Here is a 122,260-nt window from a genome sequence, read left to right on the forward strand (position 1 = left end):
GCCGCATGCACTCGACTCGCTCGCATACGATGCTTCGATGAAATGATGGCATTGCTTTTGCCAGCGCAGCTCCAAAACCATTTCAATGAATGCAACCAAAATGTTGTGGTCTTGTCCTGTTCAAATTGTTGGAATGCGGCATACCGTGGAAATTCATGTGATAAAATGCGATGATTTGAATTTAAAAATATAAACTCCCCGCTGATCGGTTCGTCAAAAATCAATTGATTCAATATTAAATTAATGCAATGAACGCGTCGCATGATGAAAAAGCAACAAACATTGAACAATGATACCGTTGCAAACAGGCTACCCGTGGATATTAATAGTGCAGCGCATACGTTCAATGCATGCGATGGTGGCTGTAGAAAATCCGTGAAGCAAAAATACACGGCAATTGTAATGATGCCCGTATGGAGGAGCATTACCAGTACGAGGATTGTCAAAAGCCTGAACATAAATGTGAAGGGAAGAAAAATTGTATGGAGGAAAATCGTTTCGGTAAATGCATTCAAATGGAGAAGAGTCTCTATCCACCTCCCCGCTCTTTCCACTTTAAATTTAATGCGTTTTTTTTTCTCTATTTATGTACCTGGTTATAACTGCATACGGAACATAAATGCCGAAATGTCGCTTCAAATCACGATCGATAGCCATCAATTTCTCCAGAAGCGCCCATTGATACTTGTATAGAAATAAATTGATGAACACCACCACAATATCTGCAATCATTTTTGAAGTCATCATCGTTTTAATAACAACAAAAGACATGCCAAGATCCATGGAAATGATTTTGCTTCAGCAACAGCAAGCACACACACATATATTTCAATACCTCATCTCGGTTCAGGTATAGAAGCATGGAAATAGTGTTGCATTTGCGAATGAATCAACAACAAACTTACAGTAAAAAAGAGTCACAATCGTTGAGAAGTATGCACAATAATTGAGGAACGATGCTTCGGATGACTTCACAAATGGGCCGGGATCCTTGATTTGGTACATTAAGAATAGCGATACACAACTACAACCTACCAACTGAACGATACTGGGCATTGGGAATGGTCGCGACGCGGGCTACATAATGACAATCAACGCAAAGAAAATGAACTTTTTGGTGAATTTGAGGTTGGAAACAATCCAAACGTGTTTTTGGTGTTGCTTAATCTTGGAAAACTTTGGTCTTTTTTTCTGTTTTTTTTTCTGTTTTTTTTCTGTTTTTTCTGTTTTTTTTTCTGTTTTTTTTTTCTTTCTATATTGGTCATCCTTTTTGTGAATCCAACTAAATTCTATCCTTTTTTGACTTGCAAAATGTTCTCAACACACCTGATACACGCTAAGCCAATTGCCGAAAATTCTAAGGTACCAGTAAATCGGTAGAAACATTTTCCAAACTTGGCCATCTGGACTTGATGGTATTTTGACTGAAACTTGTGGAGGTTGTCTATTGCCTGACATATTTTCTCTTCTTTTGCGTCGGTTCTGATGAATCATATCCATTTATTTGTAATTTTTGCCCCAGGTATATGAAGCGGTCTGCTCAAAATGAAGCTTTTGTTTGCTATGATGGTGACATGGATAAATTCCAACCAATTAATGGGATTAATGCAATAAAGGTCACCTATCGATCGAATCAATTGGATTCATTGAAATAAACCGATTTTATTTATACACGATTGAATTTATGACATTAATGAATGTTTGTAATAACAATTAACCCAACCATTTATGTATGGAACACAAAGGAATAATGAAAATCAATTTATGTGCGCCGCTTTTTTTATGACGCACATTCAATGCATTCACAAATTATACGTATGAAACACAGAATAAATGAACGTTTTTTTCTCTCTGAACATGGAAATATGCATATTCATTTAAAATAATGATCAGTTTCTTGAAAATTGAAGCTTGGACGTGTTTTTGCCGCTTAAATTTTACTCATTCATTTTGAATTTTACGCAGAAAGTACGAGATTAATAATAAGCTATTATTAGATCGGTGTCAGAGCAAACTCCATCCACCTGTATGGCTGACACCACCTAAATAAAAACTAAAACATTGAAACATTGTTCTTGCGTAAACAGAATCTTTAGTAAAAAGAAAAGTTTTCGACTTTTATTCGACTTCACCGAAGCGGATGACTGACCAGCTTTCTTCCAAATATGCACTTTTTGGTACTAAAAGTAGATACAACCAGTGAGTCTCAACTTGCTCACTTTCCAAGTTCAGCTCATGCTCTCATGTATTTTATCATTGCTTTTCACTTTATTTAAAAACTTTTTAGTTTCTTAGCACTTACATGAAATGCAAAGAAAGTGTAAGTGATAATTCAAAGTGGACTTATGGACAAAGTTGAATTTGACATTAAATTACAAGTCAAATAACAGAACAGAATCGAATATCTCTTTTTGAAGAGAAGAAAAAGAACGGAGCAGAGTTGTTCCCCTTTTGGTTTCAATCGTGTAGGTCCAAAGATTCATCAAATACAGGAGGAAAATTTGTTTGCGACCGTTGACTCAGGAAAATCGATAGCCTTTTCTTCTACTTCGGCTAACCATGAGCACCTTATGCAAAAATTCACGCCAAAAGGGACAATCTATTCAAAATTTGGACAAAATCAGTCAAGATGCATTTTAAGACCATGGTCAGGAGATATCTTGTCTAAATAACCTTCCAATAGCTCTGCATTTAAGCACCAATGCAATAGCTCTGCATTTCACGTAGTACCAAAAATGTAATCACTGTTAATGTACACATTTGGAGTAATTTGTTTTCAGTAAATTATGTGTACACTGTACATTCAAAATGTATTAAAATTAGCAATAATAATCGCAAAATGATTTTGTTATTTATTTTAAATTCAATTTCGTTGTCGTTCCATTTGTGTGTGCCAGTTAAACCTCAATCGCAAACAGACTCTGAAGTTATTATTTCGGGCTGTGATCCTTTTATTTCAATATTCCAATTTTGAATTCCCAAATACATGTTATAAGCTGATGTTTGCCATCATTACCCGAAGGTCCTGCATCTAAGCGTCTGACAGCTCACTTCTAGCGCTACGAGACAAGTGTCAAAAGTTGTGACACAGATTGTTCAATGTATTATTGAATCTTTTTTATATTTGTTAATAAAGTAGACAAAAAAAATAAAAATGTCACGAATGTGCAAAATTGATTTTTGTGAGAGCGTAGCACGTGATAAACATCAATTTTATAAGTAAAAAATGTTTATTTCATTACGGAACATTGTTGATGCGTTCAATTTGTTGCGTTCATGAGTGCGTCTTACGACGTAAAGATTTGAAATGAACTTCACTGAATGCGCTCATCGCAAATTCGTGTTTTACTTTGTTTTGTTAGTGTAGTGCAGGGGTTGTGTCATTACCACCACCCACCGCTGATATTTTAATCAAAATGCTTCCGAATCGCTTTGCAAGTGGAAAATAATCATAGTGAAAACTTGTAATTGCATCAGCAAACAAATTAAAAATGTCGAACGAATTCGGTGCTGGGCTGCAGGTTTGCATGCAAAACCTGGCTAATTAGATGTGTGTGTTCAAAAAAGTTTCATTGCTATACGTATAGTGCCTAATTATTCAATTAGCAGCAATTAAAATTGGAGTGTGTTTTGAATTGGTGATTGTGTAGCATCGCGTTCGTGTTCGAAACGACGCATAAAACTGGATCAACATAATCAAATGAATGGGTCAGAGTAAAAACGACGGATGATATGCTCATGCGTCGAAGCGCCAAATTGAAAAAGATTTTGGCTTCATAATGAGAGAAAATTGTGTTTTTAGATAAGTGTGAAACACCGTATTCTTGTATACACACGCTTCACGTGCAATTCAAGTATTGCATGCATTGCATGACATGCAATTCACGCCGTGGATTTCGAGACACTCTGCAGTGTTCCGCATTCATGTAACAACAAAATTCAGTTTCGCTTCATTATGCGACTGGTTCTGAGTTGCGTTTTGATACATGGGCATATGGAATGTTGTTTTTACTCTTACGCATTCAAATATGTGTCGACTGCTTTAAAATCGTAAAGAATTTTATAGTATGACATAAAATGTGGCATCGTAAAAATGAGCTATGTTGATATACTGCACGCTTACAGTTGTCTAAAACTTTGCCATCGAAGATGAACTGACGACAGTGTACGATTCGTACAGTGGGCGAAGAGCTTCCGAAGGATTTACCGAAGAATGGATGGAAAAAGTGTCTTGACATTTATTTTCTTCAATGAATGAATTTTATCTCGTGCGTCTTGTTCAAATTTATTGGAAAGCACGTGTGATAAGCTGTGACGACAGATGATTATAGCCCCTTCCATCATCCACAGAAGAATAAAATTGAATGAGCTCGATGCATTTGACAGTTCACCAATTGATTTACCATTGTTCGTTGTGGCTTTTGGAAATGTAACACATGGCATTTATGCGAAAGGAACGTGTAATTCCATGACAGAATACAAATTGAATATAGCTGCCACATTGGCAGCTCCAGTGAATTATGCATGTGTATTTGTGGATGGACAGTTTAGTCAGTTGATTTGCCGCATTTTGATGAAACCCTTGTTTGATTCAAAGGTGGAAAATTGATTGAATTGGAATCGACGTTGAGCTTGATTTACACTGGTAATAAACCACTGTTTGATGAATATTTACTGATTTTTTCTTTAGAAATATGTTTGATCATTTGGAATGAATGACTCATTTCAAATTAATTCCGGGTATAGGCCCGTGTAAAAAGATTTTGACTTATTGTTCAAATCGGTTAAAGGTTATTCAACTTATAAATTGTGAAAAAAAATGAAATTTTGGATGGAAAATTGTCGACTTTATGACAACCCTAAGTCAGTCGCTTAGTTGCGAACATATTCACACACATACCATGTGTGCAGTAGACTTTTACTTAGGTAATCTATGTTGTAATAACAAAATATATCAGAGAGTGTAATTTCGTTGCTGAGCAGGCCCGAGTTCAGATGAAATTTCCAACTTAGGCGCATGAAGAGTTATTTTAACGCATTCACAGTGCAAATTTTTTTAATACTAGCAAAGATCCACGTTGGTTCTTCAGTATACTAAGGCGGATTTTTAATAACAACGAAAACGTTACACCATGAATGCGTTGGATGGAATCAAATGCGTTAAAATAAGATTTCAAGCGCCTGAGTTCAGCTAATTTTAGCTCATCTCAGGCCAGTTCAGCAGCGAACCAACACTCTCTGAAACAAATAGATCAAACTCAGAATATTCGTATACACTTAAAAAGTAGAAGCTGTTGAACTGTCAGCAATCATTTGTGTTCAGCGCCACCAAGCTAATTTCTAATGAACTACTGACAATAACAGCGACAGCATCCAACACAGATTATGATGAAATATTATTCGTGTCTGTGTGCGTGTATTTTGTTGTTTCGGTATTGGTGTGCTACATTGTTTATTGTCGGTTTTTGCGCTAGTTACTGAAGGCGGCGCTAGTTACTTGACAATTCAATCTGCCAGTTCAACAAAAAACACATCGTATTAGGTACTATTGAAATAGATCCATCCCTTACATCAAAAAAAATTCCGGTAATGTTGCAACATTCAGGGTCCGCAGTGGAAAATTTGTCGTTTTTCCACTGAACATCATTGTTTTAATGAAATTTAACCGAAATTTTCAAATGGCTATATTTTTTCCAAACGCGTTTTTTTGATGTTTTATACTAAAAATAGCATGTACTTCTCCAAACCTTTTTTAAATGTATATTCAACCCTTTAATTTGATGGCCAGTTTAGGATGCAGAATATATGAAATTGTGTGTGTCTATTGAATGCCCCAAATTGATGTTAGTCATTTATGAACGGCGCTATGTGTACAATATCGTTTTTAAATAGTCTAAAGAATATTCACATAAAATAACAATAGTTTACAATGTATTTTTTCCTCAATTCTCTCAATCGTTTACAACGGTGGGTCATTTCTAGAATGATAAAAAATGTTGAAAGTTTTCAAATCAAATCCAACATTAAAAAGGCAGAAAAATGTACTTGAAAAAGCGTCGAGCTATTGTCTTGGCAACCGAAGAGTGTGTTTGAATGACTCACATCCCGTGTGTATGTGTGTTTGAAATTTCGTTGTATGGAAATATTGATATAAAAGCTCGTGCGTCACACAATTTTATGACTTAATTCAAAAAGCGATATTGTTCATCGAAAAGTTGGTGTGGAATTAAGTTTGTGCGAAATAAACTCGGGAAGTGATATAAGTGTAACAAAAATTGAAAAAGTTGAAAATGATAAAAAAAAAGACCAGATGTACCAGGGCCGTGCATGCGGTGAGTGCATAAAAATGTGACACATATACGAGAATAGTGTGGGCGACAACTGTGCGACTGGGTTGTCTGGATCAGTAATGATAGAATAATGGTGATATATGCAGATGGTTATGTACGTAATTCGGTTGATGCAAATGAATTGTCCGAGATTAAAAGAAAATGTTCAATTCCAACAATCGTTTTTATTATTTTACGATTTCCATCCATGAAATTCTTTGCTCGTGGTTTTTTCTTATCTCTAAAATGATGAAGGTTTTTTTAATTGCACTGCGAATGAACAATAAATATTAAAATGGCTCTTGAATTCACGATCGACCACGCTGAATTGTTTCATCAACGAACGTACGTTTACCGAATCGGGGTTGTGGAACTCATACCTAATTTTCAAACGAAAAAAAAACTCATGTTTTCACGAAAAGTCCCTGATAAACTAAAGTGAACACTCGCACAGTCAGAAAAAAAAGTATTGCATTTGGAAAAAAAGCACTTAAAATAACTCCGGTGTAGAAACATAATGGGTATGGTGCATGGCGTGTAATTCAATGGCCGGTAGCAGTGACTCATTTCCCTGCACGAATTTCCCGAATTGTAAAGCACATTCCTCTCTGAGTTGCATCACATGGAATGATACGTGTGACGGCATATTCTCACACGGAACTTCGTTCCCAGTGCGCCGAGCACTTGCTATATATAGAGCGAACGTATCCGAATATTAGAAACCACACATTATTACATGTAGCTAGTGCTCGGCGCACTGGGAACGAAGTTTCGTGTAAAAATATGCCGTCACACGTATCATTCCATGTGATGGAACTCAGAGAGTCATTTAAAAAAAAAAGGATGCACATTCATCCGACGAAGTGAGCAACGGACGAGAGCTGCCGTCGCATTGGCTGCAATAAAATGAACTGGAGCACATGCAATTTTAGTTTTTAATACTTATTTTATTTTGCAGTGAGAACCAAAAAAAAAAAGCTCGTATAAAATATTAGGCATTTCCCAAAATTTGCACCATTAAACTTTCCATTTAAGTACTGTTAATATGTGTCGGTGTTCTCTTTCTTTTTCTCTGTCACCTGAATTTCGTTCGAGCTCCGAAAAAGTGGCGAAGATGCAAACACGTTGTCTCACACACATTTCACATAAAAATTCGTTTTATTTAAGTAAAGTTGGACTCGTGTGCACTACAGCGCACGTTCGGTAACACATCCCCCACTGAGAATAGTTTTTCGACCGTTTTCAAATTAGGCCAAACGTATGGCCATCATTCATTACATCGCATTCATAATGCACAACGATTCCAGCAAAAGTTCGACTGGAATTAAAGCGGCTTTATGATGGTCCCATGAAATATGTTCATGTGCATGTTTACTGCACGAGTTCGGTGCTAGTTCTTTTTTTGTTCGGGTCGAGCAAGTGTAGGTAATTCATAAAATTAATGAATTAGATTGAATATCAAACTGGGGAAATAACTCCAAGATATCGTTGTACAATGTACTCATCAATGAACACAGTAGCTGGCAACATTTTGATAATGAAAGAGGACTCTGTTTGTAACAGACGGTTACTAATTGTGCTGTGGGCGGTCAAAACTACCTCTCGTTAGGTGCATTTGTTTCAAGTTTTCAATTCGGTCTATGCGATACGGAATTCACGCTTTCCGGATACATTCAATCGGTTTTTTTTCTCTCTAGCCAAAATCGCATGATGAATACCGTATACGGTCCAATATAGATATTGAAAACAATGTTTTGGTCCATTTTTGTCGGGTGCTTTAATGCTTCATTAGCTTTTTTTAATGCACGAAAATCATAATACATTTGCATTAGCTCCCATGTTCTGTTCGCAGCTTTTTTAATCGGATTTTCGTGCATTGAAAAATCTCAGCAAAATTTTTGAAAAACCATTTTTTTTCCTCATATTTATTGATCAATTATCTGTTCAGTATACATCATTTTAATTCAATGATTCGATCAATTTAAATTAACACATTTAAGTCCTTTGTTTCCCTCAGTGCATCTATTTCCCGCTCGCATAAACTAAAAGCATAGCCAATAATAAATTTAGCGGTGGCGCGCATCTGGGCAAAATGTGCATTTTATGAGCGAGGCAACAGACATCAGGCACCTTTTTTTCTCGTTCAGCACGTCAGAGCTCTTGGAACGTGGTATAAAATTGAATCATCATTATTAAATACGTACACAGTGTTGAGGTTAGCTGAAATGTGAAACGAAGAAACGCTGAAATATGAAACGGAAGACGAAAGCGAGTTTGAAATGAGAAACAAGAAAAATGATGAACAAAAAACCAAGAGATTATCATAATGAGACCAAAAAAAAGAACGAATAATCTAAGAAATAATCATCTAAGCTGAAACAGGATGAGTGTAATGACTTGAATAAGTCGAAAATAATACAATGCAATGCATAAAAACCACATAAATAATAGCTGAAAAAAACTCAAAACTGAAATGAGCCAAAGCAGCACATAGAAGTGAATGAAAGATGCATTTGGTGCAGATTGAACTAATGTGTAAAAAGGATATTTAAACATCCATTTTTCAAATTGTTTCATTGAAGGAAATTCATCCTTCGAATAGCATGAGTCATGTTACATGACCAAAATCCATAAATTGAAAAATAATGATGTTCGGTTCATTGATCGATGGTGAATAAATTTGGTTTGAATTGGTTCGAGCTCAGTTCGCTTCAAACTCCACCAAACTCAAACTCAAACAGATCGTGCCTGTGAGCAGCTCCATTCCAAACACTTCGGACGAAGTGATTAGCTCTAATCTCACTTATGGTAACTAGGATTTTGCCATCCAGAACGATGGTACCCATTCGTAAAATTGGGCGTCTTGCATGGATTTTCCTCGACATTTCAAGCAACTATAACCAATATGCGACTATGTATTGACTATTTACATATTCAGACGGTGTTCCGAAGATTTATGAACATTTGGCTTTTGAACACAATATTTATTATCATGTATGTGGAGCAAATTGCGTGAATCAATGAAGAAATTTTCAAGTGAAAACAAAATTTCATAACATTTCTGTTAATTTTTCCCAAGTTACTTGCTTTTTCCAATTCAAATTCTAAGCTCAGTTCAAATTGGATCTTTGGAAACCTTTGGAAAAAGAAAGAGCTGCTATTCTACAAAATTTGTATTGCAAATACATTCAAATTCGACTGGATACTTTACTCAAAATGATCGAATCGGAGGTGTTATAAGCGACTCGGTGAATGACTATTGCAGTATCGTTAATCTACAAATCGAAATGAAAATGATAAGCGATAGGCAACTTCAATGCAATTTGGTGAATAAATCAATCAAGCGGCGATATTACGCAATTCATAGCTATTGTAGATAACATGGACGATGGCATAAAGCCAAAACAGAAAAAATCCAACACAAATATTCCAAATATTGTGGCCACTGCATCGTCAGACTTCTCGTACTTCATATATATTCTAATGGATTGATAGGTGAACATTTTGTTATTATTATTTTTAGTTATATACAAATCGAATCTCTAGAATAAGAAGTTGATTTTCGGGAATTGTTTGCAATTGTGGGTCAGTGTCGCTGAGACTTGTAATCGTCGTACAGTGTACGACCCGTACACAAAATGTTATATATTGAAATTGCCACTGATGCCAAAATGAAACTATTAAACGTAAGAAGACAAATGTGAATCTTCAATGAAGAAGAAGAAGAAGAAAGCGGAGTTTCTTCATACTGTTCAAATTTGATTTTTCTAAGTCACCATTACAACAACAATGTGGCTCTCTTTTGTGTATGACGGATTGAAATCCCCCTTTTTCAGTGTAACAATTTTCACACTGTCTTCTGCAGAAAATTTGTGTAGTGGAACTGTTTCACTCCTGGAAAGCGTTCAATAATGAAAAAAATATTGATATATAAACAGTTTTGCCTCTTATTCTAGACGATTCGTTAGATAAATCTGCAATGCATAATAAGCCTAACTTGAATTTGCCGTAAGCATAAATCATCCCAGGTGTCATCGATCCGAACATAACCAAGAACATGTATTTGGTGTAGCTAAGATTCAAAATGTCAAAACAATCGAGCATACTATTTAGAATGACTAAGATTCGATTGAGTTTATGAATAATGTGGTCGGTTGTTGATTTTCTTGTAAATGTCACCTCGCTGATAAGTCTGAAAATGTTGGTCAAATATTTATGTATTTCAAAATTGACGGGTTCTCCAATGAGCTAAGTTCAACATAAGATTAAATAATGGATTTTTTGTATTTTTGGGTCGGTTTTTGTATTACCAATTAAATTAAACTTCAGAACAAAAAAAGGTAAGAAAAACATTAATAATTGATATTAAAGGAAATTGTTTCATCTTGTGAACTCAAAAATAAATAAAATAATCAACTAAATCAATATTAAATGAGTTTTTCTCATCAAATTGAAATCAATACGTATTTTAAAGCCTGAACAAGTCTCGAGTCGAAATAGAAAAAAAAAAACAAAATTCACAACGATTGAAAGAAAATATTAGCTTACACTCTCGACAGCACATTAATGTCGGCCAAATCAAACGTATTGACTAAGTGGTCCATGTGAAGTGTTTCATTGATGCTATCCGTTTGGTTGTGCTGTTTAATTGGCCATGTTTTATTCAATGCCATCTTGAGATTGTTGTCATCTCGAGCCATTCATGTTTTCGTAACGATGTCATTTTCTTTGCCAAATGTCATTTCAACAAGTTTTCTCAACAGCCATTTCAATGACATCCACTTGATGGTTTTCGATTCAAACGATTGTTGCTGCTTCTGTTGCTGCTGCTCGTATTGATGCGGAAATTCATGCGAAAATTCATGCGGAATGATTTGAATTTAAAAATAAGAACACTTCACTGAGTGGCTCATCAATTATTAATTGCATGAGAATTGAATTGATGCAACGAATTCGATTGGTTATGAAAATACAGCATACATCGAAGTAGACAACGATTGCCAATACCATGGAATTTCCGATATACAGAACCAACGTTGCGAATAGTGCATGCACGGGCGATGACATATATCCTGCCAATTCACTGAAAACACCAATTGAAACGCATATCGACTGAATGTTCACCAAAATGACGATTATGTACAGAATTCTGCGCATCAAAAACGAAACGAGAATAAAAAGAATTACATTGGTAATCCCGAATATTTCCGTACCGCTGTTCTGCGTTGTCCGTAGGTACTTTTGGTTTTTTGTGAATTTTCTTGAAATAAAGGCAGTGAAAATATCAGCCTCTCTGATCGTCTGTACAAATAGATAGGAAACGTCAAACAAGAACAATAAAGCGGCACCTGGTGACTGGTTGGAGAAATAGAGAATCATGCACATAGTTTGCTGTAACAAGTATGCGTCTGTGTAAGTGCATCTGGATTAGTTCAAACTTTGAAAGTATGACACATTGCACCTAGTCCTCAGGTGCCGCTGTATTGTTTACTATTTTTATGATCAGAACGGCTGGAAAATATAATAATAAAAATAAAGTGAAAAAGTGGTTTCAAACTTTCAGAATCTTATTTTTCTTCCAAAAAATGAAATCCCAGAAAATTTGAAGCCAATCGGAGTCGATTTACGGGTACCTCCCATACAAAAGTATCAATTTTTCGAGGTTTTTCTTAGGGCAAGTACCCCAGGATCAAATCGAAAATGGCTCATCTTCGAACTTAAACTAAGTTTTTCGGATACAAAACTTTTGGCATTTCCAGATTTTGATTATCTCAATTATTTTTTGAGTTATCGTGTTAACAAACACCAACGACGATGACGACGACACACGAACGGAAAAGTGTCTCAAAAAGTAGTTTTCTACGCGTTTCATGAGTTTTTATGATGATCTAAACCAATTTTGCGAAAAAAGTTTTCGGGACCAATTCCTATACTTTTCCTTGACACGGTGTGTACGGAAAAGTAAAAATAAATGATTCAATTTCTTGTTCCAATACGATGTTTTCGTATTCGAGTAATATCGAAATCCTTGGAAATTATTAATGAAAATACTTTATGTTTCCACTGAAAATGCTCGACAATTCTTAGAAAAACAATTGAATTTTTAATTCAATTTCCAACCATCGTTCGCTTGAAGTGAATCGCTTTGAAAATCACCAATTCACAGAATCCAAAAGCCACACCGTGGCAGCAAAAAGCAATATACCACAGGCGACACCTTGTTTCCCAATATAGTAATGTGTTGAAAATAACGTCGAGTATATACAAACATATAGGGCATTACTATAGCGTTCAACAAGACGTCGCTAGTGGTATATACTCTTGCTGCCACGGTGTGCCAAAAGCGTCTATATTGTGGACGGTATTTTACCTGGCAATAAGACCATATGAACAATGGACGTTGAAATGTCTCTTCAAATCGCGATCAATGACTGCGAATTTTCGAATGAGATTCCATGGGCCCTTGAAAAAGATCAAATTTCCCAAAGGGATATTGCAACTTTTTTTACCAGAAAAAACGCCATCTTACGTCGTGCCCGTAAATTATTTTACGGTACATTTCGATGGTAGAGCTTGAACAAAAGTTCAACACTATGCATAAACTTGGAAAGAGCTTGATAAACTTGATGAAATACATATATTTTATGGTAGTTGCAATACCCCTATGAAATTTCCAATGATAACTGTCCAACCTGCAAGAGGTTCCATTAAAAAATCCAATCAAATAAATCAATTTAACCAAAAGAAGAGTAGAATGAGTAAAATTCTTTGTTTCAAATGGAGTTGATGGAAAGAAGGGTGAACAAAAAAAGGTTAGAAATGTTTCTTACAGTACAACATCACGCCATTGGTCATGGCATACATGATATAGTTGAGCACGGGCGATTCATTGTTCGCAATAAATGTGTCTGGGTCCAAATTGTAATAGACTAAAATCAGCCAAATGCAAATCCATGCCATCAACAATAATGCACCGAATGGAAAGTGGCTTCTCTGCTGGCTGCTGAAGAGAATTGAAATAAGAGAGCGAGCGAAAATAACACACACTCACACACATAAACATCATCAGGTAGGATCACAATGATGAAGGCAATCAGAAAGATTTGTTTTGATGACATGAACGAGGAGTTGTGTTGGTGAAATGAAAACGTGGGAGAAAAAAAAAACAAAACAACGCCAAAATTGCGATTCATTGCACACCTGAAACTCATTTAACCATAATCCCAACACACGTAAATACCAATAAATCGGCCGAAAAATATCCCACACACTTTTCGGCGGCAACGCCATGGATTGTGGTTAAAATTTAGTTGTTCTTTCTCCTGATGCTGCTGCTGCTGCTGCTGCTACGGCTGCTGTTGTTGCTCTTGCAACGGATGGTGTTAGTCGTAATCAAGTCAATGCTTAACTGGCAATACAACGGCTTATTGTTTTCCCTCAAAAGCAACAACTTAAGCCAAAAGCAACACATTCGCACACACAAACGCATTCACATATTTATCAAATGGCATATTCATTACACACCGCATTATAATTAGAACAATTTCATTAAATTTGATAGTTTAAGTGAAATTAAGGGCGGCTTTAATACAGTCACATCGAAATTTTGGATCGGTGTATACATTAATTATGTTCATTAGATTGGGACGAACGGGAATGAAAGAGAGGCAGACAGAGTGGGTGAGAGAGAGAGAGGGAGAACCAAACGCAATCAGGAGACATGAACGATTATCAAACATTATTGTTTATTATTATTTATGATGATTAGTGAAGAAAATTGCGTTGGATTTTGAATCGACATAGAAAGAAAGAGAGTTAGAGTGAGAGAGAGAGAGAGAGGTAGAGTGTGTAATTCAAAAACTTGGCTGAATGATTCATAAGCCCCGGGAAATCTTATAATCTCATTAATGAACGAATGGTGGTGGTGATGGTGTGCTGGTGGTGGCAAACGGTAATGATGCTTTTGTTTCAATTTTCGATATTCTCGAAATAGAAATAAATCCGTATCGTAAAATGCGAAACGGTTCGATTCGGTCGCTGTTTAATGACTGAGTGCGTGGATGTGTGTGGATTTGATTTGTGTTTGGAAATGGATTTGAGCATTGTGTGTGTGCTTTGCCATTGAGTGCATTTTCAATAAGAAGCCATAATCACAGCCGCCGCACAATGAATGCCACTCACAAAGACGAGAGAGATAGAGAGACTGAGAGAGAGAGAGAGTCAGAGAATGAAAGCGAGAAGAATTGTGTGGTTGGAAATGTATTTCAGGGCCGAAATGGAATGAATGCAAATGTAGGGCACGTTTTGTAAAATTGCCGACAACATCATTGACGACGACGACGACCATTCAACAGCAAACTTTGTAATCAATCTAGATGATAAAGGCCGAATGGTTCATTTACCCTAATATTATCGCCGTCGACGACAACAACGGCAATGATGATGACGATGATAGCTAATTCCGATCAACAATGATTACACTTTTGCGTTGAGCGCGCGGCACGTGAACTGGATGTGTGCGTGCGTTTTACCGGATAAAACCGTAACCTGTGTGTCCACCGAACCAAGCATAATTGCCATAATCATTTTTTTTTTTCTTCGGAAGGATGAAACGGGCGCGATGGACTAAAGTTAACATTCACAACGTCAAAACAACATTCAATAAATGCCACGACACAATGGAATGTTGTTTTTGTCGTGGGCGACAACGACATTGTTGTTGATGCTGCTGCTTCTGTTGTTTCTACGGCTATGGCTGCTGTTTTATGCCCATTGCTATTTTCTTTGCCCGATCATCTAATCGTTGCGCTTGAATCACGGCGAGGACACCAGCCGAACTGATAAAGCGCACTATCCAAAGAATGCAATAAATATCTCTATTTCAATCCAATTTCTTTCCATTTCATTTAACGTACGAATATGTGTTCCCGTTCAGGGTATTTTGGCAACGATGTGATGCGACAATAACGACAACAACAACATCGACGAAGATGATGCTGATCGGCTGTGGGTTTGTGGAACACATCGATTCGCAAGATTCGATTTCTCGGTCGGCCATAGAGTATGTGGCACATACTATGTACTATGTGCCAATGGTATACAGTACACATATACATAGTTTACAATAGATATTATTCGCCTTTCATACAGATTTACTGTTTCGACTCATTTCCGCACACAAAGATAAACGACTTTTTTCGTCTTTCTCTCTTGTTCTCGCACGGTTTTTTTTTCTATCAAAAGGAAGCGCTTTTTTCGTGTTCGATTTTTTCCTGTTCGATACCGATTTGTTCGTGGCAATTTTTCGATTCGAATTTATTTGTTACGTATTCAGTCGTTGCCAAAAGCTTTTCAGAGGCAAGAGAGCGGAGAATTGATCGAATGAATGGATGACACGATGAATAGGCAAAAGAGTGCAAATGCAAACGCAGTCGAAGGGAAGAAGGAAATACCAAAAAAGACGACAGAGACGAGAACGAGAGAGAGAGAGAGAGAGAGAAAGGACGAGATAAAGATAGGAAATGCACATGGATATGGACAAATGGGAGTGGGAATGAAACAGGCAAATAAAGTAGGTAACAAATAGATAAAGCGACAAAGTCAATTGGGCAAAATTGTATGCAAACAAAAAAGGCACCGACATGCGATTTAGGTTTGAACGTTTGTAAAAAATGGGCATTTTTAATAAATATTAAATCGCTGTGACCATACTAAATGAAACTAATTAAAATCTGGGAATTGCCAGTTTTTCAGGTCAATTGCATTAACCAACCGCACACACACATATATTTATATATGCCTCGGGCGGAAATGTGTGGTAAATGGTTCTTTAGTTGCTAAATGAAATGAACAATGATATATTGAGTCACAGACATAGTTATTAGACAGAGAAAATGCTGTCTATGACGTGCCGAGATATTTTCACTCTTTCTCTCTCTCTCTCTTCGTGTGTGTATTACCCAGCCTCTCTGATCTACTGTACAAACAGATAGGAAACGCCAAACCAGAACAATAAAGCAGCACCTGGAGACTGATGGGAGAAATAAAGAATCATGCACATAAATTGTTACAACAAGTACGCATCTGTGCTAGTGCGTCTGTGTTAGTTCAAACGTTGAAAGTATGACATACTGCACTTAGTCCTCAGGCGGCGCTGTATTGTTTACTATTTTCATGATCAGAAAGGCTGGTATTACCAATTTAAAATCGCCTCTATTTTTGAATAGCAGAGCAAAGCGGCTGATTGTGCAAAGTGGCATGAGCAATCGACACCCTCAAGCTCTTGATGAAAACTAAAACTTTGGCAAGATTAATCGACTGACAGACATGAAGTGTGAACCCAAACACACACTCTTACACACACACACACACACACATAGAAAAGTTGTAAAGTTTTCGGTTGTCGAGGTACCTGGCCTGGCTGTAACAACAGCACTGGCAACAACAGCGACAGCATAACACATTTAAGTGACATACACATAAGATCTGAATCGACCCTTAACAACCATTCCATTTAAGCACCCATGTATGACGATACGTATTTGGTAGCCTCAGAGGTTGATCGAGTTGAATATGCACAGCCGAGTGAGAGAGAGAGGGGAAAAATGAAGTAAAATTACGTTACAAAAGGAAATGGAGAAAACCGGAAGCAAACCGAAATCCCGAACTGAATTGAAAGGCTTTCGCTACGTCTCGATTATCATTTTTCGTTCGTTTTTTTTTTTCTTTGTTACTTCCATTTTCGTGTTTCGTTCAATCATTGTATGTGAACGGTTCTGTGAAAAATGCTTCGGATTGACCTCCGGAGAAATAATTGTCCTGTTCCATAGAAACGATAGAAATTTCGGTACAGTAGAAGGTTCAATTGCTGTTTTCAAACGGTTTTGGATCGAATCAAATGCCGAGAGAAAGGGGAGCAACAGAGAAAAGGAGCATGAAATAGGAAGAGAAAGTGTGTGAGTGAGAAGATAGTTACTGAATGAGAATGCAAAGAATGCAAGAAGGAAAGAGGAAAGGTAATAATGGAGTCGAGTTAATATCCGTCACTTTGATGTGCTAAAATTATTATGGAGCTAAATGAAGAGGAATTTACATAAAAAATATACAAAACCAAAAACAAGCAACACGAATATTAAGAGCAAAGTGGTTTTGGAATGAACAAGAGAGAAGGAGGTAAGTGGTTGACTCGATTGAAATGGCATCGTCCTCTCTACCTACTTTTGCATATTTGCCACCTGTCCATAGAACGGCATGAGCACAAGCCTGCTCTTGCCCGGTTTCTCGTGCTCGTGTCACTTGAACGTTATCAGTGACATGCTTAAGAATTCATATTGCTATATAAACAATCCAATTAAATTGATTATTTCCACGGAAAAGATTACATCGGCTCATTCAAGCCCACACTTATTCTGTCTCCTCCACCATCTTCACTAACATTCATTGTCTATTCCATCCTTTTCATCTCTTTCGCTCAATGATGAGGTATTGCGCTCTTTCTCTTTCGTTCTCCTTTTCTCTCTCTCTCTCTCTCTGACTTTTTCCATCCTTCAGAGAGACCAACTTTCTCTATTTCCCTGCCTCCATTTTCTCTATTCGACTCATTCCTGCTCTGTTTCTCAATGGCCGAAATGATATTCCGTGTCGAATTGGCCGTGCAAAATATCATCTCGAGGTTGTTAATTGCAATTTGTTGGTTGCTAGTACCTCCAACACAAATTCCGTCCATTGAAATTAAACCATTTCGGGGAAAAGAGAGTGAAAAACGGTTGACTATGACGCCCCGAAGCAATCTTAATTGATAAGAAAATGCTCAAATTTTAATCTTCGTTTAGTTCACAGTGTAACAAAGCTAGCGCACTTGCCCGTTTGTTTTGTTGAGCCAATTTATAATACTGAAAATGATACATACATTCATGGAACATGGTTGACATTCATTCTCTCTATTCTTCTCGCAAATGTGTGTGTGTGTGTGTATGTATGTTTGTGAATGGGAAATTTTTGCATTTTTATTGAGTTGCCCTTATTTACATTTACATTAACTCTGGGTGTAGACATTGAAGATGGGGGAACACTGGTAACAATAGCAGAAAAAACATGCCACGCATCAAATGTTAAACATGTGCAACTGAGAACGATTAGAAAATGACATAAGATGTTCGTCTCAACAATAACAACGCCAGCAAAGGCAGCAGCAGCAGCAACAACAACAACAGTTCAACGACAATGTATTCCATTCAGCGAATAGAAAACGAAGAAAAATAAACACGAAAAATAAAACACAATTTGTTTTTTTTTTTTTGTTATTCGTTGAGAGACGAAGCAGAAAAAAAAGTGAAAATATGCAAAACGCTTGACTCCGAGTCGAGCATGATGTCAACGCTATCATCGGGGTCAGAAGAGGAATAAAAGAGAGTAAAGCATTTTATTCAATGGTACATGCGAAATGTATGCATCTGTCAAAATTATTTAATTTGATGTCAATCATCTCTTAAGCTCGATTCACGCTGAAAACAGAGAGTGAAATGGAGAGAAAGCGTGCTGAGAGTGAGTGAACGAGGAAAAACGAATGAGTTGTGAGAGCGAGGGATACAAAGTGTGCGAGGGAAAGAATTAGTGCGAGTGGGAAAGCGAGCGAGAGTCGAGGGAGCGAATACGAGAGCAAGCATTAGAGATTGAACGGTTTGATGAAGGTGAATGAGAGAGTGCGAAATGAAAGCGATAAGAAGGGGCGCTAAAAAAAGTGCGAGAGATAGAGTGTGAAGCAGAGGGAGCGAGGGTGAGAGGAAAGCAAAAAGTAGGCGAGATTAGTAAAAAGTAAATGAAAAAAATGAAGAAAAAAGCGCTCGAGCATAAATAGCAACAACATAAATATCTGTGGGAACAATAGGAAAAGCTCATATATGCAGGGATTGTGGGCCTACGGTTGGGTGATACGGAGGTTGAGTAGGCGGGCGTTCATCATTCAATGAAATGAATACAAACAAATTCTATTTGTGTCTTTGACTAATGATGCAAGACGACGACGACGACGGCGGCGGCGGCGGTGGTGGTGGTGGTGCTGACGAAGGATGTAATGGTGATGGTAGGTTCACAATCGCATATAAAACATTGCCTATTTATCAATATTAACAAATCAATTCGTGAAAATTCTATTCGAATGTTTTTATCGCTTTCGATATATTACAAAAATATCTTTTTAAGCTTTGTCATTTTGCCAATGTGCTTTCGGTATATCTATGTGTATATACATAGGTGTATATGGATGGTTTAGCTGGAAAGTCGGCTGTGTGCCAATAGCAGACACGCGTACACTCGTTCCGAATCGATTAAATTATGGCATGGAGAATATGACTAACAGCGCCTCTTTGCTCTCGCCGTGTCTGTATATGTGTGTGTGTTTGATTTTATTTATTTTTTCATCTGTTTTCCCATCGCACGACTACGATACAGCCTCGAGAGTGAGAGCGAATTCTCCACGCTCTCATTCGCTCTCACTCTCTCTCTCTCTCTCTCGTTCAGGATTTCTTTTTGCAAGGTTCTGATTGTGTGTTATTGTGTATGTATGCATCCTTATGTCCACATTTTTCCATGTTAGCCTCGCTCGAAATGGATAGCAAAGGAAGAGAAAGAAAAAAAGAATCAACGTGTAGATATGATAGCTTTTGCGAAAATCGTCAGTGCCATCAGGCGAAACATACATCGACTTTATATCATTTGTTTTCGTTACAACTACATGAATGGTAAAGTGTATCAAGTGTATGTGCACACAAAATACAATCGCACGTACACAAACACACGAGCACACGAACACACAAACACAAAGCACACACATGCTCATCGTTGTGGTTGTTCGTCTATGTGCGCTATTGGCATAAATTGCTTTGGCTCATGAAAATGGGGAGAATATGTAGTTGGAGCTAGCATGTTTCATTGAGCGCGCGATGTGTACAAAACAAACGTCGTCCTTAAACACACGAACACACACAGTGCGAAGTACACGGAGCGCGCACCATGAGAATATATGAGAATGAAGAAGAAAAAGAAGAAGAAGTCGAGAATGGAGAAAGAAGCAGAAGAAAAAAAACAGCACACGACAAACACAAATGGACGAACGGGAACCAAACCGAACACTGAATTGGTTTGCCAGCGTGAGAGTGAGTGAGCTGGAGAGAGAGCGAGAGCGAGAGAGGGAGCGAATCGAAGCATGGAACATTGAGCGTAAAACATGCAAACGGAACATTGGGAATAAAACACGGAGGCGAAAAATGATTATGGATAGTGAAGAGACACACGAAGCGCACCATCAGTTTGTGTGTGGAAGTCGAACGAGAGACAGAACGAGTGCGAGAGTTTTTTTTTTTGAATGAGAGTGTGGTGAGCGGAAAACTCACTGAGCCACCAGGTTGTTGTTGTGTTTTTGTTCTTTTTCGTTGGTTCGTTTTGAAACACTGTGTGCACGGATAGAAAAAAAAACCAAGAAGAAGTAGAAGGGAAAAAAAGTAATTCTCTCTTCTTTATACTCACATCGCTTCGTGTGTCTGTGTGTATGTTATACCTTTAATCTAGGTAAGTGCTCACTAACAATAAGTTCATTCTGAAGTACGTGCGACCATCTAAATCGCTCGCTCGCCTGCTCGCTCTCTCCGAGGAAGAGACGAAACATGACAAAAGTTTGAAGAGAAAAAAATAATCCAATACTGACTGGATTCTATTATCTTTCTACTATTCTACTATACGCGCGATTCGACCAGTGCAAAAGTGCAAACGAAAACGGTGTGTGTGCTTTTTGGGGTGCTCACAAAAACAAGACACCATTTCACGGGAAAACAACACAAACCAACAACTTTTGACAACAAATTTTTACGTTGTTTGTTTTCGTTTTTAGCTTTTTTCATTCGTTTTGAACTGTTGTCGTGTGGTGGTATACAGTTTTCTGTTTCCTACGAAAATGAAGTGGAATGAATTCACTTTCCTTTTCTCGTACATGTCAGTGTGATGATTATAACGGACGTATTCAATTCGGTTGCTTTCAATTAAATTATTGGTTTTAAAAGACACACCAAGGATGATGAAAGCGTGTCAAAAACGACGATAGTCAAACATAAAACGGATTATACGTGCTTGAATTGGCTTGTGTGTGTGTGTGTGTGGACTTTTTTATTTCACTTTCCACATCATCTTCTTTAGAAAAATTCAAAGACCCTGTTGACATTCCATGAGAAACGACGACGTTTTCTTCTATTGTTGTGTGCTTGATGTGTGTGCATTTGACCAACGTTTATGGAATTGTTGACCAAGTTTTTTTGCATCAAGTGGATAGTGTGCAGCACTTTGGACTCTGTTTGATTTTCGATTGTGTTCCGCGTGATTGTTATTCCGTAGTGTGTGCGATTATTCAGACTGTGTACGATTTACTTGGCTTTTTTTCGAAATCAAACCGACACTCTTTTTTTTTCGTTGAACAGTGAAACCCAACACTTTTTTTCGACATCTCAACACGCCGTGAGTATCAATTTGATAGTTTTACTATCAATCGAACCATTTTGGGCAAATCATCCACTCTCGCTCGAAACACAAGAGACAAATACCATCAGTTGTCAGGCAAAATATCGTTAAAAATCATTGGTTTTTGAGTGAATTACGGGGAAAATCATTGATTTTCATTTTAAATATCATAAAATTCATCGAATTTGGCACAAAATTTATCATGTGAAAAGAAAAATCACTAAATTTCATGCAAAATATAAAAGAAATCTCACTTTTCCACACAATCTAAAGCAAAACTCATTATTTTTTACTCCAAATACTTGATGATTCTTCAGAATGCTCATCACAAAATTGATAAAAAAGAACAATTTCTTGACTTCTGACAACAAAATGCGAGCAAACAAGTAAAACGAGTTTTGCCTTCATCACAATTGGAAATCGTGCGCGACTTGCTCATTTCTTTCTCAATCCCCTTAATCGTTGTAAACTTCCTTCGCTCGTTCTCATACACACACGAATTTCACGCCAAAAATAGCCCAAACATACACAAAAACGAGAACACTAAATGATTACTCGTTTCCGAGCTGTCAACAACTCTTGTTATTTTTAGCGATTTCTCTTTCTGTCTTGACGTTCCCCGTTCCCTCATCTTACTCGCGCGCTAAGCATTTGATTTAGTCTCATAAAATTTGCAATTGCTAACAAACAGACGAGGCAACAGCAGCAATAACAACGACGATGACGAGAAGAAAAACGTAAAATTTCATTTGCATGCAGAAAAAACGAACAAAAATTCAATGGGATTTCACGGAGAATAGAGCAGAAGCTTTTGACATGCATCCATTTATCAAAATCGTAGATGCCATAGCATCTAGAACAGTGAAAAAGTTGGGAAGAAAAAGCGCGACAAAAAAATTCGCCCCGAAAGAGAAACGAGCGAGCAAACGAAAGGAGGAAGAGCTTTTGAATTAAATTTAACGTGACCCAGTCTTAGCAGGAGCATTTCTTTCTGTATCAAAAATGAATCGAACGAGCAGAACAAAGGAACTAGAGAAAGAAAGGACACAGAGAGAGAGACAGAGAAGAATAAACGCGGCCACAAAGTAAATAAGTTGTTCTTTAGATAAATTATTTACGTGTGTGTCCATTTAATTCGGTTTTGTTTGTTTGGCATTTCGCTTTAAATTCCCACAAGGGTGTCCCCGTCTCGGGTTCTCTCTCTCTTTCTCTTCGTTGCCGCGCGCAAATTTCAACGAGCCAGCCAACGACCGAACCGAATGAAAGAGACACACAAAAAAAGTCAAGGGGTTTCACTCAAACTCGAAGGCCGAAGATTTTACTGAATAGCTGGAAATATAACCATTTTATGTGTAAACTATAGATATTGCTTCTTTTTATGTATAATGTGGGATATCTAAGAATTTTTTGAATCTGAAAATTCTGGAAGTGGATTTTGGTGGATCCTCAGGATTGTTCAAAACTGCTCCTGGTTCTAGAAGTGGATCCTTGGGATGGACCAGGGCATCGTCAAACCCAGTCTAATCCATCCTGAAGATTCACCAAAACCCACTTCCAGAACATATTTTTCAAGGTGAATGTTGAAATATTTTGAAATAATGTGGATTTTGGTGAATCCCTGGGAATGTGAGAGAAAAGAGAGAAATATTGAAATTTTAGATGAATTTTTGGGTTGCGTGCAACCCCTAAAAAAAAGCTCTTTGACATTATGTTTCTTTATTATTTTATCATAAAAAAATGTCCGGATAAGAAGAAAAAACCGAAATACACAAAACAGAGAAAAATTCCAAAACACAACGCAAGGCATAAAAAATTTCTTTTGATTAAATAAATTAATTCGGTTGTTCGTTCGAGACACAACTAAAAAAAAAACGAAATAATAATAAAAAAGCAGCAGCACACACCGAGAGAGAATAAACAAATAATGTATTTTCGTGCATCAATGCACGTTCGCGGGGTTCGTACAGTCGCTGTGTGTGTGTGTGTGTGCTTGTGTCGTGTGTTTGGCAGGTGAAAAATCGACATTCTATTTTTGGCTACGTGTATATATATACTCTTAATTGTTCGGCTTGGAATCTCGTGTAAGCACGTGAAAGCCTAAGCAATTTCTTAATCACCATTGAACAATATAAAATCACGGCAACAATTAAATTTCGAAACAATTATGCGAAGGGAGTTGAAATTGCGTGCAATTTACTTAAAGTAAAGACGGGAGCAAAAAAAACCGCGCTCATTTGATTTGGGGTGGTTTTTGGCAGCGGCGTCGTCGTCGGCGGCCGTGGTTGTGGTGGTGGTGGAGCGCAATTACCGTGTGGAATGCGAGTATGCGAATCGTTTACTGCTTATGATTCAATGTTTTGATATTGTTTCAGAAAATAATTGCGTGACCTTTTGCCGAAAAATTTCGCTTCAGATCGCATCTATTGATAGGCCACCCTTTGTATGGCCAATCAAAATGGAATCTCCACGCTCTATATCAATCCCAAACACACACACATACACAGCGACGAAGGCGAGGTGAAGGAAAGGGAAATGGGGCCGAGAGAGAGAGAGGGGGTGCGAAAAGAAAGAAGAATTAGGTAGAACGAACCGAACACATGGTTAAGGTGGAATTTAACAACATACTCGCTGTGTTTCTTTTGTGAAAACACACAGAACTTTAGATTGCATGCGATTCATATCAAAGCACTGTTTTTACCTATTTTGAACAAAACAAGAATATATGTATGCGGTGCTGCGAATATGCGTTCGGGGGAACCGGAATTCGAATATGATTTTGCGCTTCCTCGAAATTCTAAATGGCATGAAAACACATTGAACCACACTAGAATGACACGGAATGGAATTTGAATTATAGTTCGTTATTATTTTATGTCTATTTTTGGAGGGCGAATGAAAGCGAACGCACAACTAGGCAGCTAGGGGATACTAACACGGCAAAATGTATCGAATTTTTAGTATTTTGAACAATTTTCGGGATTTTTTGTTTAATTTCACGTGGATTTGAGATATAGTGAATTGCTAATTTCGTTGTAGTGAAGAAAATGGTGTAATTCTTGTCATAGTTATTCCATCAACTTTCGCCAGTCTTGCTTTAACCGTTGTACCAAGTTGTTGACAATGGAAATTGTTATCTCAAGATTCGTCAAGAAAATTGTCACCTATCGTACGGTTTACTTAGCGACATTGAACGAAAACCGAACCAAAAAACCAAAATCAACATTGGAATCTAACATCGGTGCTAATTTGAATATTATATTCGGAACTTTGATTCATTTTTACATTCAAAAGTGATTTGTTCATTCATTTAATTTTGTTCAAAAAATCCGAAACATTTGAATTCATTCTTTAAAAACCACGAAAAATGTGGTCAAAACCGATTTTGAGTTAATTCAAAATTAGAATTTCCAATATAACCGTACTCCAATCCGTGTTTACTTTCCTTTCTTATCTGAAAATATCTACGAAAAGCGGAGTTGATAGCAGTAGAATCTGCTATTCATTATTAATCGCTACGCTTTTCGTCGCCATGTGTACCTTGCTTATAACCAAAATGATATATGCGTTCCGGGCAGGAACTTCTTGCTAATTTTTCCCAAACTACCGCATTTCGTTCTTTCACTCGCGTCTCTCACCCTAGCCGAATAAAAATAACCACGAAAATAAAAGAGAGTTAGAAACGCGATTGCGATCCATTCTTATGACAGTCGTGCGAGTCTTTCTCCATTGATTCTCCAAGATATGAATTAAACCCAAAGCGTAAATTATTCATTAAGTTTGTCGGTCTGTCTCTTGATGTGTTCCCCTGCTCACGTTCTGTCTCTCTCTCTCTCTCGTTCTCTTTCGTTCGCAATAAAAAAAATGAACCGCTCGCATATCGAATCCAAATCAATTACTTTACCGACTTAATTATTTTTTTATTTAACCCTTCTTCCAAAAAAAAAAAACGGCACACACAGCCGACAATACACACAGACGGTATACAAAAGGGCACAACCGCTTGCCCATTAAATATTCATGGAGCAAGAAGAGTCGAGCCACCGAGCAGAGAGCAGCCTGAGTCAGCTGTGTGGAAAGACGCACTGAATATACTAAATATTATGGTGGTGCCTTTCCAAATTACTGTTATTTCTACATTACTGACTGACAAATGCATGAATCGATATCAATTGTTTTTAGTCTCTTTCGCTCTCTCACATTCTTTCGCTGGTTCTCATTCTCTCCTGCTGTCGTTGTTGCACTCTCAGTCCCTTTGTTTGTGTCTCTTTCCTCGGGTATTTTTCATCTTCATTTTATTCTCGGATGAGTTTGTGCAAAGTTCAATGCAACTAAAGTCAAAATCAAACAATGACCACGTTTTTGTGGGGCGGCCAGTTGAGTGATAGATTGAAAGAGACCAGAGTAAGAAGGGAATGGAAAATGACGAAATTCTCTAGCCCCATATCAAATCGCTAATGAAATTGGCATGGCAGCAACCGCACCAAAGTGCGGGGCTTTCACCGATATATTCCGATGAAAATCGAACCTACTGAAACACTGGACCTCACCGAATGAAATAAAGACGGAGCGAGAGAGAGAGAGAGAGAGAGAGAAAGAGTGAATGGGAATGTAAGAGTGAGTGAATGCGTCGCATTTTGTGGTATTACTAGAATATTTGCCTTCATTTTCTCTCTGTCGTTTGTATTTGTTGACATTTGACTTTTGATGTATTTCATTTTGTGCGCGATTTTTTTTTGTTCATTCCGTCTGTTTTTGTGTTGTTCGTTTTGTTCATGGTGCTTTTAGCCGTGCTGCTATATAGCTGCAGAACAAAAGCCAATTCGTTTAGCGAAAGAATGGGCTTTAGAGAGAACAAAAGCTAGAAATTCGAGCTGTTTCTAGTGAACACTTTTCTTGCTGAAGGTTTTTGTGCTGATTAAGCACTTTTGCACATACCGCAGCACATTTTCGAGCCAGCAGAGTTTGAGGCAAGGCCGAGCAGTATTGTTTCTACTGCTGCTGCTGTTGTTGGCTGCTTTGCCACAAAGCTCGTAACATAGTTGCAAACAATAATTAAGCCCAAAGAATTTTCGACATTTTGGCTCTATGTTGTTCAAGCTTAAAACCGCGCGCTGCACCAACTTTAGCACAAACTTCTCTTCTTTTTCTTCTTTTTTTCTCATTCTCTCTGTTTCGCACACATTTTTTTTGTTGATTCATTGAACCTTTTGCATTCATTCATTCGTTCCATTCCGTTCCGTTCATTCAATCCCCAGAGGGACATACACGCAAGCACAGGTGAATAGTGCTGCAATGGCTCGGTATTTTTGTGCCAAATTGCGTACAAATTGGCCAATCCGCTCCAGAAAAAAAGAAACAAAACAGACACAAACACGTACGCACACTTTCATGCATGGACAAATAAAAGTTTGGCTCGGTCGGTTGGTCGGTCGACCAACCATCATTCTCGTTTCTCGAAAATGTAAACAATGTTTATTTTGACAGTTGAAAAATGAATTAAATGGCCGTTTAGGCGAAATTATGATATATGACCACGGTTGAAAAATGCGGAGCGTGTTTGTATGTGCATGTCTGAACGTGGCTGCATGCGAATTAAAAGCATTTGCATTCGATTTGACAGACATGGTAGCTAGCATGAGCAACGCGGTAGCCCAGATCATATGCAAACAACAATAATGAAACGATGTGCGATGCAGAGCCAAAGCCAAACGAACAATACCGAAAAAACAAAAGAGATGAAACCGAACGAGTGAACGGGAGTGAGAGAGATGGAGAAAAAGCATTTTATTAAGCATTTGCAAAGCTTACGCAAATGAAAAATGCGACATGTTTAGCCACTTAATTCACAGTCGATGAGAAATAGCAACGCCGCATTGTATATCGTTCGGACAATTTGTGTGTCTCTGTCTATTCCTATTCCTATTTCTATTTCTCTCTCACTCTTCCTCGCTCGTTCTCTCCCTCCCTCCCTCTTCCTTCCTTCGCTGAATGCGTTTCACTCATTTCTTGTCTCTATGTAAAACATGTATATATTGGCCTCAGCCATAATGATATTTATTTTCTGTGGCCGAAATCATTAAGGGCATAAAGCAAATATGTACTTCATAAATGCACATGCGCATTCGATGTCAAATGACCACTGGCAAATGTAGAATATCCGACAACAACAACACCAGCAGTAGCAGCAGCACCAGTACAAATTATTTGTTGACATAGAATGAAATTTTTTGTTATTATTTCTCATTTTTATGGTCATATTTTTCTGTGTCCTCTGTTGCGCGTTGTTATGCGTTTTGTGACCAGTCAAACGATAATCACTTGAAATGAGAGAGAGAGAGCAACAGCAACGAACAATAATAATAACGAAACAACAAAAAAATGAAGCAAATTATATTAAATTATATTGCGATTCTTTCAAGCGCGCGCACTGATGAGTAAAAAATTGCGACGAGAGCTCTCTTTATCTCGCAGCAGTGAACGCAGAAAAAAAATTACTTCGAAAAGTATATTATCATGTGGTCGAGCTTGCTCTCAACTTAATACGATTTAAATGAGCGCGAAAAAAAAATTCGTCGTGCACGCAAATGGGATCCAATACCGCATATTCCCACGATCATAAATCGCTCGTAAAGTGCTTCGTACATATTCAAAAAGTAAATATTTTCCAATTTGCCCCATATATACATATAATTTCGACCGTTTTTTTTTCTTCTTCTTGCCCCGTCTTGGTTGCTAAAATCATTTCCGCTTCTGTAATAACGTTTGAGTTGAACTCTTTTTTAATATCGCATTGAGAGATAGGGAGATCGAGTTTATTTCGGATTGCACCCTATAAATGGGACAATTGATTTTCATACCCTTTTTTGTTGACAACAACAACATCAACGATGACAACGACCCCGCGAAAAAGTTTACCGCATTTCTTTCCGCGTTTTTTGTGTTGTTTTTTTTATCGACGACTTGTTGGTTGTTTGAAGATGCTTCTGAGGTGTGATGCCAAAACATTGTGAAAATCAATTAAAAATTGCGGTCCATTTTTCTTCTTTGCATTTTGATTCTCTTCCATTGTTTGTTTTCGGCTGAGTTAGAGATGTAGTGAGGGAGAGAGAGAGAGAGAGAGAGAGAGATTGTTGCCTTAGGCATTATTTTGATAACCACCATAAAGATAATATTCCGTTTTTCAAACAATCCCTCAGCCGACGTCGGCCTTAAATTTGGCACAAACAATTTTCTTTTCTTTTTCACACACATACATTCCCTCTCCTTCTCTCTGTCTCATCTCTGCCCCATTAAACTGACTTGAATTGCTAAGCGACCGATGATTCCATTTTTCGCTTTTTTTTTCTATCGCTCGATCCATTTTATCGGTCGTTACGCATATTTGAAACGAGCTCATTCCACACACTTAAGATAGGTCCTCGATTCTTAAAAAAAAACATCGATACCGGACCAAAACAAAACGATAGCAAAAAACATATTCGAAAACCACAACAAAACAAGAGCAAAAGCGAAAAAAAGAACACGAACAATGCAGAGACCGAAATATGAGCAGAATGACAGAAAACGGATTTGTTTTCCATATGGAATTTTGAAAGTTTTCACATCAACTTCAATCTGGTAAACTTCACCCACCCCTTGGTCTCTGAAGCTAAATCTCATTTAAGTTTCATAAGGGACGGAATACGTGTGCATATTTATTCACAATCACAGCGTCACCAGATCTGTGTTTTTATTTTGGGGGCTGGTGAGAGACAACGGACGGGGTTATGTGTATGTGAGTTTTGAGTGAATGGATTATGTGCGCTCCTTCAAGACATTTCTCGCTCTAAATTCCACACGAAAATGTTCACCGTCCTCCAGGGCAATACAGAAAGAGAGAGGATGGGAGTGGGAGACGACAAAGATGAAGCTTGCCTCCGAGAACGAGACAGTAATGGCACACAATTCCAATTCCCTGGTCTTTATTTGTGTGTCTTGTCGTTTCGACGAAAAACCGTGATTTAAAATGAAGAAGAAAAACACACACACCAACAACAACAAATCAGTACCGATTTTCTTCTCTCTCGTTGACATTCATCTCGGTTACTTCATGCTCTTCGTCTCTCAATTTTGTGCGATTTCGATGTGCATCTTCTGTTCATTCCATGAATAAAACAAGCCAAATTTTGATTTCAAGGCGAAGGAATGGGACGGAATGAGAGGGAAAAGGGAAAAAGAGAGAAAGACAGGGAGATAGATAGATAGAGAGAGAAAGAAGAAAAAAAAACTGGAGAGAAGAAGAAGAAGAAGAAGAAGAAGAAGAAGAAGAAGAAGAAGAAGAAGAAGAAGAAGAAGAAGAAGAAGAAGAGAAGGAGACTTACTTCTTGTGAAGAAAAAATCCGCTGCAAAGAGACAGGGAAATGAAGACATAAGACAACGGGAGCATGGGGAAAAAAGCACTCTCGTCGCATCGATAGAATGAAGAAAGAAATCGGTCGACGAAACAAGAATAAATTCATCAAGGTACATACCTTTATGCATATAAAAATGTTGAATGTGCAAAGTGATGCGATTCGTACTTGTTTTTTTTTTCGTGTGTGCAAATGTTCATGCAGATAACGAGCGTCGTTTGAAATGCGTCACTCTGTGCAAAATGGCACGGAAACACAGTTTCTCTTTCTATTTCTGTCCCTGTTACTCTCATTCTTTTTCAATCATTTTCTCTACCTCTCTATCTACCTATCTCTCTACCTTTCTTGCCCATTGCCTCCCCTGTTCTTGCTATCTCCTGCAAGCTTCGTTGCATTACACGAAGTATCGCAAAAAAACCTACACAAAGTGAACGATTTCAATCAAACTTGTAATGATTATACAATAGCCTCTCCACAAACACACACACACACACACCGAAAAAAGCAGCATCCGAGAGAAGCGAGAGAAACAGAAGGGAATGCGTCCCCAGCGAAAACAGCAATATGAAAAATTAATTGCCAAAATAAATGAAAGTCATAAAAAGAATTTAATTTTTATTGCGTGTAGTGATAAGTTGTTGTTTTTCTCTCTTTCGCTCGTTTCCCTTTGTTTTGCGGCCAGCGTTTTCAATTTCACGCTTTTTTTTTTTCTCACTCGACAAATATTAACGTAGCAGCAGCGGCAGCAGCAGCAGCGAAAAAAAAGTCCATTTACACCTTAATATTTTCATACCGCACTGTTGCTAATGAATGAGAAATATGAAACGGAGACGAAGACGGAGCAAAAACGACGTATAATACAATAGTTAAATATGTGCCGTTGAAATGGGAATTGGAAATGAACGAAAACGATGTGCCCGAAAAAAAAGAACGATTCTCTTTTGCTCGGTGTGTCTTGCTTACTCTCTGGCTGACTCTCATTCGCTCTGCTCTCGCTCGAACACTGAGCGTGTGTCCTCTATTTGCGCAAAAAAAAAACAACACACACACCGTACACAATTAGTATTCAATTTACGGGAAATTGCTTGGCACATCATTTGCTTCGAGAGTGAGTGCGAGAGGCCACTACGATGGAAACAATAAATACCCGAACACACACACACACACACCGGCCCCATGATACACAGCAGACAGAGAGGCAAAATATGCACACACAAAATTACACACTTTTTGATTACTTATTATTATATATATTTGGAACGTAGAGAAACGGGACGGGCGGTGCGCTCGGTGTTTTGGCGATAGAAAATATTGTTATGCAATACATGGATATCAAAGATAGAACATTACACAAACAAGCGCTGCGCTCATTTTCATCACTAGTTTATACACATTTTTGTGTGTTTTCATTTTTTTGCTATATTTTTTTTCGTTCATTCGTTCGTTCGTTCGCTTTTATCTCTTCACATTCTCGGTATCTCCGATATCATTTGCATCGTGCCGTGCAAAGTGTTATTCTTATTCTTTTTCTCATATTATTTATTTTTTTCATCGTCGTCGTCGTTGTTGCTGTTGTTCGTTCGTTCTGTCGTTTGCTGTGTGTATGGGTTCCCGAGTGCGTTTTGCATATTTGAAATGTCTTTGATCATATATTGTTTCACGTTGATAGCAACTTTTTTCTCTGCTATTCTTCTATCTTGTGTCTTGTGAATCGTTCGCCAGCGACAAAGTGTATTATTTTTTTTCTGTTATTATTTTCATTTCGCTATCCTCATCGTGTTGACACTGCTCTTCGTGCAGTTCTCCATTGTCGTCCAATTTTCTACGTTGAGTTTTCTCGTCGTCGTCGCATTTAAATTTAATTCATTTCTTTGAACTTCAATAAGCTATTATCGGATTATAAATTTTTTGTGTGTATATTTCATTTCCTAGTGCCTAGTATCGTATCTCTCTCGTTCTTTCGCCGCCACTGCCGCCATCAAGTTAAGTCAAACGAGCGCGCGCGATTGTTTTATTTTTCGCTCTCTCTCTCTCTCTCTCGCTCTGCGTAAGATTTTTAAAGAAATTGCCGTTCCAAAAATAATTCAATTAGTTTTTCCACACAGAGCCGTGAAAAACGAATAGACAATTTTCGAGCAGCGTTTTTCCTGTTTTTGTGTGACAACGACGATGGCGGTGAGCGTGCGGGCGTACGAGAAAGAGAGGAGGAGATAAAAGAGCGAGAAAATGTCATTTGGCTCATATTTTTGAGCGACGATTCCGAACGTAATCAAGTTTTCTCATGATACTAGACATCTGTTCTGATAGCATCCGTCGCTGTTGATGCTGCCGTACGCTCGCGCTCTCTCAAAAATACACACACACACACACATACAAAAACTTTTGCATATCGTGGACTCGAGCGTACGCTTACTCAATACGTGCGCGCACTCACTCGCTCTCGCTACAGCTATCATACTCATCACAAACTCTCGAAAATAGTTGCGCGATTTTAGACGCTTCATACAATTCAATTAATTACTTCTCGCGAACAAATTACGGGATGGAAAAATTTCGTATCAAACTTAAGTAGTTTTGTTTGAGAAGGGCTGCAAATTTCATTCCGTTGAACCAATTTTTTTCTTTCTTTCTCTTTCGACAGGGAAATTGTCCAAAAGTGATGAAAAAGTGAAAATCCGAGGGCTATCATCATATTCGAACGGTGCATGGACATAGAATTTGGCTGAAATTAAAGGATCGAAGTTAGATGACATGCAATTTGTGTGAAAAACAATTGGAGGAAATAAATTGTTTGCAAACAAGAAACCAAGGAACGCGAAAACGACGGTTTGAAAAAAAAAAGGAAGACAATGATGTGTGCATTGCATTCCGTTATTCAGTAAATAACCGATCTACCAACAGTGCGCACCTATAGCACCATTGAGTGTGTGTGTATATGACGAGCGTCTTGTTAACGGTGTGATCTCGTTAGCAATTGGCAAAAGTGAAATTTGTTTGAGTGAAGAACAGTGAATTTGAGAAAAAAAAACGGCGAAAAACAGTTACAGTGACCGTGAAATTGTTGTGTACTTTGGAAATAGAGATAAAATAAACAAAGTCAATTGTATTTGAGTTGATGTTTTATAAGTAAAAAAAGAAAAGAAACGAAGAGTTAAAGAGATTCGACGACGAAAAAGAGACAAATACAACGTAAGAAAGAGAAAAAAAGAAAGAAAAAAATAATAAGAGTTGCTAATTTTGTGTGTGAGTGCACACGAAAAAAAAAACGAATCTCCGATTGGTGTCTGTGTGTTGGTGTGAGAATTTGAAGAAGTAGGCGAAGCGAAAAGCCGACGAATTTTATTGGTACAAAATGGGTTGTGAACTAGGCAAATTGGCGGCGAGCACAAAATCAGATGTGAATGCGACTAGCCCGAGTGAACCACCACCGCCATCAGCACCGGATCCACGCTTACCGCTCACCGCCCGCCAAAAGTACACAATGATGGCATCGTGGAAAGGCATCAGTCGTGCAATGCAACCGACCGGAATTAATATGTTCATTAAGTAAGTATATAGAATAAAATCCCTCCAATGAACCTCTCTCTCTCTCTCTCTCTCTTGATCGCTTGTCGTGTTTTTTTACACCTCTTTCGTCGCATGTGGAAAACAAACATATCCACCTCCGCATCCCACCATCACCTCACCCAATCCTGAGACCATTTTCTTTTTCCATAATTTTCATCACCTAATTGAATTAAGTCACTCTCTTTTTTATCATTCAATCTGTGGGTTATCAAACATAAATTTGCATAAGTGGGTCAACGTTACAACACCTTGAATATATTATATCAACAACAAATTGATGCAAAAAGCTCTCTGCTCGATGCGTTGTCGTCTTCTTCGATGGTTATGCTGTAGCACAACCAAATTACCTTCATCAAATGTGATTTAGTTCATGCAATAGAATCAGAATTTCATATTTAGCATTTTTGTGCAATATTGCGGAAATTCCATGAATCTTTTTTTTTCGCTATCTCACTCACTCTCTCTTTCTCTCTCTTTCTCATTCTAACTCTTTCTCTGACCCACTCTCTCTCACCCACTCACGCACACACCAGGCTGTTCGAAGAACACGGCGAACTATTGCTGCTATTCAATAAGTTTCGAGAGCTAAAAACCAAAGAGCAACAAGCATCATCCGAAGAATTGGGCGAACATGCAAATAAAGTCATGGAGACGTTAGACGAAGGCATTCGCAGTCTTGACGAGCTTGACACCTTCTTTGACTATCTGCATCAAGTGGGCGCATCACATACCCGCATTCCCGAATTCAAAGCCGAGTACTTTTGGGTAAGTGTGAAACAGTTTCTTGTTTCGTTTTTTTTTTTTTTAATGTAAACAGGTGAAAAACACATAAACAGGCGGCGAAAAATGTGCTGTTTCTGAACACTGGAATGAAACAGTGTCTAGGGGCGAGACACGAATTCTATTAGAGTCTAGTTACACTCAATTTTATATATTTTTTGCTTTATGTCCTCTAATTTCTCTAGTTTTGGTGCAAAAGTGCTAATATTGTGCTATTATTTCTAGTAAAATCGCTTGCAGATCATATTACACTGTCAATAAAACGCTTATGGAAGACCTAACGGGACTATTTTGTAAACAATAAACAATATGTCCATAAGCGTTAACATTGGCAAACCAAACTCACTAATTTCTTCTATTTTTCCTATTATCGTTGAATAATGTTTTAATTTTACTCATTTAAGTTTCGTGTCTCTCCCTTAGAACAGTGTTTATTTCATTCCATGGAATAAAGGCAATAATATAATTTTCGTGGCATTTTGAACTAGTTGAATAAAATGCATTTGGCACTTCTGAGTTTCCTGTACTTTTTTTGATTGTTATTGTTCGTGGAATCAAAAATTGAAACAAAAGCTTTCAAACGTCACATTTCGAGCGCTTTGCATTTCAAATTTACATCATATTGAGTTGTGTGCATCTTTTTTTTTTACTTTTGCTACTTGCATCCTCAGTTTTCAATAATCTGTTTCGAATTCTTCAGTTCTTCTATTTTTCAGTCTTTCATCCTGTTTCTGTTCTTCATCCAAAACATTTCGAGTCTTCAGTTGTGTATCTTCAATTTCGAATCATGTGCAAGTCTTGTTCATGTGTTTTAAATTCTTAGTTTTTAAAAACTTGAATATTGTCTTCCAAATTTTGAGTGCTTTGAATTTCGAATGTCAAGCTCTGATTCTCGAGTTCCGAATCTAAATTGCTGAAATTCTCTCGTTCTGCATCTCAAGCTTTGAATTTCTTGCTTTGAATCTTAAGTTCTTATTTTTGAGAATCAAATTTTCATGACTTTCGAATTCCTGCTACACTTTTAAGTGTGTTAAAATGTTGAGTCACACAAATCTCAAGCCTCCTCCAATTCTCAAGTCTCTCAATGCTCAAGTGGGCAAAAGGAATTTGTTGAGTTGATCAAGTTGAATAATAATAAATTTTCATCGAAATTAAATTACAACGTCATCATGCGCGCGTAAGATTTATTCATCTGTAAAATCTCTCATGGGAAACAGTTTTCGATAAATCATTGAAAACAATTTCCTCAATTCATGCTCGCATTCCGTAATTTTGTAATGTAATTCACACAAATGCATTTTCTTCTTTCCTCCCTTTTTCTATTCTGCCAACTGTAGAGAATCGAGAAACCATTTCTATCGGCTGTGCAAAACACACTGGGCGATCGATACACGGAGAATGTAGAAGGAATTTATAAGCTAACTATTAAATTTATTATAGAAACATTAATCACAGGGTTCGATAGTGCCAATTCAAAGAATAACACAGCTGCTGTCAATAACAATAGTAATTCCACCTCAGCAAATGCAAAATCGTGAAAATAATTCGACAAATAAGCAACAGCAAACAGCCGCCACCGCCGCAGCAGCAGCAGCAGCAGCAACAACAACAGCAACCAAAACACAACACAACACAAAAAAACGACGCTTAAACGTGTTAGTTTAAACGATGCGTGCGATTTTTTTTTTCGAGACAACATTTGTTTAAATAGAAAAGAAAAGAAAATCAGACAAAAAAGTAACAATTTCACCCCAAAAAGGCAACTGAATTAGTTTTGCACTTAAACCAAACAAAAAAAAAAATACAACCAAGTTAGAGCAGCTAAAATCGTTTTATTTTTTCTGTGTGTAAATAACCAAAGCAAAAAAAAAAACCATTTCAATTTAGATTCCAATTGCGGCGTTCGTTATAATTTTTCTGAATCGGTATGCAAGTGAGACAAAGAAGAAGAAAAAAAAACATTACAGTTTTGAATACACTTTTTCCTTAACTGTGAAAAAACAAACAAAACTTTGTGTGCGGAAAAAAGTAACAATAACGAACAAAAAAAATTACATATTAATAATATAAATGTCGTTCGCGATTAAGCGCTTTCGATGGGCGAATTTCGGTGTTGGTCATTTAAAACTTTTCCAATTTAGCAATGTGTGTGTGAAGATGAAAAAGAGAAATAAAAGAGCCAGCAGCAGCAGCAGCAACACAGAAAAAGTAATTATTTTTTTGCATTTGAATTGCATTTGCCGTTTCGAAGCTGTAACACATCCTCTACCCTACTCCTTCTAACCCTCTTTTTTCTCGAGCATCCTGAGAGCTTTTCCTGACTAAAGGCCGTTAGATCTTTTATCTTGCAGCACTTCATTTGCCAATTAGCTCAAAATCCACACATCCCACAACATAACCCAAGACACACACACACACACACACACACACTCACTTATCACGGTGAAGTGGAAAAGTGAAGAAAAGCATATCAAATGCGATATTTCATGTTTGTGTATGTCTCGCTTTAGACAGTTATATGTAACGCATAAATTTAGTATTAAGCCACACCAAATCAGATCACAGTAACAAAAATTCATCATCTGCTCACCACTGCACATGGATGATGTCCAATGTCCATGGGACAACGTTTATGGGACAATTTTCATTGGACAATGTTCATGGAACGATGTCCAGTGGATATCGTACACATGATATCTGCATGGGTGTGTGCCCACGTGGCAGAGTTCTAATAGAATGAACCGATTTCAACAGAAAATTAACAGAATTTCTATTCTTAAAGAAAAACTAAATATTTGTTTGACTTGCCAACAGAAGAGCACTATTCCTTTCGGAATAAGATAAAAAAGACTTTTCCCAATGAAAAGTTCATAGTAAAATTGCGCGATCCGGTTAAAGAAAAACGAAGAAGAATTACATTTTCATAAGTAGATTTTGTGTCGAATATTTTCAAGAAGTTGGACGGAGTCAACGGCAACAATTTCATAGTTACCAACAGTTTTGCAGTAACAACCGACATAGAAAAAAACACAAAAAGATGAGAAGAAAAAAGTTTAAAACATATTTATCATAAATCTATTTCAATGTTCAGCTACTTCGCAAGAGGTTATGCCATAAATACGTAATATTTTATTATCGTTTGTTTTAAGTATTGTTTGCAGCGAAATCAATTTCAATATGTACCTTGGAAAAAAAAAAACAGATAAAAGCCAGCCTTTTCAAATGATTGTTATTATTTTGGATGAAATAAATGGAAAAATGATGAAAAACTCAAACCATTGTATCGCAGATTTGAAAATATATACCAAAAGCATCGTTTTGAATATTGTGACAAATTGATGTTTTGCAACAACACACAAAAACCAACAACAAAATGTAAGAAATAACAAAACCGTAAAAAATATACCAAAGAACCGAATTGTGATTCAATTTTTTTTGTTGTATGAACCACAATCAAACCGCAAAATGCCATTCGATTTATATGAAAGAAAAAAAAAATATGTTAACACCACATTTTGATTGAAAAGCAGAAAACAGCTGAGATTTTTGCAAAATATTGACGGTGATTGGAGACAAGAATTCGGTTACCCATTGAAATTTAGTTCTATTTGAAACGAACTGAAAGAAGAAAGAATAACCATGAAACATGTGTTTGAATCGAACATTGATTTGGACACTTGCCGCAATTTTAACACGAAACAATGCATTTAAACAATGAATGTGACCGCAATTAATTCCAATTCTGGAGACTTTACTTTTGATATTTGATTTTACCGCGCATTTAGACCAGTTCAATGGTGTGCATTCAAATAATTGACGAAGAGAAACCAAAAGATTATTAGAAGAAACGAAAACAAAACCAAGCGATGCTGATATTTTGCCAATTCAAACCAAATAACGCTGATGCTTTGCTCGCCTCTCAATTCAAATCAATGATTTATTGAGCATAAAAAGGCAGCGCCGAAACAGTGGCGCATTTTGACAGGTGTCTGATGATGAAGTGACAACGGCATTTTCTTCGCTGCACAAGCGTCACTTTTCTTTTCGACTCGAACATGATTTGGCAAGTGAGTTTGTTCTCTTCGGTGAGAATGAAAAATGAGGAAGAAATGAAACGAAATGAGAAATCTCAACGAAAAAAAAAACTGGAGAAATCAAGCAAATGTACATGGAACATTTGGAGCAAGAATGATGTGAAAGACAATGCGAAAATAAAAATGATCGGAAAAGTGATAATTCGAGAAAGGTTTTTGTTATCATTCTTGTAAAAGAAAACATTTTCACTTTGTGATTTCGTGGAGAAACTGTTATTTCTGGTTGAAAATGAATGTTCTCTCGTCGTTAAGATCGAGGCGAAAAAAAAAACTTTCAATTAAAATAGATTTAAATGAAAGATTCGAAAGAGAAAATCGTTGGAAAAAAAGAGAAAATTGTTTCGTTTTTGCGTTTTTGCGACGAGAAATCATTCACGATGTTGTGGAAAGTGACGGAAAATCGTGGTTTTTAAAGAAAAATGTGTTTCTTTAGCGATTTAAAAGACGAGAACTCATGCTTTACTCGAGAAAAAAAAACCATTCATATTCAACGAAGAATTTAAAAACCGTTTTTCGACGCTGATTTTTTTTCTACCGTTGAATTGGGGGGGAAAAACGAAGTGCAAATACGAAGATCAGAAACCACCAAAGTTATTTACTCAATGCATATCCATTTGAAGAAAAAAAACCTCATTCAATGACTCAAGATTTATGCGAAAACTCGAGCAAAAGATTAAATCGCGAAGATTTATACGCGAACACGATGGTTTTTCCTTCTTTTTTCTTTCACAGGCCACAAACGGCAGAACGCATTAAAACAACCTTCATACAACTTGCGCTGAAATGCTTTGGATGAAAAAAAAAACCATTTGAAACGATTCAAGTGTTAAATTTTATAGAAGACCCATCGGAAATTAAGAATTCCGTAAGAAGAAAAAGCTACAAAAGATATGGTTGATTGTGCAGTGCGAGAGGGAAAACGGTGAAGAAATCGAATTTCTACCCAAGAAAAATTGAAATTTTAAATGATAGAGCAAAACTATTATGAGTAAATGTGGAACAATTTGAGCATTTCCCAAATGAAAATGCATCAAAATGTATATTACATTTTGGAATTGTTCTTTGTTATCAATTCCATTGACGTTCATCGTACAGCATGCGGGAATTTTTCAAAAGAAATTTTCGTTCTACCCAAAAATTCGCCAAGTTGCGTGCAAAACACGAATGCAAAACTTCCGAAATAATCTCAAATTCTCTCGAAAAAATCGGTTTGACATCATTTCCGTTTCATCTGTAGTTTGGATAAGGTATTTTCCAGTGCCAACATGTTTCATTGCGTCAACATTCGTTTGCATCCATTTTCGAAGCGAAATCAGCTTCAAAATCCAAATCTTCGATGAGATTGAAGCGAAACTTGTTCGAAAGAAAAATGAGCGTTAATCATCAAGAGCAGAAGATAAGACGAACAAAACGAATTACGCAACGCAATTACGTTTTTTTTTCGCTCCTCTTTTATGTTCCATCATGATGGATTAAATAATATTGAAATGAATGTAATACTACATTAGCCGTATAACTTTTCGACTGTCGAATAAAGTTGTTTGTTCTCGCATTTATCTGCAGCCGTGCATCTTGATGTGACTGGAACCGTGCATTTTTATGGCATGCCATTCAAAGACAGAAATGTTGAACAGACAAAAGCAGACAAAAAATTATTGAATCAAAACGCATGCAGAAATGTGGAGAAAAAAGAAATAGACAATGGAATAGATGTATCTGAATGCTTGTCAGTCAATTTGTTGTAATTTTTTGTTTCTTTGGCGAATGTGAGTGTTGAACACGAACATGTTTTCATGTTTCTGTTGGGTTCTGAAAATTTAGGTTAGTTTTGATGGTGATAAACTGAGAGCAAGTGAGCGAGAGAGTCTATCACAAAACGACGCACAATACCCGTTTTCGTAATAAATCCAGCTTGATTTTTGGTTGGGGTTTGATCCAAAAAAAAACGGTCTCACTCTCAAGTAGAACGAGACAGTTTCACTCTCAGTAGCCAATAGATAAGGTGCATTTTAATGGTTTCAATGCACAGAAACCGAACCAAACGGACTTTTTCACATCGCTCACATTTTGTGGGTGGAAAAGTTTGCAGAAATAGAACAAAAAAAAAAAAAAACTATAAGATGTCGTACTCCTGATGTGTAACATATTTTTAAAACAAAGAAAAAAATGGTACAATTTTTAAATACCAACACATACAATTTTAACCATTTATGCAACCAACAAGAAATAAAGCGCAAGACAAAAACCGTGAAGATATTATTGTTAAACAGTGAATAAAACACAGGAATATTAATAGACAAGTCATTTTGTGTAATGTAGTCGTTTCATGTTCGATATATCTAGATGCAAGGCAATTGATTTATCGTGTTTGACCGACGCACAAACACAAACACACACGCAAACATACACAAAACACATTGTAGCTGTAATCACATTTAAAAGAAAACAATAGCTCTACATTTTTGCATGTAGCGCGTAAAAACAAGCAACAAATGCAGAGAAACAACCGAAAAATTAAGCAAAGAAAATAACCAAAAAATGAGAAAAATGAAATAGAAGAAGACGAAGAACTTCTTCTTAAGAAGAAGAAGAAAAATGAAGTAAATGAATGGTAAACAAAATGCTCAGGAGCGTCTAGCTTAGAATTGAAATACCTTTTTAGTCTTGAAACACAAACACACACACTTATCCAAAGAAGAAGAAGAGAGAAAAAAAACGGTCCAAAATGACAGAGACATACGTTTACATCAATTTTTACTCACTATCTATATACTTATACCTTGACCATCATTTCTTAACCCCATCGATGCCCCGACCAATGTCTTTCATTTCTCCTGTTTTCTGCCGCATTCTGTCACTCTGCTGTGGATGCGAGGGAGGCGTAGAATCGTATTCCTATCGCTTTTTTTTTGTACAACTGTCTTGTAATTTACTCGTAACTGTCGAACACACAAAACACTATTTTCATCGAGACACATTTTCTACAGGCAACAAAAAAAAAACGACGGCATTCGACAACAATTTTGAATTGGTACAAAATCAAATAGCTTCAGCTGGACTGAAGCTAGAAGAATTCTGTCCTTCAATTAAAAAACAAACAAAAAATAGAAGAGAGAAAAGCAACCAATGGTTGCCAACCATACATATTTAATGGGAAAAAAATACTGAAATTTCATTTAAAAAAAAAAAAGCATCTCATGACAAAAAAAAAATGGAAACTCATTTTGAAATCAATGTGTAACACAAATCATTTATCGAAATACTATAAATAGAGTCATCGTTCGAATTAAAGAAACAAACAATATGTTATGAATTGAACAAAATTTCATGTAAATCAAATGTTGCTGATCCCCTGGCAATGATTGCATGAATTTATTTGCATGATACTGTGGGGAGCCGGCGGCAACAGAGACTCGTTCTATTTAAATTAATTAAGCGGAGATAATCGTACAAATTATGCACAACAACAACAAACAACCAAAACACACATACACACAAAAACACGTAGAACAACATGACGATTGAGAGTAGAATCCACAATTGACTTTTGAATCTGGCGCGTATATAGGAGAAGAGTCTTTTGAGTTTTGAATCAAATTGCGTTTGAAATGCAAAAGCATTTATTTTCCGTTGCATTCTACCGACACCTATTTAACTTTACGGACAGAAGCCAAAGACAGAAATAGAAACATACACACACACACACACAAATATGGAAAGCTACTTATTTATTGTAATAGCAAAATAAAAAAAAACTTAGTGAACATGAAAAGAGAAAAAAAAAGTATCGACAAAAAAACAATTGTTAAATATTTTATGTAAAATTCGTCCAAACTACAAAAGCGCAGATATTTAATGCAGAAAAAAAAACAACAACAACAACCAAAACTGTGAAACAGAGAATGAAACAAATAAAATTTGCAAACCAATTATTATTGTATTGTATTGTATTCAGTGTTATCAAAACAATAAGCACGCATATTAAATGTATATTATGGAAAAACAAACAAAGTAATTATCCTTTAAGCATTAGAAACGTAACAATTTTGAAGATGGAGAAAATAACAACTGAAACGAAATGTTGAAAATGATGATGCATTTGATTTCGTTATTTTTTGTTTATATTCAATAATTGAATTTCAATTCATGCCAGGTGGTTTTTTTTGGCCCAGATTTTGGCCTTCGTTGGTTTCTGAACCAAATTGATTTTTTCCCCCATCTAAGTTTCACCTTTTTCTTTAAATTCTATTCAAAAGTTCTATATTTTTTTAGTCAAATCTATTGATATTGAAGTGGTGAATGCAAAGCAACATCCGCACAAGGAAATAATCAAATTATGGTAATGCAGATCGATAATGCAGATTTCATCGTGCTTTTTCTTTCGTTGCCCCATTCGACCACTTCACAAATTGAATCAAAGCATTTAGACAAATACCAACACAAACACACACACACAAAAAGACACACACGAATAAATTGTTTTTTGCCCTCGTTTGTACCAAATTCAATTAAACATGTAAATAAATCATGATACAACCAGTAATTCGATTTGTGATTTGGTTTTTATTACATTTTCAGCGACCCTTTTCCATCGATCAATCTGATGCGATGAAGCGTAGTAGAATTATTCAACAATTGTTTTTTTCTTCTATGGGTTTTCTACCCTTCTTCGATTCCATGACATTCTTCTTTGATAATTGATACCAGTACAATTTAACAATAATATGACTTAACTACAGTGGTGAACAAGATAATTTGTCATCCAGGTTTATTCATCCCAATATTTATGCATTCGGACATTTGGCTTGAGTGATGAGAGTAACGGGTGAGGATAATGCCCATTTTGCTTGAGCTCGAAAGACAGTTTTTTTTCTTGATGACTTCAATTTTTGAAGAGTTATTTTTGACGCCGGCAGAGATATTTCAATGACAAAAGAAAATATCCATTGAGTCGTAGATACTTTTCCCATGGAAGAGCAAAACTGTAAGTATGACTGCTAAATGGGATCAGGTAATGTGCCATCTCGAACACGTATCCAATACTCTTGCAATCGCTGAAGCCACATTAGCCAATACTTTCGCAAATCAGCTTCAGACATATTGAACACATTCGCTTTATCACCGTTTACATAAGCCACAACAACGCATCCATTCTTCACCATTAGATCATATCGCGGATCAGCGTTTAGTGCACCCAAATATGCACACAGTTGAACTGGGGCATCGTAGGTTGAGGCTAGTCGCGGTTTTGATTTTTCAGACGTTTTCCATTCAAAGGCACATAATTCGTTTCTGGAAGAGGAAAAGAAAACAATAATTTTAGTGGAAAATTTTGGAGAAAAAAATAATTTTTCCGAACAAAAAAATTCACAAGCTTCATCAATACAATTAAGTTTCAACGAGATTGAGAATCCATAAAAAAAAAACCTCCTTACTCAACAAGCGACACATTATCGATGATTCCTTTGTATTTGAGATCGGCATGCAGGATGGGCTGTTCCAAAAGTACTGATTTCGGTTTAATTTGATTCAAACTACTGTCAATACTCTGCCACAATTTAATGATGGGCGAGTCATCTGGCGGTGTTTCACCTTGGCTAAGAAAATTCTCTATAGCCGAATGAAAGTTTTTTCCTCTAGCGAGTGTCTCTTTTTCATACTTCTTGAAACCATCGATGCCGAGCTCTTCAATTTTGCCTAGTTTCCATTTTTGTAATGCGATTCGGGCCGAAACGGGCATAGTTGCTTGCAATATTTTGCTTATTGATGGCAATCGCAATGAAACATCGGCAAGTAATTCATGCACTTGGGTCGGCGATCGTTTCTCACAAATTAGTGGATAGCTTACGATTGACTTTAAACCGGCTTCATCGAATGGGATAGCTGGTGTGTCATTGCGTCGATTCAACACAAATTGTTGCAGCAAATTCTTTGCTGATATTATGACACGGGCTGGACTCATTTTGGTTGTATGTGATTCGGGTTTGTTTACATCTAATGCATCGGAACGATCCGAATTTGTACCTTCCTCCGGTGCAGCTGATCCTGATTTCTTTGACGGTGAATTCTTTTTGCTATCTTTATTACCTTTTAATATTTTGATGTGTGCGCGTTGTGACAGCCAATGAAATTCACTCGCCTGTTCCGGCGATGCCAATCGAATGTCAGGCACTTGAGCCGCATCGCTTGGCTGATCATATGGTGATACCGGTACGTTGCACTCATTATCACTTTGGATGCGGGGAATTTTAACTTGATCAATCTCAATAGAATGCGGCGCAGGCGTATACACATTCGCACAATCAACACTGTTCCGAATCACACGGCCAAACAATTGCTTCTGCTCATAACGAATACGCAGCATTCGTTCACGCGTTTCACGCTTACCATCATCGTCATTACTCGAACAGTAGCTGCATTGCGATTGAATCACAGATATCATTGATTTTGGTGCCGAATTTCGCCATGACTTCAACATTTTGTTGATGAAATTGTTAATAACGGCCAAATACACAATGTTTTGAATGTTGAACTGAAGAGGTTAGGTTGATGATTATTCACCAAAATAAAGCATCCACTTGTAGCTTCCCATTGATGTTTTGTCACCGTTTATCAATGCTATTTACCGGACGTTCAATCGGTTTTATTGTGAAATTTTCACAACTTGTTGAGCGAAAATACGCCGTTTGTTTTGTTTCATAACAAAAAAAAATATATTTTTGATGCACAAATTTCTGTTGTGTGCTCGCCACTGACAAATGAAACCTGTGATTGAATCTGTCAACATTTTCGCGCGATACTTAAGCAAAGATAGCAGAAAGGCGAGTAGAAGACGGCAAAAACGACGATTAAATGGCAAAAGCAGATAGGGAAAAATGAAATGCTCCGAAGGAAAAAATTATTTTTGTTCATTAAAAACCTAGAATTTTTTTTAATTGTTTTTTTTTTAAATGTAGAAAAAAATGAAACTTTTGAAATGACTTTGAATCAATCCTGCAACAGTCCCGCACAAATCAACCTAAAGTTGGTTGCAATAGCCACCATGTACTTAACTGGCCTCGTACTCAACTGGCATCTCATTTCGCGAGAGATGTAAATCCATCTGTCACCGCTGTTTGTCGTTTGGCTTGTTCTTATCTGCTTGAGTATATAGTGTACTGTCAACGGTTTTACGTTCAAGTAACGCGCATCCAATTGGGTTTACCAGTATTTGTGTTTATAAACGTAAAATATACCAAAAATCTATTCGATTGTGAATTTTTTTCCAGCAAAAAAGTTGTCATTCAAATCGAAAACGATAGCGTGTGATTGTAAAGTGAATTATCAAAAATGACCGCACCAAGTGATGCTGAAGAAACTCCGGTTCGTCGGTCAATTTTTCGAAATTTAAGCAACACGGGATACATGGTAAATATCCATTTAGAATTTAGTTTATTTTCATTTGATTAGTTTGTTGTTTTTCTTTCGCATAAATGTCCAAGCAAGTGCCTATTCGATTGAATTAAGTCGAAAATAATCGAATCAAAGTGTAAATTAAATAATAGCAACGAAAAAAAAAATTAGCAACGAAAAAAAACAAATTCAGAAATGGGTGCATTTGCCTTGGAAAAAACCGTTTGAGTATATTCAAAAAGAGTTTGACGTTTTGTGTGTGTGTGTGTGTTTGTATGCAACAAACCCGTACAGTTGGTTGAGTTTGTCAATGTGTATGGCTTGAATGGTTGGGAAAGAGGGAGCGCGCACGAGGCAGAGTGAGAAAGAGGAAACGGTAGAGTGAGATTGACCGGGAGAAAGAGGGAGAGAGTGAATGTGATAGGAAGAGGGACAGCGAGTGTGTGAAGTTTCAAATGGCTGCGCGCATTCAGTCACCATTTTTGTTGTATCATGAGTGAATGTTTGCGCGTATTTGTTTGTGCTTGTATTTCGCATTCGCTCCATCGTTGAACTGCCATTCGTGCATTGTTTTCAAAAAAAAAAAAAAGAAAAGTGAAGCACAAGCAACGAACGACCGACGAGCCAAACGTCGCTAGACCGATTTTTTTGACGTACCGTCGACGATACACAAAGTGTGTGATGTTAAGTTGTGTTTTGATGTGTTGCGAATCGAAACGCACACATGAAATTTAGTTTGTTGTTTTTTTTTCTCTCCTCTTCTGTTGTCTCGTCTTCGTCAGAAAATAAAAATAATAATAGCCAAGAATCTATATTGAAAACTCAAGCGAATATTTTGTTTCATTTTACCGTTTGTGATTAAATTTGTTGAGAATGTTGTGATTGACTCATTGCATTTGAAGGGAAGCACACAATTTTTTTTTTCGTTGCGTGTCCGTGAGAAAAATAACACACACAAAATCGCGCAAATCGAAAATAAAAAAAAGAAAAAAAACGAAAAGTGAAGAGAGTAGAAAAAAATCGACTCTTTCAAATACCAATTTTGGCCTTTTTTCCCTTCAATTTTCCGTTTCGCTGTTATTCCACTTTATATCTCTGTAATAAAGTATAAATAATTTGCATGCGAGCGAATGGTGTTTTTCAACTTGCATCGTCATTTTTAACACAACGGACTGAGAGAGAGTGAGCAAGAGAGAAAGATAGCTATTGAAAAATATAAACCAAAACTTGTATTCAAATAAACAATTGCACGGCGAAACGCGTGCCACATTTTAATGATGGAATCGAGTGTTTCGATTGTCAGTTTACATTAACAAAACAAAAAATTGCACCGGATTCTCAATTTTAACAAGCTAGAACAACGAAGTGTGTTGTTCGAAGGGATCGTTTACGGTGTTCGTTCACACACATACGCACGCACTCAACCAACATGAATGGACCAACGATTGAGGTTACTATCGCTATAATTTCATAACATTCTTTTTTTCATCGTTGTTGCTGTTTCTAGAATAAGTTTTTGATTTGGACTATGATTCCAAACTGTCAACGCAGACAATCGCATTTTTATGTGTTTTTTTCTCTCTTCTTCTTCTTACAAACAGCAAAACGATGATGAAGCCGAACGCGCTCAACGACGTCGAACATTCGGCAAATCATCGACCAACACAACACAGACCAGCGACAACTTGGTGGAAGAACAACAAGGACTTCAGAATTGTCTGAAAATCTTTCATGATAATGTAAGTCATTGTTTTCTGTCTCATGCAGCTCTTCATGTTTATTCTGTCTTGTTTGGATTTCAATGTTTATATGTAAACAATACCGTAAATACACGACTCATCAATTCTTTTCGATTTATTTAGAAAATCTGTCAGAAGAATGCATGGACGCTCACATTGATCGATAATTTGGCCAATTTGCTGGGCAGCCATCACAAAACATTGAAAAATTTTCAAATTGTTGGCAGCTCACTCGAAGCAACCACCAAAATCTATGGGCTAAGAGTCGATTCCGTGCACTCGGACATTGTCCGAATGTCATCCGGTTTGGGACGCATGAAAAGTAAGTACACCATTGATGCAGTGCACCAAGCTTGGTTTGAAATCAAAACTATGCATTGATTATTTTTATCACTGAGTTTTAATTCTTATCTTTAGAATGTTGGAGTTCATATTCTACTTTTGAATTTTTTTTTTTCATTCTTTTTTCTAAAAATCAAATTTTCACTGGACATTTTATTCAATCTTTTTTTCCATTTTCTTCTTCTTCATTCATTTCTTCATTTATTTTCTTCTTTCAATTTCAAACAATTAATCTATTCAAAATGGTTCATTCCGAACCATTTCGCTTGCAAAATGTCAATAATACGCCGTGTTCTAATGCAAAATTCTTTTTTCCTGCTACAGATGATTCGCCATCAGCCAATGATGATGTTGATCAGGAGATGAATGAAACAGTGACCGAAGAGGGTGGCCAACAAAAAGCGCCGGTCAAAAAGAAACGTACAAGAAAACAAGTCAGCACGGTCACCACCAATAAGAGTACGCTAAATTCACGCCTTGAACTGGTCCAAATGCCCGATTCGTTGCAATACAAATTGAATTCAATCATGGGCGAAACATCGAGCTCAAATAAATTGCTATTGGATTTATTGCAAACGAAATTCTCCGATCTAAAACTCACGATGGACGATCAATTCTGGGATAACAGCACATACGAACCCATTAATTTTGACACCAATGACAATTATGATGAAAGCGATATCGATTACACAGAACTGCCAATCAAGCTAAAAATTGACACCAGACACACACTGCGACAGGAGATGAAAGGCTATGTCATTACGAACACACCATGGCAAGACGATGTGGAGTAAGTTGACTGCGATATTTTTCAATTCTTATTCTCATTTTTCATTTTCAAAAATGATTCTTTTCCGAAAAGACCGAGTTTGTTCTTTCGATCAAAAATTCTACCTTCACTAAGAGTTAAGATGCCTTGAATTGTTCAGATTGTTGCTATTTGCTTGGGAACTTTTATTCTGACCCACTGAATGCAAAGAAAAACAAGGCAAATTCAAATGAATTGCCATTGTTCTCTACACTTTCCAACCAATTGAGCCAAAAATTAACCAAAGAACTTTCTTCTCTCTTCAGGGAAGAGCAGCCCCAGGCGGCGAGTGCATCGTTCAATATGTCACAATGTTTGGAGTATGCATTCGATATGGATGCTGAAGTGGAACCGATGCCGGCTACCGACGATAACTACGCCATGGATGTCATGGATTTCGATGCGGGCAATGATTTCGATGATTTGACGCAAGATGATCGGGCAGCGATAACAGCGTGCAAAGGTTTGCGACGCAAAACCACCATAATCGAAGATCTACGACCATCCGATACCACAAAGCTCGAGTACTCGTACCGGCCACTGGACAACATCAATCAATTCTGGGCTGGTCCCTCATACTGGAAATTCCGTAAATCACGCAAGCTAACCATGAACCGAGATTCACTGGCCACCTCAGAAGGTAGTTCCGTTGCACCAGCACCACAGAAACGCAAAGCCAATCGTAATAAAATCGAACCGATTCGATTTACAACGCTCATTGAAAGTGTTTGCGAAAAGGATGGCGATAGCGATGACGAAGTGTTCACATCAATCGATTCAAAGCACGCACAAAAATTCAAAAAGACCAACGTCTATAAACGATGGGATTCAAAGAAATTGAAACTACCCACCGATTTGCACATCGATCGCAATTTGTTCAACTATTACACATATTGTCCGAGCTTCTCAGTGGTGAAAAAGACCAGCGAAACACCAGCCGACATCATTGACGACGATCACGATGCCGACGATGTGTTCGGTTTTGATCATGCCGACGATGGCGCCTACTGTACAAATGTGGTAAGTGGTCGGATGGTTTTAGAATCATTCTTTTCAATTTTTGGTTTCGGATTTTCGGAAACGAAAATGCTTTGTTTTCGGTTTGAATTTGGAAATTGGTCGAGATATTGAACCGTTGAGTGGTTGAGTTCTTTCTTTTCTGCTCGAAGTTTTTACCTTTGTAGTTTCAATCAAAAATGAAGAAATCGAAATCTTACCTTGAGGGAAAACCAAAATTTAATCGAAATATTTTTTGTGTGATTGCAGCAACCCGATGACGATGAAATTGTTCGCGATGACAATGTGATGATGGATCACATGAATGACGTACCTGATGATGTTGAAATTCCAAATGCGGAACAGATTCCCGATTCACAGAACAACCAAAGCGAACATGAAATCAGCCAGAACTACGAAGGAGCACCAGAAATGGTATGGCACATTTTGTCCTTCTGTATTTTTGTTGTTGTTGTATGAAACACGGATTTTTTCATTGCGATACTTATCTCAAAACATGTTTAGTCGTATATATGCTTGATTGAATCAACTGAGCGAAATTCTTTTCTTTTCTTTTTCTCTTCACATTAAATCAAAAATATTAATCCAATTTTTGCATCACTCCCTTCCCCATTCTCAGGTTCAAAAGATTGACATTCAATTTGCGCGTCGAGCGAAAGTCATCGATATGAAGCAAATGAAATCGGTGTGCCTGAACACAATAACAAAACAATGTGAAAAGACATCGATGCGAACGTTTAGCCATGTGAATGCGCGAAACAATGGTGAAAAATATAAAGAGGGTGCCGCATCATTTGGTATCATCTACAACAGTTTGCCACATCTGTTGACAAAAACGATGGCCGAAAATCTATCGCCATCGGTGGCATTCTATTCAATACTGCATCTGGCCAATGAGCATCGCCTGCGTTTGTACAAATCAACCAAGGATAATGATATGAACATTTTCTTGATTCGGCAATTAGAAGTAGACGAATGACGATTAACGTTATTGTGAAGACTTGTGTGCGCAACTCGCCACCACCACCACCCCCCCTCGCACTCTCATCCATTTTTTCCTTTCATTTAACTTTTATTTAAACACACACACAAAACACACACACATACATTTTTTTTTAAAATCATTTTATCTCGGATGTAAGGAGAGGTACGGAAAATTGTAAATGGAAATTAAAAACAATCGAAAAAGGAACAAATAAACCAAAATTATTATTGGTGAACGTAGTAATTTAAAACGTGTTAGAATGAACGACAAAAAAAAAAACCAAAACTGCAAATAGGGAGAAAAGAAAGAAAAAAACAACAAACCTACAATAGTGATCATACCGAATCTATGGAAATTTACAATTAAGCGTGGAAATGATAAGTAGGAAGAAGAAGAAACAAATTGAATATGATGATACATTCATTGTGACCGAAAAAGAATTTTTTTTCTCTTGTAAATTAATTTAAATGTTAATAAGTTGAATAAATGCAAATTCTATAATTTGTTGCGATTTTTTTTCGTCTCTTCTTTTTAACACTTTGTTTAACACACAGAGCGGGAGGGAAAGGGAGAGTGACGGAGAGAAGGAGAAAAACACCCGTAATTGTACATTGAAACATTTATTCTTATAATTTATAAACTGGATTTTTTTTTGTGTTTCTTTAAAACATCTACAATTTCTTTAAAATGATTTTCTTTTTTAATTTATAATTTGCTTAGCTTCTTGTTTGTGAATGGAATATTTGATCGAAATGTGTTGAAACGATTTCTGTTTTTAATTTCATATGTAAAATTTGCAATAATTTTCGCAATGAAAAACAAAATAGACAAAAAAAGTCAACAACAACAAAAATTACAAGGCTTCGTATTGATCGTCCTCGGCGGCGGTGCTGACATCGTTGGCCTGGCGATCAGAATGACTTAGATGATCTTTACCTTCGGTAAGAAGTTCGTCAGCGGTGGATTTCTTTGACTTACTACGTTTTTTCTCTTTGTCGCTTTTGTCTTTTTTCTCTTTCTTTTCCTTCTTCTTTTTTTTACTCTTTGAGCTCTTGTCTTTAGTGACTTTCTCGCCGTCTTCAACACCGTCACCGTCGACCAATTGAAGTCGATCCAATTTGGAAGTTACAGCGCTAATCGTGATCGACTTATCAATGCTCGGCAGCGACGCTTCATCTTCTCCACCTTCAGGTGATCGTCGTTGATTTGTGTCTGATAGCCAACTATCAAACTCTTCATTCGATTGACCATCTGAGCTGTTGTCGTTGGTTTTCGCCTTTAAAATGTGCGGAATCTCAATGTCATCACTGGAATTGGAGCTGCGTCGTTGCTGTTTCGATGGTAATACCAAGCTTAAATCGTGCGGAATCAAACTTGGGCTCAAACCTTTGTTCTGCTTTTTAGCAAGTGGATTGATTTTGGGTTCGGATTTAGATGGTGCTTGTGTGGTTTGAGCCTTCAGTATTGATACATCATCATCGAATGGATCATCATGGAATTTGGCCACAAGAGGATTGCCAGTATCATTGCTATCACTGTCTGAATCGTAATTTACATCACCTTGTCGACCATCCGCCGATACAAAAGGCAAATCATCCAAAAATCCTTTGTCCAATGTACCACCATCTGGACAAAATTCTTCAACACTCGTCACTTTGCCACCGCCGTCATTGTTTGGAGCACGCATCGGTGCTGCTGAGTATTGAACTGCACCATTAGCCTCATTATTGACTGGTTTTGGCAACATTATATTGGATGTAGTTTTCAATGGATTCACATTCATCGATCGACTATCGATTGGACGTTGGCCCGGCACAACGATCGGTTGACCAGCACCAATGATTATACTCTTGGTAGCACGAAGCTCTGGATTCAATTGAACGGCCGAATTTATTGGCGATTGTGGATTTTGCGGTACGGAAGAACTCATGGAATTGCCCGAGAAATGAGTCAAATTCTTTGGATTCGCATCGGCGATTTGACGACGCTTATTTACCAAATTCTCCAAAAATGTATTGTAATCGGTATCGGGTGAACTCTGTGATATAAGAAAATTTGTATTTTAATAAAACCATTCATTTTCTGATTGTTTTAATACAAATTGATGCATTTTTTTGTGGGAGTAAAGGGGAGAAGATTGGAAAATTCATTTTTCTTCCAATTTCCAAAATTGAAGAAAAAAAATTGACTAACCAAATATTCGGCTAATTCTAGGCTACACACTTCCGTGTCTCGTTTATTTCGAGTCAAAAGTGCCGTCAACGTCTCACGCTGCAACTGCAAGAACGGTAAGCTAAGGAATTTGTGGAGAAATCGAAGACCAAATCCATTTCGCATTGAACTTTCGCCGTACAATACTTCGGCGCTGCGCCTAAAAGGGAGAAAATTGTTTATAAACACGAACATTCTTTGAAACGCTTACATTTTCACATAAATTTGAATGAAAAATTCAAAGAATTCTTCAAAAATTCTGAAAAAAATTAAATATTTGTCAATAAAACCCGAAAAATTCTCGATTATCTACATATCTTCTCAATTTTTTCAAATTTTCATAATTTTTACTCCACTTTTTGCCCAATTCGGATCAATTAAAAAATGTTCTGAATGAACATTGAACATTCAAGTGGACTATTTCATGAGCAATGTGAAATTTGGTGAAAATTATGGACGAAAAACGACTTAAACCCCGAACTGTTCCATCGAATTCAAAATTCAGAACTTACGGTCCCAATCCTTCAATGAGTCCGATGGCTTGACCTTGTGTAATGACTCGATGATGTGCCATATCGCAATGGTTTCCGAGCAAGAGCACTGGAATATCGCTGGGTATTTTTGGAAGTTCTTTCGACGCATATTCAAAGGTCCAATTTTTCGTGATATCCATCATCAGAATGACACCGTGTGTACCTTTGTAGACGTCTAAAAATTCGGCATCAAGTGCCGGTTGTTCGGGGATTGGAGCATTTCCTGTTGAGAGTTTCAAACCGGTTGGTCGTGCTCTGGCTTTGCCACGATCAACAACATCCCATACTTCAACTTTGACCACATCCTCCGTTGCTTTGAACGACCATTGAATCGAGGCCACATTTATTTCTTCCGACGGTGTGTACGCTTCGATGAAACCTCTACCCTGTAACCGTTCCAACAAGCACGATTTGCCTACATTTCGATCGCCTTTGATGATGATTTTCACTGCAATCGAAAAAAACATATGCCATGGGTTGAACAATGAACATTCAATTGGCGATTGAACCAGTTCGAACTAATTTCTTTGGCTCGCCTCTTTACATTCCAAAAAATAACTTACTGTTGTATTGAACGCCTTTGGCGAATTTGCGTTGCAGTGACCCGGACATAGGAATGCATGACGCATTTGCTGGCGATGCAGTGGTGTTGATCCCATTTGGCGTCGCATTTGCGCCAGCTGGCGGTGCATCTTGTCTGGATGCCAACTTTTTGAATGCATTGAACATCGTTGGGTTTTCTTCTTGCGGTTTTTTATGACTTTCACTTCACACAAAACTTATTGATTAGTCTAGCATGCTAGCGACAGCTCTCTTTTGACGACTACGTCGACGACGATAAAAACTGCCTTCAATATATGTTTATTACAGCAAATGAATTATTCAATTCCGTTGTATACACAACACACAGCGATACTATCACTTGTCAAAAATAATAATAAAAAAAAAAACATCGACGTTTAATTAGTTGAAATGACACGTTAGCGGCCCAAGAAAGAGACGAGAACTACGTAATTTTACACCCCGCAATAAATTCATGCACAACACACGACGCAACAAATATGCACAATCGATGAAACCATATGTTTATCTTGGAAATTGTAAAACACCACCACACACAGTGCAATGAGTTTTTGTTGTTGTTTTCGGTTGTTTTTGTTCACAGGCACACGTCGCACATCGTGAAAGAGAATGACCCGAATATTTTGTACACTGTCACTTGATTTATGCGTTTATTTTCGCTTGAAAGAGATTTTTTTTTATATCAATTGAGTGTTTTTCATCAATCAACTTTCGGAATACACATGCAAATTACAAAACACAACAAATCAGCTGGGCCCGAATATTCCACATTGACATCACTTGTCGAGTTCAATGTGAAAATATGTTGGAATTTTTCTCGTGTATGTTTTTGGGACCAGGGAAATTGGTTGTTTATCCAACTTTCTTCAGAACCTTGTCCTCCGTGCGTGTGTATGAAAATTCAACAGAGGTAAATAGTCGCTTAGCTGTTTTATGAAAGTAAGTGGGTTGTCTACTGTTCGTCATCCAATTGATGCGTGTTGGTATCTCTCCATTTGCTTCGGTATACAAATCAACGTGCCAATGTATGGGTGCGTGTGTGCCTGTGGCTTCTGTGCATGGTACACGCGATTTTGTATTGTGGACGTACATTTGCACTAAGGTCATTCGTCGGTGTGCGAGTTAACATGCTACGTCTTGTCTTAATTAAAATTTCCAATTTTTCCCTTTCCAATGAAACGTTAAAAAAGATGATATTCGTTGGAAATAACCAAAATTGAAATCCATTAAACACACGTACGCTACAGAGCAGCAATGTGGAATGTAAACCGTGCGTAATGTTATTGTTTGTGACACTAATGATGGTCATGTCGAAGTGACAGTTTGTTTGTATAGTATTTGTCCGTTGATTTGTAACATTGTTAAATTTTTCTGCACTAAAAAAGTGTATAAGTATCGTTGAAAAAAATTTGAAAAAAATTCTCTTCTATTTATTCATTCAAAATGGAGTGGATGCGTTTTTTTATACTTTTCGTGTTTTTTGTATGCGGTACTGCTGACAATACATACGAAATAGATGAGCCCGGCATGGTCAATGATGTTGAGTATGGATCCAAATTCGAAGGCGATATGGATTTGAATGACGATCAACTTGATGAGATTTTCCATTTTCGCAATGCAAAAATTGAAGAGAAATATCGGTGGCCAAATGCAATAGTCGCATACAAGTTTTCTCCAAATCATACTGCCGAGGAAAATGAATGGATTGTTCGAGCGATGGGAGAGATCGAAAAAGTTTCATGTGTACGATTTATACGACGCACAAATGAAACGGATTACGTGCAAATTGAAGCAGAAAATGATGGATGCTATTCGGCAGTCGGTCATCAAGGTGGACAGCAACGACTCAATTTGAAAAAAGCAGTGCGACTTGGAGCCGGGTGCTTTCGGATTGGAAAAATAATACATGAACTTCTTCATACTCTAGGATTCTACCATATGCAAAGTGTGCCCAGTCGTGATAATTATGTCGAGATCCATTGGGAAAATATTAAACTAAACAAAACGCATAATTTTAGAAGCTACAACACATCATTTTTTGACAGCTTCAACCTAACATACGACTTCAAAAGCATAATGCATTACGGGATGTATGCATTTGCTGTGGATATGGATAGTCCGACTATTACAACAATTATCAACGACGGGACAATTGAAGACATGGGACAACGGAAAAATATGTCGTCAATCGATATTACAAAACTAAATATGTTGTACAATTGCGAGGCCACGAAGAAAAATCATGGAATACAACTACGTGCACAGATTCTCTCAGTGATGCTTATCACGATTCACTCTATTTTTATTGTTCGAAATGTATGAATAACAAAAATTTTGGTTTAAATCAACAAAATCGAATACATTTTGTTCAATTTTCATCAATTTCTTTCTACTTTTTTCTTTATTTTTCATTGTGTTTAATCGACAAGAAATGGAAAAAATTACATTTTATTCTATTTTTATTGCATTTTGCGTTGTTTTTTCTTTTTGTTGTTAATTTTTTGCATTTTTATCTTTAGACACTTGCTCACATCGATTATGACTTTTTCAAGAATTCCACGACCCTTTGCACAATATTGGCTGGTGTTTCCATGGCCCCTAATCCAGTATCACCGCACATCAGTCGCTTAGCGATGCATTTGATTTCGAAATGGCCCCATTGTGTGAGTGTTGCAATTTGTTGTGCAGTGATTGGATGTTCCCACATGCGTGTGTTCATTGCGGGACAGAAGAATAGTGGCTTGTCGAAATTCCAGGCACGTGTTGTGCATAACAATAAATTATCACAGACACCAGTTGCCATTTTTGCCAATGTGTTTGCATCGAGCGGTGCGATCAGCATAACATCAGCCCATTTGCCGAGCTCAATATGCAGCACTGGATCATCACGTTTCGACCACATTTCCCATTCGTCTTCATCACTTAGAATTGGCACCGTCACCGGTTTCTCACTGCGTTCGATAAAATGTTTGGCACTTTTTGTTGTTATTATTTTGATCTGGCGGAGGGTTGAGATTTGAAAAGAATCATTTAAATGGAAATGGAAACAGAAACTGAATTCAAAGCAAAAATAGATGAAAATTTCATCATAAAATGTTCAATTTTTTACTTCTTTAAGTTGAAGTTGGCGATAACTTGAATATACATATTTATACAAATAACGAAAATTTCAAAAAACAAACTTCAAATCCACGATTTTCAAACGACACTAACCTCGAATTTAAAAGTCGTATCGCTTCGCAATCTCTCCACAATTTCGCCAATTTTGATAGAAGCCACGCTGCCAGTCACACCGAGCAAAATATTTCTACTCTCCATAATAAATGCTAATTGAATCCCTTTCTGTTGCCAAATATTTTCGCTTTTGTCTACCTTATTTACAAACTGATTGTTTTCATATATTTCTAACGTTATTTTAATTCGAAAAGTTAAACTTTTCGAGAGAAAAAATTGGTTTGACTCTTATTTTTCAACAGTCGATGGTTGATCAGGTTGTTGTTGTTGTTGGAATCCTAATGATTTCCACTCCTCTTTGGCCATTAAGTTGTTCTCCATGCGACACTCCAGGTACTTTTTCGCCTCTTGTCGACACACCGTACTGTCGTCTCGATTCAGTTGCAAGCATTTCATATACTGAAGCATCGGCACTTTGCAGACGTTTTCGTGGTCCAATGGAAAACTTCCCTTATCAGGTGGCACCTACAGAACAAAAATGCACAGTAAGAAGAAAATCACCATGAGAAATAGAGGGAAAAAATGAATTTACCGGATTGAAGCGCTTCTGACCAAATGTTGCCGCTGACATTCCTGAAAAATGACAACAACAAAAAAAACAGATGAAAAAAGCGAACCCAGACAATATTCAATCGGAAACGTAAATCAAATTTTAAGTATTGTTCTATGATTTTTGAGTTGATTCATGATTCTAATGAAATTCATTCACAAATTATTCACTAATCATCAAAATAATCCTCAAATTAGTTCCAAATTCAATAAAAAACGCTTAAAATTTAAATCAGTTAAGAAATTTTGCTATAAATGCTAATCTAAATCTATGATCTTTGACATGGCAGAAACAATGATGACTGCAATTTCTTATCTGCGCCAAAGTGAAAATATGACAATTAAGCTGTATATAAGATCATGGATTGATGCATGTAGCTGCAGTGATCGATTGTGATTGAAGTTGCGACAGCATTGAAAATGGTGCAAAAGCAAATCCTGTTAATAGTTGTGCTATTCATCGTTTTGTCATTGATAAATTGTGAAATTGGCCATAAATGCTATGATGTTGGCTGTGGAAATCGGTGTCCAAATAGTACGTATTTTGTGAGAGATGGTTTTTGCCCGGAAAAAGGATTGTATTGCTGTCCGGGTGTCTATAGGAATGACGGTATCATTTTGTGCAAAGACATTCTCTACGAAGGAAACTGCCAATCGTATTCGATGTACGGAAAACAATGCATAAACTTGGACAGTGCAATGAATGATGCGGCAAGTTCAGTAAATACACTTGGAAATTGCATTCGACTTTATGACGGCATAAATTGTGCGGGAATATTTCGTGCATTCTTGCCAGGCAACACAGACTGGCAATCTATTTTATCGGAAGTTGATTTCAACGATATTGCCAGTTCAGTTGGAAGATGCCACAATGAAGACTACTAACCACCACTTTTGATCAATCGTCAAGCTGTATTTGCAATTGCCAAGCTATTTTGGTGCAAAAATAGACTCATTTCAATTGACAGCGACCAGTTCAAAGTTTATTTAGAATAAGTTTTGGTAAAATGTACAATGCACTGCTGTAAATCATTCGTTGCCTCAAATTGAATGATACAACACCTTAGCTATAACTTCCAGAATAAATCACATAACCGAACGTCAAAGTTGATTAGAATTAACTGAGTTTCTGAGTTCATTATTTTATCAACTTTAACATGTCTGAGTAATCCACTTATTTTCTGAACAAAATAGCCCTGTTTCGAAATGTAACTCACTTTCTATATCGAATAAGTCTGATTTTTATCGAATAAATTGCTATTTCCAAAATGTAAATACCGAATTTTAATGATACTAACCCTAGAAAAATCACCTTTCGATCACAAATAGCCGCAACGACTGACGTTCAACTGTCAAGCAATCCGGTCCCGGTGAGTCGGTGTAAAGTGATTTTATTGCAACAGAGTGCGCTCACCTTAGATGGAGATTGATTGAATTTTCATTGAAATGTTGGTATTTTTGGATTTTTCTTCCTCTTCACTTGAAAAATAGAAGAGTGTTGAAGCATTGATGTTAAAAATTAAAGAATAATATCAGGAAAATCTCTTTGCAAACACTTTTGCTTGCTGAAAGTGTTTCTAAACTGAGAAAAGTGGAAAATATGCAAGTTTGTTCTGTTCAAGTCCAAATCGGCGAAGATTTTTGAATGAAAGTCACAACAAAGTTGATCAGTCCATTCAATCAAAGCATTTTCTAGTTATTTGCAAATTCCATATGTGTCAATATCCCAGTCAAAATACCCTTTTTCTTAATTCAATTTCGGTCCAATTGTCATTGAACGACTGAATTTTTCAAAGAGTAAAACTGAAGCAACATCAACGCTGCTCGATTACATCACACCAATACAATTACAACAGCTGAGTGCCGGGTGATGTATGTGTATTGAACAACGAACACAAGCGCAATTTTGTTGTGTTCACAAACAAACACGCTGCATTGTAAACAAAAAAACCAAAATGACAACAAAGTGTAAGCGGTATTTTTTTTAAAAAAGCGGCACTCGGCGAATGAACACGAATGAACGAGAGATACTTACGAGTTTGTTTCTTGATTTAATGATTTATTGGGAGAGAGAATTAAGTTGAATGGAGAAATGGATGATAGAAAATCGATTTTGTATGTCTATTTTGATTAAAATAGAAAACTCACATATTCTTCGATTTCTTCGTAAGTGATCGTCATCTATTCATAACGGAAGCCAATGATAATACAAACCATTCCGATTCCCAATCCACCGTCTGACACCGTCGGTCTTGATTCAACGCGAAAATGCGCCCAATCAATTCAACTTGTAAGCCTGGAAAATTCCAAAGAAATCTTAAAATCAAAAGAGGAGAAAGAAAAACACCAGCAAACCAAATCTTTGTTCGAATTCCAATTCGTTATTTGTTTATTTTAGTTAATCTTCTTTGAATTTTCCACGTATATCACCGGCTTACGTCAAACTAAGCTGAAATTTCGTAACATTCATCATTTTTTTGCTTCATTTCTCTTCTGTTTCTGAATTAATCGCAACTTCTTAAGACTAAAAAACGCGAATCGAATTTTTCGTTACAATTTTTCTTTCTGTTTGGTGTTCTCGAATGAATTCATTTCAATGATAAAATAGTAAAATTTAATCTCAGTATAGGTAAATTTGTTTAGAAAAATTCTGTGAATTTTTTTCTTCTGGGAGGAAAACATTTCTTTTTTTCATTCTTTCTACAAATGTTGACATTCTTTTTATACAAATTTTCGAGGATGCGAAATTAAGAGGGAAATAAACATCGAAGCGGAAACAAACAAAAATGGATCAAACATTGAACAACAAAAAGAAATGACATTTACATAATTTTGATTTTGGATTGGTTCATTTTAGAAACGAATTTGTGAGACTTTTTGAGAAAATATTTTGTTTGATTGGGAAAATTTCTACTTGGAAATCAATTTTTCAATTGAAAAACTTCTCATTTTGGAAATTTTCTATGGAATTGATTTGTAAATTGAAACAAATTCGTCTATTACAAAATTTTATCGATAAATTTTCTGATGCAGAACATTGAACTTTGAACATCCAATGACTTAACACTATTTCAGCTATACACAGAGTTCATTGACTGGAGTCTATCGAAGCGACACAAAAAAAAACGTACTATTTCCATTCTGGCATATTCCAACAATGTCAAGCGGTTCAAACCAAAAAAAAATGCATCACAAATGCAAAGAAGAAATTATAAACACAGGAAAAATAAGCCTTATAACCGAGAATGCGCACGAAAAAAAAAACACATAAATTAACTAAATGTTGTGCAAATTGTATAAAAAAGGTATTTTGCGTGACTTTTGAATTTAATGGCTGATGAGTTTGTTTTTCAAAAAAGAAAGAAAGAAAAAAGATAAGAGTAATGGACAATGTTTTGTGTATCTAAAATTAATTATGATTTAAATTGACTAAAAACCCATATATAAGTTATGCATTTTGTTTTTTGTTTTGTTTTGTTTTTTTTTTTCATGAAAAGGCTCTTGGTTTCTCTTCAATGTATCTACTTTTGCTTTTTTCTCGGCTCGCCTGCGCCACTTGCATGCGTACGCACCAGGAAAATTATGCGTGTTAATTGTTTGAGGGGTTTTTTTTTTGTGGCGCAAACGGCGAGATCGAGACTAAACATTTAATGCGAATGATGCTTAAATCTGTACAGGACACATGCGAAACGACCATATAACGGCAATGGTGATGCCAAAGCTTCATGTTGTGCTCGTTTTTGAGTTTTGCGGTAGTGTGTATGAGGCGGATGTGATGGTGGATGTTCTCGTGCGACCGGCGCGTTTTTTCGTTGCCAAAAAAATGATGGATGATACATTCGATGGCGTCGGTGGTTCGTTGATGCTAGCACTACTGCAAATGCTATTGGACCGCGAATTAATGGGATTGGCGGTGATGGCGGGTGCGTTAAGAAATTCACTTGATTTTGGAATTGAGTCCAGTGATTGGCCGATTTGCCATGGCAATGAGAATTCAGCGGGCGGTAGGGCTGGTATCGATTCGCCGAATGCTGATACCGGCAAATCGTCGGTAATGTGTATCGATTTTAATTGATCAACCGTTGGGAAAAATGTTGTGACCACTTCATTGAAATCCTTCTGTTGGTTCTGCAGCTCATCTTTGCAATGCCTTCTTTTAAGCCGTTCAATGGTCCGTTGTTCACGTATTCGCTGTACGTCCCATTTTTTACGCTTTCTTTCATCAAGCAAAAATCTCGCATGACGCCTCACAAATGTATCATCACTTAAATCTTCCCATTCACGTACCGGCGCCTCTCGATTACTGCTCATCTCCCATGTTCGCCACTTGGGCAACTCCAAATTTGCTTCATTCTCCTCTTTGCACACCTCATCCGTGATTTCTTGCTTGAGCTCCGCTTCGATTTCGTCCAGTTGCCATTCTCGTATTTTGTAGGGTTTTTTTGTGGTGAGAAAGGCATTACGATTGATGTGACGGCGCGAAAGTGGATACAAAATCGTTGAACCGGCCGTTGTTGTTGTGGCCATCGTTGTGCTCATTGTCATTGAATTGGTGTCCATGCAAATTTCACTTTGATTAAAATCACTCGTTGACACCGTTGATGTGATGGGACTGCTGGGATTTGTGGCTGATGCAGTTAACAACGGTGGCAAATCGCTCGTTAGCGATGATTCGACATTTAATGTGTCTTGTGAATCGTCTAACGTGCTATTTGGATCGTACACTGGTGAATCGGGTAAATGTTCATCGTCTTCATCTTCATCCTCATCTTGCATATCATCATCCAGCTCTTGTTCGATTTTGATGTTATCAATGGGACAATCGGTGGACAAATCGGAATTGTCAATTATCGTGGTTGGCGTTGTTTTGACAGATGGCGGTGGACTCATATCAGCTGATGTTGTTGTTAAATAGCTCGCTTCCATTGCATCCGAACTGTTGCCATCGTCGTGTATCGCAGCCATTGTATTTGATGTCGGTGATGCTATTGATTCAATTTTTGTGGTTGTATTTGCTGTTGCTGTTGCTGTCGCTTCTAAAACGATTGATTCCGCTTCCATTTCACTACATTCGATCACTTCATTTTTGATTTGCCGCAATGGGCTCCACTTTTCATAACTCACTTTATTGTTGCCTAGGTCAATATTTTTGGTACGCACAAAGATTTTCTCACCATTTTCCGACTTTTTTCGTTGTAGTATAATTTTACTGATGAGTTTACCGTTGTTATTGCCAATGATACTGTTGTCAACCGTTCGGTATTTGACCGTTGTGATGGGTTTATCATGGCCGGCGGTGATGGTGGTCGGTGTTAAAATATGGGCTCTTGAATGTGATTTAAAGCGTTGATCTTTTGCCATTGCCAACGTTGCCGCGGTCGTCGTCGTCGTCGTCGTCATTGTATCACTAAACACATTCATCACTTTCATTGATTGCGATTGCGGGTCGTCGATGGTTGTTGTGTTCACTTCCACTTTGATTGGAATTGTCATTTGATTTGGATTACGAATTTCATTGATTGCTTGATTTTCATCACTACTATTACTATTGATCAGGGCATTTTGATTGATTGTGATGAAATTTTGCTTGAATTTGCCATCGTGATGTGGTTGTTGTTGTTGTAATCGATTTGTTGACACTTTTGATTCAGCGGCTGTGGTGAAATACGAATCAATAGTTGGACTACCGCCACTTGTATTCAACAATTTACTACCAACACTTGAATGTTGTGACACTGTGTATCGATTGTTATTTTGTCGTCGTTCAGCCGCTGCCGCCGTCGTCGTCGATGTCGTCGTTGTCACCGCCGCCACCGATGACGTTCGTTCACATTTCAACCGAAGCTGGGCATTCTCTTCACGCAACTGTAACAATTGTTTATCTTTGGCTATTAGCTGATTGCTTTGCTCTTGTATCAAATCCAGATGCAACAGTAGCATGGCTTGCAATTGTTTATTCTCTTTGCGTAACGATTTCAGATCGGCAGCAGCGGCCGCTAAATTTAAATGTGTCGCACCAGCCGTGGTCGTTGTACGATACCGCGAATTACCATCCGAACAATACACATGATCCAAATTATAATTGTACAAATCCGATTGTTGACTATTTTTTGCCAGCAATTTATCACCACCGGTTTTTTCCATCATGACACCAACGTTACCACCAACCATTTAGAGTCTTTCATTCGGCCAACCAATCAACTCAAGCGCGCGCTTTCGCTCACTCACTCACTCTCTGGCAAACAACTGATGATGGGAATAAATCGCGCGCGTGTGTGTGTGTTTATGCGTTTGTTGTGTGTGAAACGCACGACGTCGTTGTTGTTGTCGTTGTTGCCGTCGTCGTTGCCGCCGTCGGTGTTTTTTTCTTCTATTTATCGCGATGAGATTTCCACAGAATATTCCGTTTGTTGTGATGATGATGATGCTGCTGCTGATGGTCGGTCGCTTCACTATCTGCTTTAGCCAAAGCGTTCCTTCAATACTCCGATTAAATGCATAAGCTAAGTGTGTGAGTGCGTTTGGAGAGAACGGAAAGGAAATTAATAAAGCACAAAATATTAGATTTTCGCTCGATTGGCAACACAATTCCAACACAAGCAACACGATCAACATCGATCAATTGCTTTACACTCACCCTGGCACGATGGTATGGCAACAGCTTTTTTGCAATCAATTTTGTTGGGTTTTTTTCGCTTCGTGTTTTGTTTTCACGGATAAAATCAATTTCGCTTAATTTAAGTTAATATGTTTTGCTGCTGCTCTACTGCTACTATACTGCTCTGCTTGACATGCCAAAAAACGTCGACATCTTTGTCGTTTTTTTTTCTGTTTAATGCGTATGTGATGGCAGCACCGTATAAATATGCGCTTCATTTCATTTTTAAATTCCAAACTGAATGGCATGAAAATACGTTATGCATTGCATATAGACTCTTAAGCAGCTGCATTGTTAACATCAAACTCAGCTCATCAGTTCGAACTCAATTAAAAATCAATTTTTTTCATCAAATTTTTTTTTATTCAAGATTTTCTTCTCCTTCGAATTTTCAGTTCATTCAAACAAAGCAAATTCGATTGAAAACAAACCCAAACGCTACATTTGACAGAACATGGTTGACACATGGCGCTGCTTTCGCTGTTGGCAAACGATGACACTAAATTGACAAGCCGCTGTATGCCAATGCCATAAAAACGGAATGTTTATCGCGATACCAAATAAAAAATTGTCATAAACAAATTACTTACATTTTTTCCCTTAGCCATGTTATTTAATTTAAGTGTAGGTTTTTTCATTGGATTTGCTGTTCTGGTCACAGCTCATGATCTCGAAGTGAGTGTTAATGATTTATTGGATTGAAATTTTGTAATTTTATTAAATAAAATTTGATTTGTAGGTTCCGGAAAAATTTGCCGAAAATACACGAACGCACACAAACAACTGGGCCGTATTGGTGGATACGTCGCGGTTTTGGTTTAACTATCGTCATGTCGCGAATGTACTGTCAATTTATCGATCGGTTAAACGGCTCGGAATACCAGACAGTCAAATTATTCTGATGGTTGCCGATGACATGGCTTGCAATGCACGAAATCCACGACCAGCAACCGTTTTTAACAATGCCAACCAACACATCAACGTGTACGGTGACGATGTTGAAGTGGATTATCGCGGTTATGAAGTGACGGTGGAAAATTTTGTACGACTTTTGACCGGACGAACACAAACCGGCACACCACGATCCAAGAAACTGTTGACTGATCCCGGCAGTAATATTCTTATCTATTTGACCGGGCATGGTGGCGATGGATTTCTCAAATTCCAAGATTCCGAAGAAATTACCAACCATGAACTGGCCGATGCATTTGAACAAATGTGGCAAAAGCAACGATACAATGAGATTTTCTTCATGATTGACACTTGTCAAGCCGCTTCGATGTACGAAAAATTTTATTCACCAAATATTTTGGCCGTGGCTAGCAGCTTAGTTGGCGAAGACTCACTTTCGGTAAGACACATGGATGCTGTTTGGGGTTTTTTTGTGTTTTGTTTACGAGATACATTGGTGGTATACAATGTCTGAAGAAAAGTAGACGCTTTCTTTTGAACAATTTTCCTTGAACATTTTTAAAAAAAATTTACATTTTTCTTTAATTTTTTTTTCGATTCTCCACTGATTTTTCATCACTTTTTTCTTACTCCTTCCCGAATTATTCCTTTCGCTAGGAATTTGTTTTACATCGTCATTTCTTCATAAATTCTCACTTTCTCTTTTAAACATAACCACAAATTTAAATGCAAATAACAACCCAATAAATTCTATTCAACAATTTTCTTATCAATTTCCAGCATCACGTTGATCCAGCCATTGGTGTTTATATCATTGATCGATACACATATTATGCGTTGGAATTTTTGGAAAGAGTCGAACCAAAGAGCAAAAGAACAATCGGAGAATTTGTAAGCAATCGATGACCCTTTTTTTTGTTCAATTGTCATTCTTCTGAATTGCAGTTAATTCAATTCAAAACTACAATTGAATTCAATTTGAAATGAGCATGACATGGACCAGTGCGAAAAGTAATTTTATTCAAAAATGTCTTTTTTTTCGATTTTAGTTGAAAGTGTGTCCAAAACGTGAGTGCATCTCAACGGTTGGTGTGCGAAAGGATTTGTATCCAAAAGATCCAAATAAAGTGCCAATCACCGATTTCTTCGGTTCGTTACGTCCAACGGAAATATCATCGGGTCAAGTCAATGTGTCGTTGTCAATTGATGAGTAAGTTTTTGCCAATTTCAGCAGTTTTTTTTTTGAAGTTTCTTGATTTTTTTAACGATTTCCCTTGATTTGGTCAGGTTTTCTTGATTTTCTCTCTCATGTTTTGTTCAGATTAATGTTCGAATTATTTTTCATTGAATTTTCTTGATCTTTCCAACGTTTAGTTCAGTTTATTCTTTCAATTTTTCTACATTTATATTCGAATTTTTTATTTTCTTCAAGTGTTTTTTTCTCTATGTTTTGAGTTTCTTTAGTGACTCAATTGAAAATTGTCTCTAGTTTTTTTTTTGCTAACTTTTCAACTTTTTTCCCTTTTTTCTTCAAAATTTTCTCTTCAGAATTGTCAATCTTTTCAATTGTTAAAGTTTTCCAATTTATTTCAAATATGCGGAAAGTAAATTTCCTTCTGGTTGAGTTCCCAGCAACATCAAGCAACTATTTATCATTTAGTCCATTTATTTTCTATTTTAATTACAAATCACTATTGAAGCAAACTAAAACAATTGAGTAATCAATTTTTTCTCTTCACAATTTCAGTGTGGACTTCAACGAAATGGATAGCCGAAATGCAAATTTATTGAATGAAAAGCATTCGCATGTGTTCTACGAGCAATTCCCAAGTCGGTTGTTCAACTAAGTCTAAAATGAAAATCGAAATAAACCTAAGACAACCAAAGTGATGAAATTGAACAAAATACGACAATAAAATGTAAATTGTTTTTAATAGAAGAAAAGAATGCAAGCTTTTATTTCAAAACTCTCCCAAATTGTGAGCGCGGGCAAATTGTGCGTGAGATGGCGCTAGTTGTAAAGAAGAATGGATTCTGTATGTGAATGGAAGAGTATGTGAATTGTCAAAGTTTATGAATTTGTAAACAAAACACGCGCTCTCGTTGCAGTGTTCCAATCCAAAGTAGGTTTAAAAGAGTGTAAATATTGCGATGTCGATACCGAATCAATTGATTGATTTATTAAAAGCCGGAGAGTGTGGGCAGTTGCTGGATTCTCTGAAATCGCCAGAAATGTGAGTTTTAGTGGATCATTCAAATTCTTCAAAAGAAACTTCAAATAAACAGAGAGCTAAACTTGTTCGAATATAAACGATGTTGTGAGTTAACATATTGTCATCTCTTCCAGAACCCACCATCTAAAGTCGGACGGTGTGTTTGATTTGGTGAAAGTAATCGCAACGCTATTCCACGAGTGCATTTGCTTATCATCTATGGAAACTAGTGAAGCTGTCAATGTGTCGCATTTCGACGAGCTCGCATATGAATGTTGTCGATTATTGCGAAACAGTTGTGCCGTCGGCAAAACGGTGCAAAATCAAATAGCTGCCTTTGAACTTGACTCGCACACCATTTTCGATGCAATCAATGTGCTGTTATTTGATCAATCGAAACTATCGCCGAAGACACGGAAAATGTGCTGGCAATTCGTGGCCAATTTATGTGTTCAAAACGATGCAACGCAACGTCTCATTTGGAGCAAATGCATTGCACCACAGTTGCCTCAGTTGAATTGTGTTTGCCAAACGGAAAATAGCCGCGAATGCACGATGATTCTCTATAATTTGTTTCTAAGTGAAATTCTCAGCACAAGCGATGTAAAGATGGTGGTTGAAATATTGTTGCAATGCTTTTTGGATCGACACGAGAACACGGATTTTCATCAGCTTTTTATGGAACATCTTATTACAAAATATCGCTCAATTGCACCGGTTTACGATCGATTAATGCCAGCGGATAAGCGATTACACCTCATTTACTATATTGGTGAACACATGAAAGTCGTACGACACGATCCCATTTCAACGCCACTCTTGCAATTCATTTGCCGTGATTTCAAGAAAAAATCCGATTGTGTGCTAAAAACGGCCACCGCCGTCGATACCATTCATCCACACGAAGTGGTAGCGCTGCTCGAAGTGATTGCACGTGCATCGGCCGATGAACGATACTCACATGTGCTAGCATCGGATAGCTCATTATTTATAAACGTTGGCTGCTTACTGCGAACCGTTCATGAGATCGGCAAACAGCAATCCGATTCGAATATCTTTGCACCGGTACAGAAATTGAATCAATTAGCCCCGAATTCGAGCGATGACACCAGCATTGAACGTGACATATCGTATCAATTAAAATCGACACTCATTCGTACGCTCGCCAATTTGGCGTATAAACATAAGGAAAATCAAGACTTGGTGAGTGAGATGCTTTTTGAGATTTGGGTGGAGAAGCATGGTTTTTTGGTTTGTTCAGTCATTTTTTAAATGGTTTTTTTTTTACTCATAAATGCTCAGTATCGTTTTATATACTTGATTTTTGATAGAATATTCTCATTTTTTTTTATACTCGAATCAAGGAGGATTCTATTTTTAGCTTCAATCCGATCCAAGCCATTCCAATTCTAATCCAAATTTTCTACTCAAATTACAGGCACGTGAGATGGAATTCCTAGTGGCTGTGTTGGATTCAACTGCACTGGATGCGCGTAATCCATGTGAGAAAAACCATTTTTTTTTAGTTTATTATGACTAATCGTTTCGATAAATCATCAATTAAGAATGCTAAATATGACTCCCTGTTCTTGGTCTTCGGTTTTTAAGTTTCTTCTCTTCTTGTTGTTGTTCGAAAACATTTTCAGTGATTAAGGAATGGAGCATCTTGGCGATACGTAATTTATGCGAGGGCAATGCGGAGAATCAAGAGATAATTCGTCAATTGACCAAAGTGGGCGATTCCAAATCGGACATTATATCGGAATTTTACCTTGATTTGGGATCGTTACGAATAAATCCAAATTGAATGAAAGCCAAACATTCAAATACAAATTCCAAATAAAAAAAAAATGTCGATTGATAAAAACATGAAAATTCAATAAATCGATCTTTGTTTTGTATTAATTGCAGACTACTGCTATGGTTTTTTTTTTTTTTCAAATTTTATTTCAGTTAGTTTTTTTTCAGGTTTAAATTTTTCGATTTTGGTTGTGTTTTTGACAATTTACTGAAGGGAAAAAAGTCCAACGCTGAAAATAGTTCTTGAAATTCGTAGATAATTCATAAAGTTGCAAACACTTTAGCATGACATGAATGATCGCTGACCCACAATCAATCGATCGATCGGTCGAACGAGTGAAGAGACGACGGTCTTTCGTCCGTTTCTTTCGCTTTCGTTGGGTCGGATGTGTATGTGTGTGTGTGCCGCTGTCGCATTTAAAATTGGACATGAAGGGCTGCACAAAAGAGAATAACAAATAATGTGCGCATAATCAACCAAAATGAATAGAAATTATGTCGGAGTAAGTGGTTTCTCGTTGGCGGTGTTGTTGCTTTATGTTCGATCTTTCTTCGGTCTCTTCTCTCCGCTTCTCTCTCTCTCTCTCTCTCTCTCTCTCTCTCAGGTGAGTATCGATCGCACGGTGAATATCGGTATGTGTTTTATTCTTGTGTAAAAGGAGTAAATTGGTTCGGTGTGTCGATTTGGTTGCATGTCTTCGATTCGGACTGAGAGAGAGAAAGAGTTCGATCGGAGGATATTTTTTAAATGGCTCTTTGACCGATGTTGTTCGAACAACACCAAAATTGATATTTTTCTTCATCATGTTATTATGGACATCGAATTTTAAATTTTCCATAATGATAGGTTTCCATAACCATTACATCTTTGAGTGTTTTTTTCCCCTCTTTTTCACTCTTTCTATCTTCATTTTTCCGTCTCTACTTCTCTCTTTTCCTCTCACATCTCATCTGTGAATTGGTTTTCGGCGGCGTTCTTACACCGTTGATGCAAACAACCGATTCCGATAGAAACGTACAGCACTCGTCGCGCGCGCACGCACGCACCTTTCTTAAACGTTCTATTCTCTCCAATTTGTGTTATTTTCGATGCTCTATCCATCAAATAAAACCCGTGCGTCTATTTTGTGTCTATATTTGATATGCTTATCTCGTCGTTTTTTGTCCAAAGTGATGATATCCTGGCACCAAACTGAAAATTAACCATATTTTAGATGCACAAATAACCATACCATCATGCAATAACCATAAAAATGCCTCAAACAAGAGCAAATCGACAACGATGGCAACAACATCCTCAGTATCATAGCCAACACCGAAACCGATGTGTCGAAGGAAACATCCCGCGCTTCTTGTTCCAATTCAATAATTCAGAACGACAGCAACGAAAAATGTAAATAGCCTGAGATAACGGCGCCTCATCCAATTATTTCAAATAAAATATTAGTAAATGTTTTCAAATAGAAGAAGATTGTTTGACGTTTTAGATACACATTCATGCTTGTATACACATACTCTATCTCTATATGCCTCTCTCACTCTCTTTCTCACTCTTTCTTCCTCTTTTTCACTAACTCTTGCTCGTTCTCTCTCTATCTCTTTTGCTCGTTTCTATTTCGATGGCAGTTTCCCACTCAATGTAACCCTTGAATGACATTATACAATGCACGACCTTTATATGCAACCTGATAAAATCACACAAATCTCAATTGTGTTGTAAGTATACTTCATGATAAAAACACTCCGTTCTTTTTTTTCGTCTTCTTCGTTTTGTTTCGTTTTGTTTTGTCTAATTTAGTCGACATTAGCACACTAGTTACTCAGCTCGTACCTCTGATACCTGGCGCTAATCTCTCTTTCTGGTGAATTGTTGTCGATGTTGTCGACTTTTTAAACGACAAAAACAGTTTTTTTTTTTCACTTAGAATCAATCTTTGCATTTAAATTGACTACTTTTGAGTTCAAATGTGTTGACTACATTGAAAGGAAGAATCGAAACGAAGTTCTAATCACTCTAATGCAGTTTTGAACATATTTCACCAAATTCATTGGATTTTTATTCAATTAATTCGGCTTCAATTAGTTCTAATCAGTGTCAAACGGAGAGCATCTTTGTTTGTGTTCATTAGGTATTTTTATGCGATTTATGCATTAAAACATCACTTTGCTCTGATTCGACGGTTCAGTTTTAGTCATTGTGGTTCAATCGGTTCGTTTTTTAGTCATTGTGCCCTATCTTCGACTTGAATAAAAATTTTAAGACAAAAACGGATCAAAAACGTACAAAAAACCACGAAAATTTCAATTTTTGTCTTTGTTCTCCGGACAATTTTGTATGAACAAATCTGAAACAATTTATTCGGCAGAAAAGTTTGACTAAAAAATTTGCCTAAAATCGTCCGAATAATATACAAAAGTCGTACTAAAAGTTCCAAAAACAAATTCAGTGTCAAAAATTCAAGTTTATTCAAACAATTCAATTCGATTAGACAGTGTTCATCGTTTATGTTTCTCAACATTTGCCAAATGAATAAGTGAATAATCGTGAAGAAACCTTTTTCGATTGACAACTTGATTTGAAACGTCTCAATCAATAAAATGGGAAGTAAAAATTGCGATTAAAAATCACAAAACTAAACACGTGAAAGTAAAACCAAAAATATCAGCGAAAATCAGAGGCAATTGAGAAAATGTGAACAGTAGCAAATGCGAATAAATGCTAGCGAATACAACGAAGTGACAGTGTGAGTGGAATAGTGATCTGGGCCAAAACGCGGTGTGTGATAACCTGATAACAACAAAGTTGAAAGGGAACCAGAGCCTAAACGCCGTTAAATACTTGCCAATAAGTGCATATTGGATCGAACTATAACCAAAAGTGCATATTAGATCATTATATTGATTGATTAATGGCAAAAAGTAGCATTGTTCAATCGCTGCAAATACAAAAATGAAATGCTCAAACGTTACAAATTAAATCGACTAAAAAGGTGAATCAATTCAAAGAAACTGAAAGGTCCTCTTCATTTTGAACCGTATCTCTGTGTAGTTAACGAGCAACATTTTGTTCAAAAAAGGATTCTTCATTCACGTGTGTGCAGAAAAAAAAAAACGATATGTGTGTTCATTCAGAGAAAAAAGCGGCTCATAGCTCACATCGACTAGTCGGCCCGTAGTTTACGTCAGAAACAATTGTATGCCCTGTTGAACAGTTGAAGCCAATGATTTATACGATAAGTTTATTTGATGATAGTATAATCAGATATCAGGTAATAATATACAACGATAAATGCATTGTTTTTATCAAAAACGTAGGAAAACAAATGCAAATTCAAGTGAAATCACATTGTAACTAGTAGTGTGTCGACGACGTTTAATCGTGTGCTTAGTTTGATTCGGCGTCATCGGTGTGGAAGAGGGAGATGGAGAGAGAGAGAGAGAGTACAAAGATTGCATTCGCTATAGTGTAACCACACCTACCTATACATATAGTTTTCAATGAAAATTTGATATGATGAACAGATACATTGCCTTGTTCATTGCTAAAATCGCGCAATTTTCTATTTTATGAAAGAAGAAGCGAAAGTTAGATTGCTATAAGTTGCTATTAGAACCGAACTGACCAAAATTTTTGTTCCAAACGTGTGAACGAGATCGAACCAATGACCAATTTTTTTTTGTTGAAAATGAAGAAATGATTAATTGTTCATTTTCAATCACTAATCCGATCGGGTGAAATTCTCTATTTTATGCGAGTATATTTGAGCCGGGCGCCGATGTGCAGAGTTCACAACGAAGTTCAGATTCCGAAATTTTGTTGAGATAATGCACTATGGCGTCTGAAACTAGAGAATGAAGCCTCAAAAACGTATTTGAAACCGGACATACAAAGAAAGTTTGATCCAATGTCTTTGCATATCAAGAAAATTGCAGTCAGATAGGAAATGTCTCCATGACATATCATTCGTTTCATTTGTCAAACCAATTTCTTTGTTTATCAAAGAAATTTCAAATTCCAAATGAGTCTTCTTTGTACCGAAATGATTTGATAACGCCATATCATTGATATACAAAAAAAGATTTTCGACAATCGACAGGATTCAGCGAGAGCTCCTAATTCAATCGAAATATTCATGTGAAACATATCGATATGAATGAAAACAAATACAATAGATCTACATTTCATGGGCATACCCGTGTGGAAATATTTTGACTAAGCAATCGATTATCGAGAAAATTTTAATCGTAGTCGACTATTTCTCATACAAATCATCTGCTCAGTTAACTAAAGTCGCTTATTAGTTGACTTCAGTTACAGTCAGTCATTTGTTTTCCACATTTTTAACGATTTTTATATAGTTTATTTTTCTTGTTCAAAAAAACCGTAGCGACGAAAATTCAATGAACAATACAGCGGATTTTATTGTCATTGCTCTGAATTGGAGCCTCTACTGTTGCTCTTTCTGGAGTTTTCGTCTGGAAAATCAAGAATTTTCAAACGAAGCTCATTTCTTGGTCCATCACCACTACAGGTGAGCGGAGTAAGAGAGTATAATTTATACTCCTACTCCTACTCTCATACGAACGGAAAATGAGTATTTCTCGACATACTCTCATACTCATAGATACTCTTTGAGTATGAGAGTATATACTCTTTGATTTTGCGCGCGGCTTCAAAACAGCTTGTAATACGAGTAAAAATTGCACATAATGAGTGTGAGCGAAACAGCATAAGATTTCGGCGCTCGATTGTCTTCCATATAGGCCAATTCAATTGAATATAATATTATTAAATATTTACGCATGGAAATATCTCGAAAACGGCTGGGTAAATCGGCAAAACGGACCGTGGTGTCACTCCCGGAGGGAGTGTTAACACCCGGCTGGTTTAGCGGCCTAGAATACAAATCCGGTGGAATTTCAGCTGATCGATGGATTCTCAGGATTCGACCTGATTCTAGCACTTCAATTTCTTTCCGTCGTGGTGAAATTCCATACATAACATAGGGAATATGACTTTACAGATGCACATAAAAAAGGAAGCACTGGAACCTGGTCAAATCCTGAGAATCCATGGATCAACTGAAATTTCGCCGGATTTGTATTCTAGGCCATCAAACCAGCCGGGTGTTAACACTCCCTCCGGGAGTGACACCACGGTCCATTTTGCCGATTTACCCAGCCGTTTTCGAGATATTTCCATGTGTAAATATTTAATAATATTATATTCAATTGAATTGGCCTATATGGAAAACAATCGAGCGCCGAAAACTTATGCTGTTTCGCTCACACTCATTATGTGCAATTTTTACTCGTATTACAAGCTGTTTTGAAGCCGCTCGCAAAATCAAAGAGTATATACTCTGAGTATATACTCTCATACTCAAAGAGTATCTATGAGTATGAGAGTATGTCGAGACATACTCATTTTCAAAATGAGTGAGTATGAGAGTATATACTCGCGAATTGGCCCACCTGTAATCACCACAATTTTTTTTCCACGTGGCCACAAGTAGCCAATAGTTAGCACAGCATTTTGTTAGAACCAATAAAGCAAATCTTCTTCAATTCCAAAAACAATCAAATGTGTCAATGATTACCACCCGGACATCTATAATGTTTTTGACTCGATTTCAATTTTAAAATGAAATAAATTTGTTAATTCGTTCAATAAATTGATTCTCCAAAGAGGACTTCTTCTCAATACAAATCGATTTCGCTCCACATTAACGAACTAATTCGCGTTTTCATCGATCATTTCTTGTTTCCTTTTACTTTCCAAATCATTAAAAGTTTACCCGATTTTTTTTATCGTTTCACCGTTTAATATCCGAAATAAATGTCCGAATTGATGAGGGTAGAACGGCGGTGAGTGAAACCAACAAAACAAATTTCCTCTTTTTGCTTCTAATTTCATGTCTTCCATTTTTTATGTTTTGTCTCATCACTTGGATCGCGAATCGCTGACGATGTGGATCGATCCACCGTGGTTTTGCTTAATGGCGAATGATGTGATTATTGGATGGCACACAATGATCACATCGTATGCAGTTGCCTAAATCGATATAACTGTCATTTTGTGACCGATAAATGTTCGAGCCAATTTCAATAAACACACACATTCATCCGGACGTTCGTTTTGCTCATTTTTTCGGTAAAATCGTGAAGGAAATGTGTTGAGAGATGTTGTTCAAAGAAGATATGGAACGATCTTGTTTAACAGCCACAGAATTTGGTGATGTTCAATAAAAATAAACTGTTTTGAATGGTGTGATAGTGCGAAACGAATGGCAATTAAATGAATGCGCTGAAAATTTGCCGTTTATTCCATCATCATCATCTTTTGACTGGAAGTTCTCTGTTTCGTTTTTTGCCTCGACGTTTTTTTTTCGATATTCGAGTGTGTGTTTTGAATCAAAGCATTCGATCGGTTTGCCTGTGTATGTGAGGACCGCGTAGTATTTACTTTTTTCTTCGCGTTGAATCAGCGTTTGATTGCTGAAGTTGTCGCAAGTAAGCGCGAGCCTCTCGCACTCAAGAGGTGAGACCATCCAATAAAATGGTTATGCACATATATTTTGCAATGGGATCGTGGCCACTCGTGACCACTAATCCACTCGGACACGAGTTGTGACTACTTGTTTTTAATTCTAAGCCGGCATCGTGAAAAACAACGAAAAACGAAATACATTTCAATAAATGTGGCCACAAGAAATGGAAATAGATGGAAGTGGAACTGGCCACGCTCTCTCTCTCTCTCTCGATACGTCGTTTCATTCATACGTTGTTTTTATTTCTTTTCATTTGTATTCCCATTCGACGTTGCAATTCATTTCATTATCCCGATTACTTTTACAGTGGGCAGCATAAAATTGGAGATTAAACAACTTGGACAAATGTTTATATTTATCACACTTGAGACACGGAGAGCGAGAGCAAATAAACAAATAACAACAGCAAAAGAACTGTTGACATCGTCGTAACGTCGACGAGATAGAGAGAGAGAGAGAGAGCCCAAGAATGAGACACATTTAGCGCAGGAAAGAGATGGCCAAGAGCTGACAAAACAGCAAATAAGCAAATCGATGAAGTGAAATAAATCGTGACAGAGAAATCACTTGTTGACTTGCTTTTAATTACTATTTCATTGCTTATAATTTTGTTGGTTTTCTTTTTGTTGGAATCTTGGTCTCTCATTTTTTTATCTCTTGCTCTCGGCCTCTTTTTCGTTGTCTCGCTTTGTCCTTTGCTTTCTCGCCGGTTCCACTCGCTTGCGCCATCCGACTTTAGATCGCTTTTTCTCTTGTTCTTCATCTCTATCGCCCTTTTTCTCTCTTTTCCACTCTTTCTCTATCTCCTTCTCTCTCATTCCTCCATCTCCTTTTTCCACTTCATTTGTCTCTTCTTGCTTTTGTCACTCTATCTTTCTTCGACGGTTTGGTTTTGGCTTTGGCTTTGGCTTGGGCTGTCGCATTTCAAGAATCTGCACTCACTCGATGAATTCATTTATCTCGAGCGCGGTCGAGTGCGCGTGCGCGCGCGCTCACCACACCACGCAACCGTCCATCGTGGTAAAGTGACCAATTGCGATTGAAAATTGATTTGCACCGTTCATAATAATAAAATGGGAAAACAAACAGCCAAGTCAAAATCGCCGTTATTCAACTCGCTCGTTCGTTCGTTGGCTCATTTACTGCTCAGTGCTGACAATATAGCGAATGCGGAACAGAAGAGAAAAAAAACACTCAAATCGCCAATTTCACTTATTTCGATCACAAATACACTTATCTCATCGCGGTAAATTTCATATTTTAACAAGGCATTATGCATCATTTGATTGGAACACTCAGCGGCCACCAGATAAATCAACTGAAAATCACATATACAAATGACACAACAAATGGCAAGAAATGACAAACAAATTGAATGGAACTGGTTTTTTTTTCCTTGCATTTTTTTGATGCAGTTTTTGTTGCAAATTTGTGTTAAAAATTTTCATTCGATTTGTCTACGATGAATTCGATTTCAATTCTCTCTGTATTTGAATTTATAGTTGCGTTGGGTCTCTTTGGATTTGGATTTGATTTGTCTCTTTCATTCAGTTTCAAGCCTCCTCGATTGAGACTGTGCTCTGTGTGCACAGATCGATTGAAGAATATTTACAATCGAAATGTAATGCGGAATGTGAACAATTTTTCGTGCATCGTTTGTAATTGTATTGGATCAGTCGTTAAACATGTTCATTTGGTGTGCAGCGCTCTCTCGCGCGCGGTGCCATTTGTTGTGCGATTCGCCACATACATCGATGACGATTTTATCTGGTGAATTGTTGGCAGCGGCTGAATGTTTTTTTTTTCAAATTCATATCGTGCAAGCGAGCGACAGATGAGAGAGCGGCGAAACGGTTTATACTTATGATGATTTATTGGTTTGAGTCCGAGGCAAATGGTTTCCATTCGGATATCTTCTCATGAATTGAAATGCGCTCGCCCCGACATTTCCAAGTGCGCACATTTTTCCATCATCGCTCATTCCGAGGCCGCGGAAGCGAGAGCGAATGAAAGCAAACTAAGGACAGAGACAGAGCGGCAAAGAGATAGAGAAGGCAGTATGAGCTTTGCGCGCAAACCGAACTGTGTGGTATTAACAAGAGTGACCGAATATGTTACATTGAAAAATAGCTTCGTTTAATGTAGAATAATTAATGCGATAATGGACCAATAAATGACAAGTTTAGTTGAAAATAATGACAACAAACGGAACGAAACGGGAAAAAAAGTAGACAAAAAAAAGAAACGAAAAATGCCCGCCAGTTGTTGGATTTGCTGCTGTTGCATTCATTTGGCGTGCTCCAGTTGAATGCTGCAAATATTTCGAGTAACTTTCTGTTTGAATGGCATACCGGCTGGCTCGCATCTCCTTTCTCTGTTCGATTCCTTTGGTTGGATTTAGCTGCCGTTGCTTTTTATCGCACATACATACTCTCTCTCTCTCTCTCATTCGCTCGCTCGCTAATAACTCGACACGACGCGTGTGAACGTGTGTGTGTGTGTGTGGAACAAGTTGATAAGTCTCGCGTTCACCACATATATTCGGTGGAATTTTTTTCACTTTAATTTGCCTGGAACTTCTCCATCTCTCTGTCTCACTCACACCTCTTTTTCACTTACTCTCCCCCTCATTTGCTGTGGCACACGCGTGCACTGTTCAACACTTTTCGGCTGGTTTATGTTGTTCTCTTGCTCACCACACATTTTTGTATTGTCCATTTGCCTACATCTTCATACCGGCCACAAACACTTTCAATTCCAACCAGAAACAATACGCACATATCATGTACCTGATGTCATTTCCATTGCATGTTAACACACACTCCAAGAGTGGGAGGGAAAGAGAGAGAATCACATTTGCGCCGGCATAAATATATCAAATTCGATGGCAATAAATTTCAATTATGTCAATAATCATACAAATTAATAACAATAAATTAAATGTTATGGCGAATTAGGTAGAGACGACAGACACCGAGTTAAACAGAAAAATACATTACAATAAATAAAATCAATGTGACACATTTGAACACTCACTTGGGGATAAACACACTCACACACACACGCTTGCTAATGCACACATAACAGCCAATTTATTGGCTCTTTGAAGACAATTCACAACCAATATCGTTCGCAACATACTAAGCACTCGCACACTCAATGCATCAATTCAACATTATTTAAAAAACGAACCTCCCTTGGTATATTTTTCCGATTTTGATTTTTCTTTTCAATTCAAATTGAAACAAAGAAGAGACTTTTCAAAAGCGTTCTAAAGATTTTTGTATACGAAATATACTCTATATAAAGATTGTCATTTTCCATAGTTTTATGCTATTTTTTTTTTTGAAAAATTTCGAAATTTTCAAACAACTTGGGTTATTATAAGTTATAATTCATATCTGAAAAGAACAACGGATCTAAAAAACGCATTTAAGTTTATACATATTTCGAAAAAAGGTGAAAAATTTCAAGATTCATTGTCAATTTAAGGCCATTCTACAAGATTTTGAACGATGTGTACCGTAACTCATCAATTTTTGTATCATTTTTTGCTTGATTTCCAGTGGAAATTGTCCACCATTTCCCAACAAAATCGATTGACGGCAAATATTTTCACAAAAAAAATGTTGACAATGTATTTGGCGGGAAAATGCGTAGGCAGACCTAAAAGCCATATCGTTCGGGGGCATTATTATGATGAAGCATCCGAATAACTTGGATTGATTTTAATTTGTATTTGAGCATAGCAGAGCATAGTTCTTATGAAATTTGTTTAAACTGTGCTCAAATTTTTTCTTTTCTGACATTGAAAGAATCTTTCAACGAAAGATCCGTTCTCAATTTCATAGTTGCCTAAACTTATCTCCGGTACTGATTCTAATGCAATAACTAAATTGTTTCGTGAAAGAGAATTACAATGAAGACGAACAGAATTAGTCTTAACGAAAATCACTGTTTAGCTTCAGAAGCTATGAATGCCATCGATGCAAGCAAAAATCGTTTTCGAATAACAAATCCGATAATGTGTGATCTAATCGAGTAAAAAAGACCTGGTTTCTAATTATTTAAAGCGGATTAAGAGAAGTACTCAGTAAAAATGTAAGAAGAAAAATTCGGCATTTTTGCAAAGAGCAAAATAGAACCGAAGCAAAAAATGAAGAGGAGCAATAAAGAGAAATGAAAGAATGAACAAAAATTTCAAAGGGAAGAAGGTATAAAAATGTGTCACTGCTCTGCTTTTTTGCTCATTTTTTTGAAGAAGACGAAAATGGTCAAATTGAAACATTCTTCACTTGAACTACGTGAATCAAAACACTCACCGTCGGTGAGTCACCGAATGAATACAATTTTTTTTTTAATTGAAAGAAACCAACAAAACTTTTATTAATTGTTACAATCAAAGCTGAATTCTCAGCGCTCTTGTGATTTCTTTCCGATGTTTCTGGTGCAGCACAGTTTATCGATTCCTTGAATTCGAATACCGCGAAGCAACGCTCATTCTCATCTCGTTCAATTGGCCAAAACGTTTTTACCTCTTTGATGATGCTAATTGGAATCGCATTTGGGAGGAGAGAGAGAGAGAGAGAGAAAATGAGTGTGAGAATTGTATGTGAAACGAAGAGCCACAAAATGTAATTAATCCTGCTAATTCCGTTGCTGAAACCGATATTAAAAGCCAGTTAAAGTGTGAAGAGAGTGGAGTGGCATGGGCATATGTGCGAAAAAAGGATTGAAAATCGATCGGTGTGTTGTTGTTGTTGTTGCTGAGAATGTGCGCAGAAACTCGTGTTTGGATGTTGTTCCTCATTTGCGACAGGAATTGGCTGTTTGCATTTATGTGCACGTTTCTGCATAAATATTTAAGTTGTGCTAATTGCAGCAAATATATTATTGCGCATCGATCGTAAAAGAACGCATCAACAGCAGCGGTGTCGATGAAAAACGTTCTCAAATTATCGCATGGAAAAACGAAAAGCAACGCACTACCGTAAACGGTTTTAAATGTTACCAGTTTTGTTGTTCGCTGTGTATTTTTTTTCTCTCCTCGGTTCGTATATTGTGGTGTGGTTTTGTTGAAAATACAAAATAATCATATATTCGTTTATGTGCCATGGTCAATTTAACATTGCCGGTTTCATGGTAATGTGAATTCTTTATTCATCACATTTTGTGTGTGAGTCTCTCTCTCTCTCTCTCTCTCTCTCTCCGTCGATCCATTGTTGTCGGTGGTTTTTATTATAAAAACAGTTTTTTTCCTTCGTTTCTGGTTATTGTTCGATCAACATATGTATCTATTGTCGTAAGACATATCGATGAAATGAGACGATCCATACATATACACACACACGAGAAAGAACTATCTCCAATTTTTCTAATGGAATCGCGTGTTCTCTCGTTATCTCTACGCCTTTATTCGGTCCTTTTCAGGTTTTGACTCCAATTTAAAAGCATTTAATCAAGTAGCAAACACACAAAAGGAGCGTGAGTGAAGCGCGCCGCAGCCGCAACAACGAAACCAATAAGAAGAAGGAAGAAGGAATTTCATTTTTCACTCACCTTCGCTCGATGTCCAAATGGCTCGCAGCGCAGTTTCACCTATCAAATGGACACATCGCTCTCATTTTCATTTACATTTTTTTTTTTCGTTCTGTCGTCGTTCGTTCCCGTTTTTTCGAGAATCTGAAATATGTCGAGTCGGCACTGCCGACACAAACTCAGGCACACTGGCTCTCACATGCATCAGGTCAATTGATAATAATGGGAATAAAGCGAGCACCAGGAACATGAAACGTTTCATGCACATGTACATGGGAATGGAACATTCTCATAAGACGAAGGAGAAAGCGAGTGGACGCTGCTTTGATACAGCCTGAACCCTTTTAAAGTGCGTTCTGTTTGAACACACCAAATTAAATGTCACGCAGATTTCCGAATCGGTTTCAGTCGAAACGCAGACAGTAGATTAGATAGGCAATCGCCCATACCCCAATGCAATCGCCCACAAATGCATCCTTAGAACATCCCGCGAACATGGAACTTTCATGATGGAAGATGAGAGAAAATATTCGAAAATAATGATTCGATACTGGATTGAAATTTTTTTCAAGGGCTCAACATTGAAGCCGATTTTAATCATTTTTATTCGGCTGATTGAATTAATTGAATTTCTCATATTGAAATTATAATTTCACTTCAATTAGACGGAGTATCACGGTATTGATTTGGATCAATGCTGAAACGATTCTGCAATTTGATCCAAAATTCGTTGATTCATCACGATACTCCAAGCAAATTCAAGCTCTGAAATCTTCTCCGCCCAAAATTCGTGTGCATCCTTCTCAAAGTTCATATTCAACTTTTCAACTCATTGAAAATCTCATCAAAATGACCGAGTTTACCTACTCACTCCGATGATACGTCCCAATACTCCGTTGGAATACTCGTAATTTCCTCTCGCGAAAAAATCAAATGTTCACGATAAATCCCGTCAAATCGCCCAAAAAAACTCGTAAATTTTTTCTGCGATGCTTCCAAATATCTCTCTTTTTCAGTCTCTCTCCTCCGGTGGGTATGGAACACCTTTCTCGGTCCCACATTCTCGTGTGCCTGGAAGTAACACGCGCAAAACGGCACAATACAAAAGTAACTTTATGTACAACAATCGGTTAAAAACAAACGCTAAACATAACAAAAAGGCCTCAATGATCGGCTCTCATCGCCGCCGCTGTTGCCGTCGTCGTATGCTCTTTTTTCACACACAACATTTGGCTCTAGTATTGATGATGCTTCAAAGGGAAGGATGAGCGCAGAAAAAAACAGCAACGAAGGAATACAGAGAGAAAAAAAAAAACAAAAAACCTATACGACAACAATCGAATAACAATTTTGCTTGTTAGTATTGAAGTCTTCTCAACCGCAACCGTAACAACAGAATACAGCGTGTATATGGTTTGTATTATATTTTTTTGTTATGTTCCAAGAGTACGCACACGGCGATGCACAGCACACCGAAGCAGCAATGGGTGGAAGCAACAGTAACAGAGAGTTGCTGCTGCTGCCGCTGCTACCAAATAAACCAACCAACGAAAATACAAAAAAAAATAAAAAGCGAGCGAACACAAAACGCAAAAGAAACTGAAACGTACACGGACAACACAGCACAGCCAGAGAGAGAGAGAGAGAGAGAGAGAGTGAGATGAGTGTCGGAGCATTGCAATATGAAAATTTTTTCGACCGTTGATTCTAGTTCTAATTTGACAATCGAAGCGAACGAACGAATACGAATTCCGTTCTCCAACACCGACAACAATACACTACACATACCGTGTGTCTGGTTGGCTTTTCGGGCGACGATAAACCACGAGAAACAGTGCCGTGTGTAATCCGTTTTTTTTTTCGTTTTTCAATTCATCGGAATTCGGTGGTTTTTTATTTGTTCTATAAAATTTCATTTTCCTGTTGGTGCGATACAGAAAAAATTAATCACAAAGTAGTAATTTTGCCAAAATTGCGGATTTAACTAACGCAGAATTGACTATTGAGAAAGTAAGCATCGAATTTCAAAGCCGAAATGTGGAGTTCAGCTTTTGATGGTGGAATCATCCTCGAAGTGCTTTGAGTTTTTTTGTGTGCAGAAATTCTTCAACTAAATCACACATTCTATTGAAATAACAAGTGTTGAATTCTCATTTGAAATGAGAATTTTGAATAATTTACGTTCGACCAAATCGAAAATGTGGATAATAAAAGAATTGAAAAATAACATTTTCAAATTTCAATAAAGGAAATGAATGAACATTTATTAAGAAAAAAACAAAGAAAAATTCGAAAAGTTGAATTTTAACTGTTCGATGATATGAATGTAATACAGAAAAGTTGAGCGGAAAAATGTCAAATGAAACGGGATAGCTATAGTTCATTATAGTTCACTATACAGTTTACTATATAGCTATCCCTTTTCCGCACATTCATCATCTACATTTTTCCGCTCAACTTTTCTGTATGACATTTTCGCTCCAAACCATTCATATAATACGATTTCAGAAAAAATGTTTCAAATTCACATTTTCGCATAACTTGACTATAACGATTCTGATGTTTGATCACAATTCAATGTTGAAATGAATTGAAAAATTGCTGGGGATAGTCAATCGTCATCACTGGCCGAGAAATGTCGTAGAACAGTGAATGGAAAATACGGGAAAAAAATCAAATTTTCATCTTAAACTAAAAAAAACTTCGATCACTGTTTGGTTTGTGCCTGTTTAAGCACGTTTTGGTTATAGTTCGAACAAACAAAAAGATTCACTCAAACCACGTTAAAAACGTTTTGATAAGAAGTGTTTTTTTTTTGACATTTTTCTAAAATGAACTTAGAAGTTTCATTCAATTGTTCAAGTTCGTTCAGTAAAAGATGAAGTGAGGCATTGTTAAAATTTCCATGTAGTGCTAAAAATACGAAAGAGTGACCAGAAGGGTGCATGAGTTTTCATATAAATCACATATTTTCGGATAACATTCAAACCAACTGAAAGGGCGAACAAAATGAACAAGCGAATGAAGTCCAAAAAAAAAACACTAACTTAGCCATAGATTCAGATCAAAATCATATGAATTTCTCTATCAATTTCTTTATCAAGTAACATTTTAACATTTTTTCATTCATTTGTGAATTGTCAATATCTGGAATTTTTTGGAGATTTCATCTTATTTCGATCAATTTAGGTCGACTTCATTGATTCTGATGCATTTCGTGCAATTTGAATCCAATTCAAAGTATTTTGGCTATTTTTTTTTCTTCTAAACACGTGTAGTGAGTCATTAACATCCTTGCAAAAGATAACAAAAAACGAAAATGGGATAGCAAGCAAAAAAAAATTATACTTTTTTTCTGCACAGTTCTTAAGTCACCACCTTAAAAAAATTGAACTGTTTGAAGTTCTGCACAGGCAGCGTTCGAATAGTCCTTTGAAATCATTGCCAAGGAACGAAGACTCATTTCAATTGAATCTCGGCTGAATTGGTTTCGATGCATTGCGTGATTATTGAATAAAATGAAATAAATTGAATGGTCTTGAAGACCAGGCCTTTGATGAATGTTCCGACCGTTTTTCGATAGTTCATAATAAAAATCCCATCTAGTTTTGCCAAAAAAAGCCTTCTTTTCGCTTCAGTTGATCAATATTGATAAAGAAAAATATGCATTTGTCTTCGAGTGAATTGAATTTTCTCTTTAGCCCTTTCTTTTTTTACTAGTGATGATACTTATGATTATAATCATATATCCGGAAAATCGATTTCGATTTATTTTTTCTCACAAATCTGTGATCTGGTCTCGATTATATAAGCAAGTTCCCGTGCTTGAAAAAAAAAATCAACGATAATCCATGGATAATGCGATGGCTGCATTATCGTTGAATTGCGTCGGCATATTGAATCTCAATTACTAGCCGAGCAACAAAATACATCAGCGAGTGCAAGAAAAAAAGGTGCTGAAAAGTGCGAGAAGAAGAAGAGGCTAACAGCAGCAGCAGCAGCCGCAAAAAAATATATAATCATAAACATAAAATAAAGGCATAATAAAGACAACGATTTATGGTACTTCTGATTGGGTTGCGCTAATTGAAAATGATTATTATAATTGGAAATTTATTTTAACATTTCGTTCTCAAGACGTGCGAGCAACTCGTCGAAATTGACGAGTGAGCTGCGAGAGAGCAGCCGCAGCCTAAGCGGCACAAAATCTATCCAATTGTAAGTTGTTCGTCTAGTGCGGCGGCAAATTGAATACTCGCATTGAAAATCGTTATGCGAATTTAATTATAGTCGATGCAATTTTTGCACGCTTTTTTTTCCATCGATTTTTTTCAATTCAAACAGAATATACAAAGTGACTTTTTTGCCGCGATTTTTTTTTTCGGTTTTAAATAGTTGCATATTCATGGGCATCTTTTTGAGTACATTGTATAAGTGTGTTTATCATTGAAAACCGTTCGTTTGTTTTTTCTTCGTTCAATTCAAATCGAGATTTCGAGAGTGAAATAAAAACTGAACAACAATAACAAATTAGACACCTACTGACATTTTGCCATGACGTTGAAAGGCGATGAGTCAGGCGTTTTTTTTTTATTTCGGTTTTTGTTATTTTGAATTGGGAAAACTTCAAGTGACAGGATTCAGATTGATCAAAACAAAGCCATATAACTTTATTTCGTCGTCGTCGTCTTTGTTGTTGATGATGATGTTTACTTCAATCAAAGTGTCACTTTGTCCCGTTCTGAAAGCGGGTTCGTCTATTCTATCAAAAGAGTCATTCATTCAATGAATTTTGTTTATTTCAAGTTGATAACGGAACTGATTTTTTTTCTTCTACTTATTCTTCTTTCGCATTGCGCTCAAATCGAAAAAGCAACCAGTTTTAAATTACCCCTTTTTTTATTTGCGCCGATGTGTGCTGAATTCGAATTTTCTACTGCATTCGACACAATATTGCAATAAATTATAATGCTGAACACATACAATGTATCTCTTCATGAAGTTTTTTCCTGCTAGATGCCCGCCAAATTGGTTGAGAGTCCGCAAAATTGCATGATGCATGATCCGTTGAAACTGGAGAATATCGACGCGAATTCGACAAACTTCGATGCATCCCAAATAAATCTCAGAATTTGGCTTTTCGTTAACTAGTCACACCTCTAAACGTGCACTGGTCATCACTTCATGAAATGCTGTGCATCGCACGTGAATTTATTGATTTTGCATTTCGACGAGATATCTCGCATGAATACCGTTGAGATCATTCGTTGGCTCGTCTCTGTCTCTCACTCGCTCTCTCGCTCTCCGCACACCATGACAACTTGACGACTTAATGATGATGCCCGTTGATAAATTGACACGATTCGCATTTTGCAACATAAATCATGTGCAAATCACACATAGCCACACGCCCCTTGGCATATTCTCGTAAAACCCAAAGCGACTGCATCTCAACACTCACTCGACTATCGCATTGTTGCGCTTTTTTTTTCTCTTCTCATCCTCACGTACATACGAAATTGGTGAAGTTTTTCGTATTAAAACATCGCATTTAAAAAAAAAATTTGACTTAAGTTATGCACTTTGTGGGTCTTTTTTCCGTTGAATTTTGTCTTTCGAGAGGATTCAAAACTATTTTTATTACTTGAGTGTGCCAAAAAATACTTGGACTTTTATTTTTATTAATCATTAAAATGCAAATCATTCCAAAAATAATAATTGATTTCACTCAAAACACCCAAACGATTGTAAAATTGCTTTTCTCCGATGATTATCAATTCGATTGGAATGAAAAGAGTTTTTTTTTCTCAATATCTTCTAACAAAATTTCGATAATCGCCTTTATAAATAGTGAATATTAGGGGATTTTTTTTCATATTTTCGCAGAGTTTAAATGGCAAAAATTGAGAGACGAAGTCAAAAAAAAACTCAAATTCAAAGACATTGAAAGAAGACATCATTTGAATCCACAAATTGAAGATTAGATATGGTTTTCATAATAAATAATTTAAACCACTTTTTCGGCCATTCAATGCTATTTTTGGTACCGAGTTTGTTTTTTAATTGTTTAAATTATCTCAAGTCTTTAGGTTGCGATAACGGCGATTCTTTTATTTACATTTCAGTCGATTGTTTCCATAACTGCACACCGATTCTTCATCACAAACACATTTAGCCATCAATTTTGGCCCAAATTTGCATTGTGACCCACATTGTTACGTGGGAGGAATGAACGGAAATTCGGTTTTGTTCAATAAAAATTAAGAGATCGATCTCTTCTTGATATCGCTTTCATGTTGCTATTAATAGTAATCAATTTACATTTTCATTTTTTAACTCGGTTTGGAAATTAAATTAATCGAAATTTCCAAAAATAATAAATTTTGTTTTGTTCATTTTAATGAAATTTTTTAAAAAAAGATTTAAAGAAATGGAAAATAAATTAAAAAAAATTTAAAATCGTTATGAAAACGACATCAACAAACTAAAAATAGTAGCGATAATCTTTCGTTTATTTTTCATTTTATCGAAACACGTGATGAAAAGAGACAAAAAATTTGATGAAAAGAAATGTTTTTTTTTTCATATGAAAAAGAATTCTCAAAGAAGTGGTAATGATTCAACAGCGATGACTCTTAATGTTGGTCCATTTCTTGTCTAAACCATCTCTTAATGATTCAACTTGTATGGTCGTAATTTGCCTGGCATATCTGTTTGATATCGCACACAAGATTAGAAGATTAGACGATTTTAATGATTATAACAAAAACTAAAGCGTAGAAGCGAAATTAGAAGATAAACATTTGCAAATGGCATGTATAATAAAATAACATGTGGCCATAACATAAAATAGACACGAGTTCACACGAGCTACGTTCAAATCACATAATCAAGAGATGAGCTTCTTTGAATCATCAAGAAAAAAATGATCTCAGTGAGAAAGAAAGAATTCAATGTCGAAGAGAAAGAGCGAGCGAGCGAGAGAGAGACTGAGCCAGAGAGAGGGAGAGAAAGAGATAGAGTGAGGGAAAGAGTCGCTCTCGAGAGTATATGCGGAAAAGCGAAAAAAAAACTAAAAGAAACAAGATACACGTCCGATAATTAGGAAATGATCAACGCGAGATAAATATTGTTCGGTGATTTGTTCGCCAGGTTTTCTCTCTTTGCTCTGCTATGACTACCAAAAAACCAACCAACCGATCGATCAAAAGAAAGAAAGGAAAAAAATGAACCGTCTCTGTGAAATAAACGAAGAGATGTGTTGCGGTTTCATTGTGGCATATTCACATTATAAACCGGCTCAATTGAAAAGTCGTGCAAATGAAGCGCGCGAGAGCGAGAAGAGAATGACGGTGGATGAGAATTGGAGTCGCGGTCGTGGTTGTACACAGAAATTTTTTGTGTTTTCGGTTGATTGTTCGGTCACACCGTTTACATGAGTCAGTTGAAGACGAGAAAAGGCCCGAAAAAGCTGTGCATTTTGTGTTGTCCGCTATCGCGCGCGTCCAACTTCAGGCATACACGTGAGAACTAGTGTTTTATTTCTCTGTCAGCGACACAAAGAGCGAAAGAAATGCTCAAAAATCTCAACGAACAAGAATAAAAAAAAAACTTGTAAATTAATAAAAGTGTCAGTTAATTACGATCAATTCGAAACAGTGATTTTATTAATTGAATCTCTTTTTTCATTTTTTTTTTCTCCTGTTGTTGTTGTTGTTGATTTCATTCTCCTTTTCGTTTCTCTTTTCCAGGTGAAGTGTTTAGCAGCTCACAGAGACATTGGTGCTGCCGAACGGAACGGAGCTGAATAGAGCTGAGCATTGATAAAATGCAACCGTGATAAAAAGGCAAAATTAATTGTTATTTGAATTGGGTGCTCGGAAATTGTGTGACGCAGTGTGCATATTGGTTATTGTGTGTGTTCATTCAAATTGTTCTCTCGGTGCAGAAAAAAGAGAGAGAGAGAGAAAAAAAAACCGCTAAAAAAGAAGCAAGAATGTGTGACACAGCCCAGATTTTTTCAAACCGATAATGAAGCGCTCATTTTCAACGGTGATCAAGTCACGACATATAGTTTATTTTAATTGGATTAACGAATGAAAACAGCAACAACGACGACGACGAAAAAGATTAAAAAATCAAATAAATTGTGTATGAGGAAAAGCGAGAGCGTGCGCGCGCCCAACACATCACCGATTCCGAATTTTCATCAATGCAGTGGTTGAATACAGTGCATGACACAAGAAAGAGAGGGAGGCTATATGAAAAGAAAGCCATTTATGTATCGCCACAAATATTACCTCAATGTAATGCGCCCGGGGAAAAAAAACGTCGATGAATTTGCCAACACTCCTACGTGTGTGATTTTGTTCGTTTTTTTTTCAAGTTTTTATCGGTAAATTGGTAATTTAACGGTTTCGAACAAACCAGGCGACATCACCTGGCGAACTCACAGTGATCTTGGCAAAAGTGTGTGTGTGTGTGTATGTGTGTGTGCAAACATTGTAACATTGTTTAGTGGATTGGTTTTTTATCGTCCGTGCTGAAAAAAACATCGAAATTTGTAGTAATTAAAATAAAATAAGAGAATAAGAGGATCGTGGAAAATATATATATATTGCAAATCACACCGTGTGAAAAGAAAAAAGGCGCAGTACGTGGCGCTTTTTTCCATTTGTGCAGCGAAAAAAGAGAGAGAGAGAGAGTGAGGTACAAGCAGGAAAAATGACATCAGTTCGAATGTAATACCGAAAATTGCTGTATTTTGCATTCCTTTTGGCTTATAACGAGAGTAAAACGAATACGAGTGAGAAAAGGCGCCGACACAACAGCGAATACAACATTAATAATGCTCAAGCGATGAGATGAAAATGAGAAACAATCGGCTGTTTCTTGGAGTTGTTCTATTCGCATTTAGAATAAGGTAAAACGCATTCCATTCCATTTTTTCTTCGTCTTTTTCATTTAGAATATAAGTCGGAGTGTGGTTGTTTTATTTTTGCTTGTATCGTACACAAATTTATCGCATAGAACGAAGTTGGCAGTCACTTTTTTACTGAAGCCATTCCAATGATTTATTTTATTTATTTTCATTTCGATTTTTGACATTTTTGTTTGGATTTGGTTCGATTTCTTCATTTTTTTTAAATTCTCGCTTTTGTTCAAGCCCTTGAGTTTCGTTCGATTCCTTGTTTTTTGTTCGACTCCTTGAGTTTTGTTTGATTTCAAAGCTTGAAATTTTTTTTAGTTCCATTCCTTTGAGATTTGCATTTCGACTCTGCTCAAATGAAGTTCTTTTGGATAAAATTCAAAATCTTGGAATGCCCCATTCAAAGCTTGATAAAACGTAGAAGAAATGATCTTAAAACAGAAAGAATCCGATTGGTTCAAATCTTCGATTGTTCAATCTTAGTTATGCTCGGTTTGCCGGCGAAACGCAAACCGATCCGATTTACAATTACAAAAATTGTCGATTTTACGCCACCTTTTCAACTGCAACACTGAAAGTGTTATTCAGTTATACCTGTGTGTATGTGTCTCCCGGGCAATGAGGTGTTTTTTGCCTTGCAATGTGCCGCCACCTTCGTCGCATCCGTCGCTGCTGCCGCAAATCACGCAACACATACGAACGCATTTCAGCTCCATTTCCCACAAAAGGTCGTGTTATAATCGTCCCGATCCTAAAGATCACACACCAAACTGTAAACACGACACACAACAGCAGATACACAAAATGTAGATGAAACGAAAAACCACTAACGAAAAAACGTGACTGTAAAAAATGATTATTATGAGTGGAAAAATGCATAATTGTTTACGAAATCCTGTGCACAACGAGAGTATTTTTTTTGTACTGTGTTGATGCTGAAAGAGCGATCTCGCGAACGATGGCAAGAAAGAGGACGAGAGGGAGAGAGCAAGAGGGAAAGAAAGACAGAATGAACGAAAAAGTGATAAATTATAGGTGAGTGAGTGAGTGAGTGAGAAGGCGTTGGAGGGAGATGGAGAGAGAGAGCGGAAGAGAGCAAGAGAGAGCGAAAAACGAAACGGCGCAGATTAATTTCGACCCAAAATCGCGGGCGCGCTCCATGGCAATTTGTACATGTTGTCACATCCGATGAATATCAGGAGATAAATGCGTGTGAACAGTTGAGGTAGACTTTTTTCCGGTGTAGAATGAACACAAGACAAATTGTGGTGCAACCGAAAATAAGGTTGCATTGGTTGAATAAGATAGCTAAATTATCCCTTTGTGAAGTCGAGTTTTTCGATAAAGTTCAATTCCGTTGTTTTACTAAAAAGAAAAAACAAAAGAACGAAAAATTTAAAAGAACAAAAAAAAAAACCGTTCGCTGCAGTCGCAGAAATGATTAAAATGGACACTTGAGTAATAACAGTTATCGATCGGTTCATTTTTCTCGCCAAATATCAGCTAACTCGAATTGAATTCGTCGATAGCGAATTCGAGTTGGCAATGGACAATGCTATTCGATCGACGATGTCATTCATTATTTCGGTCTTGACATCCATAGAAATTGTATGATCGAATCGACTGGTTTGTCGTCGACATATTCATTTTCAAGTCAACACAAAGTGTAACTACTGTACGGAGCTTCGGCTCGTACAATGTACACACCGCGAACAATTGCAATTTTTGAAACCAGCATACAAATAATGATGGAGTTTGCCACACACACACACACAACCAAGTCACCAAATAATATCGGGCTTAAATGTTGTTCAATGGCATTGTTCGCATTAGAAACAACACTGAGTTTGACAAAAAAAAACACGAGCGAGTGAGTGCAATTGAGACAATGTAAGGATAGCTGATGCATCGTGCAGAATGCATCAAAAGATGTGGGCGTACAACATCATAGTTTCTATCGTTGCGTGCTCTTTTCTCGGTTAAGATTTAACCTTTAGCGTTTTATTTTTACCCGGGCAGAAAAGCGCGCGAGCACCACATAAACCATCTGAAATGCCTCATTCAATTTCTTTGCTTTCAGCTGGCCGTTTTTGTAATTAGAAATAGAAAATGGTCTCGTTCGAGGCATGATGCCGGGCTAACTCTTTTTTTTTTGTCTCGAAAAGAGGCAATTTTCAAGCGATAAATTTAAATGAGTCATAAAATGGATCCAAAAATAAATTATAAAATGGACCATTTGGCCCATATATCGATTGGGTCGTAAATTTTTTTCCATTGGGTCCGGCGAAAATTATAGTGATCTGAAAAATTCAGACGAAGAATTATAATAAGTTCGATAATTATCGGGGAAAAAAAAGCATAAGAATTTCAAAATAAAAACACAAAAATCGATCCACACGAAACAAACTCGGTTGAAAACTGGAGATTTTATGCATTCGGTTTGAGTCAAACCGTTTTGACGTTATGCGCGCTTCGAACGAACATTTTTGATCATATGGTTCCCATGATGACGACGATTTGATAGCATGGTTTGCTTTATGTGTGTAGATACATCAGGTAAATATTTTGTGAAGTTTTCTTTCTTTTGGGTCGCTCATGATTCATTCTCACTGTCGGCAACGGCAGCCACAGCGTAGCAGCAACAATCTCGATCAACATTCAGCCCATTCATCATTGCGTTTGTTGTATCTCTCTGTGCCGTCGCTGGGTAAAGCTCGATTGAAATATCACTGAGTGAGGTTTAAATCAAGCGCAAACGATAGTCTTTAGCTTGCGGCCTGTGCAAAAACAAGACACATATCGCGCAATGGTGACGTCAATTCCGACCGATGTAGTTGCAGGGCAATTGTGTTGCGCTTTGGCAAAATGTCGTCGAATGATACGGTTTTTTTATTGTGCCTGGCCGCAGCAGCACAGATGAAATTCACTTTCGCCATCATCAATGATTGCACTTTTGCTAGTTCACACTCACTGCTTCTTCCGCTTATGGTTTTTTTTAGATGGTTTCTGGCTCTTTCACTTGCTCGTTTCTTTTCTCACCCGCTCTATCCCTCTGTTTCCCGCTCTCTAGCTAAAGCACTCTATAACCCATTCTCGCCTTCTTGCTCTAGCTCTAGCTCTTTTGCTCCCAACCAAAGATTAATTCCAACCAAAGATCGATTCAATCAAATAAATGCTCGCTCACTGACTCTTTCTCTCTAATTTTCCCTCTAATTTCCTCTATTGCCCACCGTGCTCTATCTTCAAATGTCTAGTTCACTTCGCCAATTATGCACATAAATGATAGATTCATCATTTGCACCGAATGTGAAATAAATCCTCAGCAATTACATTGTCACACAGTCAGCGAAATTCGAATTGAATTTGACTTAAATGGCTGTATCGTGGCCGAGGCGGGCCGACAGTGACTTTTGTCATTTCCAATACACTTAAGTCGCAGGAGAAAAAACAACAACAAATCAATCGACTATTACTTGTTCTGTCTCTGCGCAAAACACCGTGTAAAATAGAGTTTGGGCGATTATTATTAATTCAGTCGGAGAGCTATAAACAAAGCAATAACACAGAGCTATTGAATCCATTGAATAATATTGACAAAATGGCTTGAGGGCATTTATTTTTATGCATGACCACCATAGAAAGAGGCATAAATCAAATTCCAAACGATCATTGCAATTCCAAATGTTTCATGCCATGACTATTGCGCGTGTGCGCACGCTCGCGCCCCTGCTCTCTCTCTCTCTCTCTCTCTCTATCGCTCGGCTGCTTCAAAAAACTGGATATTTTGCATTCAAAATTCGAGTTCTATTTTTAAAAATGTTGCACATTCACTTGCGAATACTTTCGATAGCGACAAATTGTGACAGAGTGAGAGAGGAGCAAAGAGAGACAAAGGAAGAAAGACAGAGAGAGGCACTCAGAAAGAGAGAGTGGGAGAGTGTGAGAGAGATAGACGAAAATTTGATGCTCAAATTCGATTACGTGTTGTTTTTGTCATGTAATTTGACATTCAGATGGAAATTGGAGAGAAGGACACACAGTAGAGAAACAAAAGACACATAAGCGACAAGCCGCCACTCATTTTTTTTTGGGTTATTGTATCTATTGTGCCCATCGTTATTCCTTGAAGAGGTAACAAAAAACTAAAGTCATTTGAGAATTTGCAAGATGCAACATACTTGCGGCACGTACATTCATTAAATGAGCATGCGACTTTTAGACGATTTGTTTGCTGAAATGATCATCAGTGGCAAAGACCCAATGGAATGAACATGAACAAAATGGGCAGATGTCTTGTTTGCGATAATGTTACACAGTTTTCTGTTTGCAGCCCAAACTCGAGATTAAATGCATTGAATTACACGTGCGCTGGAACACGATAAAACATTTGCCAATTTTATTTCCGACAAGGATTTTTGGTCGAAGAGGGCCGTTCCTCTTTCAAACTTTTTTGCAGCAAATTTTTTTGGTATTTTTTCGTCATTCCAAGGCTCCGGATTTTACTAATCTTCTTTTTTTCTACCAAATTTTCTATAAATATTTGCTATACAAACTTGGATCAAATGATTTTGAACAAACTTTTTCTTTACTAAGCTTGCTGTACAGTTCTCTTAATTCAATTTTTTTTCACATCGATTTTTTGTTTGTTCATTCCTTACGATCCTGAACAATTACCAATAATCATCATTATCAAATTCCTAGCCGTTACTTTGTTTCGTCTATTTTGTTCCGACATTTTTGACTCGGAGAACAAAAGAGAAGTAGGTAATTTTAGCATCGAGCATGAGACGTGGCAACACACACACACAGTGTGTTAGCGCACATAAAACACACTCTCGCATTGGCGATGACACATTTCTTGTTAACACACAGGAAAAATTGTGTGTGATGACGGTGATCACAGCAACAGTGGCATCAGCAACAGTAGAAGAATAAAAAGTAAAACATTGTGTGAATTCACACAGATACAATGGCAACCAACTGAGAGAACGTTATATTTTATAATTACATTTTGGCCAATTTCAAAGCGCGCACAATTCTTGAGTCACATTCATTGAGTATGAATATGATATTGTTTTGTGGAAGAGCGAATGAACGAAAAAAAAGAAACTACAGTTTTGTGTGTGAGAGCGATCCCCTCTATAGAAATCTCAGCTCTCTGAACTTCCTTTGTGTGTGCGCGAGCGAATTCATAGAATGTGATGAAAAAAAAAAAACCAACAACAACAATCGTAACCTCATATTGATGCGCCACTGTAACAATTTAATTTATATCCTGAGCATTCTTTCTCTTTGCTCCGACTCTTTGTCGCGTTTCACTCCGGCTCAATCACTCACTCGCTCTTGCTCATTTATGTGCGATTGTGACGAATGCAGTCATTTCTGTCGACCGAGAAAGAGAGTGAGGTGAAAAGAAAGAAAGACATATAGAAAGAGCGAGCGACCGAGCAAGAGAGAGACTTTTTGTTTAAATATCCATTATAATGTGAGTTCGCTTGTTGTTAGTTCTTTTTTTTTTGTCTTTTCTATTTTGCCCATAAATTCAAAGCCCAACGAGAGAACCAACCAAAGACGAAAAAAAAAACTGAATGAAATGAAAGAAAGAAACAAAACCAAAGGCAACGAAGGCAGCACTCGCGCTCACTGAAAATAATGAAAAGAAATAAGAGGAATTAAACATGTACATTTCATGAAAAACATGATATATGAGACATTAAACATGATCTTTTTATTATTTGTTATTGTTATCGTTGCTCTCTCACTGTGTGTGTGTGTGTGCGTTGTTGTTGCTTTTGGTTGTTATTATTTTTTTCTTCCTCTACTCATTTTCTTTTCAAATTTTTAGTTTTCGAATGTTTCGGGTTTTTTGGTTGGATAAAATTCGGGTCGCTACAATTTTGGTAAACAGTTGGATTCAATGGAAAAGGTTCTGTTTGCATGTGCCTGGTTTGGTGCTTGACAACGACAACGACGTCGACGGCGACAAGCGTTTTTTTGTTCTTTGTTTCTCTCAATGGGCGCTATGGGTTTCCAAACCGAAGATCGTTCGATTTGCCACGGCATATGCCCTCAAGGAAGTCACAATGTATTTTTTTTTCCCTGTTCATTCGTGTTTCGAATCGAGCATTTCTCGATTAAAATATTCGCTTGAGATGACAGATAATTGGCTCGGGTTTGAATGCCGGATGACAGGTCTCCTTTTTCAACAAGCACATCGTCGTCGTCTCAATCTCAAACATTTAATTATTCTAGTCGATGAAAACTAATTATTATTTAAAACCTCATCAAGATAAAGGTTTTTGTTTTCCGTTTTCTCTTGTTGTTGTGATTTAAAAGACGAGATGGAAAATGAACGGTACATTTTTCGGTTAGAATGTCTCTATTTGGGCTGATGCGAACGAGTGAATGGACTAGAGAGACCACCAGCTAGGCCAAACGTCGCCGATTTGTGACTTATGTCAATCGCACACTCTTTTCATCTTCATGTGACTTTCTTTCGACATTAACCTCTTTCATTAACATGGGAATTTTTCGCCGTTGGTTTTCGGTGTGAGTATGTTTCGGTTTCGTCGTGTGTTTCTCTCATCGTCATCGTCGTTGGGAATAAATGTGCTGCTTTGCGATCGCGATCAACGTTGTTTTATTGCCATTTCAGCACTTGGGATTAAAGCACATCAAACCGTCGTCGTTTGTTGGCGTTTAACTCTTTTTTTCCCCCCATTTTCTCTATGCCGCGCACGATGTCTCACAGAATTGACTGTGTCTGTATGTTTGACATTCGTTCTTGGCTATGGCACACAAGAACTGAATCCACACTCGAGTGTGTGTGTGTGTGCTTTTGCCATTAAACCAAATGTGCAATGCTCTGATGCCTCTTATGGCATATTATTCCAATTTATGATAATCGGCGTTTAAATGTTGTATTAATTGAGTTATTTAATTCGACTCCCCGTCGCGTAAACACATCGTCATCGCAGGTGGTATTAAAACATTTTGTTCCCTCAGCTCTCACTCTCTCACCCGCTCGCTCGCCACACAATCGACATCTGTATCGCAATCTCGTTGTTTTTATTTCGCTAAACTGTCCGTATGGGCACAGCTAACATTGAATTCACAATTTCTTCACGATCCATCGCGGGTTTTCTCTCTCGCGCTCGCTCGCTCGCTCGCTCTCAGTTTTGGTCTCAATCTCGGTCTTGGTTCCTGTACTTTGAGATTTCTTTTTCTGTCTCTGTCTCCCTCTCTCTCTTTTGTCTCTTTTACTCTCTCTCTCTCTTATCTCCCTCTCCCACAGACTCACTGTCTTCTTCTTGCATTCAGATCTCTCTTTTCCTCCCAGCCTATCGTTTAACTCGTTCAGACACACTTTTTCTCTCCGGCGACTACAAAATTCAATTGTTTGCCCATTTCCAGGCGGTCGCGATTCACATCGGCGATAACAATAAATTCACCTTTTCAGCAGAGTCTCACCATAAATAAACATCATCGTGGTCGGTCAATATTGAATTTTTACAATGTTCACTTTTTTTTTGTTCCAATATTGACCATGGCAATCCGTAATGGTGAATTCAATGTGAAAATATTCCGTTTTACTTATTTTTTTTACCAATCCAATGAAATCGCATGATTCAATCGAACAAATAAATTATGAAAATACACGACAAATTAAAAATTTAATGGAAAAAAAATGTAATAAAACAGACAAAAAAATCGGTATTATTATTCGATGGAATTCGCAATTGTTCCACGGGTTTAAAATACAAGTAAGCAATGGGAATAACTAAATGAAATGAGATAAAAAGAAATGACATAGCCGCACGGAAAAGTAAAATGATGAAGAATTTATAAATATATGTGAATCGAAAAAAAGGACAACAAATCAATATGGAATTTAACAAAAAAAATGACAAAAATTGCACGGAATGAAAGGATCGGCGATTTAAAATGGATTTTTTTTTTGCTCATTTCAGAATCGCATGCAGTTTTGCGTCATCGATAATTTGCAGCCGAGTTCCTGGTTTAACACCAGCACAACGGCAACTGTGCAGCGAAGCACCCGATGCATTCATTGCACTGGGCGATGGCCATATGCTTGGTGCCGAAGAATGTCAACATCAATTCAAAGGTAATTTTAACGAAATTATTTCGATTTTGACATTTTTTTTTGTCTTTCCTTTGAAAATTTAATGAAGAAAACGCAATTGCAATCGAAAGATTTAAGAAAGAAACCCGCCATTTCTCATTGATGATCGATAAAAAATGACAATTGATTTAATGGTCGGAGACAAAGTAATTTCATGAATTTTGGTCCAATTGCGAAAATTGGAAGAAGATGTGAAAATGAGCCATGACTAAAGAAATGACAAAAATCCTACTGTTCAGAGAGTGTAGTTTTGCTGCTGAACAAGCATGAGCTAAGCTGAGTTTGCTGACTCAGGCACCTGAAGCGTCTTTTACCAGGTTTATGGTGCCAAATTTTCATTTGTAGCAAAGTATCTCTTCCAAAGATCCACGTTGTTCATCAATTTTACTAAGCTAAAACTTTGCTAGCAATGAAAGCTAGCTCACATAAACCGTGAACGCGGTAAAATAATGCTTCAGGCACCTGAGTCATCAAATTCACCCAAGCAAAAATTCACACTGAATCGACGTTGCGTTAATACATATCTGACACTGTTCTCACACGGTTTTGAACGTCAAACCGTGTGGCTATAGTATAGTAGAGTGTGAAGTCGTTTGACACCATTTTTGATGTCAAATAACCGTGTGGATGCAGTTTATGTTTTTGTATTGGACAGTGTGGAAGTCCGCCACACTGTTTTACATTTGAAACCATGTCGCCGAAGTGTATGACCGTTGCGTTATCATGGCGAATTTTGAAACCATTTTTGGTGTCGACTCTTGATACCCGAACAAACATCTAGGGGGTAAGAACACAAGCACTTGAGACGAATTCGTACGAATATTCGTGAATTCTTGTGATTGTGTATACGAGACATTCGCAGCGCAGTGAGTTTACAACAACAATAACAAAGCCACGAACGCATGAATATATGCGAATACACACGAATGACACAACTTGTTCCTAGCCCCTAGACAAACATACACTGCATCCACACGGTTATTTAAAATAAAAAATGATGTCAAACGGCTTCACACTCTATTATACTATAGCCACACGGTTTGACGTTCAAAACCGTGTGAGAACAGTGTCAGATGCGTTAACGCAACGTTAATTCAGTGTGAATTTTTGCTTGGGTCAGTTCATTTCAGGCATGCTCAGCAGCAAACTAACAATCTGTGATTGAAAAAGAAAAGATGCTCGATTTTGAAGAAAAGCTATTGATTCATTCGTCCAGTTCAAGACAATAACTTCGAAAATTGAAGAAAAATCAAGGAAAAATTATGAAAAAACATTTTTCGAAATAATTTCTGAAGGTCTGAAAAGAAAAATCGCCCTTTTGGGAAGGCGAAAATCGGGAAAATGGCTTTCGAAAACGAAGAATAAATTTCATCACTAGAATTGATTTTTTTGACTCATCATTGAATTTTGAAGAATGATTTAATGATATTACACTAGATAGAATTGATAATTTTTTTTTTGACCCCATCATAAATTTTTGGTCTGACCCTATCTGCAATTTTTTGTGTGTCAGAATCTTTAGTTACATTCAAAATTGTCGAATTGACAATGTCAATCGAAAAGCATTCAATTACTTCACTTGTTAATGGTTTCGTTCAATCAAATTGCAGGCCATCGATGGAACTGTACGCAAGTCTGGAAGAAAGATGTTTTCTCACACATTGTCATTGTTGGTAAGTACTATTTTGTGTTCTCCTTTGTTTTTTTTTTTTTTGTTGTTCGCCGTGTCTTGTCGATGAATTCCCATCGTCAAATAGAGTGAACGCGCGTACTGTCAACAACACACTCACTCCACACAAAAGTGTCCAATGCCCACGGCTTACATCAAAGATCACTTTTTGACCATCGCAAACACAACGAGAATCATTTGTTTTAAAAGCGCTTTTAAATACGTTGATTGTTTTTTTTTTCGTGTGTTTCTTCTTTCGAGCGCACAAAAACACGCACATTGTGCATACTTGAGCATTTTAATCGACGAGCGCCGTCGTTGTCGTCGCTGCTGTCGTCGCGCTGATCATTTTATTTCTTCATTAATTGTTCGAGTTCTGTTTTTATCGTATCGCTCTCTCATCGGACCTTTTAATTGCTGTCATTGCAATAGAGTGGCACGAAAATTATTCAATTTCGATCGTTGTTTTTTGGTTTCTTTTTGAAATAAGTCGAAACGAACCGGGGATTGAGAGCATGAGTTGGAATGTGTCTATGTGTATAGAATCAAGATGAATTGGTTTGGTTCGATGAATTTGTTTAGGCAACCAATCTCTGTCGGCTAAATCAAGGCTCATTCGTTCTTGAGCGAGTTCTGATGATTTTTCGATAGTCGCAGCAACAGCAGCAGCATAAGTTTGTGAGGTGTCTGACGAAATTGGCTATTGGCGACACAAATCAACCTATAAATTGTCCGTATATCGCCTTGTAATTGGTTGAAGAGTTTGATCGCTCGCGTACCAACCTATCGCCACACTCTACCTACATTTGGTGCATGTACAACAATTTTTGTCGTTTCTCCTCTCTGATTGAGAAAGAGAAGTGAAATCAAAATATGCTTTTAAAAAAAAGAGCCCAAACATATCGCCGACAATCAAACAAAACCGACAACAAACAGAAACAACGAACGAAAAAGAAATATTTGGAATCGTGTGCAGTTTGTGAAGCCAGCGAGCCACGAAGCGAGCAACGGAGACGGCAAAAGAGTCGACGAAAATGAATTGAAGCATATAAAAGCTTTTGTCGCCCACCAACGCGCTTCTGTTTGCCCATAAAAAATTATTAGATTTTAATTAAAATCGCGTAAGATGCGAGCGAGTGTGAGAGTGGAAAAAACGAACGCGCCTCACACCTAAAAAGGCAGAGCACGATATGATAAAGTCAAGATAGAGTTGTTGAAATTGTAGAGCATATGCAACAGAGACGAGTTTTGCCATTGGCCGATAGTCGTGCGTTTTTTTATTGTCAGCCGCAGCCAGAATGTTTATACACCATTGTCATACGAAAATGACACGCGCGCGCAAGCACTCTCGAAACCTCCAATTGAGCGGTGCCATGGCCGGACGACAATTCTTTTATCAACAAATTCCACCAGAGTGAGAGAAAAAAAAAACGGTGAATCAAAATGATTACAAATATGAAACGGTCGCAAATGACAGTGATAAATTTGCTGAGAAGTTAACTTGAGAGCAAAAGAGGCGAACCAGACCTTCTCTCGTCTCTCTCGATATCTGGTAGCGAAACACTTTTTACACTCCGTTCCGCATCTGTTCAGGCACATAAAAAAAATTAAAAAAAAAAAATGAGAAACGGTTGCATTTTGTGTCGCACACTCTTTTACCCATGATCGAGATGCGACAATTTATGCATGACATTAATCTCTTCAATACACATATTTTTCAATGCAACAGAGAAGGAAAAATTGTAAACGTATAAATATTTTATTTGCGACACCACGTTTGCCACCTAAATTTCGGTCCGTTGAGAATGAGTTGACAACGAGAGAAAGAGAGAGAGAGAGAGAAAGAGACAGAGAGAGAGAGAGAGGATCAGCGGAATGAAAGGAAAAAAAATATATTTGCCAAAGATTTTTTGAACGAATGAAAAGAAAAAATGAGGAAAAAAAGAAATTAACAGAGATAGAATGAGATAGACCGACTCTTTGCGCATGGCTTCAAGAGCGACAAAGACTGATAAAGTTTGGAAAAATTGCAAAAAAGTGTTGAAAAATCTGAAAAGCATTTAAATGAATGAACCAGAGCATGAAGGGACGAAAATTGCTGAAGAGAGTAGTGAGATGACCTAAGAATGTACTGAAAAGAGCGAATTTTTTTGAAAAATTGGGGAAAAAATTAGAAATTTGCAAATAAAACTTGGAAAAGGGTAAGAAATAATTGATAGAGAGCAAAATATATTATTTCTATCATTTTTATACACTGAATATAGCAGAAAATTCCATTTAAAAGTGGAACATGGTCAAAAATGGCGTAATTGGAAGTGACAATTGGCAAAAAACACTCGAATGTTTTGATAAAAGCAAAAATGAGAAGAAATTGCGTGAAAAATTTTAAAAAGGAAGGAAAATGAGAAAAAATGTCCCAAAAGTGTTTGAAAAAACCGTAAAAAACCGCATAAAACCTACAAAAACCAGTCAGTGTTACCAAAAAAAAAAAACTGGAAAAACTCGAGAGAAGCGACGAACCTTTAGTAGGCCCCAAGTACAAGAATGAGAAAGACTAAAAAGGATTGCCCCTTGCACTGCACTCTGTGCCAAATGATCGACGGTGCGAACGCTTCTGTTCTCATCACGATGCGTTCAACCAGTGTACAATTGCACGCTGACTCCTTTGCGAGACCATGAACTACACTTGGGCATTTTTCTGCTTTTGTTATTTGTCCGATAATGAAATATGTGTATTTCGGTTGCGTGCGTGACAAACGCAAAGATTTATTGCGGATCACCTTGATTATATAATAATCTCTAAGTAATGTTGGTGCACACGGACTCCGGTTCGTATTCTCCTCTTTCATATTCGTTGTTCCTTGATTGTGGACGCAGACGACGTTGTAAATTGCGTTCAGAACGAAAAAAAAAAACATTCGCAATCGCAATGGAAATTTCAATTCATTTTAATATAATTGAAAAAGAAGAAGAGGAGAAGTGCTTTGTGCTATTCGAATGTGAATTGCTCGCTTCGACTGTTTATGATATGTCAAATATAAAGAGCTATAAACCGTGGTCTTGCGCTCGTTTTGCAAAATTCTCATAAGAATGAATCGTGCACGAAAACGGTGATGCGCCAACTCAAACACACACACACACACAGATTCATTTATTGATATGCGGCTGGTTCGCATCTAAAATCGAATCTATTTACTTTGAACGTCACGATGTGAATTGGCTGAATAAATGGAAGCGAACCGCACCAATTAAAATTGAATGAACGCAAACAACCGAATAAACGAGCAACAACAACGAGCGCCTAGTGCCTAGGTGCTTTACCTGATCATTTTTTTTTTCGTGGAAACGATAATGGCCACACAAACCAATGGAAAACGATCAATGCACATCACGAAACGGCCACAGAACATCAGACGCAACGAGAGTGAAAGAGAATTTTAAAATCCAAGAGAGTGAGAAGGAGAGGAAAATAAAACATCGCCCAGCAATTAATTAAAATCCAATTAAAATGGGCGGGCGGCTTTTATGCGCAAAAAAAAAACACAATTCGGTTTTCGGTTTTTTTTTACTCGCAGAAGAACAACGATTCACTTCAGTATGATTTGTGAATGTGAATCTTTGCAAGCGAATGAATCTTGTTTGGCAACAATTTCGTAACACCACATCACTCGCATCGACAGAACAGACCCAATAAATATGCGACACACAAATTTGTATGACCATTTCGAGATGATTTTCAAGTCTTTTTTTGTCGAAGAGTTCTTTTGTTGCGATTTTTATTTGGTTTTTTCGTGATTTTTTGCAAATTTTATGATCTGTTTTCACTTGTTAGTTTATGATTTAATACGTAGTCGTAGTCATTCAAAGGTAGAATATTTCAAATATTACATTTGTGTAATTTGTCGTACTCATGAACGTATACTCGGATCGAAAATTTTATGCATCGAAATCCAAATTCCATTTTTTTAATCCCATAAAAATCCTAGGGTGATCTGGAATGCACCATTTATCCTTATTCATCATTCATCACCTTTTGACAGTCAAGATAGCGTGGACTCCATACTGTGGAGTGACCAAAAATGAGTTTTCATTAGGATACATAGTATCTTGGCCGTCGAATTAAACCTAAATTTGAGAGAAATCTACGACTGCTAGTGTCAAATGTAAATGCACGTAAATGCTGCATAATATTAAACGCACCCATTAATTTTTCATTGTTTTCCTATTAAGAATGGATGTATTTAGTATTATGTGACTAGCAGTCGTAGTGTTAAATAGAATTTTGAACGAATTAATTGAAATAAAAGAAAAACATTTGCAATTTTTCAAATCTTGGATCAAAATGGTGCATTCGAATGCTTCAATGGTCAGTTTGATGGGTAATTGAATGAATATTGAATCAAGCAACAACAAAAAACGAAGAAGGGAAAAAAGAGACAGAATGAGAGAAAGAAATGATTGAAATCAAATCGCCCATATCCGGCCACTTGTGGTCGTGCAAAGGATCAATTTCGCTTGATATGTGTAATTGTGCGTAAAGGTGTGTAATGATAGTGTAATCGTGTAATGAAATGGTGATTATGTTGTATGAAATTAGCGTTGAGTAGCAAGTGTCTGTCGTGTTGAAACACAAAAAGTGGCTATCGTGATTATGCGAAGCATCATTTGAATTGGCACGGCTTCAAATTACTGAAAACGTAACGCTGTAATTAAGCAGGTGCATAAAAGAAATCGTTGCAAGGCTGTTAATTAGACGATATTATTCGCTTTTTTCCGTTTATTCCGAATGAATATTTAAATTTCATTGTAAAAATTGAATTTGAAAGAAGAGCTGGAATGAAAAAAGAGCTTGGAACAGAGCTTATTAAGAGAGTTTATTCATAAGCCTTTTTTCAGGATGGGAATCTTTAATTATTTGACCTTTTTGATGCTTTTGGAAGAATTTTCATTTTATTTTTTTCAAGAATCTTCAAGGAAACACTCAAATTGGCTGTCTCAAGAAAGAAATTTACTGTCTTGAGTCAGTCACTTCGACTTTCTGAAAGTCGGCGAAAAACTCTTCATTTAAGAAACTTCAAAAAATCTTTCTTTCTTTAAGCTTTGAAGAATCATTCTTTGAATGATTATCTTCAATCGACTTGAATCATTCTTGAATTGACTGAAGAAATTATTCTAAACAACAAATGCATTTGAGTCAAATAGATCGACTTAAATAAGGCCGAGATTCTTCATCTGTTTCTCCTTAGCATAATTTTTCCATTTCGTTTCGATAAACATGACCTGAACTGGATCTGGCAAGCAATTTAACACACAATACTTGATGTGTCGCTAAAAATCAATAACATGCTCGGTCGTTGAATAAATAGAATTCTTTTGCGAATGTAGAATGAGTCAATGTCAGAAATAGAATTCAAAAATGATTACCATGTAATTATCGCAACGAGAAAAAAAAAACACAACACTTCTGAGCCGTGCGGTCATCGAATAATTATCAAATATTTTTCCATTTCATGATGCATATTATTATCATAACGAAAAACAAATTATATGGGCAAAGGACTGCAAAAACAGCGTTCGCACACAAGCATACATACATCAGCAGTCATCAATAGTTTGAATAGTTGGGGATAGTTGGTTGTTGTTTTTTCTCTCTCTTCAAGAAGAGCTGAAAACAAGAAAAACAACAACACACCGGTCGAATCGGACTCTGAATTGAATCGAGTTAGTGAATAAATTGTGTTCGTTTTTTCTTTACAAAAATATATTAATTTTAGCGAGTTATTTCTCAAATAGAGAGGAGAAAAAAAAATGGTTATTAGAGACAGCATCGAAGCACGAATAACTCATTCGAATTAAACAATTAGCGCTTAGCGCGCGCACACGCTTGCGCTCACTTCCACTTGTTAGTTACTGCAGAGTTAGCTGGCGTAGCTGCATTTAAATGGGTATAATTATTTCATACACCTCATTTTCGCTGTGGTGAAACACTCAAAGAGTCTGCATTTGATTTGCATGGCCGTAAATTGTCCGCATTGTCAATTTGCATCGTCCATTTGATTCGAATTTCAATTAATGGCACAAATATTCACAGAGCATTTGCATCGGTTGAGTGAATGATTCGACTTTGTGCTGCAGCCAGCCTGATTCGATGTGAACGAAAGACGGCCAAAGATTTAAGCGGTCGCAAGCGCTTTTGCTGTTTTCGACCTCGGTTGTGTACGATGATAACAATGATCGGTAAGTCATTTCGATCGTAATCGTACACATAAAATTATATGTAAAACATCTGTTCAGATTCCCATCTCTCGTCATTACGCCATTTTCAATCAGATGCAATTGTCTTTGGCGCTCGTATCTGATTATAAATTGTGTTGTCAGCCAGATCATTATCCATTGACCGGGTGTATGTATGCGCGCAAGATTGTGAACGATAATAATGCAACGCTTTTAAACGAATTACAACTGCGCCGCGCACTGCGCGCCCAATGATTCAACTGGTGATATTTTATGGCGTTGATTGTGTGCTGCATCTTGTTACAATTTAATTTGTGTGCAGAAGCCAGTGCCATTCATTTTCAACCACCTTTTCAGCTCTTGCTCACTCACTCGTTCTCTTTCTCTATCCATCGTTGCGTCCTATCGCATAACAAGTCAATTAATTTAATAAAACCAAGTGCAAACACACACACTCACACACTCTCTCTCTCTCTCTTTCGCAGCCGCATATTTCGAATGCATTGTCGGAGATAATTAATTTAAGGCCGCCTGTCGAACACCACCTAAACACATGTATTTTAATGGAATTATTACTCGGAAATCTTTACGATCATGGGAAAAATGAAAAAAAAATATCACAATCACATACACACACTCTCCTTTCCACTCGCAATTCCACTTCAGTTTTTCGCGTTTCGCGTCGTTCGACTGCTGTTTTTTTTTTTTCATCCAATTTTCCGTTTCTTCAGATTTTATCAGCATCTCATTTTTTTTCGACAGCGAAATCTCAATCACTGATTCATGTGAGCAAAACCAAAACACCGATTCAACTGACTTTTGGTAAAGAAATTTGGCAATGTAGGACTTTTGGATGCATTCTCATTTATTCAGAGAACGAAAATTTCTCATTAAATTTAAACATTCCTGATTCGTAGATAAAAATCGCTGAATTGTTACTCTTAATGTTCATTTTTTCTACGAAATTCTTCGCAAAATTCCATTGTAATAAATCGATTTGTTTCGAAGATTTTTAGTCGATTTTTTTTCCTTTGATAAAAATTATTCAGACTCAACTTATGGCTCATATGTGTATATATTCATTGCGTACACGCATGTTTGAAACAAGCTGATTACAACAGTCTATACGTACGAATTACTACTGGTAACGAATGAATTCAACAGCAAAGTACTTTTGGCTCGACTATTCCACTTGAAGAAATAATATGTAAAAAATCAAGAGTAAATGATGTTCATTGGTTCTCATGTGGCCAGGGCAAACGAAATGTGAGCAATAATCGCATTGCATTTATTGTTTGGTGAAGAAGAAAAATAAATCGTCGAAAATGCACTGATAGAGACGAGTAATACAGATATTCTTGGATCATTGCATTTTTAATGGATAATTGCACAGCGGGTCGTGCAATAGTCGTTTGTGTTCCATATAAAAATATGATGGTCGCTTGGCCTGTGACACACAAATTATTGTACATTGATAAGTGTGCATCCTTGTTCGATTGCTTCAATAATATCGCCCTTTCTCTCTCTGTGTGTTGTTCTCTTTATTTTCTCTCTTCTCTCTCGTTCGCTCTGGCTCTTCCTTTCTTTCTTTTCCTTTTTCTCGGTCTCTCTCTTCCACACTCGTTCGTTCTCTCTCCCCCTTTCCGGTCTCAAAGATGCGCTCCGCGATAAAATATGTAATAATAACTAATATCGACCATCAATAATAAACAAGAGCCATCAAATGCAAACCACCAGTAACACATCCACAGTACACGTTCGCTTTCCGACTTGGAAAACGATTCTGTTTCGTTGGAGTATGCCTCGTTCGAATTACACCGAACTCAATAAAAACAAATTATGACAAATTTCACATTGGATTGTATGAACATCGTTAATAATATTGAGCCAATAATATGTGTGTCATATGTCCGTGTTTTCATGTTCACAAAGAAAGCGAGAGCAACAAGAGCTCGATATTGAAGAGGTAACGACCAAAATCGAATTATATAAATCCACGTAAAAACTTATCGCATTCTTGATGATTAATCGATGTGAAGTATTTTGTTTTTGGTTTGTGCCACAAAATGCTTCAATTATTTTGATATCATTCATGATTCAACTCTCGATAGTTGGAAAGAGAAAAGGAAGAGAGACAAAGAGAAAGAGTGATGGTCTTCGTGAAGCGACTTTGTCGGAGAATTTGGCACAAAGTCTCTGCTTTCGTTTTAGTTGTTGCAATTTCTGTTGTTGCTGTTTCAACGGATGATTTTTACCATGCGATAAAGTCGGCTCATCGTGTGGCTATGCTCAAGCCATTTGATTCGCTACCCAAAAAACCATACAGATCTATAAATCGCTGAATTCACATTAATTACATGCAATAACGATTTTCGACGGGAGCATCGTTGTAATTTGAGTTCAGACTGATTTACCTCTTTTTATTAAATAATAATAAAAGCCACGGACTGACCAACGGAAAACGTATCCATCGTAAAAGCGGGGCAAATATTTTGAGCAAAATGGAATGTGACTTAGGTGAAGTGAACAATCGTGCGACCATCAAATCACTTATGTTTATTGCGCCGTTGAAGAATACAACGTTGTCGTTGCGGGACGTTCGCTCCCGGTTGCTCGCACACTCATTTTCTGTGATTTCACACAGTCGGGCAATAAATTGAGCTATTGAATATTCGCCGAATGAGGATTTTGGAAGAATATTTATGATGGCAATGTGTTCTAAAAACGAAATACAAAGCACAAATCAAGGAAAGATGTAACATAGATTGGTAATTGAAGCTATAAATGTGTTTGCATTCAGTTTCTACGTGAGAAATACTTGTTCGAACGGTTGAAATTCAGAAATTTTCAAGTTGTTTCCATGTAATCATAATATACGCACAAGATCCTACATATAGAATATTTCATTTCCGAAAATTTTGTAGATGATAATAAAATAGTTGCAATGATGAAATCACTCACATATTCACATAATTTGTATACATATACCAGCGACCCATTTCATTAGAATTACTTTCGAATTTCTATCTTCTAACAAGTGTCTTGATTTCCAATTGCAAACGGGTTTCCGTTATAAAGAAGCAAATTTTCGTGTTGAAACCCTGGACAAAGTTGTCGATTTTGTCAAGGAGAATACCGTTGATAAGTTCGTAAGAAAAAATGTGAGAACGTTCACAATAAAATTGGCATGGGCATGATACACTCACTTTGCTGGTAAAAATGTTGAAATGCATTCGTTGTTTGTTTGTGTGACTTATGAAAAAAAAAAAAAATCTACGCAAAACGATGAGGATTTCAAAAGCGACAAACCAATTCTAACCACATAAATGGAGCGTTCCTGTATTCCTTCTGATTGCAATTATTTTCAATTTTATTTTCATTTTCATTTTAGTTGAATGAAATTTTGATTACATTAACAAATGACTTCATGCTCAACGATTCGCATATTTGACAAAGTCCTCTGAATTTATCTCTATTACGAAATAGACTCTCTCTATTACTTCCTTTTTGAGCAAGAAAAACAACAAATAATAATCGTTTATATAAAGGTTTATTGTGCCGTCGGCTTTGTGAAGCTTTCTTTTTGTAACATTGTAATGGAGAATTTCGGTTGAAAATAAATTCTTTTTGTGATTTTTCTTCTTTCAAAAATCAATTTCATAATCATCATTGTGAGAAACGGTACGAAATCAACCAAATTCGATTAGATAATGGAATATTCCTATTGTTGAATATGATTGCCAAGGAATCGAGATGCCCTACTCTGATTATGAATAAGTCATGTACTCAATTTGTCGGCAAAATGTGCGTGTCAATCGAGTGAACAAAATGATGCCAAATCACGATAAAAATGATTCGGCTTTTGTCGCGAAAAATACACTTTGTTAGTCATCAAAAATGAGTAGAAATACTTCAACAAACGGCTAGAATTCAAAGTTTTCGAAAACGATTCCATGTGATCATAAAACGTTAAAGTCTTGTACTACAACATCTTGAGTATACGGTATTTCAATTCCAAAATTTCGTCGCTGATAATAAAACTGTTATGTGATGATTCTAACAATTTTCAACTGAATCAACAAAAATTACTTTCAAACGAAGCATAATAATAAAGATTGATTGGCTCTTAACGTTTGTAGGTACTTTCCCTTTATATTACTTTTCCGTACACACCGTGTCAAGGGAAAGTATAGGAATTGGTCCCGAAAACTTTTTTCGCAAAATTGGTTTAGATCATCATAAAAACTCATGAAACGTGTAGAAAACCACTTTTTGAGACACTTTGCCGTTCGTGTGCCGTCGTCGTCGTCGTTGGTGTTTGTTAACACGATAACTAATGTGCACAGATTTTTTTCAAGAAAAACGAGGACGTTTTCTCAAACGTGGAATGCTTTGTATACTGATACATGTATTTGCTTGGAACTCGGTTGACCGAAGCGCCATCTTAAGAACCGATGGCGAATTCGTTATGTCTGTATGTTATACTTCAGTATGACGTTTGACAGAACGGAGAGTGTACTTGATTGTATTGTCATTAGCCTTGGTTCATCTAGGTGGTGTTTGCGCTCAATATCAGTTGTCAAAGTAAAAAAGAATAGGACCATTGCGTTTTCTCGATTAAGAAAAAAAGGAGACGTTTTCAATTTTTGGAATTTCATGAATAATAGGGTGGGGAACTGAATTTTGATTATTATCATTCACTTTTTAGAAAGAACTGTCACAAGTTTTTTGAAGATCGAAATATGTTTCAACAACATTTTATCGACTGTTTTGATTATCGAATGGATACATTTTATTCTTGCTGATTATACTGTCTTTGTTATTGCGAATGGCCCTAAAAAGAATTGCCATATAATACAAGAGAATTTTTGCATTTTTTTTTTGACAAATAAATAATCGTAGAAAAAAATCATGTGCTTATTTACAAGGGCAGTAAAGAATTACGGGCTGTTAAATTTGAATGAAAATGATAACTAATTCGCAATGAAATGTCAAGGTCCATAAAGCAGCTGATATGGACAGAAAATGCACATTCCGGATGATGCTATTTATTTTGAAAAAACAAATTTCAATTTTGTCTCTCATTTTCTCTCCTATTTTCGTGTTTTTTAAATTTATTCAACCGGTAAAAACGAGGAAATTTCAACAAATTTCGAAAATCTCCAAGGACGCGAGGACAGCTATCAAAAACGAGGACTGTCTGTGTATCCAAAAAACTTAGTTTAAGTTCGAAGATGAGCCATTTTCGATTTGATCGATTTTGTATGGGAGGTACCCGTTAATCGATTGGCTTCAGAATTTCTGAGGTTTCATTTTTTGGAGAAAAAAATGGATTCTGAAAGTTTCATGTTGATCGCATTTGCAGGAGTTCAATTTTTTGTCCTCAATTTTTGTCGAAATTTTACTTTTCCGTACACAACGTGTCAAGGGAAAGTATAGGAATTGGTCCCGAAAACTTTTTTCGCAAAATTAGCTTAGATCATCATAAAAACTCATGAAACGCGTAGAAAACCACTTTTTGAGACACTTTTCCGTTCGTGTGCCGTCGTTGTCGTTGTCGTTGTCGTTGTCGTCGTTGTCGTAGCTGTTTGTAAACACGATAACTCAAAAAATAATTGAGATAATCCAAATCTGAAAGTCCCAAAAGTTTTGTATCCAATAAACTTAGTTTAAGTTTGAAGATGAGCCATTTTCGATTTGACCCTGGGGTACTTGCCCTAAGAAAAACCTCAAAAAATTGGCACTTTTGTATGGAAGGTACCCGTTAATCGATTCCGATTGGCTTCAAACTTTCTGAGGTTTCATTTTTTGGAGAAAAAATAAGATTCTGAAAGTTTCATGTTGATCGCAGCTGCAGAAGTTTGATTTTTTGTCCTCAATTTTTGTCGAAATTTTCTTGGAAAAAATTGAGGGCCAAAAACTAAACTTCTGCAAATGCGATCAACATGAAACTTTCAGAATCTTATTTTTTCTCCAAAAACTGAAACCTCAGAAAGTTTAAAGCCAATGAGGTACGGTTTACGGGTACCTCTCATACAGAATTGTCGATTTTTCACTTTATTTTCATTATTATATTTTCACTGCCTTTATTTCAAGAAAATTCACAAAAAATAACCAAAAGTACCTACGGACAACGCAGGCCAACGGTACGGAAAAGTTCGGGATTACCAATGTAATTCTTTTTATTCTTGGAAAAAATTGAGGGTCAAAAACCAAATTTATGCAAATGCGATCAGCATGAAACTTTCAGAATCTTATTTTTTCTCCTAAAAATGAAACCTCAGAAAGTTTAAAGCCAATAAGAATCGGTTTACGGGTACCTCTCATACAAAATTGTCGAAGTTTTAACTGAAGTGACCGATTTTTCACTAGAAAACTGCCTTTATTCAAGAAAATTCACAAAAAATAACCAAAAGTGCGGACAACGGTACGGAAAAGTTCGGGATTACGAATGTAATTCTTTTTATTTTAAAAATGGATTATCTGTCGGTTATCTTTCGCATTGAAAATAATATTGTCCTTAAATCAAAGCTGGATCATTAGAATCGTGTCAAGTGGATAACTTTTCAACGAGCAAATTTGGAAATAAACTCCATTCAATTGACCCACTCCAAATGTTTCTTTGCCATTTTTCCAGCAAGGATCTGGTATCTAACTGCAAACGGTTTTCCGTAACAATGAAGCAAATTTTTCGTGTCGATACCTTGAATAAACTTATCAATTTTGTCAAGGAGATCATCGTTGAGATCACGATAGAATGCGAATGGGGCATGACACACTCACCTTACTTGTAATGCTAAAATGCATTCATTGTTTGTGTGTAATGAAAATAATCTACACAAAACGACGTCAACTTTCAACTCGACGAGCAGAATTATATCCTTTTGGATGTGGAATTCGTCCACACTCAATTTTTACCTCATAATCCGAGAATTCCATTATTGTTTCTGATTGCAAGATTTCAATGGAAAAAAAATTGAAAATCTGTACTATAATAAACAATTTAAGAGCCTTCAAGGCAATCGTGTTTTTCTCTCAATTATTTCTCATTTTATTTTCATTTTCATTTGAACAGAATGACATTTTGATTACATTAACAAGTTAGTTCAAGCTTAACATGCCGTTGTTTTTAATAAGTCGAACTGAATTGTTCCATGTAATTACATTTGTAGTATGATTGTTTATCGACTCAATTGTAGTACCCTTATTGGTATGAACAAGCTTCCAATTTTTGTCCAATTCGTTCCTCAAATGCTCAACATATTTGTTAAACGCCTCCGATTCAAAATCTTTTACGAAAGACAATCCGAAATCCCGCATATTTTCACTGTTTCTAACAAATGTCACAATGTGTTTAACTTCAATGTCTGGTCCAGCGAAGGTGTATGCTCGAACTAAGTTACCCAGTTTAGAGAGTTTCAATAGTTTATTTACATCAAAATATGCTCTAGCATTGAGTTTCTGCAAATGTTTATGGTTTTCAATGAAACGAATCCATTCGTCTCCAATCACATGTATCTCTTCGATGCGATCCGAATGAGGATATATTCCAAGCAATTCAAGCGATTTGAATGTGAACTTTGAATGATCAAACATTTGAAATCCATCAGAAATTGTAAGATTTTTAACATTTGGAAACACAAAATTTGGCCCAATGTACGATGGAAATTTCTCCGCTACATCGAAAGCAAAATCTTGGAGTTGTGGCAGTAAATCGTGAGCAGCTTTAAGATATTCCATACTGGGTTGAAAAACACCCAGCGTTTGAATTTGTGGATTATTTGAGAAAAATTTTGTAAAATTTGCGTTATTCGGTATATTTGACGCCCTAAAATTTGTTAAGTGTGGAATTTTGCCATCGAAGAGAGTATAATTACCATGCAAATGTAAACTTCGTAGCTCTGGAAATATTTTGGGATAATCAAATGGAAAAGGTTCAAAGTTAGAAACTTCTAGAAAATCGACTTTTTTGTATGGCTTCGTTGTAGAAAATTTACAATCAACAGACCATCCTATGCTTAGCTCCCGCAGTGATTCGAGAAATTCTACGATATTTATGGGTTGATCTTTGTCCTCTAAATATTTGCACTCGAATCGAAGACTCTTAATTGTATGACCAAAAACTTTCCAAAAACCTTCGGGAACTTTTTTGTAATCAATAAATAAAGTGCCATGTTCAATCGTCACTTCATTTTTCCATCGCTGGAAATCGACTTCCGCGAAGTTATACTTCCGATGAATTATCTCCATTGCTTCACTTCGGCAGCTTTCATTTTCCACAGCCAAATTAATCAGTTTTTCCAAGTCCAAACCCTCCATATTCTTCTCGCCACACTCTGTTCCATTTCGATAACTTCGATATTCAACACTCAAATTGGCACAATGAACTCCGAAAATGTAGAAAATAAGAATGATGCAAGACTTCATTTCGGACACGACTTTTGCTCTTAACACACGCCAATGAAATAGTTAACAAAGACTGAACTGCTGTTGTCAAAGCAACAAGCGTATATAGTGTGTGAACCGTAGTAAATCCTTATCGAAAATATTTGCCTTATCGAGAAAAAAACAGCAGATACCTGATATATGATAATGAAACAGAGCACGGCATTTCGATTCCCTCATGTACACGCGTTCGATACGCAGAAAGTCATTTGATAGCCTTGAATTACATTTTTTTTGTATTGAAATATTCCAATAAAGATTTTGGAATGATTTGTCACTTTTCGAGCCTACTTGCTTGTTCACATATTGTTCCGGCACCCGAAAGATTCCTCACTTTCTGAGAAAATGTCGCAATTCACGAATGTTTCTATGCATTCGAATACACAATAGATCAATATATTGATAAGATAGAGGAATCCACTTGACGAGCTAAAAATTAAGTGGTGGTCTATGACATCTTAGCAATAAAAAAACTTATTGATCATTTAAAATAATCTGAGTAGACCGAACTCTGTCAAGAAAGTATTCAGAATTCGTCATTTTAACCGCTTCAGGTGAATGTAACGGGTCAATATTTCTTCTGCTGAATTGGTACAACCTTAGAAAATATCCATGCCGAAGTTGAACGCAATATGTCAATTGGTGCGGTAGCAGTGTAAGTGAATCTCTTAAGGTGCCATCGACAAATTCTTTACACTAGGGAGAAATTAAAAAAAAAACAACACAGTAATATCGATTGCACGTTAATCGTAGATAGATTCGCTGCTCCAAATAAACTCCGAAAATGTACAGAAGAAGAACGATGCGAGACTTCATTTCGGACTCGACTTTTATTCTTAACAAACGCCAATGAAATGATTAACAAAGACTGATCTGCTTTTGGAAAAGCAATACGTATACATATATAGAGTGCGAACAGTCGTGAATCCTTATCGAGAGAAAAAAAAACAGCAGTTATCATAATATGATTCTATCATATGAATATGAATCAGAGTAAAGCATTTCGTTTCCGGAGACACGTATTCAATACAAATGATTATGAATCTGTCACGTAATCTGTGAGAAAAACATATGTTTCTGATAATAAGTTTTAAGTGTTCGAATGCGTCAAAACATTCGTGCTCATAAGTTCAATACAAGCTCGTGAGGCACGTTTAAGCTACTTAATTTTCGCAATTGACGCATGTGCCTATGCCTTGGTATACACAATAGATCAATATAAGATCAAGAGATCCACTTGACGAGCCAAAAAATGAGTGGCGATTTATGACATCTTAGCAATAAAAGAATCGATTGGTCATTTAAAAAAAAATCAAATTAGACTTATAGTCGTTTGCGTATAAGCCAAATTGCACGTCAGTCGTGGAAAAAACTTCCGCTAAAACTAAATTATACTGAAAGCGATCAGCACAGCTTCACAGTTGAAAAATTTGACTGCGTTGAATCATACAAAAACAACAACTCACATTGCTGAACAAATTAATTGCTGCTCTCTCACTCACACGGTCTCCGTCTTCCTCTAATTCTCCTTGAATAAATGACACCCCGCGCTGAATATAGGATATAAACTTTTTTCTCCAATCGTCGTGTCGAAATGTGTTTCTATTGATGCGATGGTATGCGTGAAGTCGTAAATTGATTGCCTGTTTGCATCGGTTGCATTTCAACAACGATGTGATTTGATTTTTATGACTTATGAGAGCAAATGCGCTGTCCAACAGTGAGAAGCGTAAAAATCTCAAGAGAATGCACTGAAACAAAAAATCACCGAACAAATTTATTGACGTTTTACAACCGAGTTTTTATTGCTATCTAAATCGCCACACCAAATTAGGTGATTGTTGTGTGTGAGAGAGTCTAGCGCGCAAAAGGAGAACCAAAGGTGTGAGAATACTTTTGATTCGAAACACAAATTGACATGCCAACACTTTGGTTTTATGCCCGAGCCAAAGACTTGTGGAAAAGGTGTTCGCTTGTTTGATCGCATTTTGTCTGCTCGCTGCGATTGTCATGAAAAATGTGATCGTCATGGTTGAATCTATTGAATCAATTCAAATCATTGATTTAAAGTTAGTTTGATGATTTGTGATTGATTTGCTTAACGATGGATTTGCAGCGTGACACTTTTGGTTGAGTGAGGCAGTCTTTTTTTGGGGGTTTTTCTCTTGGAAGTAGCAAAAATCTTTCCATTTGGATTTTTTCCCGCTTTTCGTCATAATTTCCTTTCTCTATTGAGATGAGACAAAGATATTGCGACCTTTGCTTGATCAAAATTCCCAACATAACTTAAATCCATTTGAAAAATAAGCTGAAACACATTTTAATCCAGGTTTTAGATCCGTAATTAAAATTGACTTTTTCTTTCGTTGGTTTTAGGTTCTCGTGAGGCGGCTTTCACATATGCTATATCGAGTGCGGGCGCTGTGCACGCCATTACGGCCGCCTGTGCTCGCGGTAATATCTCGTTGTGCGGTTGCGATGCAAGCCATCGTCTTCAATTGCCATATGCTAAACAGTTGGAACAACAGCAACAAACATGGAAATGGGGCGGCTGTTCGGCTGACATCAATTTTGGTATGAAATTTGCACGGAAATTCTTCGATGCGCGTGAAATTGAAGGGGACGCCCGCAGTCTTATGAACTTGCACAACAATCGAGCCGGTCGAAAGGTAATGGTAATTTCCATGGACAATTGGACACATATGAACAACCGAGCTGTTCATAGTTCCATCAATGAACTTTTTTTTTTGTGTGTGTGTGTGTATAATAAGCATAGTAGGCTCAAAAAACTTGGCTACTGCCGCTTCAGAAATGCTATATTTGCCACAGTATTATTTCAATTATGAAGAGAAAAGAGTGTTGGTAAAGAGCAAAGGCGTTCGATTGCTTTCGGGCAAAATGGCATCGCCGTATGGAACAACAAATTTGTATGAAGAACAATTTGTTCGAAGGAGCAAAAAGTGTACGAAGGCAAAAATTGCATAAAAAAACAAAATTGCACAAGACGAAAAAAAAAGTCGTCGTTTGCAAAAGAAGAATCTTTTGTGAATTTTACTCAAAGTGTTGAAGCCCAATAAATCAATGCGGCCAATCGAATTGTTATGTTGAGAGCACACAGCGACCGGAGAACGGGCGATTTGTTGCTGGAAATGCCCTTTCGAACTTGAGCGAAAGCGATATACGTGTGTGGCTGGCACTCATTCATGCTTTGTGCAAGTTAATTTGATTTCATGTCATAAATATTTTTTGCGCGACGCGCACGGCTTCGCTCAACAGAACACGTTTCAGAAATGAAATTCGCACAGAAGAAAAAAAAACCTTCAATAAATCGATACTAAGATCACTTACCGTTATCCCATTCAATACTAAAAAAAATGGTTGTATATATGCCAAGCGTCCGGCGATTCCGTGCAACACAAAGCACTTAGATAAATTTAATATGACTAATGGTTTTTTTTTTAAAAATATTTTTCACATTCCGAAAGCACAAAATAATCGCATGCCATGCTTTTGTTACAAATTTTTGTTTTTTTTCTTCTCTTTTTTCTCTTCATTTTAGCTGGTAAAGAATCTACTGCGCACCGATTGTAAATGCCACGGCGTAAGTGGATCATGTGCAATGAAAACGTGTTGGAAGAGTTTGCCGCCGTTTCGCGTTATCGGCGATGTTCTCATGAAAAAATACCACAGAGCCAAAAGTGTTGAAGCCGTCATCGATCGGCATGCAACTCGCGCTTCAGGCCTACACAACGAACATAACTTAAGCTTAGTGATTAAACGGTAAGTAATTCTCAGACGCAAATTGAAGCGATTGCACCTTTTTTTTAATTGAAATTCGAGCAGTTTCGTTGTTTGATTTTACAAAAGAAATATTTCTCTGGAGAATTGAAGAAAAAATTGGAAGAAAATTGAAAAAAAAATGAGAATAACAATTTTTTGTTAGAAAAATCCATAAGAAAAATCAATTTGTCTTTTTTAATTCGGTGATTTTTTGTTTTTCTGTTATTTCTTTTCTTTTCTTCCTTTTTTTCATTTTTTTCTTTCATTTTTTCCATTTTTTTCTTTCATTTTTTTCATTTTTTTCTTTCATTTTTTTCTATTTTTTCTTCTTAACATCGTTCTTTGAAATCAATTATTCATCGATTTTTCATTGTTTTCTTTTTCTTTCTCTATTCCGCCGTCCAGGGATCGTACGACGTCACTACATAATAATCGTCGTAAATATGAGACACCGAAACGCTTAGAGCTTGTCCATTTGGATCCATCGCCGCAGTATTGTGAACGAAATTTAAGCACCGGTTCGTTGGGCACCGTTGATCGGCCATGCAATCTCACCGCACACGGACTCGACAGTTGTGATCTCTTGTGCTGTGGCCGCGGTCATAATATTCATCAGTTTAATAAGAAATGGCAGTGCCGCTGTAAATTTAAATGGTGTTGTGAAGTCCAATGTGATATCTGTCATGAACGCATAGAACAGTATACCTGTAAATAGCGCATAAGCAACGTCTCAAATCATCGAACCAAACTCAAAAATGAAATTTTGTAGCAGCAGCAGCATCAAAATGAATCTTGTCAAAAGGATGAGCGAATGTCTAATTGAAATTGGCAAAAAAAAACTCAAATTTGTATTAAAATCCATCAAAACCGCCCATTTTCTCACAAGCAAATCTGCGGGTTAATCGAATCGATTTTTTTGAGTTAAATTGAAAAAGGAGATTCTATTTCATTCCAAGGACGAATGTGAACAAACGGTTTCATTGTGTATCATTTATGCTACTAACTGTGTCATTTGTACTGCGCCGATAAAAAAAAACCAAACTCAACTACTCAAGCACGTCACCGACAAACGGTTGTGAGATTTCCAAGACAAACGAAGGAAAAAACGAATTGTAAATAGCAAAACGTAGATGTTAAATTCATGGAATGAACGAAATGGCATTCAGTACTTAACAAGGAAAAAAACGAACAAACAGAAAAGATATCGAAAGAGAATATTAAGTTCCCATAAATAACGTATTCGATTAGATGTAAGCGTAGTGCATAAAATTTCGAGAATGATAAGTTTATTTAATAAAATGAAATGCGAATTGTTTTATAAGTGAAGATGTTTTCTTTCTTGTGATTTTTCATCCGAGAGTTTTGAGCCAAAACTGATTTGATTGAACAAAATTGAAATTTGGTCGATTTTCGTATTCTCGGGATTTTTTTTTACTTAGCTCTTCATTTACTCTTGGACACATCCAACACACCAGATGTATTAACATCCAATTGGAATTCAGCTTCTTAGTCTTAGCAAAGGTGCGAGTGAATGATATCATTCATATGTAAAGCACTCTTTTTTCCTTTAACATTATTGCTTGGCGTCTCCATTGAAACATTGAACCGAATGTGCATGAAGGACATTTTGCTGCCATCTGTTAACAAACAACACGTCCATTCGCAAGTAGCTTACATGCATGAATTACCTCAAGAGTCGTCTCACATCGGCTCTCCATCTAGCATAACTCTATATATCGATTTAAAAAGCAAATCACTTTTTAATCTGTTGGGAGCAAAAGTTTGACCATTTTCAGCCAAAGTTTTTTTTTTCATTAAGGAATTTGAAACGAAAAAATATTTGTGCTGAGGAAAAAATGTGCGGAACTCGAACTTTGGAATGAACATTGGAATGAAGATTGGAATGTTCTTTTGATGAATGGGTTTTAATGGAATTTTCTTCTCTATTCACATGGATATTTTCTTGAAATATTCTCTTGTTCAACATATTTCGTTGAAATATTTTTTTTTAAATAAGAAGAATTTTTACATTTCTATGAACATTTTTCCCTTTTTGAACTTAATTTGTTAGAATTTGTTCAGATTTTCCATTATTTTGAGAAGATAACCAAAGATTTGTTCAGATTTTTCCAAAACTTGGGAAAGAAAATCCATAGATTTGTTGCGATTTTTGCTCATTTGTCAATTAAAGCGAATAATTATGGTTTTTGTAGCATTTTCAAGTAGATTTCCTCACATTTGTATAAGAAATCGCAAAGAATAAAGCAAAAATTGCAACAAATCCATAGTTTTTGTTCTCAAATCGGTGGAAAATCTTAACAAATTTTGGGTTGTCTTCTCAAAATAGTGGGAAATCAGAAGGAATCAACAGAATAATCTAACAAACTTTCGATTCAAACTGTGATTTCTAACCAAAAATGGGGGAATCTGCATGAAAATATCCATCAAAATCGTAATTTTTCGCTGTTTTTGACAAAAAATGGGCCGAATTTCGATTTGCCTCCATTTAAATTTGAATTATGTCGAATCAAAACAATTTCAAACTAAGGAAAATTTTAAAACCTCGTGGCGGCTGTTCAAAGTTGAACCCGTTCTGCTTATTCTCTGCGATATAAAATCGGTAGTCAGTAATTTTATTCGTATTTGGCACGTACATAATTCACAACGTCGACAGCAACAATCGTCCAATGTTGCCTTCCTTTCAGCCAATATTGTGAATGTACAAATTGCAGTGCTTCGTAATGGGATTCGATTGCTTTTGTTGTTCATTTATCAGAGCTGCAAAAATTTTTTTATGGCTGGTGCGTGATAATTTTTCCGGACGGGGTAGAAAGAGAGATAGCGAGAAAAAAAATTATTCCAAAAACGTGATGATTTCTGTGTTACTTTTGCTTAGCAGCGGCAACATATTTATTCAGGAATAATACACCGTGCCATCGAACTGATATGGATTAGAGAGAGCATATCGCATGTCATCCACTCTCCCCTTGCTCCAACCGTCCTGTCCTCCGCCGAAATAAATACACACCGAATATATGTGTGTCGATATATTGGCTGTGGTGAAAGCAACAACAAGAGATTGCATTCATTATAGGCAGTTAATTCATAATTGAGATGATGGGTTTAACACACCACAAGGCATACATTGGGGGCGCATCGTAGGCATTTCGAAGTCATACATACACAGAAACACTCTCATTGAACGACAACGACGACGACGACGACGACGACGACGACGACGACGACGACGACGACAATGATGATGACGACAACTATGAGTTGGAAACATTGGTGGCAAAATGATGTGTTGATGCGTGTTCGATTTGACGGCT

At 36.9% G+C, this 122,260-nt stretch overlaps 10 protein-coding genes across 23 annotated transcripts; 5 read left to right on the forward strand and 5 right to left on the reverse strand.

Moving 5' to 3' along the window:
• The first annotated feature begins 20,636 nt into the window (after window positions 1-20,636).
• On the forward strand, window positions 20,637-43,130 carry LOC129575872 (neuroglobin-like). 7 transcript variants are annotated; one of them, XM_055460020.1, is made up of 4 exons: window positions 20,637-20,894; window positions 32,865-33,769; window positions 34,324-34,555; window positions 35,908-43,130. In XM_055460020.1, exons 2-4 carry the CDS (start codon window positions 33,576-33,578, stop codon window positions 36,106-36,108), a joined length of 627 nt encoding a protein of 208 aa, XP_055315995.1. In that variant the 5' UTR covers window positions 20,637-20,894; window positions 32,865-33,575; the 3' UTR covers window positions 36,109-43,130. The 7 variants fall into 7 exon arrangements, with proteins under 7 accessions (XP_055315995.1, XP_055316001.1, XP_055315997.1 ...); XM_055460026.1 differs by lacking the exon at window positions 20,637-20,894 and adding an exon at window positions 21,148-21,314; XM_055460022.1 differs by lacking the exon at window positions 20,637-20,894 and adding an exon at window positions 21,587-21,830.
• Window positions 43,131-43,207: 77 nt separating this feature from the next.
• On the reverse strand, window positions 43,208-45,454 carry LOC129575870 (uncharacterized). Its single transcript, XM_055460017.1, has 2 exons — window positions 44,100-45,454; window positions 43,208-43,956 (listed from the first exon to the last, which is right to left on the reverse strand). Exons 1-2 carry the CDS (start codon window positions 45,140-45,142, stop codon window positions 43,662-43,664), a joined length of 1,338 nt encoding a protein of 445 aa, XP_055315992.1. The 5' UTR covers window positions 45,143-45,454; the 3' UTR covers window positions 43,208-43,661.
• A 293-nt stretch (window positions 45,455-45,747) lies between these two features.
• LOC129575867 (condensin complex subunit 2) lies at window positions 45,748-51,448 on the forward strand. 2 transcript variants are annotated; one of them, XM_055460012.1, is made up of 7 exons: window positions 45,748-46,071; window positions 47,658-47,795; window positions 47,919-48,117; window positions 48,462-48,927; window positions 49,212-49,965; window positions 50,212-50,376; window positions 50,582-51,448. In XM_055460012.1, the coding sequence occupies exons 1-7, from the start codon at window positions 45,994-45,996 to the stop codon at window positions 50,939-50,941; spliced, it is 2,160 nt and encodes a 719-aa protein (XP_055315987.1). In that variant the 5' UTR covers window positions 45,748-45,993; the 3' UTR covers window positions 50,942-51,448. The 2 variants fall into 2 exon arrangements, with proteins under 2 accessions (XP_055315987.1, XP_055315988.1); XM_055460013.1 differs by lacking the exon at window positions 45,748-46,071 and adding an exon at window positions 46,326-47,506.
• Window positions 51,449-51,551: 103 nt separating this feature from the next.
• Window positions 51,552-55,592, reverse strand: LOC129575868 (rab-like protein 6). Its single transcript, XM_055460014.1, has 4 exons — window positions 54,255-55,592; window positions 53,671-54,139; window positions 53,141-53,318; window positions 51,552-52,985 (listed from the first exon to the last, which is right to left on the reverse strand). Exons 1-4 carry the CDS (start codon window positions 54,418-54,420, stop codon window positions 51,801-51,803), a joined length of 1,998 nt encoding a protein of 665 aa, XP_055315989.1. The 5' UTR covers window positions 54,421-55,592; the 3' UTR covers window positions 51,552-51,800.
• Window positions 55,593-56,747: 1,155 nt separating this feature from the next.
• LOC129575873 (phosphopantothenoylcysteine decarboxylase) lies at window positions 56,748-57,620 on the reverse strand. Its single transcript, XM_055460027.1, has 2 exons — window positions 57,487-57,620; window positions 56,748-57,271 (listed from the first exon to the last, which is right to left on the reverse strand). The coding sequence occupies exons 1-2, from the start codon at window positions 57,589-57,591 to the stop codon at window positions 56,810-56,812; spliced, it is 567 nt and encodes a 188-aa protein (XP_055316002.1). The 5' UTR covers window positions 57,592-57,620; the 3' UTR covers window positions 56,748-56,809.
• Window positions 57,621-57,728: 108 nt separating this feature from the next.
• Window positions 57,729-59,455, reverse strand: LOC129575874 (cytochrome c oxidase assembly protein COX19). 2 transcript variants are annotated; one of them, XM_055460028.1, is made up of 3 exons: window positions 59,355-59,455; window positions 58,040-58,080; window positions 57,729-57,972 (listed from the first exon to the last, which is right to left on the reverse strand). In XM_055460028.1, the coding sequence occupies exons 2-3, from the start codon at window positions 58,076-58,078 to the stop codon at window positions 57,736-57,738; spliced, it is 276 nt and encodes a 91-aa protein (XP_055316003.1). In that variant the 5' UTR covers window positions 58,079-58,080; window positions 59,355-59,455; the 3' UTR covers window positions 57,729-57,735. The 2 variants fall into 2 exon arrangements, with proteins under 2 accessions (XP_055316003.1, XP_055316004.1); XM_055460029.1 differs by having other exon boundaries at window positions 59,274-59,374.
• A 962-nt stretch (window positions 59,456-60,417) lies between these two features.
• Window positions 60,418-65,166, reverse strand: LOC129575865 (protein male-specific lethal-1). Its single transcript, XM_055460011.1, has 2 exons — window positions 64,694-65,166; window positions 60,418-64,559 (listed from the first exon to the last, which is right to left on the reverse strand). Exon 2 carries the CDS (start codon window positions 64,225-64,227, stop codon window positions 61,780-61,782), a length of 2,448 nt encoding a protein of 815 aa, XP_055315986.1. The 5' UTR covers window positions 64,228-64,559; window positions 64,694-65,166; the 3' UTR covers window positions 60,418-61,779.
• A 100-nt stretch (window positions 65,167-65,266) lies between these two features.
• On the forward strand, window positions 65,267-67,570 carry LOC129575871 (putative GPI-anchor transamidase). Its single transcript, XM_055460018.1, has 5 exons — window positions 65,267-65,389; window positions 65,454-66,065; window positions 66,407-66,517; window positions 66,676-66,836; window positions 67,374-67,570. Exons 1-5 carry the CDS (start codon window positions 65,321-65,323, stop codon window positions 67,471-67,473), a joined length of 1,053 nt encoding a protein of 350 aa, XP_055315993.1. The 5' UTR covers window positions 65,267-65,320; the 3' UTR covers window positions 67,474-67,570.
• A 60-nt stretch (window positions 67,571-67,630) lies between these two features.
• LOC129575869 (ataxin-10) lies at window positions 67,631-69,754 on the forward strand. Its single transcript, XM_055460015.1, has 4 exons — window positions 67,631-67,860; window positions 67,974-69,042; window positions 69,278-69,341; window positions 69,486-69,754. Exons 1-4 carry the CDS (start codon window positions 67,778-67,780, stop codon window positions 69,644-69,646), a joined length of 1,377 nt encoding a protein of 458 aa, XP_055315990.1. The 5' UTR covers window positions 67,631-67,777; the 3' UTR covers window positions 69,647-69,754.
• A 1,682-nt stretch (window positions 69,755-71,436) lies between these two features.
• On the forward strand, window positions 71,437-120,249 carry LOC129575875 (protein Wnt-2). 6 transcript variants are annotated; one of them, XM_055460030.1, is made up of 8 exons: window positions 85,579-85,790; window positions 85,866-85,946; window positions 89,480-90,651; window positions 98,628-98,782; window positions 100,411-100,473; window positions 117,525-117,817; window positions 118,708-118,928; window positions 119,334-120,249. In XM_055460030.1, exons 3-8 carry the CDS (start codon window positions 90,593-90,595, stop codon window positions 119,641-119,643), a joined length of 1,101 nt encoding a protein of 366 aa, XP_055316005.1. In that variant the 5' UTR covers window positions 85,579-85,790; window positions 85,866-85,946; window positions 89,480-90,592; the 3' UTR covers window positions 119,644-120,249. The 6 variants fall into 6 exon arrangements, with proteins under 6 accessions (XP_055316011.1, XP_055316009.1, XP_055316007.1 ...); XM_055460036.1 differs by lacking the exons at window positions 85,579-85,790; window positions 85,866-85,946 and adding an exon at window positions 71,437-72,908; XM_055460034.1 differs by lacking the exons at window positions 85,579-85,790; window positions 85,866-85,946 and adding an exon at window positions 83,438-83,738.
• Window positions 120,250-122,260: the final 2,011 nt, after the last annotated feature.

Source organism: Sitodiplosis mosellana, unplaced genomic scaffold, assembly GCF_009176505.1.
Source record: "Sitodiplosis mosellana isolate CC-2019 unplaced genomic scaffold, AAFC_SMos_1.0 Smas_scaffold_6170, whole genome shotgun sequence".
Taxonomy (NCBI): domain Eukaryota; kingdom Metazoa; phylum Arthropoda; class Insecta; order Diptera; family Cecidomyiidae; genus Sitodiplosis; species Sitodiplosis mosellana.

Bases quoted from the DNA above. Each gene is read 5' to 3' on its own strand.
- LOC129575867 (XM_055460012.1), top strand. From the start codon at position 45,994: ATGACCGCACCAAGTGATGCTGAAGAAACTCCGGTTCGTCGGTCAATT. The intron at 46,072-47,657 runs GTAAATATCCAT...TCTTACAAACAG, and splicing joins TAAGCAACACGGGATACATG to CAAAACGATGATGAAGCCGA. The intron at 48,118-48,461 runs GTAAGTACACCA...TTCCTGCTACAG, and splicing joins CGGTTTGGGACGCATGAAAA to ATGATTCGCCATCAGCCAAT.
- LOC129575870 (XM_055460017.1), bottom strand. From the start codon at position 45,142: ATGTTGAAGTCATGGCGAAATTCGGCACCAAAATCAATGATATCTGTG. The intron at 43,957-44,099 runs GTAAGGAGGTTT...TTCCTCTTCCAG, and splicing joins GATAATGTGTCGCTTGTTGA to AAACGAATTATGTGCCTTTG.
- LOC129575874 (XM_055460028.1), bottom strand. From the start codon at position 58,078: ATGTCAGCGGCAACATTTGGTCAGAAGCGCTTCAATCCG. The intron at 57,973-58,039 runs GTAAATTCATTT...TTTGTTCTGTAG, and splicing joins GTCAGAAGCGCTTCAATCCG to GTGCCACCTGATAAGGGAAG.
- LOC129575873 (XM_055460027.1), bottom strand. From the start codon at position 57,591: ATGGAGAGTAGAAATATTTTGCTCGGTGTGACTGGCAGCGTGGCTTCT. The intron at 57,272-57,486 runs GTTAGTGTCGTT...ACCCTCCGCCAG, and splicing joins ATACGACTTTTAAATTCGAG to ATCAAAATAATAACAACAAA.
- LOC129575868 (XM_055460014.1), bottom strand. From the start codon at position 54,420: ATGTTCAATGCATTCAAAAAGTTGGCATCCAGACAAGATGCACCGCCA. The intron at 54,140-54,254 runs GTAAGTTATTTT...TTTCGATTGCAG, and splicing joins CAAAGGCGTTCAATACAACA to TGAAAATCATCATCAAAGGC. The intron at 52,986-53,140 runs GTTAGTCAATTT...CTTATATCACAG, and splicing joins TAGAATTAGCCGAATATTTG to AGTTCACCCGATACCGATTA.
- LOC129575865 (XM_055460011.1), bottom strand. From the start codon at position 64,227: ATGGTTGGTGGTAACGTTGGTGTCATGATGGAAAAAACCGGTGGTGAT.
- LOC129575869 (XM_055460015.1), top strand. From the start codon at position 67,778: ATGTCGATACCGAATCAATTGATTGATTTATTAAAAGCCGGAGAGTGT. The intron at 67,861-67,973 runs GTGAGTTTTAGT...CATCTCTTCCAG, and splicing joins TCTCTGAAATCGCCAGAAAT to AACCCACCATCTAAAGTCGG. The intron at 69,043-69,277 runs GTGAGTGAGATG...CTCAAATTACAG, and splicing joins ATAAGGAAAATCAAGACTTG to GCACGTGAGATGGAATTCCT.
- LOC129575871 (XM_055460018.1), top strand. From the start codon at position 65,321: ATGTTATTTAATTTAAGTGTAGGTTTTTTCATTGGATTTGCTGTTCTG. The intron at 66,066-66,406 runs GTAAGACACATG...ATCAATTTCCAG, and splicing joins TTGGCGAAGACTCACTTTCG to CATCACGTTGATCCAGCCAT. The intron at 66,518-66,675 runs GTAAGCAATCGA...TTTCGATTTTAG, and splicing joins AAAGAACAATCGGAGAATTT to TTGAAAGTGTGTCCAAAACG.
- LOC129575872 (XM_055460020.1), top strand. From the start codon at position 33,576: ATGGGTTGTGAACTAGGCAAATTGGCGGCGAGCACAAAATCAGATGTG. The intron at 33,770-34,323 runs GTAAGTATATAG...CGCACACACCAG, and splicing joins GGAATTAATATGTTCATTAA to GCTGTTCGAAGAACACGGCG. The intron at 34,556-35,907 runs GTAAGTGTGAAA...TGCCAACTGTAG, and splicing joins TCAAAGCCGAGTACTTTTGG to AGAATCGAGAAACCATTTCT.
- LOC129575875 (XM_055460036.1), top strand. From the start codon at position 90,593: ATGAAAATGAGAAACAATCGGCTGTTTCTTGGAGTTGTTCTATTCGCA. The intron at 90,652-98,627 runs GTAAAACGCATT...TGCTCATTTCAG, and splicing joins CTATTCGCATTTAGAATAAG to AATCGCATGCAGTTTTGCGT. The intron at 118,929-119,333 runs GTAAGTAATTCT...TCCGCCGTCCAG, and splicing joins TTAAGCTTAGTGATTAAACG to GGATCGTACGACGTCACTAC.